At 43.0% G+C, this 131,026-nt stretch overlaps 1 protein-coding gene and 1 long non-coding RNA gene across 2 annotated transcripts; both read right to left on the bottom strand.

The window, feature by feature from the left end:
- Nucleotides 1-32,077: 32,077 nt before the first annotated feature.
- LOC311051175 (uncharacterized protein) lies at nucleotides 32,078-34,466 on the bottom strand. Its single transcript, XM_084065594.1, has one exon. It carries the CDS (start codon nucleotides 34,290-34,292, stop codon nucleotides 32,118-32,120), a length of 2,175 nt encoding a protein of 724 aa, XP_083921720.1. The 5' UTR covers nucleotides 34,293-34,466; the 3' UTR covers nucleotides 32,078-32,117.
- Nucleotides 34,467-38,442: 3,976 nt separating this feature from the next.
- On the bottom strand, nucleotides 38,443-98,186 carry LOC311050349. The gene is made up of 3 exons (XR_014601288.1): nucleotides 98,052-98,186; nucleotides 41,006-41,134; nucleotides 38,443-39,631 (listed from the first exon to the last, which is right to left on the bottom strand). It is a non-coding gene; the product is annotated as an uncharacterized lncRNA (long non-coding RNA).
- Nucleotides 98,187-131,026: the final 32,840 nt, after the last annotated feature.

The raw sequence follows: 131,026 nt of genomic DNA, 5'->3' as shown, positions 1-131,026 counted from the left end.
CCTATGACCCAAGGCTACAACACTGATGATACGTCCCAGTTGCATCCATGTGATGTTTTTTCTCATTAGGATGTGGTGATGTTTCACTACTCATTCAGAATGTCGGGCACTAGGTATGTCAGTATCAGTCTTTGCATCGTATGTGTCTGACCGTGTGTAATAGTAGTTTTCAGAAGTGGGTCTATTAACAAACTGAGTTTGTTTTTAAGGGTGGGGGTGTTACAGTCAGCATTCAGCAGATCATACACTAGAAGATTTATTAAAAGTAAAATCAACTTTTAGTACTAAATCAACCCCAGTAGTTTAGTCAAAGTATAAATACTGCTGGTCAAATATTAATAGTGAAAGTTACCCTGTCAAATTAATACTTGAGGTAAAGTACTGGAGTACTTGATCAAACAACTAATACTTAATAATAATACTTAAGTATTCAAAACAATTTATTTCAGTTTTAACATCAATGCATTGCTGTATTGAAATGTAAACAGTTTCCAAAGAAATCTAAAGATTTTCCAGAAACTTTGAAACATATCATTAACAGTAAAAATAGCAGATCTACAATAACAGGCAACATACAGCAACATACACACATACGTGTTACACCAGTATATTTCATTACATGCATATTAATACTCAAAGAGATGACATAGCCCTAATGCTGCATATCTTTACAGGGCCAGTCAGGGCCTGCAGTAATCACACACATTCACTGTACAGGCAAGACAAGTCAAGGTTTTATTTGTAGAGCACATTTCAACACAGAACATCAAGCAAAGGAAATACTAGAAACTAGAAAAAATGCTCCTCAGAGCACAGGTCTCCGCCAGGTCAGGTAGGTTATTGTGGGCCAGCAATGTTTGGAATTCGCCAATCAGGATGGAATATGAAATATCGGACAGAACCATCTTGATCACTTGACTATACAGCTAATGGGTACCGATTTGAATGATGTTTGGACAAAATTTGTAGGAGTAATAAAAAAAAGAAAAGTTTTACAAAGATTGGCCTCCTGGTGGAGCTATAATAGGGCAATGTTAAAATGGTGGCATTTGTTCTTCAACGAAGTGCCAATGTGCGTGCAAAGTGTCACCGCAATCGGACGCTGCGTTCAGGATTTGCGGCATTTTGTTCAAAACAGGCCACTCCGGCAAACTTTAGATGTCAATGTTAGCCAATCAGGATGGAATATGAAAAATTAACAAATCCATCTTGATCACATGACTATAGACATGACGTGTACCGATTTGCGTGAAACTTGGATAAAATATGAAGGCTTAACCCTGCAAGACATATTTATATGCAAATATCCTGGCCAATGACATAGCAAGACTAAGCAATAGGATCCAATGATGATGCTTAAGTGAAAAGATAACAGGAAAACAAATGATTTATACTGATAAAATACAAATGTTTACAACAGCGGGTCTTGCAGGGTTAATATCAAAAAATGTGTTTTACATAAGTCGGCCTCCTGGTGGCGCTATGAAAGGCAAATGTGAAAAAAGCAGGGCAGATGTTTTTCCTTGGCCTCTAGGGAGTGTGCGTGCAAAATTTCACGCATATAGGTTCAGTTATAGTTAAAAACGCAAATTGACCTTTTATAGCGCCACCATGAGGCTGATTTGAAAATTTCAAGTGGCATTTCTTCCTCGGCCTAGTGGGAATGTGCGTGTGAAATCTCACGATGCATTTAGTTCAAAACGGACCAATCCTGCAAACTTTGGAAGCCAACCTTAGCCGATCAGGATGGAATATGGAAAATCAGACAGATCCGTGTTGATCACATGACTATAGAGATACTGTGTACTGATATGCGTGATGTATGCATAAAATCTGTAGGAGTACTGTCCAAAAATGTGTTTTGCAAAAAGTGGCCTCATGGTGGCGCTATAACAGGCCCATGTGAAACATTTGGGGTAGAGGTTCTGCTCTGGCATCCAGGGAGTCTGTGTGCACAGTTTCGCTGCAATCAAGCCAACGGTGGCGGAGATTAGCTGTACACAGAATGACAGAATGACACACACACGGACGGACGGACGGACGGACGGACGGACGGACACACATGGACACGGAATAAGTCAGATTTAAACAATTATCGACCTATATCAAAATTGTGCTGTCTTGCCAAGATCCTTGAGTCACTAGTCAGCTCACAGCTACGTGCATTCCTGAACACACATAATATACTCCAACCTCAACAGTCAGGCTTCAGACCATGTCATAGCACTGTTACAGCTACAACCCTTGTCACAAACAATATACTAAACGGCACCAACACCAACACTGTGCACCCCTTTTTATTGATCTTTCAAGAGCATTTGATACCGTGGATCATCATATGTTATTGCAGAAGCGATCCTCCATTGGCTTGGATGCTTTATCTGTCAGATGGTTTTCCAGTTATCTGACGGATAGGACACAGGCTGTTGTAGCTGATGGTTGTAAATCTAGTTCTCTGTCTGTCGGTAAAGGTGTCCCGCAGGGCTCAATTTTGGGCCCCCTTTTATTTACTCTCTATGTTAATAATATTGCAATCCCCACCCCGCACTGTGATGTCCATTTCTATGCGGACGACACAATTTTATACTGCATTGGCCCAACGCTAGAAGTGGCCACTGCACATTTGCAGACTGCCTTTAATAGGTTTCAGTGGGCTTTAATTAAACTTAAGCTTGTTCTGAACTCTAAAAAAACAAAATGTATGGTATTTACTAGGTCTCCAAACATAAATCCCTCATCGGGTGTTTACACTCTTAAAGGTGAACAAATTGAGCTGGTCTCCTCTTATAAATACCTGGGGCCTGTTCCTCAAAAGGTGAATTAGAGCTAAAGCCTGGCTTTACCACCTATCCTGGCTTAATTTAGCCAGGATTAGGGCTGAATCGGTTCCACAAAAGCTGAATTATCTTGAAGATTAGTTTAGCCAGTTCACCCTGGCTAAGTTTAGCCTAATCCGATTCCACGAAAGAGAATTGAAGCAAGCCTACCTTAGTTACCATGGCAATTTAGCTGTGAAGTTAGCCTGGTCAGGAGCAGGCTAACAGCCAAGCTTACTTAATCCAGTGCCTTGTTCTTCACGTTTTTCCACAGTTAATTCAACACATGTGCGTTTCAACATCTGGAGTGAACATAGCTCATAGCTCCTGGCTGCTGGGTAGTGAGTATAGCATATTTCTTATCTAGCAAGTTACTAGCAGTGTAGTTTAAGTGCTTTGTTACTGGTGCTGTATTCTCAGCTTGTGTTAGTCTGTAGTTTCTATTTTTGTATTTGTGCTATAAGCTGTAGGCCACTGATACTCTGTGTGTGCCTCACAGAGCACTTGAGGCAATTTCAGGTAGAACAGGCCACTTAATAGCCCTGTGCTAAGTGGCTGGGTGGGGCAGCACAGCTCCAAGGATTTAAAAGTCAGGCTGCTATAGTTTCACCTCAGTGTGCGTTTCAACATCTGGAGTGAACATAGCTCCTGGCTGCTGGGTAGTGAGTATAGCATATTTCTTATCTAGCAAGTTACTAGCAGTGTAGTTTAAGTGCTTTGTTACTGGTGCTGTATTCTCAGCTTGTGTTAGTCTGTAGTTTCTATTTTTGTATTTGTGCTATAAGCTGTAGGCCATTGATACTCTGTGTGTGCCTCACAGAGCACTTGAGGCAATTTCAGGTAGAACAGGCCACTTAATAGCCCTGTGCTAAGTGGCTGGGTGGGGCAGCACTCCCCGGCAGACAATTAGCAATCAAGCTAAGTGGTTTTAAACCAGCGCTGAAAGCGGCAGCTTGCAAAGCGGCCAGCCGAACGAACAAAGGCAGCTGCAGGCGACTTTGTCAAAGCGCGACTTAGTCAATGTAAGACCTGGACCATTGAGTGCTTCTTCTAGATATAGTAGTGTGTATATGTTTAGTGATCTACAATGGGCTTTCTTCCTATTCCTGTCCTCTCCTCTTTCTGGCGGTCGCAAAAACACTGGGTTACACCCAGATGTCGCGAGACCGCTAATCTAATATATCCTACTATTTCAACTCACGTCGAGCAAGTGGTAACAGGGGGGCTCTGGAATTGCCGATCGGCTGTGGTGGAAGGCAAAGCTGCTTTCATCACAGGCTACGCATCCGGGCTCTCCCTTAACTTCCTTGCCCTGACTGAGACCTGGATCCCACCAGAAAACACTGCTACACCCGCGGCTCTGTCAGATGTGTTCTCTTTCTCTCACACTCCCAGAGGCGTGCGGATAGGTGGTGGTGCTGGTCTGCTAATTTCCAGAAAATGGAAATACTCTCCTGTCTCACTGTCACAATTCTCTCCTAACTCTTTTGAATATCACATGGTCACGGTTTCTCATCCAGTCAAGCCTAAGAGCAGCTGAGCGTAAATGGAGAAATGGCAACCTCCCGGAGGACCTTCTTACCTTCCAATCTCTCCTTTCTACCTTTTCCTCCTCTCTATCAGCTGCTAAAGCTGCTTTCTTCTGCACTAAAATTCAGGCTTCTGCTTCTAACCCTAAAAAACTCTTTGAAACTTTCTCCTCTCTCCTGCAACCACCTCCCCCTCCTCCCTCCTCGTCCCTCGTCCCTGACGATTTCGCCAACTTCTTTGACAAGAAGGTGAACGATATCCGATCCTCATTCCCTCCTCCCCCGGCTGGTGCCCTGCGCACTACCCACACCCGTCCCTCTTCCACCCTCCCCTCTCTAGCTTCATCTACTCCTCTCTCCCCCCCCTCCACCTCTCTATCCCACTTTTCTCCCCTTTCTCCTAACGAGGTCCTTCTCCTTGTTACCTCTAGCCGCCCCACCTCATGCTCTCTGGACCCTGTCCCATCCCCTCTGCTGCAGTCCACTGCACCTGAACTTCTTCCCTTCTTAACCCACCTTATTAACACCTCTCTGACATCTGGTTACTTTCCCTCTACTTTCAAGACTGCCAGAGTCACCCCCCTCCTCAAGAAACCGACACTTGACCCCTCTGAAGTCAAGAACTACAGGCCGGTTTCCCTTCTATCCTTCCTATCTAAAACTCTCGAACGTGCTGTGTTCAAACAACTGTCCTCGTATCTCCACCAGAACAACCTCCTGGACTCCAACCAGTCTGGGTTCAAAGTGGGTCACTCGACAGAGACTGCCCTCCTGGCAGTGGCGGAGTCACTCCATGCCGCTAGAGCGAACTCTCTCTCCTCTGTCCTGATACTCCTGGACCTGTCTGCAGCGTTCGACACAGTGAACCATCAGATCCTCCTCTCCACCCTCGAGGGGATGGGTGTCTCAGGCTCTGCACTCTCCCTGTTTGCATCCTACCTGACGGGTCGCTCCTACCAGGTGAAGCTGGGAGGGTCTGTGTCAGAACCACACAGGCTCACTACTGGGGTTCCCCAAGGCTCGGTTCTGGGTCCTCTTCTCTTCTCTCTCTACACTACATCTCTTGGTGCTGTCATCCGCTCCCATGGCTTTTCCTACCACTGCTATGCCGATGACACCCAGCTGATCCTATCATTCCCCCCCTCTGACACACACGTGGAGGCACGCATTGCTGCTTGTCTGGCTGACATCTCGGAGTGGATGTCGACGAACCACCTGAAGCTCAACCTGGACAAGACCGAGCTGATGTTCATCCCGGGGAAGGGCTGTCCTCACCGAGACATGGCCATCACCATTGAGAACGCTGTGGTGACGTCAACTCGGACTGCGAAGAATCTGGGTGTGACCCTGGACGATCAACTGTCGTTCTCGGCTAACATCGCATCAGTGACACGGTCCTGCAGATTCCTCCTCTACAACATCAGGAGAATTCGGCCCTTCCTCACGGAGAAGGCAGCCCAGGTGCTCATCCAGGCTCTTGTCATCTCCCGCCTGGACTACTGCAACTCCCTCCTGGCTGGCTCTCCGGCATCTGCCATCAGACCCCTGGAGCTTGTTCAGAAAGCTGCGGCTCGTCTGGTGTTCAACCGCCCCAAGTTCTCTCACACAACTATCCTTCTCCGTTCCCTGCACTGGCTCCCCGTAGCGGCTCGCATTCAGTTTAAAACCCTGGTGCTAGCCTATAGGGCAGCGAAAGGAACAGCTCCCTCTTACCTCCGGGTATTGGTCAATGCCCACAACCCTTCCCGACCACTCCGGTCGGCCACCAAGGGGCGACTGACTCCCCCGCCACTCAACGGTCCTTCTGGTCGATCGACACGGTCACGACTTTTTTCTGTTCTGGCCCCACAGTGGTGGAATGAACTTCCCACTGATGTCAGGACAGCAGAGTCACTGCCCATCTTTCGCCGCAGGCTGAAAACCCACCTCTTCAGGAAACACTACCCTTCCTCTTTGCCTGGCCTACTTGTTGTTAACTAGTTGTACGAATGCTTGTTTTATTGTTGAATTGTTTATTGGATCTTGTTTAGTCAATACAATTATTTGTTTTTAGCTCCTGCTCATTTGACTACTTTGTCTCATCTGTTTAAGGAAATAGGTAGCTGATATATTGCACTTTTACCTTAGCGCTAGGTATGCTCTTGGTTGCTTGTTATTGCAGAAAATGCACTTATAACCTCTGGTGATTAGTAGCTTTCGTTCCCTACCTTTGTTGATTGCACTTATTGTAAGTCGCTTAGGATAAAAGCGTCTGCTAAATGACTGTAATGTAATGTAATGTAACACATGTGTTTGAATATGGACTCATTTTAATGACCTTGCATTCAAATAAAATGAAATAAATACAATAAGATATAATCAAATTAATTATATTACTGAAATAGTGTGTGACCATGAATCATAATTGTTTCACAATGACTCATGTGATATGTCATTGTCACTCTGTTAATTATGTTAAAATATTATACAAAATGTCTGACACACACACACACACACACACACACATATATATATATATATATGTATATGTATGTATATATATATATATATATATATATATATATATATATATATATATATATATATATATATATATATATATATATATATATTATTAGTTACGGGTTTAAAAGAGCCTCTTCACTGAATGTAAGTCAATGAGGAGCATATTTTAAATTATCAATTTCTAGTCAATGGAGACATTTTTTTTTAATTTCTTGTCCACCTTTGGAGTTACATCATGATGGCAAGGTAACTACACAACCCAAACCTCTACCAAAGTGGTCTTGTAAATGTGGGGTTATTGCGTGTCCCGCCCGTGTGTGCTCTGTGTGTGCTTGCAATACTTTGCCACGCTTTCTCCCTGGATCTATTTATTGCGGTCGCGTTTCCTTTCTCGCTTATAATACATTTTACTTCCTTGTATGATGATTTCATGAGCTGCTGCAGTGCTGCTGTTCAGCCACAGAGAAGAACGCCGCTCTGGTTTTGGACTCCATGATTGGTCAAGTTCAAGGATTCTGCTATTGACTTTCGTGGTCTTTTATAGAAATATGTGAAGCCTGGCTTCATTATCCTGGCTCGACACAGCCTGGCTTGACAAGGCCTAGCTCGACAAAGTCGCTCCTTTTCAGCCTGGCTTGGCGTTCGTGGAATGGAATAAACAAGGCTATACGGACCCGACTTTGTCAAGCCTGGATTTGGCTTAAGGCCAGGCTTATTTAATTCACCTTTCGAGGAACAGGCCCCTGGGCATTTGGCTAGATTCCAAGCTCTCATTTAAGATTCATGTGGCGAACCTTATCAAAAAACTAAGAGGACAGATTGGTTTCCTCTACAGAAACAGGTCCTGCTTTTCCTTTACCAGCAGAAAAACTGTTATTCAATCTGTCATAATGTCTGTGTTTGACTATGGTGATGTGCTGTACATGCATGTGTGACGGTGGCCAGGTTGTCACATGTAACTTGCCACTTCTTTTTAGAATGCTGACACTCTTTACTTTGTCTCAATAATAAATAAATAACAATACACATTAAACTCACAACAATAAAATATCAGTTGCACGGTAAAGTGCGGGGTGCGTAATTACTGTGAGAATAATACTGTTTGTTAGGTACTGCAAGACTACGCCACCTTTTTATTTAAGAGGTAGGGTCCTCTGTAACACTCTTTCTTAGGCTATTCACAGGTTCGAGTTTACCCAGGTAAGTACAATACTTTTAAATGAGAACAACACTTCAACACATATCCCTTGGAGAAAGCTGGACGGAAACAGGTTTGTATAAAAAGGTAATCTATTTTATTAAGCTAATACAGTGGCGTCTATAAGCCATAAAATATTGAAAAGCATAAACAAAATATAACACTAATTCTAAAACCTCAACCTCCTAATGCGCCCACTAACTAACTAAAATACAGGAATACAGACAATCACCAAACACTAAAAACAGACAGGGCTTGTGCAAACTATAGCAAATAAATAATGAATTTAGCGTTAAAGTGCCAACTATTACTGAAGCAGTAAAGTGCCAAGTGCCAATTCAATTGCTATATGTCATATACTCATCACGGTTCAATGCAAAAGGTGGGAATGTCCTTATATGGGGTTTAACTGGAGCGGGGGTTTAGGCCAGGAATCACTGTCTCTTCTTGTCTTCGTGCGTATTGCCTGCAATCATAGAAACTAGAACCAGTTCATCTGTTCAGGTATATTTCACATATGAGGTTTAGGACCGTGGGTTTATAAAGGTAACGTTGCATAGAAGGACACTTACTCGCCCGCCAGACTGTACGTCTGGCTTTGAGGGTGTGAAGCGCGCAACGTTATCGCCACTGGACCTCTCCTCCGTTCCTTGGTTCGTCTGTCTGTCCTCCCCGTCTCTGCTGCTACTGCGCCGTCTGCTGCTGGTGGCTTGGTACGTGCCGCGATCACTGTATTCCCCACCTCTGCTCCGTGGTATGTCTGCTCCTCCTGTGCACAACCGTCCCTTCTGGCTGTCACTTCCACACTGCCCTGTATGCCTGTCTCTCTGCTGTCCAAGTGGCTCGCGCTCACTTTTGAATAAGGTGGGCCACACCCTACTCCGCCCTCATTCGCTCTGCCACCAGCGTGACCTGGGGACATTGGCCGTCCGCTGTCACAAGGCCAATGTCACACAGCCTATAGGGGAGTCCAATGTCAAGTGGCTCGGGGACCGGGGGGAAATACATTGTCAACCATAAAACATGCAGTGCAGAAATATAGTTAAGAGAATGATGTTTTTAAGTGCGTAATACAGGTTTTTCATCATCAATAAAAAATGTTACAATTTGGTTTCACCCCCCTGCTTTGACCCTGTCACATCCCCCCCCACTTTTCCGTTGCCAGTCCCTGCAACTGTCCCTAATCATGTCCATACCTCTGGGGTGGCTGGCCTATATTTGCTCTTCCCGAGCGCCGTGGCTCATCTGGTGCTCTCGGGACGGAGAGAAACCCATAATACTGCGGCGTTGTTGCTTCTACCTGCTCGGGCTGCACTACAGCTGGGGGGTCCTCGTGGGGCGACCTGGGGGCTACACACACTTTCAACGCATTTCTATGTATGGTCTTTTCTCGCCCCCCCTTCTCGGGTCTGACTCGGTACACCAACCCCGTAGCTCCCACCTGTTCCATCACTGCGTAAGGCTCGGGGTCCCACCACGTACTCAATTTCCCCTGGCCATCTCTCTTCCTATTTCGAATCCACACTCTCTCTCCTGGTAATAGGGGTGTAATACCGGCCCTACGGTCATAAACCTGCTTTCTCCTCTTGGCCGTTTCTCCCATCCTCTCCCCTGCGGTCCTATAAGCTGTCGCCATTCTCTGTTGGTGGTCCTGTACCCAGCCACCCACTCCCATGCGCTCTTGCGCTGACTGCACTCCTAACTGGACATCTATAGGGCGCCTCAAATGTCGGCCAAACATTAAGTAGGCGGGGGCATAACCCGTAGCACTATGGATCGTGTTGTTATAAGCATGAACTAACTCGGGTAAGTGCTCATTCCATCTTCCTTGTTTATCAGTGTCTAGTGATCGCAACATGTTCAGTAATGTCTGATTAAATCGTTCCACTCCACCGTTCCCAGCCGGGTGGTACGGAGTGGTGCGACTTTTTGCAATACCATAAGTCTGACATAAATGGTGCATTAACTCGGACTCGAAGTTGGGGCCTCGATCTGAGTGGAACCGGGCCGGACAGCCGAACGGCTGGATAATATGCGTCCATAACGCACGGACAGTGGTGTGCGCAGTCTGGTCTCGGGTGGCAATAGCCCAACTATAACGGGTGAATAAGTCAGTAGCTACCAGAATGTTTTGCCACGCATCAGCAGGCCTACCTAATGTGAGGAAATCAATGGCTATTACTTCTAGTGGATATGAGACTTCAAAGGGTTGTAAGGGGGCCCGAGGCTCTGACCTGTTCCTCTGCAGGCTGCAGGCGACACAACCCTGTTGTAACTGACGCACCGCTCCCTCCATGCCTGGCCAATAGAACCAACGTCGTAGCTGGGCCAAGGTCCTCTCCAACCCAGCATGCGCCGCGGCCGTGTGGATTCCTCTCCATACCTCCTCTCTGCGTGAACCTGGACAAATGATCTGTGAGTATTGTTCTTTGGTATAAGGATCGGTCACCTTCCTATATAACACATGATTTCGTATAATCAGTTTGTTCCACTGGCGTAACAGTTGCCGCGCTCCCCGAGTCCAATTCTTCCTCTCCACCATATTAGGGGCTCTCCCCCGTTCCACGCACCTCTTCACCACCTGCACATCTGGATCCCGATCCTGCGTCTCTCTCCACTCATCCTCCCGGGCTGCTGGCGTCGATTGTACAGCCGCCACATCTACAGGCTGCACTGGGAACCGCGATAGGGCATCAGCGTTGGCGTTGTTTTTGCCCGGTCGATACTTGATGTCGAAAGTAAACGACGCAAGTTGAGCAGCCCACCGTTGTTCCACAGCTCCCAATCTAGCCGTTTGGAGATGCGCAACAGGGTTATTGTCCGTGAATATTGTGAATCGAGCGCCAGTGAGATAATCTTTAAACTTCTCGGTCACGGCCCATTTAAGGGCCAAAAGCTCCAATTTGAACGAGCTATAATTTGCGTCATTCTGCTCGGTCGGGTGGAGACTGCGGCTTGCATAAGCTATTACACGTTCGTGACCGTCTTGGACCTGGGCTAGAACCGCTCCCAACCCACGGCCACTCGCATCAGTGTAAACCACAAAAGGCTGTGTATAATCCGCATATGCTAACACCGGGGCTTGTGTGAGGGCACTCTTTAACGCATCAAACGCCCGCTGGCACTCCGAAGTCCACTCGACTTTACACTGGTGGGATTTTACGTCATTTGGGATTCCTATCAATAAGTTGTTTAAGGGTCGTGCTATAGCAGCAAAAGAGGACACGAAACGCCTATAGTAACCCGCTAGACCTAGAAACGCGCGGACCTCGCGGACCGTTGAGGGTGGTGTCCAGTCCCGCACTGCCACCACTTTCTCCGGATCGGGCCGCACTCCCTCTTTGTCCACGACATGGCCCAGAAATTGCACTTCCCTCCGCAGAAGTTTGCATTTGTCTAACCGCAGCTTCAGTCCATGTCTCCACAGGCGTTGGAAGACGAGCTCGAGGTGCTGTAGATGAGAGGAGAAGTCAGGTGAATATACTATAATGTCATCAAGATATACCAGCAAGGATTCTGTCACCTGACCACTCAGACACTGCTGCATCAGCCTCTGGAACGTCGCGGGCGCATTACAAAGCCCGAACGGCATGCGTTGAAACTCGAACAGGCCCAGCGGGGTCGTAAAGGCGGTCTTCTCCCGGTCCCGGGGATCCATTCCTACTTGCCAATACCCGCTGGCCAGGTCTAACGTGGAGAACCATTGCGCCTTCGTCAGGCTGGTGAGCGTCTCTTCTATCCTGGGTAGGGGGAAGGCGTCCTTGTGCGTCACGGCGTTAAGTTTCCTGTAGTCGACGCAGAACCTCCAGCTGCCATCTTTCTTCTTGACCAGTACGATAGGTGCCGCCCACGGACTGCAACTCTCCTTGATGACTCCCTTCTCCAGCATCTCATTCAGGAGGGTCTTCATCTCCCGGTACATGGAGGGCGGCAACGGCCGGTGTCGCTCTCGTATGGGTGCCGCGTCTCCGGTCGGTATCTGGTGTTGCACGACGTCCGTCCGTCCGAAATCCTCGTCATGGATGGCGAACACCTTCTTCCACCGACACAACATCTCGTGTAACTCTCTCTTCTGCGCCTCCGGCAGGTCATCACGCTCCGTCAACACTTCCATCTCTTCGGGCAGGGTCTTCAGTGGTCCATCATCTTCCACACTGATTACGGCCACTTCCACCTCTCCGTCGGTCCCCAGGGACAGGCTCAGGTCCCTGCCGCCTCGGACATCCGCTTCTTCCACCGGGTACAGCCTCCCCAGCTTCTGGTGGCGGTCCAGGACCAGACTATATGCGTGTGGGTTGCACACTCGTATGGGAACACGTCCGTGGCGCACCGTGACGAGGGCACGGGCCACTCCCAAATCTTTTCCATCCGGCAAGGCTTCCATCAAGGCCTCGTAGTCCGCTCCATTTGGTCCTCTCCAAGCGCGGCCCCAGATCATCACTTCACTCTGCGCGGGGATTCGAATCTTCCGCCGGCCGACCGGCCACACATAACCGATGGACCCATCTTCGTTCGTCACTGCCTCCACCCTCCTACAGGTGGCGAATGCGTCCTTCCACAGCGTCCTTCCCTGCTGACATGGAAACACAGGCCTCCCAGGCCATTTAAAGAGGGCATGCCATACAGCGTTCACGACATTCATCCCAATAATCAGCGGTTGAGTACAATGTTCATCTTTCACGATTACAACTCCTCTCCCTGGGATCTTCATTCCCTCCAGCTCTAGGTCCAATATGGCATAGCCAGTGTACGGTAAGTCAAGACCATTAGCGGCGCGTAATTTAAAAACAAGGGGCCCATTTCCCAACGTTAGGTGTGAGAATTTTTCCTCAAATAAGCTTTGCTGCATTAATGTGACTTGTGACCCAGTATCCAGTAACCCCCTTAAGTGGACTCCTCCCATAGTGATCCCAATAGTCGGACAGTCCCCAATAAACACTTCATTAGCCCTTGATCTGGCGAGTGCGCGCTGCACCCCTGTCTCCCGGACCTCGGCGACAGGGCGTACTAGTTTAAATGATTGGGGTCAGATTTACAAAAGCGAGCAATGTGCCCAGACTGCCTACAGCTCCTACAGATCGGCCTACCTCCCTCATCCCACTCGTTGCGTTGGTACGGCTCCCGGCGTCGTTCAGATGGAGGCGAACCGCGAGGTCGTGTATCGGTGGTGTTGGGTCGAAGGAGCGGTCTGATCTCTTTCATGAGCTCCTGCGTAAACCCCTGCATTTGCGATTTGACGTCTTCCATAATCTCCTGTTTCAGTTTCTCTCTCCATTCAGATTCCTGTGAGGGTGTTGGGATAGAGACAGGTTTAACAGCATGGCACAAGATTTCAGCAGTCCCTTCTCTTCTATGTTCAGTGTCTAGTAGGAAGGCCTCATTTTTTAGGGCGGCGAAGTCTTCTGTGGGGTTTCGACGGGCATATATTCTTAAGGCTTGACCCAGAGGGCCTTCAGACAGTCCTACAAGTAACTGCTCTCGCAGAATGGCATCGGAGGGAGCGGTGTCTGGGTCGAGCCGCCGCAGCCCGCAGAACAACTCTCTAAGCCTCAAAATATAAGCCTGCACACTTTCGCCTGCGCGTTGCGCACAGCCATAGAACAAGGCACGAGCTTGGGAAGCAGAAACAGATGTTTTATACAACGTGTCTAAACATTTAAAGACTTTGGCCACTGTATTGCGATCTTCCTTGTCAATTACACTAATTTGTCGCTTAGCTTCCTCAGTAAGGGTCTGTACTACAAAAGCAACTTTTTTCTCCTCTGTTAAATCCTGAGTGCCCAATAATCCTTTAATCTGTTCTCTCCATTCCCTGTATTTCTCCTCACCTTCTATGCCCGAAAACTTAGGTAGCCACGGTGCCCCTGGATACACTGGCATCATCATCATTACTTTCTTGATTCAACCAAACAAAACAAAACAAAAAGCAGCAAAACAGCAAAATTTCAATACAGTTTCTCTTAGGGATTTTGTGTTGTTCTCTACCCAGTCCTGCCGCGCTACGCCAAATATGTGACGGTGGCCAGGTTGTCACATGTAACTTGCCACTTCTTTTTAGAATGCTGACACTCTTTACTTTGTCTCAATAATAAATAAATAACAATACACATTAAACTCACAACAATAAAATATCAGTTGCACGGTAAAGTGCGGGGTGCGTAATTACTGTGAGAATAATACTGTTTGTTAGGTACTGCAAGACTACGCCACCTTTTTATTTAAGAGGTAGGGTCCTCTGTAACACTCTTTCTTAGGCTATTCACAGGTTCGAGTTTACCCAGGTAAGTACAATACTTTTAAATGAGAACAACACTTCAACACATATCCCTTGGAGAAAGCTGGACGGAAACAGGTTTGTATAAAAAGGTAATCTATTTTATTAAGCTAATACAGTGGCGTCTATAAGCCATAAAATATTGAAAAGCATAAACAAAATATAACACTAATTCTAAAACCTCAACCTCCTAATGCGCCCACTAACTAACTAAAATACAGGAATACAGACAATCACCAAACACTAAAAACAGACAGGGCTTGTGCAAACTATAGCAAATAAATAATGAATTTAGCGTTAAAGTGCCAACTATTACTGAAGCAGTAAAGTGCCAAGTGCCAATTCAATTGCTATATGTCATATACTCATCACGGTTCAATGCAAAAGGTGGGAATGTCCTTATATGGGGTTTAACTGGAGCGGGGGTTTAGGCCAGGAATCACTGTCTCTTCTTGTCTTCGTGCGTATTGCCTGCAATCATAGAAACTAGAACCAGTTCATCTGTTCAGGTATATTTCACATATGAGGTTTAGGACCGTGGGTTTATAAAGGTAACGTTGCATAGAAGGACACTTACTCGCCCGCCAGACTGTACGTCTGGCTTTGAGGGTGTGAAGCGCGCAACGTTATCGCCACTGGACCTCTCCTCCGTTCCTTGGTTCGTCTGTCTGTCCTCCCCGTCTCTGCTGCTACTGCGCCGTCTGCTGCTGGTGGCTTGGTACGTGCCGCGATCACTGTATTCCCCACCTCTGCTCCGTGGTATGTCTGCTCCTCCTGTGCACAACCGTCCCTTCTGGCTGTCACTTCCACACTGCCCTGTATGCCTGTCTCTCTGCTGTCCAAGTGGCTCGCGCTCACTTTTGAATAAGGTGGGCCACACCCTACTCCGCCCTCATTCGCTCTGCCACCAGCGTGACCTGGGGACATTGGCCGTCCGCTGTCACAAGGCCAATGTCACACAGCCTATAGGGGAGTCCAATGTCAAGTGGCTCGGGGACCGGGGGGAAATACATTGTCAACCATAAAACATGCAGTGCAGAAATATAGTTAAGAGAATGATGTTTTTAAGTGCGTAATACAGGTTTTTCATCATCAATAAAAAATGTTACAATTTGGTTTCACCCCCCTGCTTTGACCCTGTCACACATGCTTCAACCTCCACACTTAAGCCTCTCGATGCAGTCTACCACAGTGCCCTACGTTTTATCACTGGCGATGATTATCTCACCCATCACTGTATTTTATATGATAAAGTGGGTTGGCCTTCTCTCGCAGTACGGAGAGAGCAGCATTGTATGTTATTTATTTATAAGGCCTTGTGTGGTAAGCTTCCTCTGTACCTATCTTCGCTTTTAGAGCCAAAAGTTACTGAACATGCAACGCGTTCACAATCACACATTAGATTTACAAGTCCACGGAAGAACAGTGAACAAGGAAAGACTGCTTTCATGTATTATGCTCCACACAAATGGAACAAACTTCAGGACTCTCTGAAACTGGAGCGATTGGTCTCAATAGAAACATTTAGGGTACTTCTTGAGGACACATTGCATAGTAACTGCTCCTGTTTCATTTAACACTATATTTATTTGTATCTGTGATGATCGTAATTTGATTCAAATGTTTGTCATGGTTTTTCATTATGTATGTATTTTATTTGTTTTAAATGCTGTTATCAGGGTGTCCTTGAAAAAGAGAGCTTTGCTCTCAATGGTCTCCCCTGAATAAAGAAAGGAAAGAAAGACACGCGGACGGACTGGCAGGGGGTAAAACATACTCTCGCCATGCCTTTCGATCTGGTGGAGACAATTATCCAGATATGTGCTGCATAAAAACTAAATGTACAGTGTAAACAAGACTGACAGGCAGACATACAGACAGACAGACTGATACAATTTCTACTGAGGTAAGAACAGGCAGATTATTAGAAGTGCTACAAATATTACTGTTACTATGAATACTACAATCACTAGTACAGGGATCTTCAACCTTTTCAGGCCAAGGACCCCCTAGCTGAGAGAGAGATGAAGCAGGGACCCCCTCTATATTGTATAAAATTGTGTTTCAGGTTAGGCCAAAAATAGCAGATCTACAAGCTCACAATGCCTCGCAGTGCAAGGCGTTGTGAGCTTGTAGATCTGCTATTTTTGGCTAAAGTTCTCCTCAGAATAGCTGTAGTATACAACCCTCTGATTCTGACGTTTTCAATCTACGAGAGTTGTAGGGTTCACGCCCCATGGAGACCTGGACATTCTGCACTATGCCCTGCAAAGTACTCCAAACGTCTACAAATTGAAAATAAAGGTGCTTACCTCAAATCCCCAAATGTTAACTACTTCTACGGGGTAGTAGTTTAATGTAATAATCCATATCTTTCAATAAAGAAGTGTTTTAATGTCGTCTGTGGCCGATTCTGTCGGAAGTTCCCAATGGGCGGTAGTGACGGGTAGTCAGGGGGGCGCATCCGGTGAAACCCGGAATTACACTAAATGTAAATGTGGCCCCCCCAAGAGAGTGTGACCCCAATTATATGTATTCTAAAGTCTGATCATTATTTTCGTTTTACTACTGTTTCCTTTTCATGTTAAACATCCGTGGAGCAGTGAGGACGGAACGTTTGTTCTTAAACGGAACGTTTGTTCTTAGCCCAGTTTCTCTGGGGACCCAATATAAAGGAGCACCCCTTCCGGTTTCCTTCAGTTACATTCTGGAAAGAGAAACAACAAGTCAAGTCTTTTCATTGTTCCGTGTCTTTTCCTGTTTTAATTCAGGTCAGTACAATGTAAACAAACCAATGATGTACCTCATAAGAGCAGGCTTTAGTAATTAGATATTTTCACTAAATGTTATTGGGTAAATGAGTGTTTAAAGTGACGTCTTTTACCGGAGGAAAAGTTTGAATGAAACTGAAACTGTCCATGGGTGACGCCATTTTGTGCCAACAGCACGTTGTTCAGAGCGGGGTGTTTGTAAGGGCTCCTATACACAATGAATAGTTTGATTTGGGGTTTTATTGTTTTGTTTATGCTTTGATTCATGAAAACATGCACTGTTATGATGACACTTCAAGTTATAGTCTATATATTATATTTGGTCAATGTTGTGGAACAAAAGCATTCCAAACCTTTATTTCAGTGTCCTGTGAGCAGCACAGACGGATCGTCGCGTTTGGTAGCCAGTAGTTAAAGGGACAGTGCACCTTAAAATGGCACTTTGATAATGCACTTTTAAACAGTGTCCAAGCCAGTCATATGCTGTGGAAAATATACTTTAGTGCTAAAGAGTATTATTGAACATAAAGGGTCAATTCAGGTATTTACTTTAAAGTATTGAATAAGAGTGAATATATGCAAAGGTGAATTAATGTGATCCGAACATGTATTTTGGTGAAGTGAAATTGTGATTAATGTGAAAATGAAGAACACTACTGAACCAAAGAAGTGAAATGTATTGTGATGCCATGATTGTTGATAGTTGGGTTAATAAAACCAATAGATTGTCAGTTACATTCTGGAAAGAGAAACAACAAGTCAAGTCTTTTCATTGTTCCGTGTCTTTTCCTGTTTTAATTCAGGAGCAGCTTTGTCACTGTGGTACCCAGCAGCCCTGGGACCCGTAACAAATCTTGGGGGCTCGTCCGGGATCGGCGCCACCTACTGGTCTGTCGCTGATCTCCCAATGACACCTGGAACCAACTGATGCCAGCAGAGCGCTGTCAGCTAAAGACACAGAGCTGTCGGTTAAAGCAGAGCGTTGTCGGTAAAGGCAGAACGTCGTCAGCTAGAGCAGAGAGCTGGCGACTGAAGCAAAGTTACCGTCAGCTGGAGCAGAGCCGTCAGCTAGAGCAGAGCTGCCAGCGGAAGCGGAGCCGTCAGCTGGAATCGTCGTCGCCAGCTGGAGTCGTCACTGTCAGCTGAAGTCGTCACTGTCAGCTGAAGTCGTCATCACCAGCTGGAGTTGTTGTCGTCAGCTGGAGTTATTGTCCTCAGCTGGTGTCGTTGTCATCAGCTGGAGCAGAGCATCGGCTGCTGGAGCAGAGCCGTTGTCAGAGAGTCAGGCAATAAGACGCTGTTGAACTGTATAACACCCAGCGTGAAGAACAGGAACTGAGTTGTTAAACAGTGTCACACCCAGGGTGGAGTACATATCAAGACGCTGTTGAACTGTATAACTAGGCGTGAAGCATAAAGAGGAGCTACTGCCATGGCTGACAGTGAGAGAAAGCGTCTTGTGTGGGACATTCGAAAAAAACTACTCACCTTGTCAGCAGAAGACCTCTTCCAACTCGCCCAGAACTTAGGTACGGGGCTTGACCCGAAAATATCTGAGCACATCGAAGGAGACCACGAGGCCTGCTTTGACTATGTGAGTGCATTTCTGAATAGTAAGCTCTTGCTTGAATTAGAAGATCATGGTATGTCTGAACTGTTGATTTTGAATGATGCTATTGCTAAAATTATTCATAACCGTGATGTACCATGTTCATCAGATGACACAGGTGGGTTAAAATCACACAACACAGAGACCGGTACTCACACTGTAAATATTGCTCACAGTTCAGATGGCAGTGTCACTGCACCACACCAATCTGTCCCTGCTGTCACCACAGGTGATGCCATGAACCAAATGTCTCAAGTCGAAGGCACTGTTAACCCTACTGGTGCCACAAATATGGATTTAATGGATATGCTCACTAGCTATGAAGAGCTTGGCAAGAGGCTTAGACAAAGCATTATGCTACCTACAGTACAGCCGCCGTACTCCCCACCCTTACCCCCACAGGCTAGTCTGTTTCATAGTCCAAGTCCGTCGGTTGTCCAGCCGGTCCGTGAGGGGATGATCTCCTTAAGAGAACTGGCCTACCTCCAGAGGAGGGAGTTCAAAGTACAAGGGGGTCAGATTGGGGACCAATCATCTGACATCAGTTACAATAATGTCTGTAAGCAGATAGAGGAAGGGATCAGAGAAGGCTTCTCTGACACAGAAATTGTCTGTGGTGTGCTCCGAATGATAAAACCTGGAACGTTTAAAGATATGCTAATCAATAAAGATGACCTCACTGTAATTGAACTCAAGGGGTTCCTCCAGGCCCACCTAAGAGAGAAAAACAGCACAGAGTTATTCCAAGAATTAATGTGTGCCAAACAGGATGAGAACGAGACACCACAACAGTTCCTCTACCGTGTGATAGGGTTGAAACAGCGCATCCTATTCACATCCAAACTGTCAGATGCAGGCATACAGTACAGTGCAGCTACTGTTCAAGATGTCTTCCTACACACAGTCTACCAGGGGCTAGGTTACAAACACGGTGACATACGCAGAGAACTAAAACCTCTCCTGTCAAAGAGTGATGTAGGTGATGATACAATACTCCGTCATGTAATGAAGATCACTAGTGAGGAAAGTGAGAGACAGAAGAGGATAGGTTCTTCTTCCCGTCGTCCGACCACAAATGCGCATAGTGCACAGCTTGAGGTCAATACCGCCCAAGAACCTAGCACCAAGCAAGAGAGCACATCAGTCAAAACAAAGCCAGACCAAATTAAGGAGCTTGCAGCCAAAGTAGATGAGCTCACAATCATGATTGAGTCAATGCAAAGGCAAAGACAGCCACAAGCCTCGGACCAGGGGAATCAGTATTCTCAAAATAAGGAGAGAAGCAAGAGAGAGAGGCCTTACGGTTGTGCAAAATGTGTAGAGCAAAACCGGTCAGACTGTAATCATTGTTTCTCTTGTGGGGAGGAAGGCCACAGGGCTGTGGGCTGTTTAAAGAAACAAAATAACCAGGGAAACTTGAACCGGTCACTGCAGCGGGGCAGCGAGTGATCGGATCTGAGAAAGATCCCCAGACTGGGCACCCTGGAGGGGTGAGAGTGAAGGCCAAACATGAGGGCAGAAAACCCAACCCTCCCTCCCACACTGCCCTCGGAGTGGCTAGTCTTGAGCCGCCATGCACTAGACGTGGAGCTGTTGCCAACTTGATAGGAAGGAAAGCCCTAATACAATGCAAACTAAATGGCTTGGCAGTGACCGCGTTACTTGACACAGGTGCACAGGTCAGTTTGATGAGCCGTGCCTGGAAAGACAGCCATTTGCCCGATGTCCACGTGCGACCCATCTCTGAGATTGTTGAGGAGATGGTAGAGCTAGAGGTGTATGCACTTACTGGAGATCTTATCCCTTTCGAGGGCTGGGTAGCCATCAAGATCAATCTACCAGGGAATGAGGACCCCAATCTGTCCATCAGTGTCCCATTCCTTATCAGTAGGCTGGCCATGGAGCAACCACTGATTGGCTTTAATGTCTTAGAGCAGCTCATTGAAGAACAACCAGAAAGATTGATGCCTACTCTGACGAAATTGCTTCATAATGCCATCTCTGTTCCTAGTGAGGAAGCAGAAGCGATTGTGAACTTTATTCAGACAGCGAAGCAGAGTGTGCAACAAGGTCGCCTAAGAACAGGTGTAAATGACATGGTCGTTCTCGCTGGTCAAGTAGCCTGGGTGAGGTGCCGGGTTCCGCTAACCATAGACTCTTCTGACCGTTGGGTGTTGTTTGAGGCAGAGGAGGGCAGCCAGCCACTAGAGCAGCTGGATGTAGGGGCAGGCCTTTTGGAGATACGCAACCCCGAAAAAACGTATGTTGTGATTGCTGTCGGCAACAACACTAAGCATAATGTCACCCTACCACGAAAGACAGCCTTGGGCACCTTGCAGCAGATTGAAAGAGTGTTGGATGCTAATCCTTCCAACGAATTGACATCCACAGTAACCGTCAATGAGGTCACCGCTGCACCTGTGGAACCAGCTCCATCCCTGTGGCATCCACCCGTGAGCCTCAGTCATCTAAAGGAAGAACACCAAGAGATGGCTGAGAGAATGTTGTATGAGGAGTCAAGGGCTTTTGCAAGGGATGTGGATGACATCGGATGTAACCCTAGTCTGCAGATGGTGATTAACTTAAAAGATGACATTCCAGTGCAGAGGACGTACACGTCCATTCCAAAACCGCTGTTTAAAGAGGTTAAAGAGTATATCCAGGACCTCCTGGTGAAGGGATGGATAGTCAGATCTAAGTCCTCCTACTCTGCCCCTGTCGTGTGTGTGCGGAAGAAGGACGGTACGCTACGTCTCTGCATAGACTACCGTCTCCTTAATCAGAAAACGATCCCAGACAGACACCCGCTGCCTCGCATACGGGACCTCCTAGACACCTTGGGGGGTTACTCTTCGTTTAGCATCCTTGACCAGGGTAAAGCGTACCACCAGGGTTTTGTGGCTGAAGGTTCACGCCATCTTACTGCCTTCATCACACCCTGGGGGCTCTATGAGTGGATAAGGATTCCGTTTGGTCTGTCTAATGCACCGGCAGCCTTTCAGAGAAGCATGGAGGAGATGCTGTGTTCTCTGAGGGATGAGTGTTGCATACCATATCTCGATGACATACTGTGCTACTCAGGATCTTTTGAAGACCATCTGGAGGTGGTTCGCAAGGTCCTCCAAGCTTTACAGTGTCAGGGAGTAAAACTCCGGCCGGAGAAGTGCGAACTGTTCAAGGGAGAAGTTCGTTATGTAGGGCGTCTGGTGTCTGCTGAGGGTGTTCGAGTCGACCCCAAAGACCTAGAAGCCGTAATGGCCTTGAAAACCAAGACCCCACACACTGTAGGTGATCTGAGAAGGATTCTTGGTTTCTTAAGTTACTACCGTTCGTATATACAGAACTTCTCAAAGATAGCGAAGCCACTGTATGAGTTACTCCAGAGTAGATTCCTAACAACGCAAGCCCAACCCCGTCAGAGTAAAACAAAGGGGCCACAGCTGTCATCGAGAGTGCCTATAGAGTGGACGGCTATGCACCAAAGTGTACTTGAGGAACTTGTGGACATGTTAACTCACCCCCCCATCCTTGCGTATCCAGATTTCGAACTGCCTTTCGTCCTTCATACTGATGCCTCAGAACAAGGCCTCAGAGCCGTACTCTACCAGCAGCAGAACGGAAAGCTGCGTGTTATTGGATACGGGTCACGAACCCTAACGGCTGCAGAGAAGAACTATCATTTACACAGCGGCAAGTTGGAGTTTTTTGCGCTGAAATGGGCAGTGTGTGAAAAGTTTAGGGACTATCTCTTTTACGCTCCACACTTCACCATATTCAGTGACAACAACCCACTCACGTATGTCATGAACACATGCAAACTTAATGCAGTTGGTCACCGCTGGGTGGGAGAATTGTCAGACTTCTGCTTTAACATCAGATACAGGCCTGGGAGAGCTAACGTTGATGCGGATACCCTGTCCCGAATCCCTCTTGATATTGATGGCTACATGTCAGGGTGTACAGAGGAGTTGTCACAGGAGGTGGTGAACGCATCTTGGGAGGGAAGTCAAGTAGCTCAGAGAAAAGATGTTGCCTGGGTGGCTGCTCTCCTTGCCTCCTCTGGTGCTGTGATCCCACAGCCTCGTACACCCCTAAATGAAATCAGCCATGATGAGTTGAGTCAAGCCCAGAGAGAAGACCCCACAATTGGAGAGATCTTAAGGCTCAAAGAGTCGAATGATAGAGTCTCAGAGGAGGCTAGAAAGGCAGTGAAGGGATCTGCTCGCAAGCTTCTCCACGAGTGGAACCGGCTGCATCTGGATAACGGAGTCCTGTACCGACGGACACCAGGGAGAAAACAGTTAGTCCTTCCTTTCAAATACCAGTCCCTTGTATTGAGTCACCTTCACGATAACATGGGGCATGTGGGTACGGAGAGAGTACTACACCTAGCCAGAGAGAGGTTCTACTGGCCCTATATGAAAAGATGTATAGAGGATTATGTGACCAAGAAATGTTGTTGTATTGCACAGAAAAAGCCCACAATCCATGTGCGTGCCCCCATGAGCAGCCTGAAATCCAACTCGCCTCTAGAACTGGTCTGCATCGATTACCTGCATCTCGAAAAGAGCAAAGGGGGCTATGAGTACATTTTGGTTGTGATCGACCATTTCACAAGGTTCGCACAGGCCTACCCAACCAAAAATAAATCAGGCCGGACGGCCGCAGAACGTATTTACAGTGACTTTGTGCCAAGGTTCGGTTTTCCAAACAAACTGCATCATGACCAAGGACGGGAGTTCGAGAATGAACTATTCAGAACACTTGGACAACTCTCAGGGGTAGCTCATTCCCGAACATCTCCTTATCACCCCCAGGGAAATCCAGCTGAGCGGTTCAACCACACCTTGTTACAAATGCTACGCACATTGACAGACAAAGAAAAGGAAAGATGGAAAGAACATCTCCCACAGGTTGTCCATGCCTATAATTGCACCCGACATGAATCTACCGGTTATTCCCCTCACTTCCTGCTCTATGGTCGACACCCTCGACTCCCTGTTGACCTTGTGTTCGGTCTGTCAGAAGATATGGATCCAGTGAGACACAAAGAGTATGCTGAGAAATGGCGTAAAAGAATGACTGAAGCATACCGTATTGCTAATAGTAACAGCCTGTCATCTAGTGCAAAGGGCAAGTCCTATTATGACCGGAAGGCTAGAGGAGTGGTCTTACAACCAGGGGACAGAGTGTTGGTAAGGAATTTGGGTGAGCGCGGTGGGCCTGGCAAATTGCGTAACTACTGGCAGAACAGAATCTATGTGGTGAAAGAACAGATTTCAGATAATCCAGTATATGTCCTCCATCCAGAAAGCGGTAACAAAGAGAAAACCAGAACCCTGCACAGAAACCTGCTCTTGCTTGTCAATGACCTACCAGTAGAATTCCCATCACATCCAACCAAGCAAACCTCTAGGCCACCACAAAGCCAAAGACCCCATCAGACAACAGTAAACGATGTGAGAGACAAAGCTATAAGTGCTGAAACATCTGACTCAGAAGATGAGTCCGAAGAAAGTTACTGGTTGAGGATACCAGAAAGCTGGTCTGAGTCAAACGTGTCCCAGAGAGAACAAATGCCAGCACTGGAAACACGGTCCTCATCCAAAAGAAAGACTATTCAGACCTCTAGGAAACAGGTCAGAGTCCAACATGAACCAGTGTTGCCCAAACCAGTCCGAGAAAATGATAATGGTCAGGGACAAGTGGAGATCAGAACCTTGCCTGAAACAGTCTCAGAGCCAATGGAGATTGAAATACAGTTTGAAGAGGAACAGGTCAGGCCTCAGCAAACTGAATCAGAGGAGGATGATGTTCAGACAGTCGGCAATGTACCTCAGTCTGACGAGGAGCAGGAGCTACCTCAAGATGCCCAAGACTCTGATACAAACTCCCCTACCCCACTGAGACGGTCTGAAAGGGAAAGACGTCCAGGCCGTATGCTCACCTATTCATCCCTTGGCCACCCCACATACCAGTCTCACCCCTCAGTCAATGCTGTTGATACTTACCTCATGCCGTACCCCCACCTGTTCTACCCGCAACCATACTTACCCTCAGTCCAATATGCCCCTCTTCTCCAGCCCCCTCTCGTCCAACCCTCTCTCCCCCAATTCCCATATACCTACCCAGTACCTGATACTTACCCAATACGTGATTATTGAAAGATCACAGCACACACAGTCAGTTCTCAGGAACATACACTCTATGGTGTGAAGGTTTTGTACTTTGTATTTTGATTGCCTTAAAAGGATGTTGAAAGTTTTCTTTGAAAGAAATTCTTTATTTTAAGAAAGTGTCAGGAGCCACTTTTGTTGTTGGGAAGCGTGTGGCCCCCCCAAGAGAGTGTGACCCCAATTATATGTATTCTAAAGTCTGATCATTATTTTCGTTTTACTACTGTTTCCTTTTCATGTTAAACATCTGTGGAGCAGTGAGGACGGAACGTTTGTTCTTAAACGGAACGTTTGTTCTTAGCCCAGTTTCTCTGGGGACCCAATATAAGGGAGCACCCCTTCCGGTTTCCTTCAGTTACATTCTGGAAAGAGAAACAACAAGTCAAGTCTTTTCATTGTTCCGTGTCTTTTCCTGTTTTAATTCAGGTCAGTACAATGTAAACAAACCAATGATGTACCTCATAAGAGCAGGCTTTAGTAATTAGATATTTTCACTAAATGTTATTGGGTAAATGAGTGTTTAAAGTGACGTCTTTTACCGGAGGAAAAGTTTGAATGAAACTGAAACTGTCCATGGGTGACGCCATTTTGTGCCAACAGCACGTTGTTCAGAGCGGGGTGTTTGTAAGGGCTCCTGTACACAATGAATAGTTTGATTTGGGGTTTTATTGTTTTGTTTATGCTTTGATTCATGAAAACATGCACTGTTATGATGACACCTCAAGTTATAGTCTATATATTATATTTGGTCAATGTTGTGGAACACAAGCATTCCAAACCTTTATTTCAGTGTCCTGTGAGCAGCACAGAAGGATCGTCGCGTTTGGTAGCCAGTAGTTAAAGGGACAGTGCACCTTAAAATGGCACTTTGATAATGCACTTTTAAACAGTGTCCAAGCCAGTCATATGCTGTGGAAAATATACTTTAGTGCTAAAGAGTATTATTGAACATAAAGGGTCAATTCAGGTATTTACTTTAAAGTATTGAATAAGAGTGAATATATGCAAAGGTGAATTAATGTGATCTGAACATGTATTTTGGTGAACTGAAATTGTGATTAATGTGAAAATGAAGAACACTACTGAACCAAAGAAGTGAAATGTATTGTGATGCCATGATTGTTGATAGTTGGGTTAATAAAACCAACAGATTGTCAGTTACATTCTGGAAAGAGAAACAACAAGTCAAGTCTTTTCATTGTTCCGTGTCTTTTCCTGTTTTAATTCAGGAGCAGCTTTGTCACTGTGGTACCCAGCAGCCCTGGGACCCCTGGGACCCGTAACATAAACAGGAAGTAAATGAGGGTGAAACTAGAAAAAGTGCTCTTCGGAGCACAGGTCTCCGCCAGGTCAGGTAGGTTATTGTGGGGCAGCAATGTTCGGAATTCGGCAATCAGGATGTAATATGAAAAATCGGACGGAACCTACTTGACCACTTGACTATAGAGATAATGGGTACCGATTTGCATGATGTTTGGACACAATTTGTAGGAGTAATATAAAAAAGAAAACTGTTGCCAAAATTGGCCTCGCGGTGGCGCTATAATAGGGCAATGTTAAAATGGTGGCATTTGTTCCTCAACGTAGTGCGAATGTGCGAGCAAAGTTTCACTGCAATCGGACGCTGCGTTCATGATTTGCGGCATTTTGTTCAAAACGGGCCACTCCTGCAAACTTTAGATGTAAATTTTAGTCAATCAGGATGGAATATGAAACATCTAACAGATCCTTCTTGATAACATGACTATAGAGATCATGTGTACCGATTTGCGTGAAATTTGGATAAAATCTGAAGGCTTACAATCAAAAAATGTGTTTTACATAAGTCGGCCTCCTGGTGGCGCTATAAAAGGCAGATGTGAAAAATGCACTGCAAAGGTTTTTCCTTGGCCTCTAGAGAGTTTTACACAGATCGGTACAGTTATAGGCAAAAACACAAACCGGCCTGTTATAGCGCCACCATGAGGCTGATTTTAACATTTTCAAGTAGCATTTCTTCCTTGACGTAGTGGAAATGTGCGTGCAAAATTTCACGGAAATTGCATGCTGTTTTCATGATTTGAGACATTTTGTTCAAAACGAAGCACTCCTGCAAATTTTGGAAGGCAATTTTAGTCAATCAGGAAGGAATATGAAAAATCTGAAAGACCCGTTTTGTTTAATGACTATAGAGATACTGTGTACCGATTTGCATGCTGTTTGGACAAAATCTGATTATTGCATTAAACTACTACCCCGTAGAAGTAGTTTACATTAGTACATTTGGGGCTTTGAGGTAAGCACCTTCATTTTCAATTTGTACACGTTTGGAGTACTTTGCGGGGCATAGTGCAGAAAGTCCAGGTCTCAATGGGGCGTGAACCCTACAACTCTCGTAGATTGAAAACGTCAGAATCATAAATATGTCTACGAGGGTTGTATTCTACAGCTATCCTCAGAATAGGGATGCTATCAAGTGGTTAATGCGAAAAAAGAAATCATATCACACAAACATTTGGCGGACCCCCTGTAGTAACTCTGAGGACCCCCTGCACTAGTACAAACACTAATAATACTATTGATTGTAGTGACATAAGTATGTTGTTGTTATTGTCTCCGCCAGGCCGAAAGCAAAACTGTGCACACACAGTCCCTGGATGCCAGAGCAGAACCTCTGCTCCAAATTTTTCACATGGGCCTTTTATAGCGCCACCAGGAGGCCGATTTCTGCAAAACACATTTTTGGACAGTACTCCTACAGATTTTGGCCAAAAATCCCGCAAATCGGTACACAGTATCTCTATAGTCATTAAAAGAAACGTCTCATTTCAGATTTTTCATATTCTATCCTGATTGCCAAAAATTGTCTTTCAAAGTTTGCAGGAGTGCTCCGTTTCGAACAAAATGCCTCAAATCATGAACACAGCATGCAAATGTCGTGCACATATATTTGTGCACACATATTCCCATTAGGCCGAGGAAAAAATGCCATTTGAACATTTTCAAATCAGCCTCATGGTGGCGCTGTAACAGGCTGATTCGTGTTTTTACCTATAACTGCACCGATCAGTGTAAAACTTTGTATGCACACTCTCTAGAGGCCAAGGAAAAACCTTTGCCCTGCATTTTTCACATTTGCCTTTTATAGCGCCACCAGGACACCAGACTTATGTAAAACAAATTGTTTGATAGTAAGCCTTCAGATTTGATCCAAATTTCACGCAAATCGGTACACATGAGCTCTATAGTCATGTGATCAAGACGGATCTGTTTGATTTTTCATATTCCATCCTGATTGGCTAAGATTAACATGTAATGTTTGTAGGAGTAGCCCTTTTTGAACAAAATACCGCAAATCATGAACGCAGCGTCCGATTGCGGTGAAACTTTGAACGCACATTTGTAGTACCTTGAGGAACAAATGCCAGCCTTTTAACATTGGCCTGTTATAGCTCCACCAGCAGGCCAAAATAACCTACCTGACCTGGCGGAGACCTGTGCTCTTTTTCTAGTTATGGTATTGTTTTTTTTATAGGATCCTCCGATTATGTTTTTCATGTTGTACCGAAGGGATCCTATCGGGTACAACATTTGTATATGTGCACGTGTTTATTATTGAATAACTATTTTATATGCTAAATATATATATTGTATAAAAACTACTACACAAATTATAATATTTATTTAAAAAAATCAAAACAATAAAGCATTGAAATTCAAATGCGATTATAGAGGGAAACTGACAGCCCTACCGTACAGTATGGTGGCACAAGAGATGCTCCGTTCCATCCCTGAGGACCTGTTTATTAACACATGGCTTGGTGGCATCTTGGAAGCAGGAGTGGGCGATGGCTGGGGACCACACGCGCGGGTCCATCGCTACCTCAGGCTCTGGGACCCGGGAGATGGGGTCAAAGTTGAAGACCTACCACGCCGGCAATGGACCCTTGTTGAACTGGTTACGCACTGGGGGTTGGCTGCTTCAAATGATCTATGAAAAAGTGGGGCCTGGCAGATGGCGCAGTATGCGAGTGTGCAAGTTGACATAATCATCACCTGCCCTCCATAAAGACCACCTTCAGAAGAACATATAATTATCACCTTCCCCCAATAGGCTCTATTCACAGCAACCATATTATGAAGACATTCACAGGTGTTACCAATGATACTAATGAAGGCTCTGTTCCATTCTGGTCAAACAGAGTCAGGGTGCTGATATTGTGCATATATACAGTTGGGGTCCAGGGACCATCATGGGCTTCCAAATGGCCCCTTACAGGTGTGTAACTCTGAGAGAACCAAATGGACCCGTAAGGGTCCATTTGGTTCCATTTGTACACTCTCAGAGTTATGGGGGTCGTGGAAACCACTGTGCTACACTAAATGGAACAGAGCCTTCATTAGTATCATTGGTAACACCTGTGAAGGAAGTGATAATATGGCTGCTGTGCATAGAGCCTATATAGACCACCTTCAGTAGCTGGCCTCTTTGACGTAGTAGCAGAGATGGGGCCTGTGGGCGTGGCTACACGACACTGCGCTGGCCATCTGACGATACACAAAATAATAAAAACTCTTCATAGTTACACACACACACAAACACGGCGTGTTTCGAGCTTGTGGATCTGCTACTTTTGATGCTTTTGTTTGACACTGTGTGATCAGTAGAGTGTTAATTTAAGACAAAACGCTTAAAGTTAAAATATGGAGATAACAGGTTTCGGCCCGACAGCAATGATAGCAACATAAGTTTTTCAGAAAACTGTCACGGTTTAGAAGATGCTAAGGTGAGAACCAGGTATACTTAACTCATTGAATGCCATTAACGTGTTTCACCGCTATGGCGCAACATGCCATTAACGTGTTTCACGTGTTTTTGAAAAAAAGAAAGAAAAAAAGAACCCAAGATATCATTATCTGAAGATTTGCAGCTCCATCCACTCCTTGTTTAACTAATAACTTAAAAAGGCTGTATCTCGCTTCCTAAGCACTTTTTTTTTACTTGAGTAAGCATTTTTAACGAGTTAATGAACTGGAGGCGTGTCCACATAAAAACATAATTTTAACAATTTCTGTACATTTTTTTGAAACAAATCTTCCTCCTAGTATAACCATAATACCAGATGATTATGTTTTAGGGGGGGGGGGGTAACTGAAAATCACGGCACCCCATCTTTAAAGATGAGTCTGGTAATCTTCACAATCTTTGAACAGTCATCTTAGAGCCGACTCTTTCCATCCACCACACCTGATTCAAAATGTTGCATTTATAATAGCGATTTTGATCAAAAAGCTGCCGACATGACAAAGAGATTCAATGAGAGGGGTTGCAGCCCTGTGCATGTCTCATGGGCGCACAACGAGGCATTTGGCGTCAATAGGCTCTATTCACAGCAGCCATATTATGAAGACATTCACAGGTGTTACCAATGATACTAATGAAGGCTCTGTTCCCTTCTGGTCAAACAGAGGTCAGGGTGCTGATACTGTGCATGTTGACTCACTGGAAACACTCTGCTACACCAGTGGGTCTACAGTTGGGGTCCAGGGACCCTCATGGGCTTCCAAATGGACCCTTACAGGTGTGTAACTCTGAGAGTGTACAAATGGAACCAAATGGACCCGTAAGGGTCCATTTGGTTCCATGTGTACACTCTCAGAGTACACTCTCTTTTTTTTCATAAATCACTGCTATTGAACACCCTTTACGTATATGTGTTGGTCAAAAAAAGTATTGAACCAATGTGAAGTATTAAAAAAGCGCCTCTGGAAAAAAACAGCTAACTCCATTGGATCCTCAAACTGTCTGCTCAACCAGCTAACTCCACCAAATGGGGGTGGAGTTAGCTGGTTGTGCTGACTCCAGGCTCCACACCCTTTTGACATCCAACCTCATTGCGAGCTTGGAGGTCCATTCAGCTGTTCTTATCAAGGATGGACAAAATCCAGTGGTGGAAAGTAACGAAGTACATTTACTTAAGTACTGTACTTAAGTACAATTTTGAGGTATTTGTACTTTACTTGAGTATTTCAAATTTCCAATACTTCTAATTCTACTCCACTACATCTCAAAGGCAAATATTATACTTTTACTCCACTACAATTATTTGAAAACTTTAGTTACTAGTTACTTTTCAGATATACATTTTTATATTATAAAACACACATTAACCACTTTAGACTTATTTTATATCTAGGCTATTTGAAAATAGCAGATCTACAAGCGCACAACGATGCGACGCTTTGTGTGCTTGTAGATCGGCTATTTTCAAATATTTCAGTACTTTTACTTTTTTTGATGCCAATACTTTTGCACTTTTACTCCAGTAAATTTCGAATTCCAGACTTTTACTTGTAATGGAGTACTTCTACATTGCAGTATTGGTACTTTCACTCAAGTAAAGGAATCGATTACTTTTTCCACCACTGACAAAATCCCCTAACTTTTGTGTTTTCCATTTCCTAAAAAAAAAAAAAAATGTTTTGGATTTTCTGCCCGACAGCAGAGACATGTTTCTATGCCAGTGGTTCTCAAACTTTTTCATGTCAAGGACCCCCAAAATTAGATGTATTTGGCCACAGACCCCATCTCAAAATATTTTTGTTCCAGGGACCCCCAAAAGGAAAAAAAAAAACATGTTGTAGTTCTGCAATTTTTGAATTGCCAAAGTATAAAAGTGGTTAAAATCTAAAATGACACAGATGCTTTCCTGATTTTAATGGGATAATTAAAAAGAAACGCACTAACGTTTCTCAACCCTGGCCCTTCTTTGTCACCCAACACAGCATGGCAGTACACCGTATTCAACCGATCATCTGAGCCAACTGGGCTATTATTGAAAGTGACCCGCCTTTAAAAAGAGTGTTCCCTGAACCCCTCGTGTTCTCATGCAGAAGAGCTCCCACATTACGGGATACATGTTTTTCTTAGTTCAGTCAGTGATTTAAATTAGTCAATATAACATTTACAATCCTAAGAAATACAGACAAAATAATCATATTAGCTGCAAGTAATAACAAAACATGAGCAGCAGGGAAAAAAAGAAAAAAAAAACTCAAACATTTGATAGTCCATCAGATTCAATTTTATTATCATATCACAAGTACAGGTGTAAACAAATGGGTATAATTCTTTGAATGAACAAAGTCCCATTATATGTAGTTTCAAGAAAGGTATCACACAAAATTATGGGAGGCAGTTTGGCTCGCGAAATTATCTACGATTTTCTTTTTAATCAAAGCATTTGCCGCAAACTGCAACTAAAGCATTCCCGCTCCTGCATGAGTCCTCATGTGTTTTTTTAGTTCATCATCGTGAACAAAGCTTGTGCCACAAACTTCACAAGTAAAGAGCTTTGTCTCTTTATGCGTCCTCATATGTGATTTTAGATGAGTAATGCGACGACAGCCTTTGCCACAAACGGCACAGGTAAAGGGCTTTTCGCCTGAATGAGTCATTGTGTGTCTTTTTAGTTCACTCTTTGAACCAAAACCTTTGCCACAAACTAAACATGTAAAGCATTTTTCGCCAGTATGAGTCATCATATGTGTTTTTAGAATACTTGTGGAAATAAAGCTTTTGCCACAAACTTTACAAGTAAAAGGTTTTTCCTCTATATTAGTCCTTTTATAGAGCTTTCCCTTTGTATGAATCTTCAAGTGTGTTTTTAAGTGACTATTTTCTGTAAAGCCTTTACCACAAACTGTACAGGTGAAGGGCCTTTCCCCTGTGTGAGTCATCATGTGTCTCTTCAGATCCCTTTTAGGACCAAAACATTTACCACACACTAAACAAGTAAAGGGTTTTTCACCTGTATGAGTCCTCATGTGTGTTGCAAGACTACCTGAGGTAGCACAGCCTCTGCCACAAACGTTACAAGTAAATGGCTTTTCCCCTGTATGAGTCCTTATGTGTACTTCAAGATCAGCATTGAGTCTACAGCCTTTGCCACAAACTGCACAGGTGAAGAGCTTATCCCCTGTATGAGTCATCATGTGTCTTTTAATGTGACCCTTACGATTAAAGCCTTTGCCACAAACTGTACAAGTGAAGGGCTTTTCCCCAGTATGTGTCATTAGGTGTAGTTTAAGATCACTATTTTGACTGCAGCCTTTGCCACAAATATCACAAGTGTAGGGCTTCTCCCCTGTATGAGTCCTCATGTGTGTTTTAAGAATACTTGAGGAAACATAGCCTTTCCCACAAATGTTACAGGTAAAAGGCTTTTCCCCTGTATGAGTCCTCATGTGTGTTTGAAGTTCAGCTTTGAGTATAAATCCTTTGCCACAAACTTCACAAGTGAAGGGCTTTTCCCCTGTATGAGTCATCATGTGTCTTCTAATGTGACCCTTGCGATTAAAGCCTTTGCCACACACTGTACAAGCAAAGGGCTTCTCCCCGGTATGAGTCATTAGGTGAAGTTTCAGATCTCCATTTTGACTACAACCTTTTCCACAAATCTTACAAGTGAAGGGCTTTTCCCCTGTATGAGTCCTCATGTGTCTATTTAGAATACCAGTGTGATCAAAGGCTTTGCCACAAACCTTGCAAGTAAAGTGAGTCCTCATATGTTTTTTTAGATCACCCTTATCAATACAGACTTTTTCACAAACTGCACAAGTAAAGTTTTTTTTGCTTTTATGAATTATTGTGTGCCCCTTCAAACTCTCCTTTCGATTAAACATTTTGCCACCCTCTGTACAACTAAACCTTTGTGTCCCTGTGCAACTCCTAACAGGGCGGGTTTGTTCCTCCCACTCATCACCGTCTTCAGTGTCAGATTCAGAACAGTGTGAAGAGGGGAGCTGGTCATCACTAGTTGGTTGTGGTGTTCCACAATCCTCTACACCAGCTTGTGTTTTCATGTGTTTAGTGGAGGTGCTGGCTATAGGCTCTGTCTCTCTGTTTTCATCATCATCTTTACTATTTACTGCTAGTAATTTCCCACCAGCCTCCTCTGGTGTTTGACGCACCTCCTCCTGATTCTCTTTAGTCTGTGGAGGCTCTAGTTCCTCTTGGACCAGACTGGGGCTCCTCTCCTGCTGGTCAGGGGAAACCTGCTCCTTACACACAGGGAGGTGCCCTGAATGCATACTCGTGTGTAGTTCAAGATTCTGGGTTCTATGACAGTCTTTGCCACAAAGTGTACAAGTGAAGAGCTTTTTCGCTGCATGAGTTCTCATATGTGATTTTAGATGACTTGTGCGATTAAAGCCTTTGCCACAAAGTGTACAGGTAAAGGGCTTTTCCCCCGTATGCGTCATCATGTGTCTCTTTAGATCCCTCTTAGAAACAAAACATTTGCCACATTCTGAACACATATTACGTTTTCCACCTGAATGAGTCCTCATGTGTGTTTCAAGAGTACTCGGGGTAACACAGCCTTTTCCACAAACTTTACAAGTAAAAGGCGTTCCCCCTGTATGAGTCCTCATATGATTTTTTAGATCACCCTTATCAATGCAGACTTTTTCACAAACCGTACAGTTAAAGGGTTTTTGACCTTTGTGAATTATTGTGTGCCTCTTCAAACTTTCCTTTCGATTAAACACTTTGCCACACTCTGTAAAACTAAACCTTTTTGTCCCTGTGCAACTCCTAACGGGGCGAGTTTGTTCCTCCCACTCATCACTGTCTTCAGTGTCAGATTCAGAACAGTGTGAAGAGGGGAGCTGGTCATCGCTAGCTGGTTGTGATGTTCCACGGTCCTCTACATCAGCCTGTGTTTTCATGTGTTTAGTGGAGGTGCTGGCTATAGGCTCTGTCTCTCTGTTTTCATCATCATCTTTACTATTTCCTGCTAGTAATATCCCACCAGCCTCCTCTGGTGTTTGGCGTACCTCCTCCTGATTCTGTTTAGTCTGTGGAGGCTCTGGTTCCTCTTGGACCAGACTGGGGCTCCTCTCCCACTGGTCAGGGGAAACCTGCTCCTTACACACAGGGAGGTGCCCTGTATGTATACACATGTGTGATTTTAGATTACTCATGCGATTAAAGCCTTTTTCACAAAAAGTACAGGTAAAGGGCTTTTCCCCTGTATGCGTCATCATGTGTCTCTTTAGATCCCTCTTAGAAACAAAACATTTGCCACATTCTGAACAGGTATTACGTTTTCCATCTGAATGAGTCCTCATGTGTGTTTCAAGATCACCCTTATCAGTGCAGACTTTTTCACAAACCGTACAATTAAAGGGTTTTTGACCTTTGTGAATTATTGTGTGCCTCTTCAAACTTTCCTTTCGATTAAACACTTTGCCACACTCTGTACAACTAAACCTTTTTTTCCCTGTGCAACTCCTTACGGGGCGAGTTTGTTCCTCCCACTCATCACTATCTTCAGTGTCAGATTCAGAACAGTGTGAAGAGGGGAGCTGGTCATCGCTAGCTGGTTGTGATGTTCCACGGTCCTCTAAATCAGCTTGTGTTTTCATGTGTTTAGTGGAGGTGCTGGCTACAGGCTCGGTCTCTCCGTTTTCATCACCATCATCTTTACATTTTACTGCTGGTAATGTCCCACCAGCCTCCTCTGGTGTTTGACGTACCTGCTCCTGATTCTCTTTAGTCTGTGGAGTCTCTGGTTCCTCTAGGACCAGACTGGGGCTCCTATCCTGCTGGTCAGGGGAAACCTGCTCCTTACACACAGGGAGGTTTCCTGTATGTATACTCATGTGTAGTTTAAGATTATGGATTCCATGACAGTCTTTGCCACAACATGTACAAGTGAAGAGCTTTTTCACTGCATGAGTTCTCATGTGTAATTTTAGATGAGTCATGCGATTAAAGCCTTTGCCACAAAGTGAACAGCTAAAGGGCTTTTCCCCTGTATGAGTCATTGTGTGTCTCTTTAGATCCCTCTTAGAAACAAAACATTTGCCACATACTGAACAAGTAAAAGGTTTTTCCCCTGTATGAGTCCTCATGTGTGTTGCAAGACTACTTGAAGTACCAAATCCTTTGTCACAGACTTTACAAGTAAAAGGCTTTTCCCCTGTATGAGTCCTCATGTGGTCTTTTAGATTAACCCTTTGTGTAAAAACTTTGCCACAAACTGCACATGTGAAGGGCTTTTCCCCGGTATGAGTCATTAGATGTAATTTCAGCATACCATTTCGACTGCAGCCTTTGCCACAAACCTCACAAGTGAAGGGCTTTTCCCCTGTATGAGTCATCATGTGTCTTCTAATGTGACCCTTGCGATTAAAGCCTTTGCCACACACTGTACAAGCAAAGGGCTTCTCCCCGGTATGAGTCATTAGGTGAAGTTTCAGATCTCCATTTTGACTACAACCTTTTCCACAAATCTCACAAGTGAAGGGCTTTTCCCCTGTATGAGTCCTCATGTGTCTATTTAGAATACCAGTGTGATCAAAGGCTTTGCCACAAACCTTGCAAGTAAAGTGAGTCCTCATATGTTTTTTTAGATCACCCTTATCAATGCAGACTTTTTCACAAACCGTACAGTTAAAGGGTTTTTGACCTTTGTGAATTATTGTGTGCCTCTTCAAACTTTCCTTTCGATTAAACACTTTGCCACACTCTGTACAACTAAACCTTTTTGTCCCTGTGCAACTCCTAACGGGGCGAGTTTGTTCCTCCCACTCATCACTGTCTTCAGTGTCAGATTCAGAACAGTGTGAAGAGGGGAGCTGGTCATCGCTAGCTGGTTGTGATGTTCCACGGTCCTCTACATCAGCCTGTGTTTTCATGTGTTTAGTGGAGGTGCTGGCTATAGGCTCTGTCTCTCTGTTTTCATCATCATCTTTACTATTTCCTGCTAGTAATATCCCACCAGCCTCCTCTGGTGTTTGGCGTACCTCCTCCTGATTCTGTTTAGTCTGTCGAGGCTCTGGTTCCTCTTGGACCAGACTGGGGCTCCTCTCCCACTGGTCAGGGGAAACCTGCTCCTTACACACAGGGAGGTGCCCTGTATGTATACTCATGTGTGATTTTAGATTACTCATGCGATTAAAGCCTTTTTCACAAAGTGTAAAGGTAAAGGGCTTTTCCCCTGTATGCGTCATCATGTGTCTCTTTAGATCCCTCTTAGAAACAAAACATTTGCCACATTCTGAACAGGTATTACGTTTTCCATCTGAATGAGTCCTCATGTGTGTTTCAAGATCACCCTTATCAATGCAGACTTTTTCACAAACCGTACAATTAAAGGGTTTTTGACCTTTGTGAATTATTGTGTGCCTCTTCAAACTTTCCTCTCGATTAAACACTTTGCCACACTCTGTACAACTAAACCTTTTTTTCCCTGTGCAACTCCTTACGGGGCGAGTTTGTTCCTCCCACTCATCACTGTCTTCAGTGTCAGATTCAGAGCAGTGTGAAGAGGGGAGCTGGTCATCGCTAGCTGGTTGTGATGTTCCACGGTCCTCTACATCAGCCTGTGTTTTCATGTGTTTAGTGGAGGTGCTGGCTATAGGCTCTGTCTCTCTGTTTTCATCATCATCTTTACTATTTCCTGCTAGTAATATCCTACCAGCCTCCTCTGGTGTTTGGCGTACCTCCTCCTGATTCTGTTTAGTCTGTGGAGGCTCTGGTTCTTCTTGGACCAGACTGGGGCTCCTCTCCCACTGGTCAGGGGAAACCTGCTCCTTACACACAGGGAGGTGCCCTGTATGTATACTCATGTGTGATTTTAGATTACTCATGCGATTAAAGCCTTTTTCACAAAGTGTACAATTAAAGGGCTTTTCCCCTGTATGCGTCATCATGTGTCTCTTTTGATCCCTCTTAGAAACAAAACATTTGCCACATTCTGAACAGGTATTACGTTTTCCATCTGAATGAGTCCTCATGTGTGTTTTAAGATCACCCTTATCAATGCAGACTTTTTCACAAACCGTACAATTAAAGGGTTTTTGACCTTTGTGAATTATTGTGTGCCTCTTCAAACTTTCCTTTCGATTAAACACTTTGCCACACTCTGTACAACTAAACCTTTTTTTCCCTGTGCAACTCCTTACGGGGCGAGTTTGTTCCTCCCACTCATCACTGTCTTCAGTGTCAGATTCAGAACAGTGTGAAGAGGGGAGCTGGTCATCGCTAGCTGGTTGTGATGTTCCACGGTCCTCTACATCAGCTTGTGTTTTCATGTGTTTAGTGGAGGTGCTGGCTACAGGCTCGGTCTCTCCGTTTTCATCACAATCATCTTTACATTTTACTGCTGGTAATGTCCCACCAGCCTCCTCTGGTGTTTGACGTACCTGCTCCTGATTCTCTTTAGTCTGTGGAGTCTCTGGTTCCTCTAGGACCAGACTGGGGCTCCTATCCTGCTGGTCAGGGGAAACCTGCTCCTTACACACAGGGAGGTTTCCTGTATGTATACTCATGTGTAGTTTAAGATTATGGATTCCATGACAGTCTTTGCCACAACATGTACAAGTGAAGAGCTTTTTCACTGCATGAGTTCTCATGTGTAATTTTAGATGAGCCATGCGATTAAAGCCTTTGCCACAAAGTGAACAGCTAAAGGGCTTTTCCCCTGTATGGGTCATTGTGTGTCTCTTTAGATCCCTCTTAGAAACAAAACATTTGCCACATACTGAACAAGTAAAAGGTTTTTCCCCTGTATGAGTCCTCATGTGTGTTGCAAGACTACTTGAAGTACCAAATCCTTTGTCACAGACTTTACAAGTAAAAGGCTTTTCCCCTGTATGAGTCCTCATGTGGTCTTTTAGATTACCCCTTTGTGTACAACCTTTGCCACAAACTGCACAAGTGAAGGGCTTTTCCCCGGTATGAGTCATTAGATGTAATTTCAGCATACCATTATGACTGCAGCCTTTGCCACAAACCTCACAGGTGAAGTTTTTTTCACCTGTATGAGTCATCATGTGTAGTTTAAGATTATGGATTCTATGACAGTTTTTGCCACAAAATGTACAAGTGAAGAGCTTTTTTGCAGCATGAGTTCTCATGTGTGATTTTAGATGAGTCATGCGATTAAAGCCTTTGCCACAAAGTGAACAGCTAAAGGGCTTCTCCCCTGTATGAGTCATCATGTGTCTTTTTAGATCCCTCTTAGAAACAAACCATTTACCACATTCTGAACAAGTATTAGGTTTTTCCCCTGTATGAGTCCTCATGTGGGTTTCAAGAGTACTTGAGGTAACGCAGCCTTTTCCACAAACTTTACAAGTAAAAGGCTTTTCCGCTGTATGAGTCCTCATGTGTTCTTTTAGGTCAGCATTGTGTGTACAACCTTTGCCACAAACTGCACAAGTGAAGGGCTTGTCCCCTCTATGAGTCAGCATGTGTCCTTTAATGTGACTCTTACGATTAAAGCCTTTGCCACAAACTGTACAGGCAAAGGGCTTTTCCCCTGTATGGGTCATCATGTGTCTCTCTAGATCCCTCTTAGAAACAAAACATTTGCCACATTCTGTACAACTAAACCTTTTTTTCCCTGTGCAACTCCTAACAGGGTGAGTTTGTTCCTCCCACTCATCACTGTCTTCATTGTCAGATTCAGAACAGTGTGAAGAGAGGAGCTGGTCATCACTAGTTGATTGTGATGTTCCACAGTGCTCTACATCAGCTTGTGTTTTCATGTGTTCAATGCAGGTGCTGGCTACAGGCTTTGTCTCTCTGTTATCATCATCATCATCTTCCCTTTTCACTGCTACTAATGTCGGTCTTGACCCACCAGCCTCCCCTGGTCTTTGAAGAAGCTCCTCCTGTTCCTCTTTGATCTGTGGAGGTTGTGGTTCCTGCTGTTCAAGGGAAACTTCCTCTTTACACACATTAAGGAGGTGCAGGAAGTCTATAGAAAAGATAAAATGAGAGAAAAAAAAAAAGTTATATTAACAAATTGACTGTCAGACATTCATAATGTACTCACCCCTGTGCCAGCGATTTTCGTGTTTTTTTGTTGTTATTTTGTAATTTGTCATTCAAATAGTTTGTCTGGCTGCGGTTTTAAACACATACGGCAGATCGACCAGCAGAGAGCAGCATATCGACACCTCGATCAATCTCTCACTCGCTCAACGCCCCCCCCCCCAAACAGGCTCAAACATTCCATACGTCATATCCGGATGTGACGTTTTTGCAGATCGGCGATCGGGCTTCAGTTCGATGTGATACACGACGACGATGGCTGTTCGTCATCCAGACTAAAGAAAATAGAACTGGAGCTCTCCGTTAGTTTTTTATACCGTGTGAAAAAACGTGTTTTTCCCTATTCTCGCCTAAAATGCCTAAAAAAGGCCTTCCGAGAACCGGAAACGGAATCTGCGTCATGGATCCGGAATCCGGTGAGTCTGAACTAAACAGAAAGCGAAACTGATGATGAAAAATTCACAGAACAGCGCGATCACAGATTAAACAATGAAAATTCAAAAGAACGCATATATGCAATCTTTTGAATTGCGGCAATCAAGCGATGGATTTGAAAGAACGCATATATGCGATCTTGGCAATCAATGTGTTAACACATTGAGTGCAAAAAAACGGCAATAGCCGTTTTTTCCAAAAATTATAAAAAAGTCCCACAGGGGCGCTCTAACGCAACTTAGGAATGATCCTAGGACCCTGTAAAATGGAATGGACGGATGTGAATCCAGTCAAAAAAAGTCACTTCCTCCACTCCAATGATAGGATCTTGAGAAAAAGGTCCATATCTCCGCTAAATGTAGCCTCGGTCCCAGCCTCACTCATCTGCGAAGAGAAGAGCCTGGTCACGACCTAAAGCAGCGAGTGTCTAGGAAGTCCTGAGCGGTTACGACTTCCGTCGTGCGCGTTTTCCCCCGGAAACAACATTTTTTGACCAATCACAACACTCGTTTCATTCACAGAGAATGTTAACAGATTTGTAAAGCATCAACGTCATTTCCATGGGCAGTACTTCCACCAAATTCAACCATTTCCGGTTGTCACTTCCTAGACAACCAAAGAGAGGAAACACTTAACACTAAATGTATTAAGTGTTTCCTCTCTTTTATAGCTGTGGTGTATGGAGGAACTTCCACTGAAAATAAAATGCTTAATTCCTAATCCATACATCTATCCTTTTTAAAAGGCATGTGTCTTTGGCCCGAACCATTCAAATTCATAGATCACGTAGATAATTTGGGGGGGGGGGGGGGGGGTACAACTTTGCAACAGGTTTAAACAACCGGTAAGATATAATACATACCTATTCTGTACAACTTTACTACAGGTTTCAGCCTTGCATCAAGCAGTCCACATCCCTGGTCCATTTCTCGCTGGTCCTCTGACAATGTTGAATAGCTTTTGGGGGTCCGTCTCTTGATAATGTAGTGGTCTGAAATCACCATTACAAAGAACTTTTAGTTATCATTCAGCTACCTTACATATCACAGAGAACATAACTGAAGAGCTTCAACAATGCAGTGGTAGTTTTCTGTTCAATCAAAATCACATTTTAATCAAATCAAACTGTTGTAGAGTGTTGTGAGCTGGTGTAAAAACTATAATCATGCTACCTAATTCAAGCCTGCTGCATGTACCCGTCTGTACAAAAACTAGGTACAGATCAGCGCCCAAAGCAGATGTCCAATTCTCTCCCAACTTGCTACAAAAATCGCTCATGGCTCTGCCTACAGCATCATCTACTTTCTTTTCCACCTTCACATGTGTCTCCACTTCAAAATAAATCACAAAATGTTTGCAATTTCCCCCCATATTTTTTTACTTCTGCATGTGCTCCAATGACATTATCGTCAGGATTTGGCTAAACAGGTGTACAAGCTCACAGTGTCTGGGTAGCTCAGTCGGTAGAGCTCTCGCCTTCAGACCACAAGGTCATGGGTTCGATCCACCGCCGATGCACCGCCAACTCAGCGCATGAGTAGCAGGGCTTGGGTGCGGTAAGTCGTGTGGTCAGTACTGGGAGCTAAGGATAGGTGTGGCGCTCCCAGGGGTCTAGCGCATTGGAACGGGGACAGACTCCCGTGTGCTAGAGATGCACGGATAGGGTTTATCGTCACCCAAATCTGCATATACATGTTCATTATCCACCCGCGTTAATTATACCATCCTATTTCTAAATCCGCACCAACCGCCTCAAATTATTATTTTCCTAACGTTAGTTTTTTTTATACACAATGCTACTCACCACTGTCTGTCACAATGTAGTGACTGCACCATATCTATGGTAACAACAAGACGAAGCTTGAAGTTTCATTTACTTTAATTTCGCTTTCAACTTTGTTGCCATGTCTGTGTTTTATAAGCGACTTTTGGGGTAATTTGGCGCTTGTTTTCATAGACCTGGCTTCTTATTTCTCTTGCAAAATCTGGCAACACTGGCTGCCGCCGGTACAAAGACCCCTTGCCGGAAAAGCAACGTGCAGTAGGCGGCTAATTTGTGACTGATGTAAAATGACGTAATATTAAAATATTACAAACGCACACACGTTGAGATTTTGTGTTTTTTAAAAGCTATAATAGGCCTATAGATTGATATCATTAATTTCATTCCCGCATTATTTCACCCGCGGTTTATCCAATATTAATTCATTATTATATTTGATTGACCCAAATCCAACCAAACTGCGGTTCACTGCGGCAACCGCGGCTAAAACCGTAATCCGTGCATCTGTACCGCATGCTACTCTGCTGATACCGACAACCCCTTTTTTTTCTGCTGATGACAACCCCCCCTTTTTTTTTTTACCCCTTTTTACTAATCTCGTCACGCTGCGGCGCCATAAGCATTCCACTGGTGTGTTGACTGCAACTAATGCTACGAACAACACGTTGACTGGAGAAGCACTATTTTCTCATGCAAACTAATCATCATGTCACGGAGAAACCAAACACCAACATCATGCAATTGCAACGCACTACAGCTACAGAAACAGATAGTCATTATGTCGACATGTTACATGTGTGTGCGTTTGAACACACACACACACACACACACACACACACACACACACACACACACACACACACACACACACACACACACACACACACACACACACACACACACACACACACACACACACACACGCTGCAACAACTACACACACACACACACACACACACACACACACACACACACACACACTAAGGCTGCAACAACTAATCGATAAATCAATTTAAAATCGATTAATACATTTGTTGCCAACGAATTTGATCATCGATTATTAATCGACAACGAATCGCGAGTGTTTCCTGACATTAAATGTAATATAATGTAAATGCTGCAAATCATAAGGGGAGACGCGCAGTCTATTCCTCCTTGAGAGTTGCGCAATAGCGACCGCAGCTGACAACAAGCCGGCTAGCATAATGGCGGCGTCCACTAGTGCAGCTGCTACAGTAGCGTCTTGCGATCGCAACAAAAGATCAAAAGGCTGGGAGAATTTCACTCTGAACAAAGATAAGAAAAAAATGACCTGCAAACTTTGCAAGGCGGACTTTGCTTGGCACGGGAGCACGAGCTCAATGAATGAGCATCTGAGGAGAAAGCATATAGGAGCTTTGGAGACGGATGAAGATCGCCTCGGTAAGTTAGCTTGTGGGCTTGCCTATATAAGACAGAGTTGTCTTGGCTTTTAACATTTAAAATTAACTTTCCACTGCGGAAATAGTCAGGGGATATTAGCAGAATATTTTCCAATCTTGGAATAAATTCCTTACCAAAAAAAATCTTCACCAATGTGTTTGTAAAGGTGTCTAGTAACACATCTCACAAAGACTGAAATTCAGTATCCCTAGGAGAATTTTCGACAGCTCATTAAAGTTAGGGTACCATCCATAACCTTGGTTAAAAAAAAAAAAAAAAAAAAAGTCAAAATTTAATTCTGTTTTAAGTAGCATGTGAGGGGTCAAACTAGGGTGTTTTTATGATTCTGAATCCATTGTAAGCATTTGTTTTGCACCAAAACCACTCCTTGGGCTAAAAATGGCCATAGCCAGGTATACTTTTTGTGTAAAAAGCCCATTGAGATTGGGCCGTTTTTAGCCCAAGGAGTGGTTTTGGTGCAAAACAAATGCTTGCAATGGGTTCAGAATCATAAAAACACCCTAGTTTGACACCTCACATGCTACTTAAAACAGAATTAAATTTAGATTTTTTTTTGGGGGATTTTTTTTAACCAAGGTTATGGATGGTACCCCAACTTTAAGGAGCTGTCAAAAATTCTCCTAGGGATACTGAATTTCAGTCTTTGTGAGATGTGTTACTAGACACCTTTACAAACACATTGGTGAAGATTTTTTTTGGTAAGGAATTTATTCCAAGACTTTTTTAATATCCCCTGACTAAAAGCCTGGTTTCTTTTCACCGTTCAGTACTGGTCAGGGTTCAGGTCCAGTCAGTCTATTTATTGCTCTATTAGAAACATGAATGCTAGGACGTGATCAATTCACTTAGCAGGCTGCTGATCCGGTCTGAGGCGGAAACACTACGTGCGTGTATATGTATGTGTAATTACCGGATACAGTATGCGGGCTCTAGACCGGATCCGAGCGCTAAGCAGTAAATAGAAACCAGGCTTTAGCATCAGTGTTGCCAGATCTGCTTATTATAAGCTTTTTAAGATTTTATTGAAAATAGCAGATCTACAAGCTCACAACGTGTCGCTCACGATGCGACACGTTATGAGCTTGTAGATCTGCTATTTTCAAATAGCCGATGTATATACAGTAGGTTTAAGTACTACGTATTAAGTGCTCAATGTGGGAATTAGTCGCTTCTTTTGGGCTTGTTTTCCTAGACGTGGTTGCTTGTTTCTCTCACAGAATCTGGCTACACTGTATAGCACGCAGCCCTGCACATTAAAGCCAAGACATCTACGTCTTCTCTGCCTCTATACCTGCGTGCAGGATTATAGAATCAACAATATGAAATGACTAGAATGTATTTTAATGTAAAATAAAATGAGAATGAACTAGAAAAAGTGCTCCTCGGAGCACAGGTCTCCGCCAGGTCAGGTACGTTATTCTGGCCTCCTGGTGGCGCTATAATAGGCCAATGTGAAAATGGTGCCATTTATTCTTAGGTCTTTCACAGCAATCGGACACTGCATTCATGATTTGAGGCATTTTGTTCCAAAAATGTGTTTTGCTAAATTAGACCTGCTGGTGGCGCTATAACAGGCCAATGTGAAAAGGGTGGCATTTCTTCCTCGGCCTAGTGGGAATGTGCGTGTGAAATTTCACGGAAATCGCAAGCTGCGTTCATGGTTTGAGGCAGTTTGTTCAAAACGGACCAATCCTGCAAACTTTGGATGGCAACCTTAACCAATGAGGATGTAATAAGGGAAATCGGACAGATCAGGGTTGATCACATGACTATAGAGATACTGTGTACCGATTTGCATGACGTTTGGTTAAAAACTGTAGGAGTAATGTGAAAAAATAGGTTTTGCACAAATCGGCCTCCTGGTGGCGCTATAACAGGCCCATGTGAAAAATTTGAGGCAGAGTTTCTGAATTGGCATCCAGGGATAAAATCTGTAGGAGTAATATACAAAAAATGGGTTTTGCACAAATCGGCCTCCAGGTGGCGCTATAACAGGCCCATATGAAAAATTTGAGGCAGAGGTTCTGAATTGGCATCCAGGGAGTGTGTGTGCAAAGTTTCGCAGCGACCGGGCCAACGGTGCCGGAGATTAGCTGGTAACACACGGACGGACGGACGGACACACGGACGGAGGGTAAAACATACTCTCTCGCCATGCCTTTCGGCCTGGCGGAGACAATAATAATAATACAAGTTGAGTGTACTAGAGAAATGTTACAATTTAGCTTGACAAATGTCTTTCCTTTTTTTAATCAAATGTATGCAGTCACAAGAAGAGTAAAGGTGCCATGGATGCCTATGTGCAAAAGAGGCAGACATGTACTCCACAACAAGCAACCGTCCTCACCCAGTCAGTACTAAACATGTTGGTCAACGACATGAGGCCCATCTCCATGGTGGATGGTGAAGGGTTTAAAAAATTATTCATGAGTTCAACCCTGACTACACCTGCCATCAAGACCTAACTTCACCAAGTTGATGGAGAAGAAATATAACACAACCTTTCTGGAGGAAGTTGATAACACACACACACAAATATTTAATTTAAGCAATTATATATTTCATAACAGAATTAAGAAACACTATTAAGATTGCTGATTCATGAATGTATTTAGAATAAATAACAACATGGCTGCAATAATGTAAACACATCTAAAACATATGTTTAATGTTTGGGTTAATGTCTCACTCTCTGCCCTTGAAATGTTAACTAAAATCACCTCTATCTTTTAAGGTAAAGGAGATGTTAGAATATGTCAGCAGCTCCCTCGCACTGACAGCTGATGCGTGGACCAGCCGTGCCACAGAGTCATACCTTGGAGTTTCCTGCCATTTCATCACCAAAGATTGGCAAATGAAGACTCGGAACCTGGCCACCATGCCTCTGGAGGAGAGGCATACTGCTGAGAACATCGTGACATGGACGGAGGAGGTGGTGAAAAAATTAGACATCTTGCCTACCAAAATAAAAGCAGTAGTTCATGACAACGCCTCCAACATGATAGCAGCAATGCAAAAGCTGGAAGCAAAACATGGATGGGCCTCTATCCGCTGCGATGGTCACACACTCCAGGTCATAGTTAACAGTGCCCTCAAAGATACCAGCATCGCCAGAGCTGTAGGTGCCTCAAGATGCGTGGTGGAATACTTCCATAAATCCGAGCAAGCCTCAACAAAACTGAAGGTGAAACAGCAGCAGATGAACACACCAGATCACAAGATGATCCAGGATGTCAGTACAAGATGGAAAAGTACATTCTACATGATAGAGACTCCTGGAACAGCGCTGGCCAGTCACTGCAACTCTATCTGATCCTGACATGCCAAAGGGCAAAAAATACTTGGATTTGACAGACTTGACAGTCAGAATGAGAACTCGGATGAAGAGGAAACCCAGGACGACGAAAAGATCCAAATGGTGAGGAATGAAGTTCAGCGGTACTTCAAAGAGCCACCTCTAGCCAAAAAGGGAGACCCTCTCAAATGGTGGCGAGAAAATGAGAAGAGTTTTCCCACACTGTCAAAGGTGGCAAGATCTATTCTGTGCATTCCTGCAACATCCACCCCGGCTGAACGAATCTTCTCTGCAGCAGGGAATATATGCTCTCAGAGCCAGCCTCACACCAGAGCATGTGGAGATGCTAACTTTCCTCACTTTGAATAAACTGTGAATTTATGTAGCCTACTAGGCTCTCTAATGTTGCAAGTTGCAACAGAGCTGTGTGTGTCTGTGTAGAGTCTACACTGTAGACCACAAAGTGAATGCTGTGCAGTGTTCAAAGAATGCACGCTCTTTAATTGAGATAACTTTATTGTTGCTGCTACTGTAGTTTGTTTACAGGAAATGTAACACATTTTGATTTTATATCAGCACTCTGCCTACAGTGTACTGTTTACAGAGATTTTTTTTAATATGTTTTATATTCAGTATCTTTTTTATTTGATTGAATACTTTAACCGTTTTGTTATGTACATAACAGTACAGTTGTTGCACAGTCAAGACAGGGGCGTCACTACCGACACGCAGACAACGCGATTGCGTTGGGGCCCATGACGTTAGGGGCACATCCCCACCATGGAAAAAATAAAATAAAAATAAAAAATAATAATAATAATAATAAACCTGGGTGGGCCCCTTAACATTGTAAATTTGTAATTGTTAACCAAGGTTGATTTTATGTCGCAACATAATATCTCAAATTCGGACCATGACTGTCACTTAATTTTATGGGATGAGGGGAGGAGGCCCCGCCCAGCGGGGACAAAGACACCGCCCCGCGGGGACAAAGACACCGGAAGACGGAAGAGTAAGACAGGTGGTCACTCACAGGTGTAAATGGGCTAGAGACACAACAACAACAACATGGAGAAGCAGAAACAAAAAAAGCGGTTTTCAGAAGCGTAAATTAAAAGAAGCAGAGAAAAAAATTGCTAAACTTCCAAAAATACTTGGTTTCTTAAAAAAGAAAGAGGACAGTTATGAGCTGGTCGAGGCGGGGGAACAAGAAGAGACAGCAGAGGCTGAGGCACCTGTCTCAACTAGCAGCTCAGACCCGGTGGTGGTGGATTTGACAGAAGATGAGCCGATTGCCACTGTGACTGCTAGCACCAGCGGGCCAGGTAACCACGGCAATGCAGATGATGGAGCCCGTGATATTGATATGGAGATCCAGGAGATGGAGATGGAGGAAGAAGGGGTTGAAGTTGAAGAGGAGGACATGCCGCCAGAGCGAGTTACAAGTAAATACCCCACTGACTTGGGACATTTCCCTGATAATGTATACTCAAAAGTCAAACGTTATACCATGTCAATGGGGCCATGCAAGCCCACTGGCCCTTTCCCGAGGGATCCCAAACAGGAAAATCGGTCTTTTTCTACACATATTACACCTGCAAAACCAAGTCTGGTTTGGAGATACCACGGACTTGGCTATGCTATTCATCCAAGCTAGATGTAGCCTACTGTGAGACCTGTTGGCTCTTTGCAGATCGCTCATTACTAGGTGCTAAGAACAAGACATGGCGAACAAACAAATGGCAGAATTTATCCCACAAAATTCACCTACATGAATCATCTGATATGCATACCGCTGCTTGTGTGATACAGTATATGACCGGTGGCGTTTGCACGGAACGATCGACGAGGACATGGAGAGAGAAATCAGACTGGAGACCAACTTTTGGAGACAGGTACTGGACCGTGTGATAAATGTTACACTTAGTTTAGCAATAACTAACATGCCCTTTCGAGGACACCGGGAATCAATAGGCCAAGCAAACAGTGGGAATTTCCTGGCCATCATTGAGCTCATGGCAAAATATGATGCAGTCCTAAAAGATCTAATAAATCGCCCAGCTCACTCATTGAAGTACCTAAGTCCAGCAATACAAAATGAGATTATTGACATCCTTGGAAAACATGTTAAAAATGACATTCTGGACGAAATTCGAGCAGCCCCATTTTTTTTCTGTCATTATGGACACTACCCAAGATATAGCAAAAATAGATCAAATGAGTGAAGTATATAGATATGTCACAATAGAGCGAGACGCTCGCGGTGTTGCCAATAATGTAAAGATCAACGAATCATTCCTTGGATTTCGAGAAGTCACAGACTCGTCTGCAGCCCAGCTTACTAATGACATCACATCGTCTATTGAGAGCAACGGATTACACCTGTCAAAGTGCAGAGGGCAGGGGTACGATGGTGCCGCTAACATGAGTGGCATATACTCAGGAGTACAAGCACGGATAGCTGCAAAGGAGCCAACAGCTGTATATGTACACTGTGCTTCTCATAACTTAAATCTGGCCCTTAATGATTCAGTTGAGATACAAGAGATATCAAAGTTTTATGACATTGTAGAGCGTGTTTATGTGTTCTTTGGGCACAGTATAAAAAGATGGGCAATGCTCTCAAAGTCTGCCCAAACAAATGATAATGATCTCAACATCACACTGAAAATGATTTGCCCCACAAGATGGTCATCACGTCAGGAGAGGGAGGACGTGAGAGGGCGCTGGTGCTGGTTGTGTGCCGCTTCTCCGTTCTCCACCATTAGTTTTTATTCTATTTTATCTTTTTAAACTTGTGATTTATGCACAGCGGCCAATACAGACTACAACTGTCTGTGCTACTCTTGGACTTTTGTGCATTTTAGCACGAACTGGGACGCCAATATTGACGGCTGTTATGGATCCTCCCGATATCGGTAGTCCTCGATCTGGACACCTCAACCTCCGTCCAGCGCTGTTGTGAAGAATCAACCCGGAAGCCTCCAGCTTCCCCGGTGCGGTTAGGCCTTGTTGCCTGGGACCGCTTCTTCCTGCCAGCTGAGCCGCTGTTCCAGTCCTCCATCCTGATCTTCTGCTGCTAAGGTGTTGTACCCGGACAGCCTCCCAGCTGTTCCCGGTGCGGTTAGGCCTTGCCGCCTGGGACCGCTAAAACCTTCAGTCAGCCAGCCACCAGTTAGGCCTAAAAAACAACAACTTTGGTTTCCGGTTGGCTGTCATTTTAGGGCTGAGTAGGTAGGGATTTTTTTTATTTAATTTTTTTGTGGGAATGATGGGTAGCAAGGAATTTTATTTTATTTTATTTCCTCGTGGGAAGGATGGGTAGGTAGTTTTTTTTTTTCCCCTATGGCAATGATCGATAATGCTTCTTTTTTAATATATTCTATGTTTTCCTGAGTTACCAATTTCTAAATCATTAAATGGTTCATGTACACTGCACTTACAAAATAGTGTCTGAAAACAACAAACAATAAACAATTGAAAACTTTGAATAGAATGTCCACACACTAGTTGAATACTTTTGAGTTTTAATTCAACTCTAAGTAAAGTACCAAAGTAAAGTGCTGTATCACTCACATACCAAAAATATTAATACAAAACAAACATCTTCAAGTAATAAAGTGTTTTGATGCAGATATTTTAGCTACTGGCTATCCCTGGATCAAACTGGCTAACCAATGGCCTGAGGAGCTGGAAAACCAAGAATACTGACTGGTGAATGAATTAAACCAGGAAACAAAACATTTTACCCCAGGGTATGAGATGAGCTCAATTCAGAACTAAGAGCTTTAACATTGAAGCCCATTCTATTACTGATATACAGTATACATCTTTACTGCTTAAAACGCTATCATTGCACATCCGTTGCATTTAGGCATGCAGTATATTCGGCTTCAGGGAGGTTCAAAACCATCTAGCCAGAAACACTGCCAAAGCATCCCTGCATTCTGACTCAGACAACTGAAACAAACAGCTGAGTAAAAGATACAAAATAAAGTGCCATATATCACATTTAGAGGTAGAGTTAGAGATGCACCGATTGGAAAATCCTTGGCGATACCGATTTCAGTTTTTTTTAAAGTCTGACCTGCCGATACCGGTTTTACCGATTTTCTATTTTCTAACTAGATTTTTTTCAGGCTAAGTACAAGTACTTAATTTTGTGTATTTGCCAATACAGAGTACCAATAAGATTAAACCAGGAAAAGAGCACTTATGCCATATCATAATAGTACAATATCCAAAATCACAATCACGACGATATCCAGTCTAATATCATGATATGGCTATAATTAGGGGTGTCACGATACGCGATACGTATCGAAACCGAACCGAAAATGACGTACGATACAGTGTATCGAAATCAAAAGCCGTATCGCGATTCAAGGGTTAAAAAAAAAAATACTCCCGCGCATGCGCACATCCGATTGCACGTCCGGGTGAAGCCATGCATGCTGGAGCTGTTGTTGTGTTTTTCTGTGCATCGCGCATGTGTGCTTACGACGGGGGAGGAAAAAAAGACGACACGACAAACCCACACACAGTGCACACCGCAGAGGAGTTTGGAGGAGACAGAGAGAGTTACCGCTGTAGCGTTGCGTCTGTACATTTCACCATGGCCACTGCTGAAGCCAGCGACGGTAATGATGATACACAAACGGAAGAATTGGAAAACCCTCCCGTTTCCTTTAAGTCAAAAGTCTGGCAATATTTTGGCTTCCCAGTGAATTATGAGGGCACCCGAGCCGTTGTTGACAAAACGGCTACCGTTTGTCGATTATGCTCCACATTGATAGTTGCTCCGTCTTCTCTTTTCCCCCTCTACACACCTAATATCTCTCGGCCAAAAATAGCCGATCTGCAAGCTCACAATGCCTCGCAGCGCACATTGATAGTTGCTCCGTCTTCTCTTTTCCCCCTCTATAATACCTCTCGGCCAAAAATAGCCGATCTACAAGCTCACAACGCCTCACAGCGCGAGGCGTTGTGAGCTTGTAGATCTGCTATTTTTGGCTAAAGTTCACCTCAAAAAAGGGATGAGGGATAAGGTAAAAAAAAAAAAAAAACCTGTTGAAGACCCCTGGCTTAACTTATTATTCACATTTCTTGTTTGTTAAAGCTCTTATCTGTTCAAACAATGTGAACATACTTTAAGATGTTTAAGAACATGTAGCCAAATAACAGTTGTCTTTGGATCCTTTTTTCTTACATGTTCAACTTTGTACTTAGATTTTATTTAGTTATAGAGCTTCACAAGAATGTTGTTGTTAACTCATCTTAAAGAAGAATCTGAAAATGACAGTTGTGCATAAAACCCTTTTTGTTATTCTCATTCTCATTTGATATTATTCAAATAAAAGGGACTTATTGAGAAACATGTGTTTTTCTTTACAAATCAAGACAATAGCCTAAATTAATAATCATATAGCCCTCAAAGCTGAAAAAAAGGATGTTTTAAAAATATATATCTTATCGAAAATCGAATCGAATCGTGACCTTAAAATCGAAAGTCGAATTGAATCGTGGATTAGGCGTATCGTGACACCCCTAGCTATAATATTGATGCCCTAACTATGCAACGAAAGGCCTAAAGTCATTACAAAAACAAGAAGAATTTTAAAAAGAATACTACTACTGTAGCCTATATCATTTATTTATATTTATATTTATTTATTTGTACCATAATACCATTGCTGTTATGGCTGTTGCTGTTAGCCGTTAGAGCTGCATGATTTTGGCAAAACTTATTATGGGTCCATATTGAGATCAGTTATTGAAATTATTATTTATTAAAAATGGTAATCTTTTTTAACTAACAAAATCTTATCTTAATGCAAAATGATTTTCTTATTTGAACTAAAAGCAAAAACAAATAAATAAGGTTTTCGCATTCAGACACATAGAAGGACATGTCTGCATTTAATTGTTTTCAAGGTGAGAAATTTACCTTATGTCACTTTAGTCCAGGGGTCTTCAACAGGGGGTCCGGGACCCCTAGGGGGTCCTCAGAGTTACTACAGGGGGGGCCACCAAATCTTTGTGTGATATATTTTTTACATTAACCACTAGCATCCCATTTCTGAGGTGGACTAAAGCCAAAAATAGCAGATCTACAAGCTCACAAGCTTGTAGATCTGCTATTTTTGGCAAAGAGGTATATAGGTGTAGAGGGGAAAAAAGAGCAGACCAAGTAAAAATGTCATACAATATAGAAGGGGGTCCCTGTTTCATCTCTCAGCTCACCTTATGTCACTGTTTTGGCTTGTTTTAACCTCTGACTAAAAATGTTACACTACTCTTTGTTAAACTTTCGGACGAGTCTTAACAAGCTTTAATAGGCTACAGCTGGATAGATGCGAAGACGTCTGTATCGGCACATGAATTAAACCAGTGGACCAGCGGATCACAACGTCTTTTAGAGTTGTTGTCGGAAGCTGTGTACAGCATTAAGGACTTTTCAGATGGCGCCTAGTAATTTATTTGGAATAAGAGGCAACCCTACAGGTAGGCGGAATGAGCAGCTACTGTCTGTGTGAGAAGTGCGCGCACACGTATCGCATCGCGCGCGCACACACACACACACACACACACACACACACACACACACACACACACACACACACACACACACACACACACACACACACACACACACACACACACACACACACACACACACACACACACACACACACACACACACACACACACACACACACACACACACACAGCTCCGTTCCGTCAGCAGAAATTGGACTTCCGGTTTTCGAGCTAGCAGAAATAAGGGTTCCGGTTGCCTTCAAAATAAGAGCGTGATTTTTTTATGTTTTTTAAAAGACACAAATCTAATTTAAAAATACATTTATGATGTATGCCTTTTAAATGGCTCATACTAAAACACTTCTAAGTGGCAAGTTTAAAAAAGAAAGACACAATTGTATTTAAAAAATACATTTATGATGTACATTATGTCTTTTTAAATGGCTTATACTAGATCACTTCTAAGTGCCAGGTTGTTCCAGTTTGAAATTGGCTATTGACCCCCATTAAATGTGCACTTAGCACTGTTTTGCACTTTAACTGGATATTGATTTGTGTGTGTTACATATATGTATTGTTTTTGTATTGTTTGTCCATTGTTGTAATAATGATGACTCTAGGCCAGGTCACTCTTGGAAAATGATGATGATATAATATTGTTTATTGCAGAAGCAAATAAACAATGATAAAAGAGACCACAAAATATGCTACAAATAATAATAGTAGATAGTGCAAGCGAGATAAAAAAAAAAGAAGAATTTGGGGTTTATAAAGTTGATCTCACGTATTTAAAAACTAAAATACAATACAAATACAAAAGTAATCAGAAAAAAAATATTACAAATTTATATTATTTAACAACATATATACAACATGGAAACAGCATAAAAAAAGATAGAGAAATATTAGTACATTTTTAGTGTGTGTGTGTGTGTGTGTGTGTGTGTGTGTGTGTGTGTGTGTGTGTGTGTGTGTGTGTGTGTGTGTACTTCTCCATAACTGAGCGCCCCTAAACTTGATAGAAAATGGATACAGACCAGTAGAGAATATTGGTGAACATTTGAGAGATAATTTGTAAAAAAAAAAAAAAGAAAGTGGCAGGCCGCCCAGTGCGGCCTGACGTAAGAAAAGTGCCAATTTCAGACAATACTGGACACTGGACAGGAGACGGCTGTTGGCGCCAGCACTTTTGACATACGCACACGTTCAGGGAGACCCCCTCTACAACGCCACACTCTCCGCTAAGCCAGACAGGTGTATTTGGAAAAATGGCGGGCCGTCCAGTGAGGTCAGGGGTCAGAAAACAGCCATTTTTAGTGCATAGACTTCACAAATTGGGCGCTGGACACGAGACAGCTATTTGTGGCAGCACTTGTGACATACGCACGCGTTCAGGGAGACCCCCTCTACAACGCCACACTCTCCGCTAAGCCAGACAGGTGTATTTGGAAAAGTGGCGGGCCGTCCAGTGAGGTCAGGGGTCAGAAAACAGCCATTTTTAGTGCATAGACTTCACAAATTGGGCGCTGGACACGAGACAGCTATTTGTGGCGGCACTTGTGACATACGCACGCGTTCAGGGAGACCCCCTCTACAACGCCACACTCTCCGCTAAGCCAGACAGGTGTATTTGGAAAAGTGGCGGGCCGTCCAGTGAGCTCAGGGGGCAGAAAACAGCCATTTTTAGTGCATAGACTTCACAAATTGGGCGCTGGACACGAGACAGCTATTTGTGGCGGCACTTGTGACATACGCACGCGTTCAGGGAGACCCCCTCTACAACGCCACACTCTCCGCTAAGCCAGACAGGTGTATTTGGAAAAATGGCGGGCCGTCCAGTGAGGTCAGGGGTCAGAAAACAGCCATTTTTAGTGCATAGACTTCACAAATTGGGCGCTGGACACGAGACAGCTATTTGTGGCGGCACTTGTGACATACGCACGCGTTCAGGGAGACCCCCTCTACAACGCCACACTCTCCGCTAAGCCAGACAGGTGTATTTGGAAAAATGGCGGGCCGTCCAGTGAGGTCAGGGGTCAGAAAACAGCCATTTTTAGTGCATAGACTTCACAAATTGGGCGCTGGACACGAGACAGCTATTTGTGGCGGCACTTGTGACATACGCACGCGTTCAGGGAGACCCCCTCTACAACGCCACACTCTCCGCTAAGCCAGACAGGTGTATTTGGAAAAATGGCGGGCCGTCCAGTGAGGTCAGGGGTCAGAAAACAGCCATTTTTAGTGCATAGACTTCACAAATTGGGCGCTGGACACGAGACAGCTATTTGTGGCGGCACTTGTGACATACGCACGCGTTCAGGGAGACCCCCTCTACAACGCCACACTCTCCGCTAAGCCAGACAGGTGTATTTGGAAAAATGGCGGGGCCGTCCAGTGAGGTCAGGGGTCAGAAAACAGCCATTTTTAGTGCATAGACTTCACAAATTGGGCGCTGGACACGAGACAGCTATTTGTGGCGGCACTTGTGACATACGCACGCGTTCAGGGAGACCCCCTCTACAACGACACACTCTCCGCTAAGCCAGACAGGTGTATTTGGAAAAGTGGCGGGCCGTCCAGTGAGGTCAGGGGGCAGAAAACAGCCATATTTAGTGCATAGACTTCACAAATTGGGCGCTGGACACGAGACAGGAATTTGTGGCGGCACTTGTGACATACGCACGCGTTCAGGGAGACCCCCTCTACAACGCCACACTCTCCGCTAAGCCAGACAGGTGTATTTGGAAAAGTGGCGGGCCGTCCAGTGAGGTCAGGGGTCAGAAAACAGCCATTTTTAGTGCATAGACTTCACAAATTGGGCGCTGGACACGAGACAGGAATTTGTGGCGGCACTTGTGACATACGCACGCGTTCAGGGAGACCCCCTCTACAACGCCACACTCTCCGCTAAGCCAGACAGGTGTATTTGGAAAAGTGGCGGGCCGTCCAGTGAGGTCAGGGGTCAGAAAACAGCCATTTTTAGTGCATAGACTTCACAAATTGGGCGCTGGACACGAGACAGGAATTTGTGGCGGCACTTGTGACATACGCACGCGTTCAGGGAGACCCCCTCTACAACGCCACACTCTCCGCTAAGCCAGACAGGTGTATTTGGAAAAGTGGCGGGCCTTCCAGTGAGGTCAGGGGTCAGAAAACAGCCATTTTTAGTGCATAGACTTCACAAATTGGGCGCTGGACACGAGACAGCTATTTGTGGCGGCACTTGTGACATACGCACGCGTTCAGGGAGACCCCCTCTACAACGACACACTCTCCGCTAAGCCAGACAGGTGTATTTGGAAAAGTGGCGGGCCGTCCAGTGAGGTCAGGGGGCAGAAAACAGCCATATTTAGTGCATAGACTTCACAAATTGGGCGCTGGACACGAGACAGGAATTTGTGGCGGCACTTGTGACATACGCACGCGTTCAGGGAGACCCCCTCTACAACGCCACACTCTCCGCTAAGCCAGACAGGTGTATTTGGAAAAGTGGCGGGCCGTCCAGTGAGGTCAGGGGTCAGAAAACAGCCATTTTTAGTGCATAGACTTCACAAATTGGGCGCTGGACACGAGACAGGAATTTGTGGCGGCACTTGTGACATACGCACGCGTTCAGGGAGACCCCCTCTACAACGCCACACTCTCCGCTAAGCCAGACAGGTGTATTTGGAAAAGTGGCGGGCCGTCCAGTGAGGTCAGGGGTCAGAAAACAGCCATTTTTAGTGCATAGACTTCACAAATTGGGCGCTGGACACGAGACAGGAATTTGTGGCGGCACTTGTGACATACGCACGCGTTCAGGGAGACCCCCTCTACAACGCCACACTCTCCGCTAAGCCAGACAGGTGTATTTGGAAAAGTGGCGGGCCTTCCAGTGAGGTCAGGGGTCAGAAAACAGCCATTTTCAGACCCCCTCTAAAACATTTTTTTTTGAAATAGTGAAAATAGACGATTAGCATGCAGATATACGTCAGAATCACTTGTCAGTGCACATTTATTTATATTTATTTATTTAACAGGGACAATGCACATTGATCAACATGTCAGTTATTCACGTCCATGTAAATGAGCCAGAGTTGGCTAATTTTCATCTGTAGTCCCTGGGCAGGCTGTTAAAAAAGTGGTATAGTTATCCATACAAAAAGAGACATTGTCAACTATACAAAACAAGTAGACATAGTTCAATACAGTAAAATAGGAGGAGACACATCAGTGATTAATGGAGGCGAAATTTACTCATGATTACAAATTTGGTTAGCTTTTAGCCATCTTTTAAGGTTGAATTTGAAGGTTAGAAAGTTGTTGGTCTCTCTTACTTCGGTAGGAAGACTGTTCCAGTGATGGGGGGCTCTAACAGACAAGACTGTTTTACCAACACACTCCGTCTGAATGGTACCTCACAGTCTCCTCTGGTAGTTGCCCTTGTTGATCTGTCACCACTCTCCCTTCGCTCTATGAACTGTTTTAGTGGTGGAGGTGCAAGCCCATTTAAAACCTTAAAAATGAGACAGGCATCTGCAAAATGTTTAAAGCTATCAAAATTAAATAAATTATACTTTTGAACTATACGGCAATGGTGGTAACGGTTGGGTTTTTGATCAAGTGTTTTTAATGTCTGTTTGTAAAGTGATTCTATGGGTTTGAGAGTTCTTAGATGTGTCTGTCAGTGCATTGTGCAAATAATATTGTGCAAATAAGTGTCAATTGGTCACCTGGTAGTACCAGGTGACACTTTGCCGACTGGGACTGTACGTGTGGGACTGGGACTATTTTAAAATAGTTAAAATAGGCGATATACTGTACAAGCTCACAATGTGATTTACAATTTAGGCATTTAGGCATTTAGCAGACGCTCTTAATCCAGAGCGATTTACAGTAAGCAAGGTAATACATCAAATGCATAGTAATCTAGGATCATACTGTATGTAAACCAAGAATCATCAGTCTAACAGCTCCCTATCCCCCCAAAAAATCTATAATCTCTACATTGAAACTATTCAAACTATAGGATGCCAGGTCAACAATGGCCTGGCATCTGTCTACATAACATGGTATCTAATTACATTTTAGCCTTTGCATAAGCCTGCAAGCCTGCAATGCGTTGCTATCTTGTATTTTTGCACATTTGCCACTGCTGCTACAGATTATCATACATGTTTTAAGAGGTTTATCATACATGCCATTCCATCTGTACTTTCATTTTATTTCTGTTATCTATAATTCTAAAAAGATATTGGTTGTGTTAGCACAGTCTCTGTAGAAACAGCCCCAAACATTTCACTGCTTGTACCTGTATTGAGTAAGTGACAAATAAATCCCTATTGATTCTTGTTCAGATTAGTTCCAGAGTTCTCTTTGAAAATGTCACACATTTTGAAATGGCTCCACATCCATTACCTGATAGAAGAGAGTTTCAGATTTTCATGGAACTTGGTAGAAATGATCTCTAGGCTGCCCTATAAAAATGGCTCAAGGTCACAATCATAGTCACAGTCAATGTTACATCAGTCATATCTCAGGAACGGAGAGAGACACAGAACGAGATGTTGGTGTGTGCCTTATGATGGTATTGAAATTTTATACTGATGTCAAACTGGGAAACTGAAATAGAAGCAAGGCTTGTCCATAGCCATGTCTGTTTTGTGGGAGTATCCACACATATCTATCAATAACTGGTCAACGCAACAGTACTGTATACACAGAAGATGCTTTAAAACTTCCTGATGATATTCTGTGGCACTTCCTGGGACTTGCATCCTCTTCCAAAAAGCCAATGAGTAGGTTTGATTTATTATGGAGTCATAAGGAGGTGACATCAATAGAACTTTTTAAAAGGTATTTTATTTAATTTGATAGGTGAAGTCACAGCAGTAGATTGGCTAATTTTAGCATGCAACCAAGTGTAAAATGTAGCATTACGACGCCATCAAGGCCTGCCAAAATACATTTTTGACGACAAAATCAACTGTAGATTTAGTCGACTAAAATCGTATTATATTTAGTCGACTAAAACTACACTAAAACAAACATTTAAGGTGAATAAAATATGACTAAAACTAAATTAAATGTTATTCAAAAGACTATGACTAAAACGAAATAAAAACAACAACAGGTAACCTCAGTCTGTGATATTAATCTACATTTTTTTGTGTTAAATTGTGACTGTAGCCTGAATGATCAGCAGCCAATTGTAAGCAAGAACAGATTGTTATAATTGTAAGTAAGTAATAGTAAGTGCCACGGCAAATAGCTGTCTCATGTCTGGCTTAGCGGAGAGTGTGGCGTTGTAGAGGGGGTCTCCCTGAACGCGTGCGTATGTCACAAGTGCCGCCACAAATTCCTGTCTCGTGTCCAGCGCCCAATTTGTGAAGTCTATGCACTAAAAATGGCTGTTTTCTGACCCCTGACCTCACTGGACGGCCCGCCACTTTTCCAAATACACCTGTCTGGCTTAGCGGAGAGTGTGGCGTTGTAGAGGGGGTCTCCCTGAACGCGTGCGTATGTCACAAGTGCCGCCACAAATTCCTGTCTCGTGTCCAGCGCCCAATTTGTGAAGTCTATGCACTAAAAATGGCTGTTTTCTGACCCCTGACCTCACTGGACGGCCCGCCACTTTTCCAAATACACCTGTCTGGCTTAGCGGAGAGTGTGGCGTTGTAGAGGGGGTCTCCCTGAACGCGTGCGTATGTCACAAGTGCCGCCACAAATTCCTGTCTCGTGTCCAGCGCCCAATTTGTGAAGTCTATGCACTAAAAATGGCTGTTTTCTGACCCCTGACCTCACTGGACGGCCCGCCACTTTTCCAAATACACCTGTCTGGCTTAGCGGAGAGTGTGGCGTTGTAGAGGGGGTCTCCCTGAACGCGTGCGTATGTCACAAGTGCCGCCACAAATTCCTGTCTCGTGTCCAGCGCCCAATTTGTGAAGTCTATGCACTCCAGTGAACAGCATTTATCCATTTAGATACATTTTTTATGTTATTAAAACAGTTAAACACTTTTTTTATTACAAATATACATAATATGTGTTTTCTAGCTTCGTTTAAATGCTTAATTTATAGTTTTAATGTGCAAATGAACCGTTTTTCAATGGTTTTCAATGGTTTCTTTTTACTCTAGAGGGTACTCTTATTCTGAAGAGATCGTCAACCGGAAGTCTTATTTCTGCTCCGTTATTTCTGCTGACGGAACACAGCTCTAGCCAGCTGTGTTCCGTGAGCAGAAATAACGGAGCAGAAATAAGACTTCCGGTTGACGATCTCTTCAGAATAAGAGTACCCTCTAGAGTAAAAATAAACTATTGAAAACCATTGAAAAACGGTTCATTTGCACATTAAAACTATAAATTAAGCATTTAAACGAAGCTATACAACACATATTATGTTTCTGTGTAACAAAAACGTTTTTTAAAATATAAAAAATGTATCTAAATGGATAAATGCTGTTCAAAGGAGTGCATAGCCTATAGAAATTGGACACTGGACCGGAGACGGACACGTGTGCCAACACTTGTGACATATTCACGCGTTCGGGGAGACCCCCTCTACAACGCCACACTCTCCGCTAAGCGGCACAGGTGTAAAAAAAAGTGTGGCGGACCGTCCAGTGAGGTCAGAGGTCAGAAAAGTGCCGTTTACAGTACATAGCCTATACAAATTGAACACTGGACCGGAGACGGACGCGTGTGCCAACACTTGTGACATACTCACGCGTTCGGGGAGACCCCCTCTACAACGCCACACTCTCCGCTAAGCGGCACAGGCGTAGAAAAAAGTGTGGCGGACCGTCCAGTGAGGTAAGAGGTCAGAAAAGTGCCGTTTACAGTGCATAGCCTATACAAATTGGACACTGGACCGGAGACGGACACGTGTGCCAACACTTGTGACATACTCACGCGTTCGGGGAGACCCCCTCTACAATGCCACACTCTCCGCTAAGCGGCACAGGTGTAAAAAAAGGTGTGGCGGACCGTCCAGTGAGGTCAGAGGTCAGAAAAGTGCCGTTTTCAGTGCATAGCCTATACAAATTGGACACTGGACCGGAGACGGACACGTGTGCCAACACTTGTGACATACTCACGCGTTCGGGGAGAGCCCCTCTACAACGCCACACTCTCCGCTAAGCGGCACAGGCGTAGAAAAAAGTGTGGCGGACCGTCCAGTGAGGTAAGAGGTCAGAAAAGTGCCGTTTACAGTGCATAGCCTATACAAATTGGACACTGGACCGGAGACGGACACGTGTGCCAACACTTGTGACATACTCACGCGTTCGGGGAGACCCCCTCTACAACGCCACACTCTCCGCTAAGCGGCACAGGTGTAAAAAAAGGTGTGGCGGACCGTCCAGTGAGGTCAGAGGTCAGAAAAGTGCCGTTTTCAGTGCATAGCCTATACAAATTGGACACTGGACCGGAGACGGACACGTGTGCCAACACTTGTGACATACTCACGCGTTCGGGGAGACCCCCTCTACAACGCCACACTCTCCGCTAAGCGGCACAGGCGTAGAAAAAAGTGTGGCGGACCGTCCAGTGAGGTAAGAGGTCAGAAAGTGCCGTTTACAGTGCATAGCCTATACAAATTGGACACTGGACCGGAGACGGACACGTGTGCCAACACTTGTGACATGCTCACGCGTTCGGGGTGACCCCCTCTACAACGCCACACTCTCCGCTAAGCGGCACAGGTGTAAAAAAAAGTGTGGCGGACCGTCCAGTGAGGTCAGAGGTCAGAAAAGTGCCGTTTTCAGTGCATAGCCTATACAAATTGGACACTGGAGTTATTGATAGATATGTGTGGATACTCCCACAAAACAGACATGGCTATGGACAAGCCTTGCTTCTACTTCAGTTTCCCAGTTTGACATCAGTATAAAATTTCAATACCATTAATAAAGGCACACACCAACATCTCGTTCTGTGTCTCTCTCCGTTCCTGAGATATGACTGATGTAACATTGACTGTGAACATGATTGTGAACTTGAGCCATTTTTATAGGGCAGCCTAGAGATCATTTCTACCAAGTTCCATGAAAATCTGCAACTCTCTTTTACACTATTATTTTGTGTTATTGTGCTTGTCATAATTAGAAACAATTGCTGGCTGTATAGGCTATTAAACGCTGACTCAAGTAACAGTCTTGCTCACTCAGAGTCAAAGTCAAATGACGGTGATAGGTATTACTATATAAACTAATGCGAGAACTGCAGTATATTTAACACAACCCCAATTTGACTCCAGTAAACAACACTGTCATTTAACATTAAAGGGATAGTTCACCCCCAAAATGACTTTTTTTCTATTGTTTATTCACCCCATGGTGACTTGAATTCATGGAGATTTTTTTTGTTTTTGTCGCATTCCTAAGCCAATAATATGATGACCGGCGGCAGCTAATGGCGTCTCCTACCATTAGCATCTTTACGCCGGTTATCAAATTATTGGCTTAGGAATGCAACAAAAACAAAAAAATCTACATTAATTCAAGGCTTCATGGGGTGTGTAATTGATAGAAAATAAGTCATTTTTTGGGTGAACTATCCCTTTACAATAGTGTATACGTTTTGTAAGTGACTATGTAGTGACGTTAGGTAAGTGACTATAGCAGAACCCCACAATTTTTAACATTCACAATTATAAAGAATATAAATAATGAATGAAAATAAACTTTTTAAGTGCATACTTTTAGTGGCATGTCTATTACATGTGTACCAGCTTAATATCAATCAGGTAATGGATGTGGAGCCATTTCAAAATGTGTGACATTTTCAAAGAGAACTCAAGAGGGATTTATTTGTCACTTACTCAATACAGGTACAAGCAGTGAAATGTTGGGACCTGTTTCTACAGAGATTGTGCTAACACAACCAATGTCTTTTTAAAATTATAGATAACAGAAATAAAATTAAAGTACAGATGGAATGGTATGTATGATAAACCTCTTAAAACATGTATGATAATCTGTAGCAGCAGTGCCAAATGTGCAAAAATAGAAGACAGCAACGCATTGCAGGCTTGCAGGCTTATGCAAAGGCTAAAATGTAATTAGATACCATGTTATGTAGACAGATGCCAGGCCATTGTTGACCTGCCATCCTATAGTTTGAATAGTTTCAATGTAGAGATTATAGATTTTTTGGGGGGATAGGAAGCTGTTCGACTGATGATTCTTGGTTTACATATGATCCTAGATTACTATTTCTATGCATTTGATGTATTACCTTGCTTACTGTAAATCGCTCTGGATTAAGAGCGTCTGCTAAATGCCTAAATGCCTAAATTGTAAATCGCATTGTGAGCTTGTATCGCCTATTTTAACTATTTTAAAATAGTCCCAGTCCCACACGTACAGTCCCAGTCGGCAAAGTGTCACCTGGTACTAACAGGTGACCAATTGACACTTATTTGCACAATGTGCACTGACAAGTGATTCTGACGTATATCTGTATGCAAATCGTCTATTTTCACTATTTCAAAAATGTTTTAGAGGGGGTCTGAAAATGGCTGTTTTCTGACCCCTGACCTCACTGGACGGCCCGCCACTTTTCAAAATACACCTCTCCCGCTTAGCGGAGAGTGTGGTGTTGTAGAGGGGGTCTCCCTGAACGCGTGAGTATGTCACAAGTGTTGGCACACGTGTCCGTCTCCAGTCCAGTGTCCACTATTGTCTGAAAACGGCACTTTTCTGACCTCTGACCTCACTGGACGGTCCGCCACACTTTTTTCTACACCTGTGCCGCTTAGCGGAGAGTGTGGCGTTGTAGAGGGGGTCTCCCTGAACGCGTGAGTATGTCACAAGTGTTGGCACACGTGTCCGTCTCCGGTCCAGTGTTCAATTTGTATAGGCTATGCACTGTAAACGGCACTTTTCTGACCTCTGACCTCACTGGACGGTCCGCCACACTTTTTTTTACACCTGTGCCGCTTAGCGGAGAGTGTGGCGTTGTAGAGGGGGTCTCCCCGAACGCGTGAGTATGTCACAAGTGTTGGCACCCGTGTCCGTCTCCGGTCCAGTGTCCACTATTGTCTGAAAACGGCACTTTTCTGACCTCTGACCTCACTGGACGGTCCGCCACACTTTTCTTTACACCTGTGCCGCTTAGCGGAGAGTGTGGAGTTGTAGAGGGGGTCTCCCTGAACGCGTACGTATGTCACACGTGCCCTGGCAAATAGCTGTCTCGTGTCCAGTGCCCAATTTGTGAAGTCTATGCACTGAAAAAGGCCCTTTTCTGACCCCTGACCTCACTGGACGGCCCGCCACTTTTCCAAATACACCTGTCTGGCTTAGCGGAGAGTGTGGCGTTGTAGAGGGGGTCTCCCTGAACGTGTGCGTATGTCAAAAGTGCTGGCACCAACAGCCGTCTCCTGTCCAGTATTGTCTGAAAATGGCACTTTTCTTACCTCAGGCAGCACTGGGCGGCCTGCAACTTTCCGTTTTTTTACAGATTATCTCTCAAATGTTCACCAACATTCTGTACTGGTTTGTATCCATTTTCTATCAAGTTTAGGGGCGCTCAGTTATGGAGAAGTACACACACACACACACACACACACACACACACACACACACACACACACACACACACACACACACACACACACACACACACACACACACACACACACACACACACACACACACACACACTACAAATCTACTAATATTTCTGTCCTCTATCTTTTTTTATGCTGTGTTTCCATGTTGTATATATGTTGTTAAATAATATACATTTTTAATGATTTCTTTCTTATTACATTTGTATTTGTATTGTATTTTAGTTTTTAAATAGGTGAGATCAACTTTATAAACCCCAAATCCTTTTTTTTTTTTTTTAATCTCACCTGCACTATCTACTATTATGATTTGTAGCATATTTTGTGGTCTCTTTTATCATTGTTTATTTGCTTCTGCAATAAACAATATTATATCATCATCATTTTCCAAGAGTGACCTGGCCTAGAGTCAGCATTATTACAACAATGGACAAACAAAAAAAAAAACAATACATATATGTAACACACACAAATCAATATTCAGTTAAAGTGCAAAACAGTGCTAAGTGCACATTTAATGGGGGTCAATAGCCAATTTCAAACTGGAACAACCTGGCACTTAGAAGTGATCTAGTATAAGCCATTTAAAAAGACATACTGTACATCATAAATGTATTTTTTAAATACAATTGTGTCTTTTAAAAAAATAAACTTGCCACTTAGAAGTGTTTTAGTATGAGCCATTTAAAAGGCATACATCATAAATGTATTTTTAAAATAGATTTGTGTCTTTTAAAAAACATAAAAAATTCACGATCTTATTTTGAAGGCAGCCGGAAACCTTATTTCTGCTAGCTCGAAAACCGGAAGTCCAATTTCTGCTCACGGAACGGAGCTCAGCTAGCCCTACCAACGGCTAAAGGCCCGTTCATAGTCCCTAGATGTGTCTTAAACGTACGTCATGGGGTGAGGCATTCCGTCCGTTCTTTACGGACACATACATGGTTCGCTCACGTTATTTAGGAGAGAGAGATTGCGCGTACCCAATGTTGCCATGTCTGCTTATTATAAGCGTCTTTGGGCTTATTCTTCTGTATAGTTGCTTGTAAACAAACAAGCAATTTTTTATTGGTGGTTCGTGGTTGCGGTTTTATTTGGTCTTGTTTCTAAAGTGTAGTTGCTTATTTGGGCCAATTATTATTTAAACCAGTGATTCTCAAATATATATTGTAGATCTGCTATTTTCATATGCAGTGGTGTAAAGTAACTAAGTACATTTACTTAAGTAAAATTTTGAGGTAATTGTACTTTACTTGAGTATTTCCAATTTCCAATACTTTTACTTTTACTCCACTACATCTCAGAGGCAAATATTGTACTTTTACTCCACTACAATTATTTGAAAACTTTAGTTACTAGTTACTTTTCAGATATAAATGATGATAATATGAAACATACATTAACCACTTTAGCCCAATTTTATACATAGGCTATTTGAAAATAGCCGATCCGATGCGACGCCTTGTGAGCTTGTAGATCGGCTATTTTCAAACATTTTTGTACTTTTACTTTTGGTACTTTAAGTACATTCTGATACCAATACTTTTGTACTTTTACTCAAGTACATTTTTAATTCCAAACTTTGACTTGTAACAGAGTACTTCTGCATTGGAGTAGTGATACTTTTACTTAAGTAAAACATTTGAGTACTTTTTCCACCACTGTTCATGTGGCCTAGTCGATTCTTTTGGGCTTGTTTTCATAGACCTGGTTACTTATTTCTCTCACAAAATCTGGCAACCGGTTGTGTCACGCTACAATGCTATGAAACTAGCATTGTAGCCCAGTGAAACTACAGGCAAAACGTAGTAAACGTCCGTCGGGCTGACGGTGAATGTCGACTGAACGGACGGAACAACTGGAGCCGTAAGTGACGGAGGGGGAGTAAAAAACGACAACGCAAGGAGCGCCGGCGCTCGTTACGTATCCTTACGTCCGACTATGAATGATACTTAACAGGATCTCTCTCACCGACAGCATGTTGCAATATTCCACCTCACAACTGCTGGGACTCAATAACTCCACCACTCCAATACACATCTCAGTCATCAAACAACTAGGAATCTTACGCCGTCCCCGCTACATTCACAAAAGTTCCCGTCGTAAGTTTGTTTACACCCGGTCTCGTAACTCCATTCATTCCATCTGGTCAACAGAACGCTCCGTCGTATGTGCGACACGTCATCAGAGCGCAACCCGTGCTGGATCAAATAGCAGCACTGGGAACTGCAGGTGGAATACAACACGCGGAGTGGATTTCAGTGCTGGATCAAACAGCAGCACTGGGAACTGCAGGCGGAATACAAAACGTGGAGTGGATTTCAGCTTACTCCGGCCCCTGCAGAAATTCACCACCCCATCAACAGTCAAGATTGAACTATTTAATTTACAAACCCTCAAACAAAAATCCTCTCTCATTCATGACCACATTATAGACAAAAACTTGACTTTATGTGCCTTGTTGAGACATGGCACCAGCCAGGTGTTTATTCCTCCCTCAACAAAGCCTGCCCCAAAGGTTACAAATACCTGGAGAAAGCACGCAGCACTGGTCAAGGTGGTGGTTTAGCCATCCTGTACAGGACTGATTTGGACCTGTCCCCCCTCCCTCTGCCTGCACCTTCTTCATTTGAATGTCTTGGATTCAAATGCAAACCACCCTCCATTATGACAGTTCTACTTATTTACCGGCCACCTAAACCTAACTCACTTTTTATTTCTGAACTGCACGATCTCCTCACAACACTCTGTACTACTTCCTCCAATATCCTGATTTTAGGCGATCTGGCGTTTTCATGTGGACTCCCCCTCCTCCCCCCCTGCATCCGAACTACTACAACTACTGGACTGCCTCCACCTCACACAGCATGTTGATGTCCCAACACACGACAAAGGTCACACATTGGACCTTGTCATCAGTGACTCTGCCCTGATGAGCAACCTACAGGTGTATGACATGGGTGTGTCGGACCACAGGGTCATCTCAATGGAGCTCCCACTCCCCTCCCCCCACATCAAGCCGAAACGCCAAATCCATTTCAAGAACATAAAAAACATAAATCCTGACGCCATAGCCCTGGACCTTCATCACCTCTCCTCTGCAACCCCCTCATCAGCCACTGATGAGGGAGTTGACCTGTACAATAACACCCTGAGCTGTCTCCTGGATCTTCACGGCCCTGTCAAAACAAAAACAGTCTCTTTCTCACGCTCCTCCCCCTGGTTCACCAGTGAGCTGCGGAAATTGAAGGCAGCAGGCCGTATCCTTGAGCGCCGTTACATGGCGTCAGGGCTCACTGTCCACAGGCTGATCTACAGAGAGCATCGAAAGGCCTATTCAACGGCCCTCAGAGACGCACGGTCAAAATTCTATTCTAACATCATAAATAACAGTTCCGGTAACTCCAAGCAACTTTTCTCCACCATAAATAGCTTCCTCAAACCACAATCACCCACCCACACTGCCACCACAGAGGATCAGTGCAACAGCTACCTTGATTCCTTCAGATCAAAGGTAAATACCATCCGCTCTGTTCTCTCTGCCTCCCCCACTCTACCTGTCCTGATTGCAGCCCCACAGCCAGTGATCTCCCAGCCTCTCCGCTGTTTTGTTAACATCTCACAGCGAGAGGTTGAGGACACCATCAGCAAGATGAAATCCTCCACTTGCGCCCTTGATCCCTTCCCCACAGCCCTGGTAAAAACCAACATCACTGCCATAAGTCCTCTCATCACCACAGCCATTAACCACTCCCTCCAAGCCGGCCACGTCCCACCTGCTTTAAAGACAGCCATCATTACACCCCTCCTGAAAAAACCCACCCTTGACCCGGAAATCTTCACCAATTACAGACCCATCTCCAACCTGCCCTTCCTCTCCAAGGTGCTGGAAAAGGTTGTCGCCGCTCAACTCCAACAACACCTCCAACACAATAAACTTTTTGAAACCTTTCAATCAGGTTTCCGCTCAGCCCACAGCACAGAAACAGCGCTGGTCAGAGTCACTAATGACCTTTTGATGGCGGCTGATGATGGCTCCCCCTCCCTCCTCATCCTCCTGGACCTCTCGGCGGCTTTCGATACAGTCGACCACAACATCCTCCTCAACCGTCTCCACTCCACCATAGGACTTTCCGACTCTGCACTAAACTGGTTCACCTCCTACCTCACAGACAGAACCGAGCGTGTCTCCCTGGGAGGTGCAAGTTCCCGGACACAGCCTGTCACCTGTGTTGTCCCCCAAGGTTCTGTTCTCGGCCCCACCCTCTTCACACTGTACATACTCCCCCTTGGTCGTGTCATCAGCCGGCATGGGATTTCCTACCACTGCTACGCTGATGACACCCAACTTTACATCAGGACCAAACCAACCCACTCTGCCTCCCTGCCGTCACCACCTTCAACACCATTAGTGGGAGAGCTCAACAAGATAATCGAAACGAAGCGGATAAAAGCGCCAATTTTTTTATGAGGCTTCTTTAAGACCTACTGATGGATTCTAGCCTTGGATACCAAACTTTATTTTGAAAAGTATCCATACAATTATCCATATCAATATTCATTAAAAAAAACAGGCCGATTCACTTTTTGGCCTATAACTCTAGAACCGTAGGTCATAGGATCAAAAATATATTTTTCCTGGACTCCTTGGATCACGACGCAACTTCCCATATAGGTCCCGCCCCTTTTCTGATTTAAAATGTTACGCCATTTTGCGTTATCTTCAAAACACATATTTTATAATTACTCTTATAAATTAAATCCAAAATTCACACAAATCGGCACACACTGTGTCTTTGGTCATGTGATGTAGATTTATCAGTCCGATTTCTCATATTCCCCCCAGATTGGCTACGATTGGCTTCTAAAATTTGTGGGAGGGTCCGTTTGGAAAAAAATGGCACAAATCATGAACACGGCCTCCTATCTGCCCAAATTCGTATCATTGATGGGCCACTAATAAACACAGAGCCAATGCTATTTCACTTCCACCCATAGGGGGCGCAACACATTCTACAAATATCACTGTTTTTGCACCAAATTAAGTACAAATTGTCTTGTGAGTCAAACATTTGCAATTACAAAGTGGTGAACAGTCCAAATTTGATTTGCCACATTTGCAGGTGGAACAGTCCCCTTTACAAGAGCATTTGATCAGCTCTCTGCATGCTCTGGAGACTTCTGGAATTGTCATCCAAACTGGCACCCATGCCTCCGATTCTTTGTCCATCCATATTCATGTGAGGAAGGAATAACTTGTTCTGTTTGTTGGCTGGTCGCCCAGATACCTGCTTGATAAACTGCCCGCTTAACATGCTGAAGTAGTGCATCTTGGGTGGGTGGCAGTTTCTCCATCGACCTATTCCCATGACAGAAGAGATCTTTTCTAGTCTGGTTGATGGAGATCAAAGGACTGGATTTGTCATACAGGATAACTGTCAGTCTCTCAAGCTTCTGGAACTGCTGACTGTCAACATTCAGCAGCTGGAAGGGATGTTTGGCCAGACTGACTTTTTGCCCTTACTGTGGAAAGCAGATGTTGTGCCACAACCTGACAATGCATGGAACATAGGCAGAGCACGAGATTTTGGCTCCCCCAGAGATTTACACATGATGTTGATGTAGTAAAATCTGTATTTTTTTGCCCATACCAAAAGCTACCCAGGTGTCAGCCAAAGATTGAATCGAAACTAAATCATGGAACAAGCCTGCAAGGATCACTATGACATCAGTGTCCTCAGTACGCAGTAGGATCGTTTTTGCTCCTTGCTCCAGGGCATGCCGTACATGAACTAGAATCCTGGTGTCTGCCTCTTCATGATTGCAACAGGTCATGGTACTACTGGATCCAAAAGACGACAGCTTTGGATGGTGGCCAGTTGAACTTTTCAGTTCTGGAAGTCAAAAAGGCAAACAGCTCCCTCTTATTTGCTGGGTCACGAAGAAAATCCATCCAATTGCCTAATGCCTGGTAGCTTTGTCTGACCTGAAACTTTCCTGCGAACACCTTGTCCTCTCTTTTCGTGGGTGGACTCCTTCAAACTATCTGGGACGTATGTCCCATGCAACATCCAACCGCCAGGTTTCCTACAGCTGCTTCAGCAGATAAAAGGGATGAAAACGTCATCTGCATACTCATCAAATGCTTTTTCTTTGAAGCCAATTACAAGAAAACAGTATGGAATATCAAAAGCCTGTTGCACGGTCATTGTCACATGACTCACAAGACCATTTGTACTTAAGTTGGTGCAAAAACAGTGACATTTGTAGAATTTGTTGCGCCCCCTATGGGTGGAAGTGAAATCGCATTGGCTCTGCGTTTTTTAGTGGCCCCTCAATTATCAACATTTGGGACATATAAGATGCTGTGTTCATGATTTGTGCCATTTTTGCTAAACGGACCCTCCCACAAATTGCAGAAGCCAATCGTAGCCAATCCGAAGGGAATATGAAAAATCTGACTGATAAATCTTGATCACATGACCAACAAGACTGCAATCTGTCAATTGCTAACTTGCGCCTTGAGAAAAAAAACAGAAATAAAGATAGTAAACAAACAAATGTTATTTTTAAAATATAGTCAAAACTTAAATAAAATAAAAAATGCAGTGCTAGTACAAAAAAGAAATATTGAAAAAAAAAAAAAAAAACAATGTTTCAAGTATAGTATGGTAATGTAGTAATTATCAAAAAAAAATAGTTCATTTAATATCAAGTACAACATTTTCTTGGTTTGTAGATACATTTATTGTAATTAAGTCATGATCTGAATAATATGTGTCTTTGACTTCAATAGTTATATTATTTTCTTGATCATTGTTGTAGTACACATGATCTAAAAGACTTCCTTGATCTGTTGTTGGAGAATGTACTAATTGTTTAAAATTAAAAGTTGAAAAAAGTGTGTCTATATGTTCGTCTTTGGTCTTTAAAAGGTCATCATTAAAATCTCCAAGAATGAGAGTTTGTGTTGTAGATATATTTTTTAACATTAATGTCATTGTCTTCTTAAAAATGTTTAATTTCATCTTTGATTCTCTGTAAATAAGGATTATACGAAGTTTCATACCAAAATGTAAAACAATGCTTAAATATTCTAAGGTTTTAGACCAATCATTATCCAAAATTAATTCTTCTTTGTGTATCTCATAACTTTTTGTAGTTAAAAACATTAAGCCACCTCCTTTTGCTTTTAATCTATCTTTTCTCAAAATGTTATAGTTCAATCCTGATAATTCCATGGTAGAAAAACAATGATCACTTTTTAAATGTGTTTCAGTCAAAGCAATAATATCTAACATGTGTATGTTGTGATCTGACCTTATGTCATCTAAATGTTGTAAGTAACTATTAACATTTAATGGTCCAATTTTCAAGGTTTGTATTAATGGACGTAGAGAAAATGAAGTCGGAGATGATATTCTGAGGGATGTTTCACGTAATTTCTTCATTGCCTTTTGTACATGTATGTTTACCTTGATTTTCTCTTGGTTGAAGTCTGTTATATACAAGTCATTCAAATTCTTCACTCTACTGAATGCTACATAAGCTTGTCCGGTATTAAAACGTGATCCTTTCATAGATACAAGAATTTTATTTACAGTCAGACCTTGAACTTTATGAATTGTTAAAGCCCATGCTAATGACAAAGGAAATTGAATTCTTCTAGTTGATACAGCCTTATACCTTCCATGATAAAGTATTGATTCATATTTGAAAATAGGAACAGCATTTGGGTAATTGTTTTTGTAAACACTTCTGGATTTGGCATTTACTCCAACAAAAACATCTTCAAACTTTACAAGTATGGCATGAACATCTTGCAGTTGTCTATTGAAATCAATATGTTCAACAAATCCTCTAGCACCATTTACTAAACCATCAGTGACATCAATGTTTACAGTAAGCATAACTTTAGCACCAATAGCAATAGAAAAAAGAAGAATCTATTACTTCATTTTCTATAAAGGTATGTCTTGTTCTATTCGTTGTAAAGCAGTGTAATGAATATTTTGTATAAGTCCCAGATATATAGTTACATTTGATTTACCTGTTAGTGGATGAATTGTAGTTGGTGGAGATTCTGGATTATCTGTAATAACCTCTATGTTACACAAATACATATCTGACAAGCCTTGTACTGCTAAATGATCACCCCAGTCAGTAGTCTTCAATCCTTTCAAATATTTATTCCATAGATAGTCGGTGGACATACTGATATCTGTAGAACTAATAAAATCTTTATATTCATAACCATCTCTCGAAGTATTTAGTTCCATATATTCGGCTAGTTCCTTTCTTAAGGTTTTTGCTGTACTTTGTGGTTTTCCAATTTGAGACATTTGTAAAGAAAATGCATGAAATAAACAATCTCCATCTGATTCAACATTAATCATCTTAAAGTTCTTGGATTTAGCTACCAGTTCCAGTTGTTTATAGCGATCATCGAAAGAACTATCAGCTGAGTATTTAGATAGAAGTTGGTCATCACGAATGTCATTATTGGTCCACAATCTTTCATATGTTGAACATGTGCCTTCTGTTACTTCTGTAGGTCCAGTATGATAATATGCATCTTCTGTTGGTGAATGTGAAAGAGCTTTCCACATTTCAGCATTATTCGTATTCCAATCTATCTCCCAATCTTTATTGATTTCTACGTCAAAGTATAGACGATTGTTGGTCTTCAACCAATGTAATGCATCTAATATTTTCTCTGGTCGAATGAATTGATACATGTAATGGCCTTTATATTCCAGTTTCCTTTTCAATTTAAGAGCGATAATCTGTACAGTTGCAGGTAGATGTGGCAGTAATGTACATATTGATGTTAGGTTGCTTGGAATATTACTGCTGGACCAATAATTTTTCTCTGTTTTCCTCTAGGAAGTATAACCATTTTCATAAAAGGTTTTACGTTTAGCTATGAGTCTGATTTCCATGCAATTCAAACCACTAAGTTCATCTGGTATAGTATCAAGCATGAGATTATTTGCATCTGCCTGGTTTGGTAACATTTGTTTTTTCAAAATGTTATGACACTTTTTACAAATCCATTCATTGGTGTCAATACTCACTTTTCTGTGCTTTTTGTCAAAAACAGACATTATACTACCTACTTTGATGTATTTCCTTTCATCAAAAAATAAAACACTATGTCTATATAATAGACGATGACAACATGTACATATAAAAACAGGTCCTTCTTTTACTGTCATTTCGAAATGAAGAATCAGTTGTGTCATTCGTTCTCTTGGACTTAAATTTATTTCCTTAGATTTCTCATTGATTTTCTTTCTGTTTCTACATTCTCGTTGGGATGTTCTGTTGTAAAGTTGGTTTCTTGTTTGTGAGCATTTAGTTTTTAAGTCTTGGTAGTGTCTTTTTCTCCTCTGATGATATTCACGTTTGTCCTGAGTTTCTTTTTCTCTGTGAATCTTCAGGTAGGCTTTGTTGTTAATTTGTCTAAATTCCTTGTCTTCCATTGTTTCCTTTCGTCTTTTATCTTTCTTGTATTGACTGTTGTATAATAGCTTCTTTCGACGTCCTTGATTAGTTCGTCCCATTCTAGGTAAGTTCTTTGTGCTATTTATTGTTAATGCTTTGCGATGGTTGTGTTATGAGCTATATAACATCAAATTAAATTATTTGTTTATAGTTTGTGTTTTTATGATGTCATATATACTGAAATGTATTTCTTATGTGTTATATAACGTTGTTATATAACGTTGTGAAATAAAATTACTTTACATTATTATCAATCACATCTGGGCAACCAATATTTGGTAGTCCATTTTACCTAAGTGTACTACACAGCATACATGGCAGTAAGTGGGCACAAAAACCAATTGGGCACACCGGGCAACTGGGCACACAGTTGTTTGGACACAAAGGTCAACTGGGCACACAGTAAACTGGGACACAAGACAGTTGTGTACACAGTCAACTGAGCACACTGTCAACTGGACACACAAGACAACTGTGCACATTGTCAAATGGGCACACAAGACAGTTGGGACGCTTTGATGTGTCCCCCCTTTCTTTGAAATCCATACATTAGTGAACCCCTGGTGTAAATTGTCTGCCACTGAGTTCCTGAGCAGACGTTCATGAGTTCCCCCCCTCAGACAGCCGCATAATCACCCTCTTAGGGTTAGGATGAGAGTTATGTATAGACCTAGGATGTGACAGTTTCCACTGACTGAATCTAGTCGTCCCTCCCCAGTGCTTACACGTAATGGTGTAAGCACTTTGTGGCACTCCTCCATTGAGTTCACCCACATAATCACCATCCACCCAGGTTAGAGTTAGGGTTTAGGGTTAGAATGTAAGAGTTTCCACCGATTCAACCTACACACACACACACACACACACACACACACACACACACACACACACACACACACACACACACACACACACACACACACACACACACACACACACACACACACACACACACACACACACACACTTGAATTCTTTATTTATGTCCACATAAATACAAGGTCTAAAGGACACAAATACTGGTAGTGCAATTTGACACCGTGGGTTACTATGACATAAGTGCCGACAAAGGCAATCACAGTTACCTTTATACAGTTATACACACACACATAGGGCCAAACAGGCAGTATACAGCTCAGGGGTACAGATAGCAGCGCCGTCTCCAAATAGCGCGACTGCCAATGATAGCTGACACTGAGCAATATTTTGCTAGCTGTTTGGCTCTTCTCTTTGAGAGACCAGCCATCTGAAGGCCTCTAACTACGAGCTTATGAACATGGCCCAGGCTGCCAAATATGAAAAATAAAAGTTTACAATTGTAGCCCAATTGCGAAATGGTCTGCTCTAGCAGTTGATATTTCAACACCTTAGTTATAAAGGCTTCTTCTAGGCTGTGGTCAAACGTACAGCCAACCTCTAGAATGAGAACCTCTCCACTGTTCTCATCAACAACAACAATATCGGGGGTATTTGCTGCTATATCAGAGAACATTGAAACATCACTACACAGATTGAACATACTCGACTTCACAGTGGAGTGCTTATACAGCACTGGTGCAGGTGACCTGAATGTGGAAATGATACTGTCTGCAATCAGATCCACAATTCTATCATGTCTACAAATGTACAGATGTGCCACTTCAAAACTTCACATGTCCTGCCATCGCCAAGACAGTACATTTTCAGGGGATTCCCATGGCAATAAGAGGGACAAAGAAGGGCATTTAAAATGGTGAATTATTTTGATGATCACTGCTTTTATGATGCTAATTAATTTGAGCAACTGGTCAAATCACCTTTCACCTCATAATGAGTCTCACACCACCTTCAACACACATTCTTTTGTTCTCATGTATATGGATGTCTGTTGAAGGGAAAAATGGGGGGGTGTAGTGACAACTTCTTTTCAGGGGCAAAACAGTGCATTTTAAGGGCAGAAAAGGGAGGAAAAACATGCATTTTCAGGCTACTTTCAGGGAAAGAACAGTAACGTGTGAAGTTTTGAAGTGGCACATCTGTAAAGCCCTCTGTACGCATGACAACCATTAAGGATGTGGGCCATGGTTTCAGTAATCTGTGCGTGGTCATGATGTATACAGTGTGGGCTATGGCTGTCAGGGAGCCAGATGGAAAGGTTAAGCTTAGATGGTAAAACCTGGAGCCTAGCTTTTAAGGTGAAGGTGATGATGGCCTCATCAAGAGCTACACCTTTAAACACTGTATGAGACACAGAGTGGTCAGCGGCCAGGAGGCAGGCAAGCTTTCCTTGCAGTCTAAGCTCAGTCCAGTGCTTCCGTTGGCGTTGTTGTTGCGCTGACATGAGGTGACCACGGGCGTTGGTGAGTGACAGATCATACCCTGTTTTATTTTGTTTTAATTTCAGACTTACATCACATGAAAATAGATTCTTCTGTTGATTTGATAGGTGTCGTTACAGAAATCTCCGATGAAATAAAGGTTCTCCGAACTAATCCCCTGAAAATTTACTGTCTTGGCGATGGCAGGACATGTGAATTTGAAATGGACATGCCAAGGACATGGACATGCCAAGGACCATGGCATGATGAGTGCTGCAGCCTACTTGGGTATGATTCTACTGTGGGATGTGGACGGTGGTCTGACACAAATAGACACACAGGCGCAAGTAAATACCTTTACTCATCGGAGGACTACATCAAGTCTGGTGGTCTCCTGCCCTGTGGTATTGTGAACTCTTGGCCGTGTGCCCATTCATCTTGTGTGACATATGTCCTTGTGTCGATTCATCTCGTGCCCCCACATGTTCGTATGCCCACTTATCCGGTGTGCTCTGATGTCTAGAAACTCGTGTGCCCAGATGTCCAGTGTGACCATCTGTAGTAGTTACTGAACTGTAGTAGTTACTGAACTGTTGTTTCCCTGAAAGCGCCCTGAAAAGGCATTTTTTCTTCCCTGTTCTGCCCTTAAAAAGGCACTGTTTTGCCCCTGAAAAGAAGTTGTTGTCACTACACACTCATTATGAGGCGAAAGGTGATTTGAAGAGGTCCTTGACCAGTTACTCAGATTAATTAGCATCATAAAAGCAGTGATCATCAAAATAATTCAGCATTTTAAATGCCCTTCTTTGTCCCTCTTATTGCCTGGGAATCCCCTGAAAATGTATTGTCTTGGCGATGGCAGGACATGTGAAGTTTCAAGTCTGGTGGTCTCCTGGCCTGTGGTATTGTGAACTCTTATGAACTCTTATCCGGTGTGCCCTGATGTCTAGAAACTCGTGTGCCCAGATGTCCAGTGTGAGCATCTGACCTTATCTGTATTAAACGTTGGTCATCAATGTGAATTAATATATTTTACAATGTATATATATCATCTTTCTTTGTATTCATGACATAATAGTGATGTCATCAATCCTATGCCTATTTGTTCATGCCAGTGCCGAAGCTTAATTTGATTGGTTGGACTTCACGTGACATATGTGCATAGTGCCTATAACATACTAGGACGACGGCGGATGAGACTATATATATATAATAATTATATCTTTGTATATATATATACATATAACAAATATACTACTATATAACTACTATACTACTATATAACAAATATACTACTATATAACTAATATACTACTATATAACTACTATACTACTATATAACTAATATACTAGTATATAACTAATATACTAGTATATAACTAATATACTAGTATATAACTAATACACTAGTATATAACTAATACACTAGTATATAACTAATATACTACTATATAACTAATATACTACTATATAACTAATATACTACTATATAAATAATATACTACTATATAAATAATATACTACTATATAACTAATATACTACTATATAACTAATACACTACTATATAACTAATACACTACTATATAATATGTTGTGTACTCCTTTCGACATGACGACCCTGAATACGGTACTTGCGCTGCTTCACAGGCGCAAGTAAAGACAAAGAGTGTGTGCCGATTTGTGTGAGTTTTGGACCAAATTTGTAGGAGTAATAGCAAAATATGTGTTTTGAAGAGAACGCAAAATGGCGGAAAATCTTGAAATCGGAAATGGGCGGGACCTATATGGGAAGTTGCATCATGATCCAAGGAGTCCAGGGAAAAAAAGACTTTTTATCCTATGACCTACGGTTCAAGAGTTATAGGTCAAAAAGTGAATTGGCCTGTTTTTTTTAATGGATATTGATATGGATAATTGTATGGATACTTTTAAAAATAAAGTTTGGTACCCAAGGCTAGAATCCATCAGTAGGTCCTAAAGAAGCCTCATAAAAAATTTGGCGCTTTTATCCGCTTCGTTTCAATAATGTAAAAAAATGGGGTTAAGCTTCTACACTACATCATCCACACTGACCACCTGCCTTGAGGAGATAAAGGCGTGGATGACTCAAAATTTCCTACAGTTAAACAGTGCAAAAACAGAGGCCATTCTAATCGGCACCCCACACCAGGTCAAATCTTCCCCAATAACTAGCATCACTTTCTCCAACCAGATCCTCTCCCTCTCACCCGTAGTCACTAACCTCGGTGTTAAAATGGACCCCCACCTGACTTTCGATTCCCATATCAAACACCTCTGCAAAACCTAATTTTTCCACCTCATAAATATAGCCAGACTCCGCCCCACACTCACCCTGCCAGATGCCGAAAAACGAATCCACGCCTTTGTCTCCTCAAGGCTTGACTACTGTAATGCACTTCTCATCGGGATCCCTAGCAAGAGCATCCAGAAGCTCCAGTACATCCAGAACAGTACTGCTAGGATCCTGATGAGAGTGCGGAAATACAAACACATCACACCCATCCTTCATTCACTACACTGGCTTCCCATCTCCGTCAGGATCGAGTACAAGGTCTCCCTCCTCACCCATCAGTGCATCTACAGCAATGCCCCCTCCTACCTAAAGGAACTCCTCAAACCCCCAAAATCCACCCGCTCCACCCGCTCACTACGCTCAAGAAACTCAAACTCACTTGAGCCCTGCACAACAAATCTCCGCACCATGGGGGATCGGGCCTTCTGCTCAGCAGCACCTAGACTGTGGAATGCCCTCCCGGACCATCTGAGAGCACCACAGTCCATTGACATTTTTAAAAGGGGCCTAAAAGCCTTCCTTTTTAACAAGGCATTTTCCTAGATAGAGATGTAGTTGTTTTTATCTCTTTAAAGTTCTACTGTGTTTTGCTGACTTGATTTGAAGTTTATTCATTACACTGTTTATTATTATTACTCTCCGCCAGGAGAGTATTGTTATCACTGCGTTTTCACTTTCTAAACATGACACACCGATTGGTCAAGCCTCACGTGACACGTGAAATACTGTGATCTGATTGGCTAGTGACGCCACCGGGCCTATATATACATGGCATCACTCTGAGACACTGTCAGAGTGAGGTAAGACGGGAACCATGAAATGGCTGCATGGCTGATACATAATTGGCAGATAGGACAGATAGGACATTTATATAGACAGGAGGGATATGACATAGGACACTTATACAGACAGGAGGGATAGGACACTCACACAGACAGAACGGAAGAGGACACTTACCCAGACAGGTTGGATAGGACACTTACATATACAAGAGGGATAGCGACCTATAAATACATGTGTCACTGTGATAAGCCAGATTCCAATACCGAAAATCCGGCCACTAGCTCACTCCCAGACCTTCGAACCGGAAGTAGTCAAGTAGTCGCGGTCCAATTGTTCCTATCTGTCTTATTGGACAGATAGGACAGATAGGACACTTATATAGACAGGAGGGATATGACACTTACATAGACAGGACGGATAGGACAGGAGGGATAGGACACTTACACAGACAGGACGGAAGAGGACACTTACCCAGACAGGATGGATAGGACACTTACATATACAAGTAAGGACACTTACATATACAAAAAAAACTTTCTTTAAGTTTTTTTTTCCCAACCATTTTAAAAAAAAACGCTATAAATTTTACACTTACACAGACAGGACGGATAGGTCATTTATATAGACAGGACAGATAGTACACTTTCCCAACATTCCCAACACAAGTCTTCTGGCGGAGAGTTGTGCTCCGAGGAGCACTTTTTCTAGTTATTGTTGTTTTATTCTTTCTTTTTTTGTTTTTAACCTGTAGCACTTTGAGATTTGTTTCAAATATAAAGTGCGTTACAAATAAAATGTACTATTATTATTACGGGGCCAGGCTTCCAGCATGGACCCGTATTGTTATTGGCATTATTCCATTTCTTCTTCTTCTGCCACTTTTGGCAGTTCTGGCTGAACCGTGCAGTCGCTTTTTATGAAACTCGGCCATATGATAGATGGTCATGAAAAACGATCAAGTAATAATTCTCACAATCTTTCGTCAAAAGGTGGCGCTATAGCACTCAATTGAAAAATGCCAACTTTGAACAGGTACAACTCATGCCCTGTTTCACCTACAGCCATGAAACTTCGATGCACACATGCGTCTCCTCATGCTGAACAACTTTCACACTCTGACTTTTGACCTCTGACCTTTAGATCTCCCACCATTTGGAATTATATGAAAAACAGTCTGGGATTTTTGAGTAATCTGCACGAAACCTTTTACACATGAACTTTGGACCTATGCCAAAAAAACGTTTGCAAAATATTTTCCATAAGTGAAAAAATGAAGCTTTAATGAGCCAATGAATATTGCAGTTTTATGACAATTATTCATCTGCCCCTAACACATACATGCAGACTTACCATTCTTTGAAACTTTGCAGAAATGTAAAGGGCCATTCCAAATATCACTGAAACCAATCTTACTCCAATTGGTCAAACGGGGGCGCTATAGCAATTTTTTGAAATTTGAAACTTTAAACAGACAAAAGTCATGCCTCGTTTGGCCGACAGCCATTAGACCTGCTTACACATGTGCCTTGACTAATGAGGAACACATCTATCACGTTGACCAGTAAGCACCGCCCTTAGATTGTCCGCAATCTTGAGCAGTTTGAAAAACACTTAAACCCAGGATTTTTCAGCTATTTGCGTGAAACTGTATCATCTGTGTGATCTCCTTTCACAGGTTCTTGTCTGTTGGTGGCTTCTCGCTTAAATGTGTGCCCCACAACCTGAAGGTCACCAGTTCAAGCCTCACTTGGTGCAGATTTCATCTAAATTGCATTTCACACAACATGACTATCAATGAATACACCTGCAATTGTTAAAGATAACATGAAATACTTAATTGAGTGTTTTTAGCGGCGCTAGCCGAGCGGATATTAGCCCTCTATGCCTGGCTTTTGCGTCAACGTTCTGATTGGTCAGGTGCGCCAACGTTCTGATTGGTCAGGTGCGTCAACGTTCTGATTGGTCAGGTGCGTCAACGTTCTGATTGGTCAGGTGCGCCAAAGTTGTGATTGGTCACTATTCATGACATCACTATGATGTCATGAATATAGAATTCGATGTCTATATAAACGATGACAATGACTTCATCTTATTATTCATTTGGCTAAAGTCTCCGTCTAGGTAAGTTATTTAAAGTTAATATGACGAATAGAAAGAGAAAGATACAAGAACAGATGAAGGGTGAATGTATAGAAAGTCTGAGTTCGGGACCCAGTCATCCGTTATGACAGAATGGTTTGATAGAGACGATCGAGAATCCAAGAGTCCGTTAAGGTTCTGATTGGTCAGGCCCGTCAAGGTTCTGATTGGTCAGGCCCGTCAAGGTTGTGATTTGTCAGGCAAGGGGACTATTCATGACATCACTATGATGTCAAGGTTTATTTTTTATTTCCTCATGTTTTTTTTTGTATATATTTTTATTTGGCTAAAGTCTCCTTCTAGGTAAGTTATTTAAAGTTAGATCCTCAATTTAACTTTATCTGTCGTCGACGCTCTGATTGGTCAGACCCGTCAACAAAGTGATTGGTCAAGCTTCACATGACACATGGCTATAAACACATTATAAACACATATCGATGACATAATGTATTCAAAGGCGCCGCTACCTTCACACAGGGTGTGATTTTTTACATACAGCTGATCTACAATCTCACAACTTTTCAGATAGCAATGAGAGTATGTTTTTTCAATGTATAACATACTTCATTGTGAAAATAGCCGATGTACAATCTGACAACTTTTAATGGTTTGTGAGCTTGTAGATCGGCTACTTTCACTAGTTTTGCTTCTGAGGAGATGTACAATTTCTTCATTGGTAAATGGTTTGTGAACGAGTGATCTTAGTGTTAGTGAAACAGGGGCTTGGGTCATGACAGAAGGCAAGCGTTTGTCATCCTCAACAGACAACATCAGCCTGGACAAAGCTATAGCACTATTGGTAGTGTTGCAGCTACCTAAGAGTGCCTCACGACCGCAAGGTTGCTGGTTCAAGCCTCACTTGATGCACACTCATTTAAGTTGAATTGCAAAAAACATGACTCAATCTATTCCGTTTCCATGGCTCTCTCTCTCTCTCTCTTCAATCTATTCCGTTTCCATGTCTTTCTCTTCAATCTATTCCGTTCCATGTCTCTCTCTCTCTCTTCACTCTATTCTGTTTCCATGTCTCTCTTCTCTCTCTTCACTCTATTCCGTTTTCCATTCTCTCTCTCTCTCCACTCTATTCCGTTCTGTCTCTCTCTCTCTCTCTCTCTCCGTCCTTCTCTCTCTCTCCACTCTATTCCGTTTCCATGTCTCTCTCTCTCTCTCTCTTTCTCTATTCAGTCTCTTCCTTCAATTCTATTCAGTCTCTTCTCTCTCTCTCTCTCTCTCTCTCTCTCTCTCTCTCTCTCTCTCTCTCTCTCTCTCTCTCTCTCTCTCTCTCTCTTCTCTCTCTCTCTCTCTCTCTCTCTCTCTCTCTCTCTCTCTCTCTCTCTCTCTCTCTCTCTCATAGCTGAGTCCGCCTCTCTCTCTCTCTCTCTCTCTCTCTCTCTCTCTCTCTCTCTCTCTCTCTCTCTCTCTCTCTCTCTCCTCTCTCTCTCTCTCTCTCTCCCTCTCTCTCTCTCTCTCTCTCTCTCTCTCTCTCTCTCTCTCTCTCTCTCTCCTCTCTCTCTCTCTCTCTCATAGCTGAGTCCGCCTAGGGAGCCAGCGGCTCTGGTTGCCCCAGGTACGATTCCAGGCCAGGTCAGCAAATGTGTCGATGAAATTTGTCATCGACACAAGCAAGACTCTTAACCCCTAATTGCTCACAGCCTCATTGGAAACAAGACCGCAAGGACTTTCATGAACTGACCTGTTAAAGGAATTATCATTTCTCTTTCTCTCTCCTGGCCCCGTATTATCGCTGCTTGCAGCTATATTTATTATTATTATTATGAAGCAGTGGCCTCGTTGAGATATCACTACAGTGATGTTATGAAAGCATTGACTAAACTGTCACTTACGAGCCCAAAGAAAGATGAGAGACGAGGCTATTGCACTGAAAAATCATATTGAGAAATTCAACTTCATCTGCACTGTTGTTCTGCAAAGCAAAATTTTGGAACGAACCAACGTTGTCTCAAAACTTCTGCAATCCCAAGACGCAGACCTGGCCACAGCAGTTCAGCTGCTGGACAGCACCATCAAAGATCTGACTACATTTCGAGCAAGTTTTGAGGATGCCAAGCTGACAGCTGAGGGCCTTTCCGACAAGTGGGGTGTAAGCAAAACGTTTGAAAATATTCGGCAGAGGAAAGTGAAGAGGCACTTTGATGAACTTTGTCAAGACAAACGTTTAGCGGACGCACAGTCTTATTATCGCGTGCATGTGTTCCAGGCCTGTCTGGATATAGGGATCTCGAAGCTGACCCAGAGATTCACTGGGTTACGATCGACAGTGGACACGTTCAACGTCATACAGCCTGAAACACTTTGTAATGCAACAGATGATGAAATTGTTCTACAAGCAAACACACTGGTGGAAATGTACAAGAATGACATAACCCTGGACTTTCCGACACAACTGGTGTCATTCCGCGGGTGCTTACGAGACAGCATTGCAAAGGTTAAGACCATCACAGAGCTAATTACATTTCTTATTGTGGAGAACAACAGCATTAGTTCTAGTTTCGGCGAAGTCTGCACTGTATTGCTGCTTTTCCTAACCATACCAGTCACAGTGGCATCAGCCGAACGTTCCTTCTTGAAATTAAAGCTGATCAAAAGTTATCTGAGGAGTACTATGGGACAGGGACGCCTCAGTGGACTGGCCACACTGTCCATCGAGAATACCCGTGCACGCCAGATGGATATAAAGGACATCATAACTGAGTTTGCAGAGCGAAAATCCCGGAAGGTTCACCTATGAGGTAAGCAAAGGCAGAGCCTCTTTCATTTATTTTAATAATAACTAAGAACTTGAATCTGTTGTTGTGGTGCGCCGTCACCAGATTTTCATTTCTTTTTTCTTCTCCAAGGTGCTGAAGTGGGCGGGTGTTCGAAAGAAGCTTGTGCAACTTAAGGACATTATTGTGTTATTTGGCACTTTGTACTTGCCATGAAGGACTTTATTATATCTGTGCGAAATTGCGCATTTGAGATTTGAAAAGCACGCTTTGAAAAGCGCATTCAGTGTTTAGTTGAATGTATGGGAGGAAAATGGAGAATTCAAAATTAAATGTAATTATTTTACATTATTATTTTGTTGTTTACTTTATTAAGCATTTCCAATGGCTTTTTTATACTCAGTTTTCTTTGCCCAACGTGGACTTATATATATAGACCGTCCGATAGTATATATTTGTTTTCTTATCATTTATTTTCTTAATTGGTACACAGAAAATAGCCAGAATATGATATATTTAAATAAAAAAATTAAATCTTATTTGCAACTATGCAAAGAAGTGACTATTATGGACGAATCCACAGAACGACTCCTGCTTAGTCCCCCAGAAAACACGATTCCGCGATCGTGGAAATTACCGCATATTTCAAGGCCATCCGTGGATTTCAAAGCCATCCGCGGATTACAAGGCATAGAGCAGAAAACAAGAAAATCTCGGTAAAACACCACCGTATGGAGAAGTATTCTCTCTCTCTCTGTGTCAGGGCAGTGCGAGCTGCTGCTAAACTCCCCCCCCCTCCTCTCACACACACAGGCACGTAGAGAGAGAAAGAAAGAGAGAGAGAGAGGGGGAGAGAGTGAGAGTGCTGCGCAGAACTACAGCTAAACTTCAAAGCAAGTTAACGATAGGCTCGTTGACCCCAATTTGACCACTAGGCAATCAACACTGAACAGCACTAATTAATGGCAGCTGTGATTCTTGTGTCTGTCCGTGCAGCTTAGATATCAAGTAATTCCCTGTAGAGGGACCCTCTCCCTCATGTTAGACTTAAAGTGTGACTTCTAAGTTCTACTTCTCCTCAAAAGGACAACTTTATTATTTTCCATCCTGAATGACAAGCCTAATATTATTATTGCATTTGGCTATGTGCAATAACTGCAAGCCAATGTTCAGAGGCATTGTCAGTAGTTGTCTTAATTTCTTTTAATTCATATTTCTGTAGTCGCCAATAATTCAACTGTAAGCCAGTGTTTTGAGACATATTGTCTTGTGTTGCTACAACATTAATGGTAATAATGCATTCTACATGCATAAATACAAAAATAATAATAAATAAAAAATGATTGGATCGGTGATTGCTATCGGCCTGATCGGACCACCTCTATTTAAAACCAGTTACATTGACTCAATTACTATGTTCCACGGTATTTTAGTGTTTTAGGATTCAAAAAATCCATAATAGAAGCCCTACTAAACAGCAGAGGTGGAATTAAGAATCCCCATAAAATATGCATTGTCTTATAGTTAGACATTAAGATTTTGCCATCAGGTTTAAGAGTAATTTGAGATTTATTTTAAATATATATTTTACTTGGAGTGCTTCACTTCATCTGCACCTGAAGAAAGAAACAAGAGCAGCATTTGGCCAAGGTAAATGTGTTTCATTTGGTGCCTAAACACACCTCTTGAATTTCCCCATGCATGGTAGAAGACTATAGGCCAGCCCAATGGGGCCAGTGCCCAGAGGCTAACACTCAAATACATAGGCCTCTCAGCCTATACAGTACAAGGCCCCGTACTGGCTGTAACAGGGCCCCAGGCCGTCCTATAGGGCCCTTTTAGACTGTAAAAAATGATGATGGAGAGGGACACTATATTTCCACACTCACTCCAGAGGGCCACATTGCATACACTGTCAGAGACCTCTTATCTCTGTATTTAAAAATTTTCATAAATGAATGCCATACTTCGCCATTCTGTCACACAATAGTAGCAAAAATAGCCGATCTACAAGCTCAAAACGCTTCTTAGTGTGACACGTTTTGAGCTTGTAGATCTGCTGTTTTTGCTATTTTTGAATTGGATTCCTGATTTTTTTGGCTTTTTTTTATCGGAATCCTGAAAAGTAACATTTTTATTTAATTTCAAATGCATTTAGTTATACTTATGTTAACTTTTTGAAATTAAATACAAATACATTGGACATATAAAGAAGACAGTAGAATTTTAATACTAGTCATGAATGTTTTTGTTGTGAACAGACCTTGTGAAGACAATTTTCCCCTTGGGGACAATAAACATTATTATTATTAAGCTACTAATATAGACTGAATTAATTAAAGTGGGTCATGTTTGCATGTTTGGAATTGTTACAGCTGAAATCAATAACATATCAGTATTCCAATATTAACCTGCGGGCCGCATTAAGTGAAGGTGGGGGCCGCATGTGGCCCCCAGAGAGATATGTTTTAGACTGTGCATCATGCAAACACAGGTTCTCCCTTCACCCACAAACGAGTACTGTATTTGTATGCCCATTCTGGGTAGCATGGGGGGCCCTCAAAGAAAATGGGCCCAGGGCTCTCTTAATCCGTCAAAAAGAGGCATCTCATCCCTATATATCACTTATCTCTGTAGGTAGTGGAATCGGCTGCCGAGGCCAGTGCTGTTCTTGGTTAAATCCATGCCAGTAATATTGGCGGTCACTGTGGTGTGGAGAAAACCCAGCATGCAGTGATCAGCCGATATTACTGGCCATGAATGGAAGCGGATATCCACATATGGGTAAGTTGGGTCATCCACATGTATATATTTTTTTCTGCATGCAGGCCTACTTAATTAATTAATTAAAACACTCATGTGCAGAGATGCTCGTAGGCCTGCGTCCTGCGTCGCTGACGCACCATATTGCGAAAGGACGCATTCATGACAACTCTAGTGCGTCCATGGGACGCAGCTCCGATTAGCTCCGATAATATATAATATTTGTCAGCTGTGATCTACATGGACTCTCTCGGTTAGGCACCGTTGGTGGAGAAGTATAACTCTCCGGTTAGACACCGTTGTACTGGAGAAGTATAACTCGGTTAAACGGCGTTGTGTGGCAGAAGCAGCAGCACAGCCCCTCGCTGTTAGTCTACGCTACACACACAGAGAGAGAGAGAGAGAGAGACGGCATGAGGACCTGCTCTTAAACGTGTTAAAACGTCTTGGATAGACCACTGTCTGGAATAATAACTGATCATCATACATACAGGTCTACTACTAATCTTTGTTGCTGTTGTCATCTTAAATTGACCAGCCAAAGTAAAATCCCCGATTTTAGAGTGTTCTCCCACTTGCTTGGAGATCATAGTGATGGTGGATTAACGCATGTTGCCAATCAGCTGTGTAACATTAGCAGGTTAACGATGGCTCGTTGATCCTATGCATTTGACCCTGATTTGACCACAAAGGCAAACAAAAGCACTAATTAATGGCAGCTGTAAGTAACCGGTTGTCTATCGTCTGTGTCTTGTGTATGTTTAATAGGCAACTGGATGTTTTCTGTAGCTTAGAGATATCATAACAATTAATTCCCTGAAGAGGGTAGACCCTCTCCCTCATGCTAAACTTAAAGTGACTTATAAGGTTCCACTTCTCCTCAAAAAGACAACTTTATTTTCCTTTCTCAATGACAAGCCTAATAGTATTATTGCATGTTGACTATGTGCAATAACTGCAAGCCAATGTTCATAGGCATTGTCAGTATTTGTCTTCATTATTTCTTGAATTCCTATTTCTTTATTTGCCAATACTTCCACTGTAAGCCAGTGTTTTCAGTCTACACAATAAATAGTAAAAATAAATTCTACATTCATAAATAATACAAAATAAAATAATAATAATGATTAAAAGGTTCTATGATTAAATGTATTCTATTGGTCAAAGGTATGTTAAATCCACCTGTTGCCCACTACTAGTATTTCTTACCATAAGGTGTGCTAATACTACAGAATCATATACATTTGAAAAAATATATTTATGATTTTTTAATATATGTATATATATCGGTATCGGTCTTGAAAAGCAGGAACGGGTCGCACTGATCTAGATCTGCTATTTTCACAATATGTATCTGTGGAACTGAATCAAACTAAATTAAGTGCCTCAACTCCTAATTCCTCAGGGTGGGGGGTCCCCAGTTAAAATATGATTATTTTGGGAGATCCACTGCATCAGGATATAATGTACACAGTCACACACGCATAGAAGATATGGAGATTGGAGATCAAAGAAAACGATAGGGGGGGGACGTGTAATTGGGGACCCATAAAATGTCCCTGGGACCCATCTAAAAGACCACCCTTGCATCCCAGGACCCATTACATTGAAAACCTAGCAACATCACTGCATGTGGTCGTATATATCCCCTTCACTTCACCGGCTTCGAATGCTATCAATGCATTGAATGGGAGATTATCACGTTTTATCAGACCATTGAATGGGCGAAGTAGGCGAGCTACCGTCTACCCCGCGATTTGTCAGACCATTCATTGGGCGTAATCAGGAGCTACTGACCTACCGACGGAGGCGGAGCAGTCCCCACAACAATATTTACGATTCTGTCCATATCGGTACATAACTCGAACGGCGCTGAGTAGGCACAGGCGAGGGTCGCACCGCTCCGGACGGCAACTCAGTCGCCTTAGCTCCTTCGGTGGCCCGTCGCGGGGCTCCACCTCGCCTGAGACTGCGCGCCTCCGTCATGGTCCGAAACCGAAACAACCAAAACCAAAACCGAAACTAAAGTATTTAAGTCATCTCCGTCGGTAGGTCAGTAGCTCCTGATTACGCCCACTGAATGGTCTGATAAATCGCGGGGTAGACGGTAGGTCGCCTACTTCGCCCATTCAATGGTCTGATAGAACGTGATAATCTCCCATTCTATGCATTGATAGCATCCGAAACAGGTGTTCACTTACTGTGTGTGCTTGATCAAAGGCCTGTGATATACACTAATGTGAATATTATTTGACTTAAGGAGTAGTTCACCCAAAACATGACTTATTTTCCATCAATTACACACCCCATTAAGACTTGAATTCATGGTGATTTGTTAGTTTGTTGCATTCCTGAGCCAATCATTTGATGACCGGCGGAGTCTCCAGTAGAGTCTCCTACCGACAAGCCACCCCGTCATCAAATTATTGGCTCAGGAATGCAACAAAAAACAAACAAATCTCCACGAATATGGCTTCACGGTGTGTGTAATTTATAGAAAATAAGTCCTTTTTTTGGGTGAACTACTCCTTTAAGGTTGCACAGTGTCCTGAGTGTCAGCAGAAGTGAGGAAGCCTCAAAGAAAAGGCTCAACAATCCAATATCAGTAAGCCTTGTGCAACTGAATGTCCCATGCATCTAAATGCTAAGATAGGCTACCAGCAGCTACCAGGTATTCCTAACCTTAACTTCAGTAAAACCATGCCTAAATCTAACCTTAATCCTAAACGTAACCTCAACACGAAAACTACACCTAACCCTAAACTTATTCCTAACCTTAACCTCAGTGAAATGAGTGCAATAACACAAGAACCACTGGGGGGCGAGCGGTCCGCAAACTTAAATGGGGGTGAGTGTGTTTTGGGGCAAGCGTTTCCGGGCACCGATTCAGCGACTATATAATTATGCTGGGTGTGTTTTCCTGCAGAAAGACACATCCCTCTGGCTGTATTTTGGTTTTGTTCCAACGTTTTTTCTTCTCTCTTTTCTAAATATAGAGTAGCCACTTATTTTGTTTACCCCTTTTTCTCCCTAATTTAGTAGTTATGCCAATACCAATAATAAAATCCTCCCCACTCACATTTCTGTGTTGTCGCTGCTGTCGTATCCTACCCACCAAGAGGACGTAGAGCCTTCATCCTACTCCTCCCGCCCAACACTCCCCGCTGACAGGTGCCGCCCCCAGCCCGTGGGAGTACGTGCAATGACCAATATCACCCTCCCCGCCCGGCTTCCCTCCCCCGCTCGGTCGGAGCTCTTAATTGATCCCTCTGAACTTCAAATGGGTTGATCGTTTGGGCCAGAAAAGTGTCAAACTCGTTATGTGCTCGTTAGTGCTCTCTAATCAATTCATTCATCAAAGACAGCAATCACTTTGATACCTGTCAGAGAGGGGAGGGGGGAGTGTGTGTGTGTGTGTGTGTGTGTGTGTGTGTGTGTGTGTGTGTGTGTGTGTGTGTGTGTGTGTGTGTGTGTGTGTGTACACACAGATCTGAAAAGCTACCTAATTGGCCTTTTAGTGCAGCTGCTAACAGCAGAATATAGCAAGAATCGTTCACTTTGTGATGCAAGCATGACATTTGGTACATTTACTCTTCAAACCCCACTCTTTTCAAAAATACCGCTAGCCACGCAAAATTCCAAAATGGCGGCCCACAAATCCAAGATGTCCGTCCAAAAGTTAGGTTTTTCCTTTATAACTCGAAATGTATTGATTTTAAGCACCATAAATGTATTAAAGGTGAATATAAATGTGGGCATTGCGGATATTTTGGTACCAAGTACATGTCTGTATCTATTACGGTTCTTCAGATACAGCATATAGGTACTTTTACAGACGCGGGAGAGCAATACATTTGTTGCTTGTAACACTGATTGTTGTTAAGTGAATATGGCAAAATAAAAATGTTATTTTCATAACCTGTTTTCAGTAGGGCTGTAACATAAAATTCTAAATCAAAAACTAAAACAACTTAACAACTCTTAACAACTATGAAACTTTCTTTTTGGCGTGCACATGTTTTTGGTCTATGCGTTCAAATGGGGCCATTGCAGTACAGAATTTAGACATTGATAAAATCTTACAAATGCAATAGAGTGAATGTCAGCACACAACCAGGGCACACATCACTGCTGTGTAACTCAGCATGGGGTTCAGTGTCGGCTGATCTAGATATACTAATGTTTTATTAGCCTTGTAGTTGTAGTATAGTTTAGTTTAGTGTCCCAAATGCTGTCTGACTGCCCCATATCCATTAGCTAGTTACCATAGTTGGTAGTTAGTAGATATAGTTAGATAGCCGCACCTGAATCGACAGGGTGTGCCAGCGCGGGAGAGCCGAGCCAAGGGTAACAGGGCTTAAGTTACCCGGATGGTGTACAGATCACAAGGGACTTAAATGGCATTGGATGAATGATCGGGCTAGGTGTAGGTTAACCGATAATAACTGAACCTAGTTGTAAGGCACTGGAAGACAATCCATCCTTCTTCTATGAGCCAATCAAGAAAAACAAAGCTGACTTCTTCAGAGAGGATTACTCTTCTGCTGAACCCTCAAAGCAGAAGCTTCTCAAGGAGGACTGTCAGCTGTTCTCAAAGCTTTTCATCTCCTGTCAGAGCCGAGAGTGTGACCTGCAGGAGTTCTTTCAGCATGAGAACCAGTCCTTTCCTGCTGCGTTGAGCAAGGGTGGAAGCTGACCTCTATCCTTGAGACTTATGTCCCACCAGTTGACAAAGAACCTGAGGCAGATGTTCTCATTGTAGATGGGTCAGCTTTGGTCCATGTCCTGCCACCAAAAAGATCCAAGACATTTGAGGACTATGCAGCTCTTGACTTCCTACCAGTGATATATATGTACAGCAGCAAGTACACAATGACACATCTGGTCTTTGATGTGTACAGCCCATCAAGTCTTAAAGCTGAAACCAGGTCCAAACGTGGCCATGGAGGAAGACGCAAGGTGACAAATAAGAACACTATGCCATCTAACTGACATAACTTCCTGAGGCACAATGACAACAAGACAGAGTTGTATCACTTTCTTGCCGACAAGGTTGCACAAATGTTCGATCCAAATATTGTGATTGCCACAAAGGGACCTGCTGTCCTCAGCACACATGAAACTGGTCTTGATGGATTGGATGAATGCTCTCATGAGGAAGCTGATAGCTGCATCTTTGTGCACGCCAAATATGCTGCAGAACATGGTAGCCAATCCATCCTGATCAAGGCAAATGACACAGATGTTCTCATCTTAGCACTAAGTGTCTTCGCTGCTCTTCAAGAGGCTGGACTACAGCAGATGTGGGTTGCATTTGGACAAGGTCAGAGCCTGCGCTGGATCAGTGTGCATGACCTATTTCATTTTGTTGGCCAGGAAAAGGTCAAAGGCATGTTATTCTTTCATGCCTTTACAGGATGTGACACTGTGTCAGCCTTCCGCAACAAAGGCAAGAAAACTGCTTGGCAGACATGGGACATATGCCCAGAGGTCTCGTCTGTATTCTCCAAACTGGGTAGCAGTGGGGGATTGTGACCTACAGATTCTGGAGAGGTTTGTCATCCTAATGTATGACAGATCCAGCACAGCTGCTACTGTGGATGAGGCCAGGTTTGACATGTTTGCCAGAAAGCAGAGGCCTTATGAGTCAATCCCACCAACCAGAGCAGCTTTGCTCCAACACACCAGGCGTGCTGCCTACCAGGCTGGTTGTGTGTGGGCCCAGGCAACCCAGTGTCAGCCAGGAGCAGAGGACCCTGTAGACTGGGGATGGCAGAAGGTTGGTGAGGAATGGCAGGTCTTCTGGACAGCCAACTCTCCAATAGCCAAGACGTGCGAACAGCTTACCAAATGTGGCTGTAAATGTGGCTGTCGTGGCAGGTGCAAGTGCTATAAACTGGGTCTCATGTGTACAGCTCTGTGCAGTTGCAACTGTGAGGTGTAACTCAAACCTCTTTTTTATGCTCTCCCGATTCCGTAACATAACCTATAAGCTGTATCTCAAGAACCGCAATAATATAGACATGCACTAGGTACCAAAATATCCACTTTTATCAACGTCTAAATTCTGTACTGCAATGGCCCCATTGGATTCATAGACCAAAAAACGGGGTTCTCCTTCCATTCCGACATCTCGCCACTCCGACTAGTGGCTTCCGCGTGCGGTTAGGGTTAGGGTTAGGGTTAGGTATAGGGTTCGTCAACGTCGGAAAGGCAACATGTCGGAAAGGCGAAATGCACCCCCAAAAAACGTATGCACGCCAAAAGAATCATAGTTGCTAAGATATGATTACTTCAAGTTAACGGCAGCCATCTTGGACACCATCTTGGATTTAGAATTGTATGTTATAACCATACTGAAAATAACAGGTTATGAAAATAACACCAAATATCACCATATTCACTTATTAACAATCAATGTTACACATTTCTTACTCTCCTGAGTCTGTAAAAGTACCTATATGCTGTATCTCAAGAACCGTAATAGATGCAGACATGTACTTGGTACCAAAATATCCGCAATGCCCAAATTTATATTCAACTTTAATACATTTATGGTGCTTAAAATCAATACATTTCGAGTTATAAAGGAAAAACCTAACTTTTGGACAGACATCTTGGATTTGTGGGCTGCCATTTTGGAATTTTGCGTGGCCAGTGGTATTTTTGAAAAGAGTGGGGTTTGAAGAGTAAATGTACCAAATTTCATACTTGCATCACAAAGTGAACGATTTTTCTCTTAGCAGCTCCACTATTTAAGCTGAAGCCTCAAGTCCTTCCTTGTTTGTGCACCACAGAAGATGTGACACATTGTGAGCTTGTAGATCTGCTATTTTAAAAAAACAAAATCTTGAAATAAAATGTGGATTATTTGGGGGGGGGAAATAACATTCTAAAAACACAAATCTGGTACAGGGGTCCCTGGCACAAAACATTGTCAGATGGGGGTTAGGTACAAATACATATTAATTTGGGGGTCCATGACATGAAAATATTTGACAACCACTGGTTTAAATACTAATTAAAACATTTGGAAGCAAGCCCAAATAAGCAACTACACATTAGAAACAAGCCAAGATACCGCAACCACCAATATTTACAAGCAACTTTACAGATAAAAAAGTCGCTTATAAGAAGCGGACATGGCAACACTGTCTGTCACAGTAGAAAGTGGTTGTCTTCCTGTTTCTTGTCATCAACAACAACCGACGTCCAAAACACAACGACGTTTCTTCAAACAAGAATCAGATCGGTGTGTTTTGACATTGTGATAGGAAACTAACTAAGGCATTGACGAGGACAGCTACGTCCTCGTGCTCTACTCCACCCCAAAGTACCCACTCTTCCAAGTTGCCCAGTATAAAAAGTACAATTTTTTTTCACTTAAGTAAAAATATCAATACTCTGTTACAAAATTCACTTGGTTAAAAGTACAAAAGTAGTGCCATCAAAATGTACTTAGAGTACCAAAAGTAGAAAGTAATCAGTATGCAGAATGTCCCATTTCACACGTTTTCAAATGTTTAACATGTATACAGATATTTTGAAAACAGCAATAGAATAGCAACACAAGGCGTCGCATTGTGAGCTTGTAGATCGACCAAAGTTGAAGTGGTTAATGCATGTTTTGTAATAATAATCAAAATCTACAAAGTAACTAGTAACTTAAGTGTTATAATAATTGTAGTGGAGTAAAAAGTACAATATTTGCCTCTGAGATGTAGTGGAGTAGAAGTAAAAGTACTGCAACTTGGAAATAACTCCAGTTAAAGGGGCTACACCATGAATTAAAAAAATATATATTATATATAAATATTGCCCCCTAATACGTTTTAAACAGGTTGTAAGCCTAAAAAACATCCAGATATTTTTTCTCACAATCTGACTGTCTGTCATTCCAAGCTTTTTCAGCTGCAATACCAAAACGTCCTATTGGGCAGGGGGGAGCTACTGAGCAATTCTGTCTGGCCATCGTCAATGCAAAATCTGTGCAAGTGACATCACTTGCACAGCCATTCTGAAATGGCCTGTTCAGACACGCCCATTCAGGAAATGCATGAAATGAGCATGAATGACTGAATGTTAAAAAAAAAAAAAAATTTGGGTACAAGAGACACTGGGGAGCCTAAAAAATACTAAAAACCAAAAAAAAAAATGAAATTCATGGTGTAGCCCCTTTAAGTAAAAAAAAAAAAAAATCAAAATTGGACTTAAGTACAGTACTTGAGTAAATGTACTTAGTTACTTTACACCACTGGAGACCACCTTTCCTGTTACAGTTACTAGGACAGCAGACGTAGTCGGAAGACGGTCTCCAGTTAATCTCATTAAAAACCGACACGGTTGTCTGGTTACCGCATGGAATTTTAGTAGCCTTAGATCAAGACTATAGTAGATGTATTTTATCGAGTCTGACTTTTACTTTCGTATCTACGAGAGTCTTAGCGACCCCCCCCCCCCCCCCCCAGTTTGCCCTGGAATGTCACCAGTAAAGCCCGTATTTCTCCGAACATGTGTCAGTAGGCAGAAAACTATTATTTTCTTTATTGCGTGACTATTATTTTGCTGTGATGTTTGGATGCGTTTTGATATTTTTTGCAGTGTTATTTTTGTGCATGGTTTGTTTTTCTATATTTTGTTTTCCTACATTTGCAGTTTGTAATGGTTTTGTGTGGAGTTAATTTTTGTTTCTGCCACGGCACCCTCACAGACACTAATAGACAGCAGCCGTGTGATATAGGATCATTGGGAGCTCTAGTCCCGGCCAATCGGGAGCCGAGTAGGCCGAGGGGAGGTTCCCACGAGAGACTGTGGACCAAGTTTAAAATGTTTGTAGCGACACGAGAGAGGAGGGCACCGGGCACGCAGCACAAGGACAGAGCACAGGGAGAGTGGACAGTGAGCAGAGACCGAGTGAGAAACGGGCAGAAGACGGGCAGCAGTAGAGGACCACAAGCCGACGGGGAGTAGCGAGCAGTGTGTGTGAGCAGACCAAGACCAGGAGACGTCAGGCTGTATTCGCAACAACCGCAGCGGCAGGGTCTTTGACTCTGCCTCGTCGGTAGGTCTCTAACTACACAGCGCCTGACCTACGTGGTGTGGTTATGCCACAACGAGAAGTTTAAACAGCCAGTATACCAGTGATCTGCCCAGTCTTTCTGTTCGTTTCTCCACAAGCCGACGAGAGCAGCAGGCAGCGTGAGCAGACGGCAAGCAGAGCGGACCAGCAGACGGCCAGACACCGTGCCACGGGGAGACGGCAGTGCTGTGAACGTAACAACCGCAGCGGCAGGGTCTTTGACTCTGCCTTGTCGGTAAGTCTCTTGACATACAGCACCTGGCCTACATAGTGTGGCTATGCCACTTCGACCAGCTTAAAAGCCATTATACAGTGATCTGCCCCAGTCTTTTTCTGTCCTCCACAGGAGGTGTGCGAACTGAAGGCTCCTACCTGCCGTGCTCTGCTCATCTTTAATTTCGCTGTTTGTTCTTGTTTTGTTTTCTATTTTAGTTAGCGGGCCCTTTTTAGTAGGTTTTAAATAGGCATTTTATTGTTGTGTCGGCTATTTTAGAGGCCTCTGTATTTAGGATAATTTTCAATAAAAGTCCATTGTTTATATTTGCCATTTGCCTCAGTTTTCAGTTTTTGCCTTTTAAATTCAAAGTTGTCATACGAACCTGTGTTGCTGTTTTTAAGAAGTTTTAATTGAGGACCAGACCTCTCAAACTGGTGGCGTAGTCGGTCCTTTTAACATTTAAGCACCCTGTACTTTTACAAACCTTTCACTTGTATTTTATTTGTTTAATTTATAAGTATATTATTTAAGTATTGGGTGTGTTTTTGACGGTGCCACACATGTACTTATGCAAAATATAAGGTGCTTAACCCAAATGTTAACTAGGTGTCCGGCGTGTTTGAGCAATGTATTAGTCCATATCTTTCAATAAAGAAGTGTTTTAATCCCGGGTCTGTGGCCGAACGTCATTTCTTCCCTCGTTTACTCCCTGTTTACATTGAGTGTAATTCCGGCTTTCACCGGATGCGCACCTTATATTCTGCATTTATACATGTTAGGAGAAATACAGGCATTACTGGTGAAATTCCAGGGAAAACTGCCGGGGTGGTTGCTAACACTCTCGTAGATACGAAAGTAAAAGTCAAGACTCGATCAAATACATCTACGAGTCTTGATCTAAAGCAGGGATCTTCAACCTTTTCAGGCCAAGGACCCCCTAGCTGAGAGAGAGATGAAGCAGGGGCCCCCTCTATATTGTATAAAATTGTGTTTCAGGTTAACCTTTTTATTTTACTTGGCCAAAAATAGCAGATCTACAAGCTCACAACGCCACGCAGTGCGAGGCGTTGTGAGCTTGTAGATCTGCTATTTTTGGCTAAAGTTCTCCTCAGAATAGCTGTAGTATACAATCCTCGTAGACGTATTTATGATTCTGACGTTTTCAATCTGAAAACGTCAGAATCATAAATACGTCTACGAGGGTTGTATTCTACAGCTATCCTCAGAATAGGGATGCTATCAAGTGGTTAATGCGAAAAAATAAATCATATCACACAAACATTTGGCGGGCCCCCTGTAGTAACTCTGAGGACCCCCTAGGGGTCCCGGACCCCCTGTTGAAGACCCCTGATCTAAAGCTCTGTATCTCCCATGTGTGTCTTATTTGTAAACCTCCCTGTTCCAAGTGAGGCTCCGTGGCTCGTGTTAGTTTTTCTCCACACATTTACACATCAAATATAAAGAGTTTTACCTTCAAGATGTTTATCCGTGGAAGCAGACCGTTTGTGTTGTGAATATTATTACTGTTGTTGTTCAATGAAGAGCTGTTTAAATCCAGTCTGGATCATAGAGTTAGAATAACATTTGGATGCTTTGTTGTTCCACCCGGGAGGCATGCGTTAATCCGACAGGTTCCACCATGAAAAACTATACCGCATTGCTTCCAGGTCACTGTGTTTCACGCATGCGCCATAAAGGATCCAGGCACTTTGCCTTAATGCCTTTCGCCCCCTGGTGGAGGAGAGGTGTAAACTGTCACTACAGACAGACAGACAGACAGACAGACAGACAGACAGACCACATATAGGTGGGTGGAGAAAGTACTCAAATGTTTTACTTAAGTAAAAGTATCAATACTGCAATGAAGAAGTACTCTGTTACAAGTATAAACGTCTGGTGTTCAAAATTTACTTGAGTATAATAAGTACAAAATTATTGTTATCAAAATGTACTGAAAAGTACCAAAAGTAAAAGTACTGAAATGTTTGAAAATAGCAGATCTACAAGCTCACAACGCGTCGCATCGCTTTTTAGTTGATAGTTACTTTGTAGATTTTTATTATTTTTACAAGACATGCATTAACCACTTCAGCCCTGTATACATTAATTTCCGGCTATTTGAAAATAGAAAATAGCAGATCTAGAAGCTCAAAATCGAGTAGATCTGCTATTTTCAAAGGATTTTTATGAATTTTAAAACTTGCGAAACGGGACATCCTGCGTAACGACTACTTTTACTTTTGATACTTTAGGTACATTTTGATACCAATACTTATGTACATACGTACATTTTGAATTCCGAACATTCACTTGTAACAGAGTATTTCTACATTGCAGTATTGGTAGGCTACTTTTACTTAACCCTTCCAGGGTTAGGGTTATTGACCCGTTTTCAAGTTTGAATAGGTAAAAAGTACCCTTTACATTTCTTTATTCGAACGAGGCTTCATTATATCCTCAGAAATAGACATTTTAACAAAACTATTTATCATCATTTTAATTAATTCTGATGGTCTCTATAAAAAAAGTTACGAAAGTGGTGTTAGGGTCCGAAATTACCCGGCAGAGAAGTGTGGCTCAATTCCCCTCCAAATTGTCAATATTCAATGTTTACATGTTTGAGAGTGAGAGAGACTTTTTTTTTTTTTGGAAGTGTGTTCTAATTATTATCATCTTAATTATTCTATTATAGCTAGATAACATCATTATCTATTGCCTTCATTATAGGAAATTTAAAGAGTGAATTTAACATTTTTATAATAGAAAACGAGATATATTGAACCCTAGTCCTAACCCAACATAATATTTTAAAAAGTGTTTACATGGATATGAATGCATTACAAGTCAACTATGAGGTGGGAGAAAAAAAAGAATGAAAATACTTCTTTTTTGAGTATTTTGGGCTGATTTAAACACAATGCAAGGGTTAAGTAAAATATTTAAGTACTTTCTCCACCACTCCACTGCCATCTATCCATACATCCATCCTTCAGTGACACAGTTACACAGCACAGCTCCTCCACCAGGGGGCGAAAGGCATGAGGGCAAACGGTGCCTGGATCCTTTATTGCGCATGCGCGAAACACACTGACCCGGAAGGAATGTGTTATTGTTTTTCATGGTGGAACAACAAAGCACCGTTCCGTAAGCAACTATAGGACATCCGGTTTTGGAGCTAGCAACTATATAAGGTTTCCGGTTGCCTTCAAAATAAGATCACGAATGTGTAATGTTTTTTAAAAGACACAAATGTATTTTAAAAATACATTTATGATGTACGTCTTTTAAATGGCGCATACTAGAACACTTCTAATTGCCAATTTTATTTTTATAGACACAAATGTATTTTAAAAATACATTTACTTTAACTGGATATAGACCCCTTAACAGACGACGTCACACTGATAAGAACCAGTATGCGTGCAACCAGTATGCGCTAAATGAAACCCATTCTATCAGGTCTCGCCAGGACGTGCCACACTAGCCAACACACAAGAGGGGGTTGGGGTGTGCTGAAACTAGCGCACCCCGAAACAACAGGTTGGAAATTGATTGCGTGAAACAATCACCTGCGCATCCAGTCTCAATGTTAGTAAACAATTAATTGGTCTATTCATTTGTGTTTGTTACATGTATTGTTTTTGAACTGTTTGTCCATTATTTTTGTCACAGTGTTTGTCACACTCTTGGAAAATTATCATGATATAATATTGTTTATTGCAGAAGCAAATAAACAGTGATAAAAGTAACAACAAAATATGCTACAAATAATAATAGTAGATCAGTGCAGGTGCGATTTAAAAAAATAAAGCAAGGGGGGTTTATAAAGTGTATCTCACCTATTTAAAAACTAAAATACAATACAAATAAGAATGTAATCAGGAAAATAAAAGTGTGTGTATGTGTGTGTGTGTGTGTGTGTGTGTGTGTGTGTGTGTGTGTGTGTGTGTGTGTGTGTGTGTGTTCGTGAGAACTGTTCCATAACTGAGCGCCCCTGAACTTGATAGAAAATTGATACAGACCAGTAGGACAGAATGTTGGTGAAAATTGAGAGATCATTTGTAAAAAAAAAACAACTGTCAGGCCGTCCAGTGCGGCCAGATGTAAGAAAAGAAAGTGCCGTTTTCAGACAACAGTGGACACTGGAAAGGCGCCGGCGGACGCTGCCGACACTTCTGACATACGCACGCGTGTGGGGACACCTCCCCTACAACGCCACACTCCCCGCTAAGCCAAACAGGTGTATTTTGAAAAGTGGTGGGCCGTCCAGTGAGGTCAGAGGTCAGAAAAGTGCCGTTCTCAGACAAAAGTGGACACTGGACAGGCGCCGGCGGACACTGCCGACACTTCTGACATACGCACGCGTGCAGGGACACCTCCCCTACAACGCCACACTCTCGGATAAGCCCGAGAGGTGTAAAAAAAAAGTGTCAACATTTCACTGCTACTTGAGTAAGTGACAAATAAATCCCTCTTGATTCTTGTTCAGATTAGTTCCAGAGTTCTCTTTGAAAATGTCTCACATTTTGAAATGGCTCCACATCCATTGCCTGATATTAAGCTGGTAGGTACACATGATGTAATAGACATGCCACTAAAAGTATGCACTTAAAAGTTTAATTTCATTCATTATTTATATTCTTTATAATTGTGAATGTTAAAAATTGTGGGGTTCTGCTATAGTCACTTACAAAACATATACTCTTATTTCAACGTGAAATGATAGTGTTGTATACTGGAGTCAAACTGGGTTTGTATCAAATATACTGCAGTTCTCACATTAGTTTATATACAGTAGGCCTAATACCTATCACCGTCCTTTGACTTTATTTGACTCTTAGTGAGAAAGACTGTTACTTGAGTCAGCGTTTAATAGCCTACAGCCAGCAATTGTTTCTAATTATGACAAGCACAATAACACAAATAATAATAATACTCCTGTGTGCGAGTCTGTTGAGAAGAAAATAACTCCAGAAGAGAGTGGCAGATTTTCATGGAACTTGGTAGAAATGATATCCAGGCTGCCCTAGATAAATGGCACAATCATGGTCACAGTCAATGTTACATACGTCTTATCTCAGGAACGGAGAGAGACACAGAACGAGATGTTGGTGTGTGCCTTTATTAATGGTCTTGAAATGTTATACTGATGTCAAACTGGGAAACTGAAATAGAAGCAAGGCTTGTCCATAGCCATGTCTGTTGGGTGGGAGTATCAACACATATCCATCAATAACTGGTCAACGCAACAGGACTGTATACACAGAAGATGCTTTAAAACTTCCTGATGAGATTCTGTGGCACTTCCTGGGACTTGCGTCCTCTTCCAAAAAGCCAATGGGTAGGTTTGATGTCAGAAGTGTTGGCAGCGTCCGCCTGTACAAGTATAAACATCCTCCAACCAGCAAATGCATTGCAAGTGGCAAAAACACATGGGTAAATGTATTCCTATGTGAAATGTAATGATGCATCACAATAGAGGACAATTTGGAAGATATTGACCATGGTGTGGATGTGTTTTTTTGCAATTTTTTACGCCTCTCGGGCTTATCCGAGAGTGTGGCGTTGTAGGGGAAGTGTCCCCGCACGCGTGCGTATGTCAGAAGTGTCGGCAGTGTCTGCCGGCGCCTGTCCAGTGTCCACTTTTGTCTGAGAACGGCACTTTTCTGACCTCTGACCTCACTGGACGGTCCGCCACACTTTTTTTTACACCTCTCCCAATTAGTGGAGAGTGTGGCGTTGTAGGGGAGGTGTCCCCGCACGTGTGCGTATGTCAGAAGTGTCGGCAGTGTCCGCCGGCGCCTGTCCAGTGTCCACTTTTGTCTGAGAACGGCACTTTTCTGACCTCTGACCTCACTGGACGGTCCGCCACACTTTTTTTTACACCTCTCGGGCTTATCCGAGAGTGTGGCTTTGTAGGGGAGGTGTCCCCGCGCGTGTGTGTGTATCAGAAGTGTCGGCAGTGTCCGCCGGCGCCTGTCCAGTGTCCATTTTTGTCTGAAAACGGCACTTTTCTGACCTCTGACCTCACTGGACAGTCCGCCACACTTTTTTTTACACCTCTCGGGCTTATCCGAGAGTGTGGCGTTGTAGGGGAGGTGTCCCCGCACGCGTGCGTATGTCAGAAGTGTCGGCAGTGTCCGCCGGCACCTGTCCGGTGTCCACTTTTGTCTGAGAACGGCACTTTTCTGACCTATTCTGACCATTTATCCATTTAGATAAATTATTAATGTTTAAAAAAACTTTTTTGTTACACAGAAACATAATTTGTGTTGTATGGCTTCGTTTAAATGCTTAATTTGTAGTTTTAATGTGCAAATTAACCGTTTTTCTACTTTATTTTTATTTTTAGAGGGTACTCTTATTCTGAAGAGATCGTCCACCGGAAGTCTTATAGTTGCTCCGTTATAGTTGCTGACGGAACACAGCTGGGAGGAGCAGAGCCCCATATCAATTGGTTTCCTGTTTACTAATGTTGTCATGTCTGCTTATAATAAGCGACTTTGGGCTTGATTCTTAAGTGTAGTTGCTGATTTTGCCTTGCTAATATTTTTTGGTCCGCAGACCCCCATCTGAAAATATTTTGTACCAGGAACCCCCATACAAGATTTGTGTTGTTAAAATGCTTTTTTTAAATATTACAAAAATATCATGTTTTCCCCCAATATCTTTGGAAAATAGCAGATCTACAAGTTCACAGCATGCGATGTGACACGTTGTGAGCTTGTAGATCTGCTATTTTCAAATAGCTGATAGTGGTAAAACTTAGCCTATCACCTTTTTGGGTGCTTGTTTTCATAGACCTGGCCGCTTGTTTCTCTTGCTAAATCTGGCACCACACTGATTACCTGCATTACACCTGTAGCCTACTAGGGGGGAAGTGGACAGATATTGAATGAAGCAGCAGAAAAGGGCAATGGCGCCGCCCGGAGAAGGGCCAAGATTAAGGTGAATAGGCCACAATGATGGTTCTGGCCTACAGCACATGGGTTCAGCCCAAACACAGCAGCGTCGTCAGTCACATGGTACACAGTGTGGTAGGTCACAACAAGAACAACACCATGCAATTTACTTCAACCTGATCCTACAAGGCAAGGATTTATCATGCAATGAATAGGCTCTATGCACAGCAGCCATATTGGGAATGAATTAGGCCCCTTCCTTACTTCCTTCGCAGGTGTTACCAATGATAGTAATTAAGGCTCTGTTCCATTTAGTGTGGCATAGTGGCATTTGTACACTCTCAGAGTTACACACCCACCATAAGGGGCCATTTCGGAACCAAAATGGAGTGTTTCTAGTGAGCCAACATGCACAATATCAGCACCTGACCAGAATGGAACAGAGCCTTCATTAATATCATTGGTGACAGCTGTGAAGGAAGTAAGAAGAGGCCCAATGTATTTCCAATATGGCTGCTGTGCATAGAGCCTTTTGGGGGAGGATTACAAACCCACCTGCCATACATGGCTAGCTAACCCACACTCAGACCCCAGATCAGTCCAAGTCGGCCATTGATCAATGCAACCCCTGGAGGCTGAAACTAAACCAAGTTCCCAATACCCATGATACAGCTCATGATAGCTCAAATAACACCAAGAAACAAACATACCTGTACTGGTAACTGTTTAAAGCCAAAACTCCAGTATTTAGTTCAGTGACCATGAGGCTAAAGAATTGTTCAGGAGCTGTGTTCACGTTCACTTCTCCCATCGGAATGCATAGACTCCAACCTACGTCCGGTCTCCTAAAGAGGCGGCTAGATGCCAGTATGGCATTTGTCTTGGGCCAAACAAACGACCCGGAACAGTAAATATTGTAAATAAATACCAAATCCTCTGATGAAGCTGTAGAACAGCGAAACGTCAGGAAATGTTAGACCTTTTAGATAGTTTTCGATCTTTTTATATTTCTTTCTTTGATTTTAAGCAGCGGAAACACTTTTTAATCAATAACATCGGTTTTAAAGTATAGTATAATGGAGGGCCCAACCCAAGAAAGACTGCAATAACTACACCAATAGTATCAGTATCACCTGAGACATCACAGACCACCATCTACCTGAGCCCCCAGATTCCTGGAAACAACAGCAGGACCAGCGCTGTGGTCAAACATCCACCACTGCACGACTTTACTCTTTACAGCTGCACGCACCCCCCATTTTTATTGTATTTTGAACTGTATTTTATTGATATAAGTGTATTTTCCTGCTTGTCTTTTTGTTCTTCTAAAACCACTTTCTAGCCAGCACCCTCATAATGCATCACTCCTCCTCTCTTACATTTCCCCGTAGGAGCACACGTATGCACAAGTAGCCAGGCCACCCCTCACCAACAGTTATCCCCCTAAATCAAATCAAATCAAACTTTATTTATAGAGCACATTTAAAACAACAGAAGCTGACCAAAGTGCTGTACAAGGTAACATCCAGCAGAACTGTCCTCTGTGCAGACATATGATCCTCAACACCATGGACGTGTACCTCTGAGAACAAGACCAGCGGCCATCGTACCGCAAAGCTCATGAACATGAATGTATGACTCACTGGGGTTCTTCTAGCTATACCGCAGTTATAGTGTAGACAGAGATTAGCACATACCCCTCCTCTGCCCACCCCTCACCCTACCCCGTACAGTCAGCCCCCACTCGTTCACCCCCCTGATGATGCCACCTGGCAGGCAGCCACATTATATTTCAAAATAATACAGGCTGTCCATCACAGGGAGGTGGCCGAAAAGGCACTCCAGACTGGATGTTTCCCTGTTGGGATGATGAGACAGGTGAATAAACTCACCACCTTCATTAAACCCTCCTCCCCTACCGAGTCCACCACCACCAAGGTGGCGGACAACACACACGCATGGATGCATACCAACATGGAAATACTACAGACACACTACATACAGTACAGTACATTACTACACTCACACCATCTCTACACACACATAACCCCACTGCATACAATATAGCACTCGGCTGGGCACACAAACGTTTCACACACAGACTTACACACACAACCCTAACCCGGGTTTGTGACATATTACATTTGCAGACACCTATCCAACACATACAAACAACCACACATCAACACCACACACAACACATGCCTACATCTACACATCATAACACACAACAATACATACCTACAGTCAGACAACATAATACACCGCAACCATCTACACACACAAACCCACACACAAGCCAACAGACTCACCGCAACACAAAGCATCCCTCACCCCCGTCCCGGAGGAGCTGGCGGAGTCTGCCACTTCGGTGTCCAGCTCCCCTGGTGGGGAGGGGGCGGGGGCGGGGGGAGAGGGTGGAGGACAATCCTCCCCAAGCCCCTGTGCCCCCGGCGGCATCCTCTACACCCAAATCTGCTTCATGTAATGCTGCCACTTCCCCCCCTTTGTACAAGCCACCGGGACTTGGGAGGAACCTCCACTATTGAGGAGTGCACCCTCACAAGTGCCGTTCGCTTTAGCTCCATATCACCCCCTTCCACGCCCACAACCCCCCAGCTCACCCAAACCACCTGCCCGCGCATTCCAGCCAGACTATTGCAGCGTTGGCAGGTGGTTAACTCCATTTCCCTTTGTCCCACAGGAGGCGCCAGGTCGAGGCATGGTATACGGCAGCCCCGGGTTATGATGAATAGGCACTCCTATGATAAAAATCATGCTAAACAGCCACATCTGAACCCACACAAAACACCACTGGGCTGCCGTTGCCAGAGCCTCCCACCACTGGCGCCTCCAATTTTGACACCTCACCGCAATCCCATCACTTCCCTGTATACCAACTTACCATAAGGCCAGGCCACAGAAAAAGATTCTGGATTGGAACATCTCGGCACAGAAACGTGTGCTCGTGCTGGGGGACTCCAACGTATCTAGAATCCCACCCTCACACCACACTGACATTCAGATTGATAGCTACCCTGGGGCGGTCTTCTACCACATGACTAAGGTGTTTGAAAAGACGGAGCCCCACCCCAGGGTATACTATAATTCTAGTAACCTGACGGTGGGTGGGTGGATGGAGTCCTGGGTCTCCGATCAAACTGCGCATGTGTCGTGTTGCCAGGTTTCGCGAGAGAAACAAGCAACGAGGTCTATGAAAACGAGGCCAAACAAAACAAACCCTATACCACCAACATGCAACCTGATAATAATGTCCAAAGCATGTCTGTGTATGTTTACATCCATTACTGTGTTGGCGTTAGTTGGGATTAATGTTTATTAGCCAAACCAACTTAATATGAGCCGTTAGCGTGATGCTAAGCTAACGGACGTTTGGCGCTAGCATGCGGCTAACGCTAATGCTAACGTCGTCATCGTGACTTAATCAACAATGTAAACATTTCATCAACAAACTTTATGAACCTTACTGTGGTTAATATTATCAGTGCTACCCAAGTAGTCCATTGAAAAGTATTATTTTGGTGTATTTTGTGTATTGTAACTTGGACACTGTAACTTAATGGTAGCTGGGGCGACGCGTTGTTGGCTCATGGTTCAGAATGCCTCATGGGTATTGTAGTCATTTTCTGCTATTTCGGTTCTACTGTGATAGACTGTGCTACATTACCTGCTGTTTAATTGTGAATCATATATGCTATGAATATATGGTAATACAATGTTTATTTTCCTGTATTTCCAGGTTTATGACCTGTGTCATCTATGACCTGTGTGTCATCTGTGTGTCCAGTACTTTGTACTGTGTTGGTTAAAAGATAAAACTACAAAAAGACAAAACACGAGTTGTGACAAAGACGTGTGATTCTCTGATTAATGTTGTTAGTGGTGTAAAATGCCATCAAAAATATACTCAAGCCTGCTGCAGGGCAACAGAAAATAGCAAGCCTATTTTGCTATTTTATATAGCAATTATATATAGCAATTATATTATATTATATAATTATATATAGAACTATAACAACATAGTATTTATATATCCGTTTTTATATTTATATTTTGCTATATTAAAATAGCAAGCCTATATTGGTGCTATTTAATGTACTTATATACTGTTCTATGTTTGCATATAATTTGCAAATATTAAAGATTTGGAATTGTGTAGATTTCTTTCAGAGACATGTATGGACTGTTATATCTTGAACATTTATTCATTTCCACTTACCAGACACTTTTTTTATGGTAAAAATGAGCATAAAAAGCAAAATACAGAATTCAGAAATATTAAAATGGAAAAAACAGAATTTGGGAAAAAAAGAAAACGGATTTCATATGGCTCTTGCCGCGACGGGAGCGACCGGGGGGGGGGGGGGGGGGGGGGGTGCCACGACGGGACGCGCGCGGGGGAGAAACCGCGCGACAGGACGTGCATTAACCCCACGTTTGCAACGACTTTCGTCTGCGCCCTTCACCGGGTATGGTCTAGTAGATAGTAGTTCTCTCAGTGGGCATCAACAGTAAAGACAATGAGGCAAACCAGACCTCCTGTAAGCAGTTGAACCGAATGCACAAGGAGGCCAAACTAGTTTTCCCAAATGCAACCATATATGTACCACTCATTAACTTTTCAAAATTCTTAACACCCCTACAGAAGAACAATCTCACACTCATCAACACTTATGTCTCTGCTCATTTCCAACACATCCCACAGATAGATCCCAAGGTCAAGGTCTGTCCGCCTCACTGCTGCCCAGGCTCAGTTGCTGGAGAGAGGCCTCACATACATTCCTCGCCCCGCAAAGCTGGACTGAGAGGAACTTCGGAGGGACACTCACAAATATCATAGGAAACTGAAACTACAACTACTTCCAAGACAGACAGATAAGACGCTCACCAACCATTTTGTTCTCCTATCCGCCTGGGAGTCAAAACTCTCCCAGGTAGATGGGAGAATATGTGAGCTACTGCCGACTGAGTCACATTTAACTGTGTCAATTTGTTTGATGGGATAATGACACCTCTTAACTTGTTCACGAATGGCTTTAACAACAATAAAATAAAAATGCAGACTACGCCACTTAGGTTTGAATTATAGGAGCCTAAGAACTCCTGGATTAACCTTCTTTGTTTCAACAGGCTTTTTACAGGTTCGAGATAACTGGGTAAGTACTTGTACATTTAAGAGAACACAACACCAATAAAACCAAGGAGGAACTGAAACCACACAACGGATAAAAAGGGATGAACATACATTTATTAAAGAATTCCCTAATACAAGAGGCCTCTGTGCCTTTAAAACACATACAAAAATAAACAATCCTAAAATATAAACCCTAACCTCCTATGGCGCCTCTAACTAACTAAAATGCAAAACAATGGCAAACAACAATAATAGTAAGAACACACAATAAATAGCAAAATAGGCAACAATACTTTTATAAAAGTAAAGTGCGGTGCTTATCTAAAGTGCATTCAGTACTACATGGGATGAGGCCAATTCAAGCGCAACACCAGGGGTTTTCTTCGGCCAATAGCAGAGTGTGCAAATTCAGCAATTGTGCAAATAATAGCAATAGTGCATCAAGTACTTATGGACAAGTAAAGTGCAGGTGCTATTAAAATGCAATAAATACTTAAGACCATGTGTGCTAATACTGGGGGAAAACAGGTGGAGGGAAGCCAGCCAGGACTCTTCAATGTTCGTCTGTTTCTTTATCACCGTCTGGAAGTACAGAACAATAGGCCAGTTCATCTATTCACAGACAAGGTACTGTGGCTGCTAGCAGAGGTGGCTATCACAATACGAGTGTTGCATGGATCGAAAACTTACTCCGAAGGCAGCTTTCGCTGCCTACTGATGGAGTTGCGCGTGCAACACTTTAGCCCTCTGTCGCCGCTCCTTATATGGTCTGGTCTCTACTGCTGTTTTCCTCTCCTTCCCCTCTGCACACAACGTCTTCCACGGGTCAATGTAACAATGGAGCCGTCTGCCACAATGTTTGTTCGGCCTTCAATGGCTGGCAGCACGCGCTCTCCCGTCTTTCCTCGTCCTCTCTCTCACACTCCTCTCTGCTCCTCACTGCTCCTCACTGCTCCTCACTCTCTCTGCTCCCTTTTTAAACTGAGCGGTTCTTCTCATTGCTCTGGTGTGGCCGCGCCCTTCTCCGCCGTGGTTGGCTGCTGGTGACCGCGCCCTTGCGTCAGTCAATCTATCAGCTGGTTACTGTCATTGTCATTTTGGACCGTACCAAGTGGCTCGGGGACCGGGGGGAAAACATTGTCCATTCAATAAATACACAGTGCACAATCACAATCAAGGTTAAAAGCGGTGTTAAGATGATGAGTACAGTGCATCAATTAAATAACAAAAAATAATAAGAATGCCTCGTTTTCCACCCTGTCACAAATACGTGGACTCATCCACTCAGATAACCAGACCTGACAACCTTACTATATACAGTAGACGAACGAAACAGCATTACACAGCTTCGCAATAACCCACACATCAAGTCATCAAACCAGAAGACAAAGGTTCCAAAATAGTCATTTTAGATAACTTTCAATACATTTATGAAGCCAATAGACAACTTTCAAACACCCGGTATTACACACACACACACATAGCAGCCAGCATACAGCCACAAACACAAGTCAAACTCAGACAAATCATCACAACACACTACCATGACAAATATATCACTTCTAAACAACTTGACTTCCTCTATGGACCGGACAACCCGAGACACAGGATATTTTGCCTTCTAACGAAAATACATAAAGACCCTCAGACTTGGACGATTCCCTTCGAGGTTCCTCCCGGTAGGCCGATAGTATCAGAAGCGCGCGCAATTTTTTTTTGTAATACCGCAGCCAATTTTAAAGAACCGCGCCGTTACCGTTACCGCGCCGTTACCGTTACCGCGGTGTTACCGTTACCGCGGTGTTACCGTTACCGCGCCGTTACCGTTACCGCGCCGTTACCAACGGTGGCTTTTGCACCGTCGTCATTATTATTATTATTATCATCACCTATGCTGCTGCATTGTCTGAAGTAAGCCGAACTAAAATAAGTTTTGCTCTTAAGCAGTGGTGGAAAAAGTACTCAAATCTTGTACTTAAAGGGCAAGACCACTTTGGTAGAGGTTTGGGTTGTGTAGTTACCTTGCCATGATGTAACTCCAAAGTTGGGCAAGAAATCAAAAATAATTGCTCCATTGATTAGAAATTGATAATTCAAAATATGCTCCTCATTGACTTACATTGTACGGTGAAACAGCCTCAAAGTCACTCTTTTAGCACAAAAACGAACGCAAACAAAGTTGATTCAGACAATATAGAATATCACCAAACCCAGTACTGTTTTTTTTTTAAATAAAACATTTTAATAAGTAGAAAACCTTGACTAGATCAGCGGAACCGGATCCAGATCTTCAAATAGTAAAATCAACAGGAAGTTGACATTTTTATTAAAAAAACAAACAGTACTGGGTTTGGTGATGCTCTATATTGCCTGAATCAACTTTGTTTGGGTTCATTTACGTGCTAAAAGAGTGACTTTGAGAGCTGTTTTACCGTACAATGTAAGTCAATGAGGAGCATATTTTGAATTATCAATTTCTAATCAATGGAGCAATTATTTTTGATTTCTTGCCCACCTTTGGAGTTACATCATGGCAAGGTAACTACACAACCCAAACTTCTACCAAAGTGGTCTTGCCCTTTAAGTAAAAGTATCAATACTGAAATATGAAAATACTCAGTTACAAGTTAAAGACAGAAATACCTGGATGATGTTTTCTCTCATCTCTCGTAGTTAACCAGTCTGCGTGGCCGACTGGCCGTGGCATCGTTCCTAATGTTTATATTCCATGACCATGACGTTAGCGTAATCCGTCAAAGATTATTGGAAAGCCATATCTCAAAACTATTAGGATTAAGTAAAGTAGGGAATCTATCCCCGTTTGTTATGAAAGAAATGAAACCGTCGTATGTTTTGCGTCAGTGCCGTGAATGCCGTCAATCGATTGGTCTCGGCTGCCGGAAATGGCAGATCTACAAGCTCGGTGAGCTTGTAGATCTGCTCTTTTTGACACGTGATGTAAGACACTATCGTACGACGAGGTATATATATATGAGTGTGAAATTACACTGGTGACTCCGACGCAAGCTATTTAAAAAACATTCAATCAATTCAACATAGAATGAACAAACCTGCTAAATGAACACTGTCTGTGTGTGTGTATATATATATATATATATATATATATATATATATATATATATATATATATATATATATATATATATATATATATATATTATATATATATATATACACACACTGTGTGTGTATATATATATATATTATATATATATATACACACACACACTATTTCTAATATATTTTGTATTTTTATTTTTTCAAAAATATCCATTTGACTTTAAATATTTTATAACATTTTCCACATTTATGTTTGAAATAAATCATGATTCTGTCCATTTTGAATAGCTTGTATACATGATTATTGAGCAATTGACAGATTGTTGATAGCATTGACATTGGTTCTCCCCATCAGTTTGGGGGTCCCTGGCCTGAAAATGTTGAAGACCCCTGCTCAAGGCACTTAAAAAACGATGTCAAGATCAGAATTAGGACGCATGCAGCTTGTATGTAAATTGACATGAAGCAGCAATTCAAAAAATATATATATTCACACAAATGGCACTGCAAATTCAATCAAAAATAAGTTTTACTCAGTAGTGGTGGAAAAAGTACTCAAATCTTGTACTTAAAGTGTCAATACTGAAATATGAAAATACTCTGTTACAAATCCGGAATTCAAAATAATAATAAAAATGAAAAAACAAACAAAAAAACAACCACCAGTTTAGGCAATAGTGCAGAAATGTAGCCTTGCCAACTACTAGTTAAGGTGCACTGCAGTGCAAATGCAGCAGAAAGGGGAACATAACAATAATTGCCAAACAATTATTCAAAAAAGAAAATTCAATCAAAAATAAGTTTTACTCTAAAGCAATGGTGGAAAAAGTACTCAAATCTTGTACTTAAGTAAACGTATCAATACTGAAATATGAAAATAGTAGTGCTAATAGTTTAGTTTGGCCTAAGAGCCAAATGCAGTGCAAATGCAGCAGAAAGGGGAACATAACAAAGTACAATAATTGTCAAGTAGCAATGTGCAAAAGTCACACAATTATTCAAAAAATATAATGATATCAGTGCAAAGAAAAGGGAACATATTAATATAACAATAATACAAATAATAATAGGCAAATATATATGTGCAATCTGTCTGTCTATCTCCTACCTATCTAACTAGGCAGCTGCTCTTTTAGCCTAACGTTCACTTTTCAGGTTTCTTGCCAGGAAAACCAACATGTTGACCTTATCTGGCTTAAGGGAGGACCTCATTGGTGTCACAACATTGCCAGCAGCACTAAATACACGCTCGGAGGCAGTGCTTGTAGCACATACTGTCATGTACTTCTTGGCAACCTTGGACAAGAGAGGGAACCGACCCTGATTGCGTTCCCACCAGATGAGGGGATCAGCATGGGAATCGAGGGCTTCCTCCTGGAGGTATCTTGTGAGCTCTGTGTCTACACGGATTCTCTTGGGGACCGGAGTGGAGGTCTGATCTTTCTGTTTGCTCAGCAGGTCAGCCAAATTCCTCTTTTTGGGAGGAGGTGGTTCACTTTGTGATGCTCCTCTATCTTCCCCAGACGCTGAGGTACTGGGCATAGCACCATCATCATCACACCTCTCTTCAGGAATTGCGAGCATCTCCTCCAGTATCACATTTCTTAGTTCATCAACTGGGACGCTGTCCCTGTATCTGGGATCAACAGATGCTGCCTTTGCCAACAGCTTCTGTATGGCAGGTGGTTTGTACTTGTCAGTCAAGACACTAGACATCTTCTTTTTTAAGATGCGTGTCAAGTCTCCTCTGTTAACAGCTGCAACACTGGTAGCACAGAAGATGCTGTGACTATTGTTTCTGAAGACAGTGTATCTGTAAAGTCAGCGACTGGCTTCAGTGCTGCATGTATTGACTGCAGTACATCCCTGCCCTGCCACTTAGGAACCAATTTGAGGCTGGCCTCATCACCCTCCAACGCCTTTTCGATGGCTGGCAGTTGTTTCAAAATGCGTTCAACCATTTTCTGTTTAGAACCCCACCTGGTAGGGCAATCCTGTGAATACATAAAAAACACACAACAGCATTAGTAAAAGCAAAAGTAGACTTTAAGTAAGTATACTAGTACGATTCCCTAACAATCCCTGTTAACTTTACAGACAAGCCGTTTGATCATACATACAACAGGGGCCAGTGCTCATGATGTTGTGAGTTAAAATGCCTGTAGAGGGCGCTATGAGCCTGTGAATTAACCTTCTTTTAATACACGCTGAAACTATCCACCTGTTTCCTAGGCCTTGGGTGTTCCACTTCCTGTCGGATTTCATTGGATGTCATTGGTCATCTGACCGGTTTCATTGGTTTTCATTGGATCGAAAGACAGGAAGTGGAACACAGTGAAAGGCCTAGGAAACAGGTGGATACCAGACTTGTTATGCGTCAGGCCAGGCGACGAGCATAAGAAATCTACAAGCCCACAACGCATCACAGCATGTTCTAGATCTACTTGTAGATCTGATTTATTTATTTTTTATTGTTGATCTACATTTCAGCACAACTCACCAGAATTAAGGCAACTTCTGGCAGTTTGAGTTCTTCCTGCCAGTACGCCAGCTTTTTCTTTTTTTCCCAGCTTTTGGAAAAGCTCTTCACCAGTGTGCACATGCCGAGGGTTCGGGATGTGCGTTCATGTTCCGCCTTCAGTGCATTGGTGACAGCTAAATGCAAATTGTGGCCAAAGCAGTTTAGCCAAGGCCACCCAAGCTCGTCAACTGCAGCAGCCTTGATATTGGACCCATTATCCGAAGTAATGCAAGCGAGTTTCTTCTCATCCAGGTTCCAATTTTGGAAAGCGGACCTGAGTGCAGCAGCCAAATTTACTTTCTGGTAGATACTCAGCCTCCAGGCACTTAGCTTTTAACACCCACTCTTTGGTCAAGTAGTGTATTGTTAGACTCATGTATGACGCTGTTGACGCTTGACCACATATCTGTTGTCACCGAGAAGTGGTCAATGTCTTTCAGCTCCATCATGATGTCGTTCTTGACGTCTTTATACATCGCCTTCAATGCTTTGTCTGAAAAGTATTTTCTATCTGGTAGACTGTACTGCTTGTCCATCGCCTGGAACATGGCTTTGAATGCCGGTTTCTCCACCGTGCGAAAGGGTACCATTTCTTCTACCAGATATCGTGTCACTGTGTCAGTGAGTGCACACCACTTGTTGCTGTCCCGCGGATACTTTACTACCCTCGCATAGGCCTCGGACACCTCCAACTGCCTCTTGCCACTAGATGTGTGTCCCCCTGAAGTAGAAGCAGTGGCACTGCTGGCGTGGTTCATCTCAGCAAACTTTTCCGGATGTTTAATTTTAGCGGTGCCAACCGCTCTACACTTGGCTTTGACTCTGTGTCTGTGTGTCTGTCTGTGTGTCCGTGTGTCCGTATGAGCCTGGGATGAGCACGGCAAAGAAGCAACACATACAAACACATGCACACACACACACACACACACACACACACACACACACACACACACACACACACGGACTTGGAGATTGCCTATGCCATCTCTCCTCTCATTGGCCACACGTGCCACCGGTTATCAAAGAGGGGTCCAGGGACCCCCAGGGACGTCCGCCCGTATGAGCACAGGGTTTTAAACAGCTACAACTCCAGTTTGCAGCATGCCACCAAGTCCAAATTTGGTATGTGGACTTAGACCACCAATACGGGATGAGCATGAATTGCTCAAGCCCCGCCCCCTCTGTCTTCCCATTGGCTGGCCTTTAACACTGGCATGACTGAGGTTACATTATCCAACACACAGCCTGCAAAACGGTCATTTTGAACAAGAAATCAAGCTCTCCTATTCGTTACTGTCTCACCTCTGTGCTCCAGACTAGCTGACACCTTCTCACCCACACAGTGGGGGGTTCCATTGTCTTCTAAATAGCCATTAACATCTCAATTGCACTCTGCGCAGTCAGTGAGCCCACATAATGTTGTTGTTGTAGGCAGACACAAACATTATAAAATTAGGCTAACTTGTAATGGTAACTGCAGATTCTGTATGTAAAATATTTATTTAAAAAAAAGCGTATAAAACAGCGCGATCTGTAGCGTCACACATTAAACTCTTCAGTGAAACATGGAGCCTATATGAACCACTGAAGCCACTGTCTAGTTACGTGACGTTAGGGTTAGGGTTAGATTACGTGATCTCCATTGTGCAAAACACATGGATATCTCTTGACAAACCAATATTATATTATATAATATTCACATTATTGTCTGAGCGTAAAGCTCTCATTCTATCAGCTGTTCACGCTGATGAGAAAGCGTCTCCTCTCCTGTCCCTCTCATCTCCTTGTCAGCGTAACAAGTGAACACATCGCTATATGTTCCACAAATGTGCTCATTCCTGCGCTAAATATCTGATCTACAAACATAAAACAGTCGCTGCCTGCCGAGCCATATGCTTGTAGATCACATCTGTTGGCACAGCATTTTAAAACAGCGCGATCCAGTAGCAAACACTCTGTACACTGCAGTGAAAGGGTTGCCAAATTTTGCGAGAAAAATAAGCAGTCAGGTCTATGAAAATGTTACTGCATGCATTGTGCCCTAAGAAAACAGTGAGGCATGAAACCATTGCATTGTAAATGGGGTTTATATCCGAGGCAAATTTGCAACCCCAGTCCCTGGTTAGACCTTTCTATATAAATATTTACCTAATAAAAATTATCTACAAAAGGACATGCATGAAGCTCTAATCTAAACAAGTATGAAAATATATTTATATCTGCAAAGTAACTAGTAGCCTAACTAAAGTTTTCAAATAATTGTAGTGGAGTAAAAGTGCAAGATTTGCCTCTGAGTTGTAGTGGAGTAGAAAAGTATTACCATTATAATGTAATTATATATATCATTATAATAATAATAATAATAGAAAGACGCCCAAAGTCGCTTATAATAAGCAGACATGGCAACATAGAATAGTTGCGCAGCAGCAAGTCTGCTGTCTACGGGCCGCTCTGTGGGGGGTCTCGAGGTGTAAAGTGCTCTAGGGAGGGGGAGAGAGGGGGAGAGCGATCAATTTAGCCGAAATAAAACGGCTGGGATGGGATACATGGTATGTATTTCATATTTATAATGAGTTTAAAAAATAAAAAAAAACGGAGATGGTTTGAAACATATATTTAGGAAAAGTCATGAAAGGGGAACTTTCTCAGAGCTTCCTGAGAGAAGTTAAGCCACTTTCAATTCTCAAAATCGGTCCCATTGATTGCTTAGTCACGGAAGTGTTAAACAGCCATAACTCAAGTTCGCAGCATGCTACGGAGTACACATTTTGTACATGGACTAAAACCACCAATAAGGACGAACTGTAATTACTTAAGCCCCGCCCCCTCTGTCTGCCCATTGGCTGGCCTTTGAACAGCCACCATTCCAGTTTGCAGCATGCTACCAAGTACAAATTTGGTAAGTGGACACAGACCACCAATAGGCACGAACTGAAATGAGTTAAGGCCCGCCCCAAAGGCACCGCTTCCTATGAGACCTTGCATTGCTAGTGTTGCCACGAGCAGCAGGAACCTTATAGCCACAAATGATCCAAATTCTTTGGCTTGCCATTGTCGTCTGGCTCAAGGCCAAAATACTTCCAAATAGCCGATGTGACATTTGGTTTAGCAATTAAATTCACTGTATCAACACTAACAGCAGCGTCCGCACCTTCTTCACTCGCCATGTTTTTTTGAGGAATGAAAAATAGCGTTAGTTGATTGGGGTCAGCTGTGGCCAATGGACCATACCACATCAAAATGGGTGTTTTTCGCTAAATACTTGAAAATATTGTAACTCAAACAGCTTATGCTTACTTTTTATATATCTGTGTTGTGTGGGTAGACTATATATATATTCAATCTAACAATTTCTGTAATACTAAAGCCAAGAAATAATTAATTATCAGGCACACACACAAAAGCAAACCCCCAGTTTAATAATAATGGACTGGCCCTGCTCTGACTCCTGTCGACCCCCAGGGTGCCTCCACCCTCTTATCAGGGGTTGTAAATCTCATCTTTCTACAGCAAAAGTGCAACACTTTGGGCTGTCGCTGAGCTTGTAGATCTGCTCGTTTATATCTGTCCTTTCCTACTTGCCACAAGGCAATGTTAAAGAGCCGACCAACCCCGCCCCCGACACGACCCCGGCCGACACCAGTCACATCACAGCAGGCTAGAATAGACATGTCATGATATAAAATATAAAAAATGGAATATCATTTTTTTTATTTTTTTTTATCGCGGTATTGAACCTGATGTGCGGTGCGGTATACCGTACCGCAGTATGGCGGTATTGCGGTTACCACACCCAGCCCTATAGCACAGTACATTGATCACTATTTAAACCCTCACTCCACCATACACCCCATAGTCTAGATGGAAAGGGGGGTCCACGCGCATAGGGTGGCCTTTTTGACGCCACCTGTTTTTTCATAATCCTTGAAGGGTGTATTTTAAGATTCTGCCAGGTAACAGGCTGAAAAAATGTCCCATGGGGTTCTTTTTTAACCCTTTCTTACACAACTCCTACCCAAATTTGAAAATGTAAAAAAAGACAAAACAGCATAGCTATTCAAATAAACAACCTACAGGGACAAATGAACACATGTTTCCATACAATTAGGACCCAAGGAATTCATAAAAAAAGTTATTATTAACATTCAAGCACATCTTGACTCTGTTTCGGGGGGAAAACTGCACAAAAATAGCTGAAAATGGTCTTATCACATCTATTACTTCTCTTTTTTACTAAATTCTTAGATGGATTTTTCCTTGACAACTGTTTTTTCTTAATCATTGAAGGGTGTATTTTAAGATTATGCCAGGTAACAGGTTGAAAAAATGTCCCATGGGGTTCATTTTAACCCTTTCTTACAAAACTCCTACCCGACCCCGAAAATGGAAAAAAAGAGAAAACAGCATAACTATTCAAATAAACAACCTACAGGGACAAATGAACACATTGTTTTAATCTGAACAAGATTCTCTACAAGCTGTTATGCATTATATAGGCCCAACCCTATTTTAAAAACAAATCTCATTAAAAACAAATGAAATTGCAGTTATTGCGTTACAGTGAGAAAATCTTTTCACAGTAAAATGTTGTCAGGACAAAAAACCGGAACAAAAAAGACAGCAATACAATGATATTACATCATTCAAGTTCTGACCTTTTACATTTATGAAATTAAGCAGTATGTTCCCTAATCATCATCATCATCATCACTAAAGAGGTCATCAAAGTCTCCCCAATCTCCCCAAGCTCCATCTCTTCATCCTCCTCTTCATACTGCTGTTCTCCATCCTCCTCATCCACATAGTCCATGGGCCAGACGAGATGTCGGTACCCGAAAGGTGGCAAAAGTTACTTATCATTTTTGAGAAGCTCTATGTCTGTAGATAACATTTTGGTATGATAACCCTTCCTGAGTCACAGCTAAATTAGTGTTATCAGCTGCTGCAGTTACCCTCCCCCATTGAAAAAAGCCATTTTAGATGCAGGTGCATATCTTGGCATTGGCTCCTGTTGAGTACATATTTCAATATTTTTCACTATAGTGTTTGGTATCATTTTTAAGAGGACACTTTAAGCTTTCATTCAAGCCCTTTTGTGTATATGTAGGACAAGTACAGTGGTTACTGGAGCTCTTCAAACTTCCAATACAACATTTTTTACACTATTTGCCTAAATCATATTTTTTGTTTTTCATCAAGAAACATCAGTGGCACAAAACACAAAACCTGGAATACTGACCCTAAGGATTCAGGAAATGTATAATTTGCCTATAATGTCATTCTGCGGGGGTGATTTTCAGCCCTATATTACACGAACAATTTTAAGAAGCTAAACAGACCAAAGGTCACATTTCATTTTGACACATGCATGTGTGACACAGTGATATCATTTAATTTGATTCAATTTATTGATATCATTTATAATATAAATTAATTTATTTCTAACTCATCCTGGTATAAATATTGTAATTCATAAATGACAATTAACTAAGTCCCATGAAAACAGAACAGCAAACACTTTTGTGAAATTAAAGTTTTAAAAGGGATAATAGAGTAAATATGATTAAATAACGTTTAGGCATGGGTTAGTTAGTTGCACCTGTTAATTCATGGAAGGGGGTTTCTCAGTTCAAATGGGCTCCACCAATCCCTTTGCCCGAATCCCTGTTGACCAAGCCATAGAAGAAACGGTGAACAAAGACACCCAGACAGCTGGAGGGACAAAGGGATTCAGCTTGAAGCCAGGAACTGTGACTAAATATTACCTTACAGCCCGAGTACAGAACCGTGTTCCTCAGACATCTGAGAGACTCGATAGGTCAAGGCAGTTCCAAGATGTCAAGGCTTTCATTGACCTCATGGAGAATAACTGGCTCAATCCTGTGGCTCCAAATGGCATTGATCTGGTTGGCCTCTCCACTGGCTCCATTGCTCCGCCTGATGTGACCAGGGATCTCTTGAGAGCTCCTGAGATAGGCGAAGAGGCCTACCAGGTATTCAGACAAACAAGGCCAGAAGAGGGCCCACCAACTGTTAAATTCCAAGATGACCAAGCAAAGCCTAAAAACATTCTCCAATATCTACACAAAAAGATCTCATGGAAAGAGTGGTCAGAATGTTGTTCTAAAGGCTGATAGGAACCTGTTCGATCACATGATCCTGGTGGCTGAAAGTAGGAAGGTCAATATGAAGGATGTTCTTGCTCACCCACTTGGCCCATTGCCATGGGCACTGGCAAATGCTGATGGGACTTTACGGAAAACCAACAAGGATGCACTTGCCAGAGAACTGGAAAATAATGTGTCTCCAGTAGAACACATCCCAACCCCATCTACTTGCATCATCGACGGAATGAGCCTAGTTCAAAAACTGAATGGTAAAAACATAACATTTAAACAAGTGGCTAAGTCAGTTTTGAACCGGGTCCTCCAGGAAGGCACACAAAGTGAACGTATTGATGCTGTATTCGATGTCTACCGCAGGACTTCCATCAAGCATGCAGAACGAGTCAACCGGGGTGCAGACACAACACTCAAGCACAAGCACCTTGTTGGTGGACACTATTTTAGGCAGTGGCGGAAATTAAGAGAAGTCTGATCAAATTTCCGGTCAAGTGAAATTTCCGGTCGAGTGGAAACTCCCAGAGTACACACACCTGCTGCAAGGCAAAGTCCTGTACATAACCTGCAAAGAAACGTGTTATTGAACGGGCAAACTACCAGGCAGCAATTTGGAACTGCTCTCTACAATCATCTCCTGTTGTGCCAAGCCCTATTCTCCATGGATGGACTGACAACGATGGCAAGCTGGCCATTCACTGGATGCGTTCCCCACCTGCACCAGATGTGGTCTTGGAGCTGTTGTCCTGCAAGTGTGTGCGTTCGTGCAAACTGCCCGATTGCACGTGCCTGTCAAATGGACTGACCTGCACTGACATGTGCAGGTTGCAGACCTGCAGCAACCAAAAACAGGCAGATGATCCACAACCAGAATTTGAACTTGGGGAGTCAGATGAAGAAATTGATGACAGTTTTAATGTGTGACATGGCCCTAGGCTTGGAAAAAACATCTACCCGGCAGCTAAACCGAACAAGGACATTGGGAAAAAAGAGACAAAAAGAGAAAAAAGGAAATAAAGAATAAGCCATACAAGGAAAAAAGTAACAAAAAATAAAGTGGGTTGGCATAAGGGACTGAAGTCTCTTGTATAGTGCGATCAACCCAATGTTGCACAATGTATACTATATCTATATACTGCTGTTACTACCCTGTTGTTACTGCTGATATACAGTATATGTAGATAAAAGGACACATCATTTCATGCACATACTTTCATGTTGTTTTCACTACTACTGTGACTCATTAACTGCTTTATTATAAAATGCTACTATTGAACAAATACTTAAAACGAGTCTGTGTTGTAACTGACTATGGTCTGATTAGTTTCGCATTAAAACTGCTTGGTTAATATAAGGCTGAAAATCTGTCCCTTAGAATGAAATAATATGGGTAAATTACACATTTCCTGAATCCTTAGGGTCATGTCAGCATTCCAGATTTTGTGTTTTGTGCCACTGATGTTTCTTGATGGCACAGGACTAAAAGAAAATACATGATTTAGGCAAATATTGTGTAAAAAATGTTTTATTTGAAGTTTGAAGAGCTCCAGTAACCACTGTACTTGTCCCACATACTGTATACACAAAAGGGCTTGAATGAAAGCTTAAAGTGTCCCCTTAAAAATGATACCAAACACTATAGTGAAAGATATTGAAATATGTACTCAACAGGAGCCAATACCAAGATATGCACCTGCATCTAAAATGGCTTTTTTCAATGGGGGAGGGTAACTGCAGCAGCTGATAACACTAATTTAGCTGTGACTCAGGAAGAGTTATCATACCAAAATGTTATCTACAGACATAGAGCTTCTCAAAAATGATAAGTAACCTTTGCCACCTTTCGGGTACCGACATCTCGTCTGGACCATGGACTAACATTGTTGTTGGAGGAATCTGCTTCTTTCCCAAGAGCGTCCTGATTTTCCTCTGCTTTCTGGGTGTCACAGTCGCTGTCTGTGTCCTTGTGTTGTCTATGTGTTGGTGTCTGTGTCTTTAAGAGTGTCTGTGTCTTTAAGAGGCTTGGCTCCAGCTCCCAGCTTGGCACACCTGTTACTAGTTTCCTCATCCACCTCACCTGCTTGCCATCAGCTCATCACCTCCAGTCTATAAAGCCATGGTCTTCTCTCCACGCGATGCCACATCGTTTCACAACCTCATTGACCTTCCTCACCTGCCTCGCCTGCCTGCCTGCTGTGCCTGCCTGCTCCAATCGTCCACTCTCAACCGACACCACCAACCTCCTCAATTCCTGCTTTGGTTCATTAAAAACCCTTGGACTTTGACTTCGTGTTGTGTTTGCTTTTGGGTCCGCCAGTAGAACTAATCGTGACACTGGGCCAGTACCTCCATAAGAGAAGGAGGGAGGATGGGTCCAATTGTCCAGACAGGCTCTAACACTCCCTCATCCATCGTCTTCTCCCAGCCCATACACTCTTCATAGGGGTTGGGCCTCTCAAAGATTGATTGGTCTGCTCTCTTGTAGCAGGCCACTCTGAAGTTGGCACGCTGTACATGTGGGATCAGACAAACCTTGGGGGGAGGTAGGCATTCTAGGTCTACTTTGGACCTGGAGTCCAGAACTTGATCAGCACCCACCATTTTTTTCAGCATTTTAGCCCACACAGCATCGACTGACTTCATACGAGCTTGACCATACATAATGCATGTGAAGGACTCCATCTCTTGTTGGACCTCATCAGTCACCAGCCACAATTCGCCAAGCTGACTGAATGCACTCTGGTACTTGGGGTTCTTCTGCAGCTTCTTGAGGGGATTCACCTTTCCCTTGCCTTTGAAGGTGCTGATACAGTCCTCCCCAGAAAAGACATAGAATCCCAGCAAGGTACTGCAGTAGTTAGGGCCCAGAGACTCAGCCAGTTGGGACACATTAATTAGCCTGCGATGCATGCTAGTACCATGGTCGAGGTATATGGTGAGGTTTATCCTGCTGGCATGGGAGAGGAGGATCATCAGTATGTCTGTGTCAGGTGTCCTTACCACGCTGGACGTGTAGCCCCACTTGACAGCCTGATGGAGGTACAGGACAACACGGCTGTCTGTCTCCTCCTGGTTTGACCGCAGGGCATGAATCTCAGAAGCCTGCACCTGTAACAAGTAAAGAGAATCCCAAATAAATAACAATAATAATAATTAATACTAATTTCAAGCACTAATAAAGACAGTATATTATCAACTTACTTCTCCATTTGTTGAAGTTAGGTCATAGGCTCTCCCATCAACACACACCACTGCCTTCTTGCATTTCTTGAGCCGGGATGCTGCCTCATTGCTCCCCCAGACCTTGAGAAGCAGCTCACAGAGTTGTTTCTTGTTAAGCTCATTCCCAAGGAAAGCCTTGAAGTCGTAGGGCTTGCGGGTGTGTGGACCGTTGATGATGTACTTTTCAGTGAAGCCTCTTCTAAGCCTTTCCTGCGCTTTGATAGAGTCCGGCTGGTAGCAATCTGTGGAGAAGATGAAGTCATGCTTGGGAATCATTTGGTCCAAGAGCTGCATGCAGATCTCTCCACAGGTTGGTGCGAGGTTTGCCATCATATGGAACAGGGTATTGCCATCCTGTATGAAGAGTGCATTTGTAGGGTATGCCACCACCTCATCCCTGTCCCTGAGCAGGTACTTAAGGATGGATGCCTTGTTTGTCTTGGAAAAAAAGCCATCAGGAGAGCCAAGTGCATGAGGAACCGGCGAGAGGGGGTAATGCATCAGTTCTTCCAGGCTGATGGGCATTTCCAGCATCTGAGACTTCTGAATCAAACAAGAAGTCCCGCACACTGTATCTTGCTGTGGCAACTCACTTTTCTTTATTTGATGACAAACGTTTCGGTCCGTCTGGACCTTCTTCAATAGTGTCTTACAATACTGATCACTTTGTGCTCTTATATACAAACACTCCATCTGGTTCACAGGTGTGAGACGATCACACTCCCAATGGGAGTGTCACTCAATGATTGTCTCTAGTGTGTGAGCTTGTCAATTTGCCCAGACTCAACATATATACATCCATTATTTACAAATATTCACAAATGTTTTTACAGAAACAAATTTAAGAAATGAAAACATCGGCCTTGCGGCTTCAAGTCACTCTTAACTTTGCATTAGAGCTTGGTTTTGGTTTTGCCCAGACAGTTAATATAAATAGTATTACAGAGTTTTCAAATGTATAGTCCCACAATGAATTACAACATCACATGCCATGGAATTTCATCGTTCAACCCTTTTGGGAATAATGTTTGTAGGGTATAAATCCAATAAACTTCTCTTTTGTTTAGTATTTCATCTATGTTTCCCCATCTCTCAGGTAGATTAATTTTTTCAATCCCTTGGAATTTGAAAGATGAGATGTCATGTTTGAAGTCATTAAAATGTACTGCTACTGGGTAGTTCCTGTCATTTCTCCTTATTGTGCTTTTATGTTCACTCATTCTTTGTTTGAGCTGGCGTGATGTTTTCCCCACATACACCAGTCCGCATGGACATTTAATCAAATAAATAACATGTGTAGTGGTACAAGTAATGACATCATTGATAGAATATTTCTTCCCAGTGTGGGGGTGAGTAAAGTAGTTACCTTTGACCATATTGTTGCACTGGGCACAACCTCTACATTTATAGCAACCATTCGGAAGAGGTGCCAACAATGATTGTGTTTCCCTTTTCTTTGTTTTTATATGTGCATGAACTAGGCTATCTCTCAGATTGTGTCCTCTTCTATGCACTATTAGAGGTGGATCTTTTAAATCTGTTGATATGGTAGGGTCTGAGGATAGTATGTGCCAATGTTTTTTAATTATGGGCCCCAATATATAGCTGTTAGGGGTGTAGGTTGTACTGAACATGATTGAATGTTTCTTTTTTTTCTTGTTTTATCCAGAGACATTTGGTACGCTTCTTCAACACATTCAATAGGATAACCTCGTTCTATAAACCTCTGTTTCATGTCAAGTGATTTAGCCATAAAATCTTCAGTGGTGTGACAGATCCGTCTAAGTCTGAAAAATTGGCTTCTTGGTAAGCCTCGTTTGAGGGGTATAGGATGATAACTATTGGCCATTAGTAAGGTGTTTCGATCTGTATCTTTTCTATACAAAGTGGTACATAGTGAACCAGCCTTCTTCTCAACCCACATGTCTAGGAAATGGACTCTGTCTCTAGCATATTCAGCTGTAAACTTCAGATTTGGGTCTTTCTCATTGAGCAGAGTAACAAACTCACTCACTTCAGTTGCAGTACCTTCAAACAGACAGTAGATGTCATCAATGTAACGATACCATTTAATAACCTTGTTAATGAAAGGGTTCTCTGTGGGATTATACACGAACTTTTCTTCAAATAGACCAACATATAAATTGGCATAGCTTGGAGCTACCGTGCTGCCCATTGAACAACAGCATCTGAGACTTAACAAGCAGCTGGAAGGCAAGGTTGCTCTGCTCCTGGTACATAAAGAGCTGCAATGAAATTAGAAGAAATGAGTGAAGATTCAGACTAATAGTATGATATAGAAATGTGTGAATACGGTTGAATTAATATCCACCTTTCCCTGTGCAGAAGTGAGCTTGACCTTCTTGCTGCAATGTTCCATCGTCTTCAGCTTTTGCTTCTTAAGGCGCTCAAAGAACTCCTTCTTCTTCGAGATAAACCGGTCATCTATAAACTGCTGTTTGGCAGCCCTGCCTGCAGCCTCGGCCTGCAGCACATCCTTTTCCACCTCTGGATCTATAGGAGCCCCAGATGCCAGTGAGTAGAGATGTTGTTTATCAGGGATTGTCCAGGGGTTGGTGAAGCCATTGATCGCTGAGATGACCCTCTGCACTGCCTCTTCCTGCTTCTTGATCTGAGCAGGTTCCAGCTCACGGTGCTTACCTGCCTTTGGGCAGTCAGGGTCATCAATCATACCACACATCTCCAGAGTCAGCTCATAGAGCTGAGCACACGCAGAGGTTGTGCGGCACCACTTCTGGTATGCACCGAACATGTTGAAAAGGCCAAGTAGACCACCTGCAATGTAAAGACGGACATAATAGTTTGTTTTAGATTTTGGTCACAACATCTGTTTGTGTGACCAAACGCTTAAACATAATTTATGTAATCACCTATTTTTATTTATGAACCTATTATTAAATGGAGGTGCTTATGATTGAGTCCACACAATAAGGCACCGGAAGACTTGGCAAACTTCATGAAAGTCTCCTCCATGGTCTTGTCTACCGCTGAGAGAGTCCCTGGGATTAAAGATCTTGCGACAGCAATGGCTCCTAGCTTGATGTAATCAAGAGCACCAGGGTGGGTGAGGTCAATATTGGTGAGAAACGCCTCGAACCAGGTCAGGTACCTGGAGACAATGAAATACAAGTGAAATTCATGCTACACAAATTTATACTGCATGTAAATTCTATTAAATTAATTGTAAATTGTGAGTATATTACCTTGCATAGTTGTGGCCATCGGATGCAAAGCAGAGATCTGCCATGGCACCATTGCAGTGATGGAAGAGCTCGAAGTTGTTTGTTTTCACGGCAAAATCCATCATGAAGACCAGCCTTGCATGATCCATCACAGAAAGCCAGAACATGCCTGTCTTGCCTAGGTGGCCCTTGCAAACCTTCTGTTGAAATTCTATATATTGATGAATCACCTTGAGTAGCGAGGCGTCCTTCAGAGCTGCATCAAGGTTCTCACGACTGCAGCAGTGGATAAGGCCGACTAGGGTCTCCTGTGGTATATCTAGGTTCTCCTCATCCAGGAAAACATTAATCAGCAACCGTTCAAGTGCCTCTGTGACTACCTCCAGATTGAACAGAGCTTTTGTATATGATTTCCCACTAAGTATACATTTCAGGCAACCACTGGGTGCGAGACCAGCTTCAATTAGTATTTCTGCGTAACCGGCACCTCGACACTTGTGCCATGTGACTTTGCCTATGTAATTCATGGCTGTGTGGAACTTTCCAGGGATGATGACATGGTTCTTAAATTCCTTCTCATACTTCCAAACTATAGGACAGGCCTTCATGACCACCCCCAGGTCAAACGTGTTGATTGTGTAGGGCTGCCCAACCTCCTCTGTTGCTGCCTCAGACCTCTTGAGTAGCTCATACACCACTGCATTGTCTGTAATGGGCTGGTTGATGGGGGTGTGAAAGTCAATGGGGCGTCTGCTGGCCTAGCGGTCCAGGCGCATACCACATAAACTGGTAATCCAGCATGACAGCGTGTCGCGGGTTCGACTCCCGTTCCCGACAACCTTTGCTGTATGTCTCCCCCCATCTCTCTCCCCGTTTCCTGCCAGCCTACTGTCCTGTCCAAATAAAAGCATTAAAGCCCAAACAATATCTTTAAAAAAAAAGGAAATTGTGGATCTTTTAGGAGGCACTTTTCCTGTGCTCGAAATGAAGCCTCTCACTGGTACTCTGATGTCCCTCCTTCACCTCTTGAATCATGATACTCCCAGCACTGTTTACAACATTTGAGCCATGAACATTGGTTGTGATTCTGTTCAGGTTGTCCCACTCGCTGTGAAAAACAACATTTCCCTCGCCTGTTATAATTTGAGGGGTCAGGTAGGTGGACATCTCATCGAAAGCCTGGGTCATTGCAGTTTCAAGCTCCATACCAAAGTCATAATGACTCTGAGTGTCCGAGTCGCGCAAGGATGGTAGTGAGCTGCAAAAAGATCAATTTGCTTTATTAAAGATATCAAATTACAGTATCAAAGAGTAATAGACAGAACATGTTAAGTGATTACTCACCTGTTTACTTCGATAGAGGTGTCGAACTGTGGCACAGAGAAGGATGTGCTTTGGCAGTTTCCACTGGCTGTTTGTTGCTGCACGACACACATCCTGTGCGATTGAATAGACCAATCTCTGGGTCTTTTCAGACTTTTCCCCATCAAGTATTGCTTTTCCTGTCAGCACCAAATTTAGAAATCTTACAAGATCATATGGCAGCAGCTCTTCCAATTTCACAGCATCTAGCTCCTGTGTTGTTGGGGGCCATGGCAGATCCTTTGACTCTTTGAATGCCTTTACAATAAGAGCATGGAGGGTGAGGGCTGCATCATGGAGCTGGTCTGCTGTTCCGAGCTTGTAAGCACATGAAACTGCTTCAGCTACAGTCATGCTTGACCTGTAGACGAGGTAGAGTTCAACACAACAGTAGAGTGGTACCTTGGAGAAGGTAAGTGCATGAGAGATGTCTTTGTCTCCTTGCAAATGTCTTAATACGTTTTCACTGCGGTAATCTGGATTTGGAAAACCTTGACTCTCCATTTCATTGATGTACAAGCTGCACAGGAATCTCAGCTGGATAATCTTATTACGATCTATTACATTTGTAAGAATGTAGTCCTTTACCAACAAATAAGATTTCTGATGTGCTTCCATCTTCTGGGCCTGCAAGTTACCTGTTGCCTTCTCTGCCCTCTCCATCCCACGCACATGAGTTTTATAATCAGTGTCGAAGTTGCTCCTGCATGATGGATGGTACCTGGCTTCCATTGCAAATAGGTCCTTTCCCTGCACATTGCGGAAAATAGCCTCTCTGTTCAATTCCTATGCCCTAGGCTCAATGACTTTCCATGCTGGCTCTTTGTGTTGAAACTGTGTAAGACGTTCAGTCTTGCCTTTGACCTTTATTTCTGTCTTGTCACAGAAAATACACAGATTAGGGAACAAGAAGGAACACCTTCGACCTTTGGATCGATCCTGATCTGGTTGAGATTTGGACTGGCGTAGAGAGTCCTTTCTTGATGACGCTGATGATTCACCAGAGTTAGAGGCCTTTGAAGCATGCAGACGATGCAAATTCCCTGTGAATGATTTGTAACAATTTTGATGATAGCCAGTTGAATCCAAATTAAAGCCTTCCAATGTGAAGGGTATGTGGTCACAAATGTTCTTCATACAGTAGGGTGAAGTAGCATCTTCAGAGAGTCTCTTATCACGAACGCTGTGTAGATATGTTAGCTTCTCCTTTGGCTCCCCTTTGCAGGTGGCAAAGGCTGTAAAATTACCATACTCAGAGAGTGTTGGAACATGTAGAATGCATAACAGAGGTGGAATCTTCTTTTTAGGGCCTTCAGCGGTGCTGCAAAATGTTCTTTTTCTCATGATTTGTCTGTATCCGTGTAGACATGAAACTGACTCCCCCTTGAGTATGTGTGGGGATGACTGATTTATCCTGTGTGCATCAATTACATCAATACACAACAGGTGTACAGTCACATCCAGCTCAGAGTCAGGCCAGGTGTGACTGCTTAAATCGGCCATCTCCGACACTACTATGATTGCTTGCCTTGGATGTGAGTATAGGAAACAGGGGGGAGGGCAGTTTCTGTCCTGTAATAGAGTCAAGATATGCTAGAATATTAATAATAACAATTTTAACTAGAAAAAGTGCTCCTCGGAGCACAAGTCTCCGCCAGCAGACTTGTGTTGGGAATGTTGGGAATGTTCTAATTCTTATGTTCTAATTCTTACAAAAAATAGAACATGTTACTGTGTCATAGTAACATGACACAAGTGTCCTGTTACTACTGTCTGTATAAGTGTCCTATCCGTCCTGTCTGTATAAGTGTCCTATCCGTCCTGTCTGTATAAGTGTCCTATCCGTCCTGTCTGTATAAGTGTCCTATCCGTCCTGTCTATGTAAGTGTCCTATCCGTCCTGTCTGTGTAAGTGTCCTATCTGTCCTGTCTGTGTAAGTGTCCTATCCAATTGTTACAGTATCCGCCATTTCTCAGCCATTTCGTGATTATTCCTGTCTTACCTCACTTTGAAAGAGGCTAAGACTCTTTCAAAGTGACACATGTATTTATAGGCCGCTATACGTCACTAGCCAATCAGATCACACTATTTCACCGTATTGTCACGTGTCACGTGAGGCTTGACCAATGTTAGCTTGGCCGAGGGGGGGGGACGGAAAGTGAAAACAATGTCTCCTGGCGGAGACAATGAATTCATTGGGTTCCAATTTTCTGGAAATATGTGTTCATTTGTCCCTGTAGGTTGTTTATTTGAATAGTTATGCTGTTTTCTCTTTTTTTCCATTTTCGGGGTCGGGTAGGAGTTTTGTAAGAAAGGGTTAAAATGAACCCCATGGGACATTTTTTTCAAACTGTTACCTGGCATAATCTTAAAATACACCCTTCAAGGATTAAGAAAAAACAGGTGTCAAGGAAAAATCCATCTAAGAATTTAGTAAAAAAGAGAAGTAATAGATGTGATAAGACCATTTTCAGCTATTTTTGTGCAGTTTTTGCCCCAAAACAGAGTCAAGATGTGCTTGAATCTTAATAATAACATTTTTTATGAATTCCCTGGGTCCTAATTGTATGGAAACATGTGTTCATTTGTCCCTGTAGGTTGTTTATTTGAATAGCTATGCTGTTTTGTCTTTTTTTACATTTTCAAATTTGGGTAGGAGTTGTGTAAGAAAGGGTTAAAAAAGAACCCCATGGGACATTTTTTCAGCCTGTTACCTGGCAGAATCTTAAAATACACCCTTCAAGGATTACGAAAAAACAGGTGGCGTCAAAAAGGCCACCCTATGCGCGTGGACCCCCCTTTCCATCTAGACTACCAGTTACCTGAAAGATACCTATGATTTTTTTGAGAAAATAAAGCCCATAGCCATGGCCTCACACAC

This window comes from Gymnoscopelus microlampas (assembly GCF_963454915.1).
Source record: "Gymnoscopelus microlampas genome assembly, chromosome: 8".
In the NCBI taxonomy this organism is placed as follows: Eukaryota; Metazoa; Chordata; class Actinopteri; order Myctophiformes; family Myctophidae; genus Gymnoscopelus; species Gymnoscopelus microlampas.
Note: the sequence above shows the minus strand (reverse complement) of the source record. Positions and strands in the feature narration are given on the sequence as shown.

What these genes read in the sequence shown, in the direction of transcription:
- LOC311051175 (XM_084065594.1), bottom strand. Translation starts at nt 34,292, where the DNA reads ATGAGGACTCATACAGGGGGAACGCCTTTTACTTGTAAAGTTTGTGGA.